Source organism: Parasteatoda tepidariorum, chromosome 6 (genome assembly GCF_982258835.1).
Source record: "Parasteatoda tepidariorum strain Cologne lab strain chromosome 6, Ptep-v5.0, whole genome shotgun sequence".
NCBI classification, from domain to species: domain Eukaryota; kingdom Metazoa; phylum Arthropoda; class Arachnida; order Araneae; family Theridiidae; genus Parasteatoda; species Parasteatoda tepidariorum.
The window spans coordinates 21,787,196-21,920,782 of record NC_141760.1 but is presented as its reverse complement, the minus strand read 5'-3'; the positions used below and the strand labels follow the sequence as shown (position 1 = coordinate 21,920,782).

Genomic DNA, 133,587 nt, shown 5'->3' with positions numbered 1-133,587 from the left:
AAACGACCTTTTAACTGTGATATTTCGGCCTAAAATTGTAAGTTTTATGTTATGCAATGACCCCTCATTTTTAATTATGACTAACCTTTCATGACTATAAAAAATTTTTTTTAATGCAGTCTTCTGTAAAGAACTTTTTTTCACTTCTGGACCGTTTGGAGGGAAAAGCCAAAGGTTCTGTTTACTGGAAAAGTCATAAAATTTTGCCCCAGGAGTGCTTTGACTTCTCTTGAGCTGAAAAAGAAAACAGTCACTTAAGTTGTTAAGCACGTACTTTTTTTCCTTCTTTTTCTTTCTTCTTTTTAAGCTTTAAGCTTTCATTGATCTATTTCAGCTTTGAGAAGACGAAGGGAACAACATTTTATATCCCATATGTGACTTTTAAGTACCAAAAAGTTTTGTTACAATGAATCATACCTTAAATAAGACGATCGTAAAATTTACGTTTCGAATCTTTTAGCCAAGTGAGCGGGAATTCGATTCATATGTTTTGTGTCAAAACCCATCTCAATCTATTTTTAGATATTTTTTTTCTCCAGGAAACAATGAAAAATATCTTTCACCCAAGTGCGAACCAGACAAAATTTGATTAAATAGCGTTTTTTCGAAAGGAAGGGTAGTATTTTTGACGTAATTAAAAAATAAATAAATAAAACATAATTTGGATAGAGCTGGTTTTAATATGGTCTTAATGGCCGTCCATTAATGATGTTACGCCTAGAGGGAAAGGAGAGAGTTCCTGAAGTTGTTACAAAGGGGAGGTCAGAAAAACAACATTATTTTCGTAGTTTACAACAATTACAACTACTTTGTTACAAATGAAATTAACCAGAACTACAACTACTTTTTTTTTAAATGAGTGACTACAAACTACTTTGAAATTTAAAAACTACTTCACAACTATAAGGAGACGAACTTTGCTGGAGAACTTAATTTACATCTATGTTAAAAAACGGTTTTGAGTAAGAAATTGGCTTAATAAGGGGATTTATTCATGCTTATATGAGGCAGTTCATTCCAAATTTTTTTTCTTCGAATTTGTTCATTTAACCTTCAACTTTTTATGATTTTCTCGACAGCGAATATTTAATTTAAGAAATGCGAAATTATCTAATACTTGTAATTTTTTAATTGTTTGATGCTCTTTTATTTCCTCTAGGAAATTAAGTATATCGAAAATACGTTCCATTTCTTTGAAATAACATCAATGTTTCTCGAGTGTGCATTCGCATTTGAAAGAGTGATCTAACAAGGGAAACTAGGGAAGTGTGACTCGCCAATTTTGAAATAAACTAGTGGGATGTATGCCTTATGAGGAATAATTTTAGGGGGCAACATTCATTTTGGCCCATAGAAGGTCCTGTGAGAGATTAAAAATAATTCAATGTATAGAAAAATCGGTATTTTATCACTTCAATGCAGACTATTAGTTATTGTAATTGTCTCATAATCCAATTAATTTGTAATTAATTGGATAATTAATTAATTTGCTGAGTGATAAATTAATCAGAAAATTTATTATTAATGAATTGTTAATTAATTATTAATTAATTGTTAATTAATTAATTGATTTGCAATTACATACTACAATTAATTTTGAAAGTTTTTTGGAAAAAAAATTAAACAAATTTGATGTCAAATTTTTTTTAAAATTAACCTAACAGTTTTTTCTGAAAAACTACAGATATATAAAATTTTCGAAATCAATTTTGACAATAAATATGCATTATATAGTACGTGAAAGTACCACAAAATTAATTGGAGTATGAGACAATTACAATAACTAATAGTCTGCATTAAAGTAATAAAATACCGATTTTTCTATATATTGAATTATTTTTTATCTCTGACAGAACCTTCTCTGGGCCGAAACGAATGTTTCCCCCTAAAATTATTCCTCATAAGGCATACATCCCACTAGTTTATTTCAAAATTGGTGAGTCACACTTCCCTAGTTTTCCTTGTAAGTGATTAATTATCTATTTTTCGTTATGGAAAGTTTAAATATTAGTTATACATTATTTTAAATAGGTAATTTCTATTAAAACACACGGTCATTTTGTGTCTGAGACACTCGGTCATTTTCATTGCATCCATTGACTAACCTGCGAATATTTGTACCAATCATATTCGAAAAATTAGTGCGTTAGAATTGTGTTCTTTTCTTAAACTAACGTTAAATGAAGTTGCTGCAAATCGCTACAAACTATTTTTTTTTTATCGCATTACGCACTACATTACTTTTTTTTTTTTTTAAGAAGAAGCACACTACATTACAAACTACGAAAAAAAGTAGCGACTAGTTTCACTACTTGTAGTTGCGCTACTTCTGACCACTGGGGCGAGAGTAACATAAAGTGTGGTGTCCTATATTTTGGTCATTGTAAAAATATTTAAGATCAGCTAGGATAAGTATGGCACTTAGTGACTAAGAGGAGGAGGGGTCAAAATATTGAAAAAGACCAAACATAAGGCCCCTAGTGTTAATTCGTTACTTTTAATTGGGGAAAAAGTTTTTGGCTTCGTTTTGTGACTGAGTAGCATTTCTTGAAATTAAGTATATAACTGAAAAATATGGTTTGAAAAAAGGAGTTGAAATAAAAATCATGTAATGATTAGAAGTTTTCTAACAGGAAATTGATGACTTATACAGGGTGTTCCTTCAGTACCGTTCTTGAGCCGTGTGGCTTAGAGGATAGAGTACTCGCATCTTAATGAGGTGACTCAGAATCGAATCCTAGTGATGGCTGGTAGAGGCGAATTCCGCACCCGGCTCGCATCAGCCACAGTGCTGACGTAAAATATCCTCAGCGGTAGACGGAGAATGGACAAGTATACTGTGGAAGATTTTCGAGGTTTTCCTCAATAACGCAAATACAGGTTTTTTCCATTAAAATGTTTTCCACGACGGCAGTTGTTTTCCAATACTTGATCCGAGAGTTCCCTTGTCTTCTGGATTGGGTTCAAAATTACAATGCATTGAACAGTGCCACATTGGTAGTTGTAGACTCAAAATTGGGTCGGATTATTCAACAACGGTTATAAAATACCGTTCTTGATGTATATTTTTGAAATTCTTATCAAAATGAGTAAAAAATTGTTCACAAAAGCTGTTGAAGAATGGTATTTCATGGAGAAATAAATGATTACGAAATCTGACGAATACTTTTTACTATGTATTAAACTGTAATCCCCATAGCAGAATGTTAAACTTATCTGCTCAAATTTATTTAAGAATAATTCCAAAAAATCTTTTTATTTCATGCATGAAATTGAAAGGAATTTCTAATAATTACACCACCTGATAAGGCTCTTATTAATTACAGATTTCAGTTTCTTACAATAAATAAACCTGATTTTGTCCCCTTTAATTTTCTCTTTGCTGCGACTAATCTTGATAATAAATAGTCAGATTTTGATAACGCTTTTATTTCTTTCTGCAATATTTGCTTGTTTTTTTTAGTCACGTTTATAATGTAGTTTTGCCAAACCAAATTTTTGAATCAATTTTTCAAAAGTGTTGTGCAAAACAAAACCGTTGATTGAGTCGTCGATTTGATGCACTCGTTAATTTACCTTCATTTTAAGATCGATTAGCATAATTGTTTTATAATTTGTTGATTCTAATCTTTCCAATGAAATCTCATTTCACCATTGATTTGAATTAACAGTTTTAATCTATAAGTATCAGTTGTTTCCGATTAGTTCATACGCAATGTGGATCATGATGATTTACGCAGAAAAATACATTAATTTGAAACGCCGCTCATTTGGTTGATTCTAATCATATGATTTGAGTTGTCTAAACGAATCAGTTCATAGCAATCGATCAGATGTTTTAAATGAAATCTCTTTACGTACATGAAATTATGTTATACTTCACATTATGATCCCTATCAGTGTCTTCTCCTCCCCTTGTTCGCTGATCTGAATAAACTGATTTTTAACTTGAATCAGTTTATCCAGACCACGCGTTTTGAACCGAATCTCTTTGACGATTCGTTTTGAGTACGACGCATCAACTGCTGACTATAGAAAATTGATTTAAATACATGATGATTTAGTTCGGAATGTCAGTATGAATATTAAAAAAAATGACCTCTACTCTTCGCTATTATTGATGTCATAAATCAAATGCACCAAAAGCAAATCGCAAGGCTAATACAAATCAATGCCACAAACAGCGGCCATCATGTAAAACGTTAACTACAATTCACATTTATAAAAATTCGCCTACTAGTATACTTTTAATGTGGATAATAACTCGTTTTTATATCAAGTTCTGGGCATTCACATCATTTAGCGACCTTAACTTATCCATTTCCACACATTGTGTCGGCGTATTAATAGATGTTTAGAAGCATTATGAAAGGGCGGAAGGTCAAAAAGCGGCGGCTTGTTGCTGGTAACACGACACTGAAATTTTCAGAGTGACGCACACCCCTATCTCAGCAACTTCCTGGCGTGTCGTTCGGATTGAATAAGTCTTCCGGCCCGACGTCAGTCAGCCGGCACGCATAAGCAGACACCAAGTTTAATTTTTTTAACTGAAAAAACTAGATATCAGTTTTGAGTATAAATGAATAGGAGGACCAATTTCAAGAATATCATTGTTTCAGACTGGCGATTGTTTAAGATTTCGGTAATGGGGGTGGTATTTGAGTGATGAGCCGATGTGATAAGTGTTTCATCGCATTTCGAATGATGGTATCAGTGTAATAATACTTTCGACTGATATTGTTAATGTATTTGATAGCAGAAGAGACTGAAAAAGAAAGCAGGGTCAATCTGCCAAAAAACAATCTGTCCGGAGTTCGGGGAATTTCAATTATACAGAAATGGTGTCAGGGTTGGTGGAGAGGGGAGGGTTCTTAAAATTGGGACAGTTTGTGACAAGGGAGAGGATGGATGTACCGATGAGTGGGAATTCGCACAGTTTGGTTAAAGCAAAAATTTTTATAATCAGTGTAAATATTTTTTATCTAATTTGTTCTATGCATTTTTCATCAAAATGAGTACACCTAAATCATTATTGTTATGTTCATTAAAGTCATTATAAAACGTAATATTCAAAAATAATAAAATGTGAAATATCATCTATAACATGTGGTTTGTTTCTGAACTGCTGCCATAAGATTATGTAATATATCAATATATGTGACAAGGGGGAAAGGTGACGTGTGACACTATGTAACTAAAAAGAGGAGGGAGGAATCAAAAATATTGAAAAAAAAAATTTTGACATCTTTTATGGACAAAATTTAGGAGAAAAGAGAAGAAAAAAAAAATCGGAAAAATCAATAAAAAAATTTGTTTTATTTATTTATTTAGATTGCGAAACAAAGCTGAGATAGAACTAAATGTAGTTGTAAAATTAGGGGGACTGGATAATAATGTCGTTTCGGCGCATTAAATATTCGTAAGTCTTAAACTACCAATTCAATTTTTTCGATCCATTTCGATTCATTTTCATTCCGGCATCGAAAGGTTGTTGACAACGAGGGTGAATACATTATTGATTAAAAATAAAATCTTGATAACAAATATCAAATGCACCGAAGCGACATTACTTTCCGGTATCCCTAAACAAAGATAATTGAATATAACTTCAAAAATAAATAAATGTGTAAGAATTAATTTGAAACTTAGGGAGAGGCAATTTCACACATTTCATACATTTTAACTAAATGATTAGGACTCTTAAAAACTCTAAAAGAATTTTTAATTTCTATAATTATTCTTATCGTTTCCACTTGAACGACGAGACAAATTTCTTTCTGCAGAAGATTTCTTAAGATTTCAAACAGCCTGAATTGAAAAGATAGGGCATACTTTTCTTGCACTTTCTGCTGATAGTTATCTGCTGAAATTTTCAAACGAGAATCTATTAATTCAACCAGTGTCTAACTTAATATATTAAGTATAATTTATAAGAACTATAAATAATAATAAATAATTTATTTCAATCTCCTCACGTTTGCTTTTGCTTCTTTTACACGGAGAAAAAAATTCTGGTAAAATTACCGTACTGTATGATAAAGACATTTCTGGTAAAAAAAAATTCTAGTAATAAAACTAAAATATACGTTAATTAAACTATTAATATGGTAATTTTTCCAATGATAAGGGAACAGTTTTACCAGAGAATCTGGTTTTCAAAATTATAATTCTTATTATCACATATTTAGTAAAAAATAAAGAACTGAAAAGTAAATTCAGCCAAATAAATGGTTTTATGGTTTAAAAATTATGATGAAATTACCAAATTTAACCACATTTCGTAACACATTATAAAATAAAATTTAATTGTTAACCGAACTACTGTTTTTACCAAAATCATTACCAAAACGTTTCGGTAAAGATTACTGTGCTTCTTGTTATTCCCATAAAGCCCGAAACACGGTAAAATTTACCACATCCAGGTATCTTTGACTATGTTTTTTTTCCCTCAGTAATAACATTTTCAAATAGTTTACTTCAGATGTATTTTTTAAATCGAAAACATTTGGCAGATAAAGTTGCCCGGATAACTTTTTCCACAAATTATTATTATTATTATTTTTTTTTTTTTTATGTGTGAGAAGAAGCGAGGAAAACATACTTAAGCCCCATAAATCAACTTTATAAGCCTTTCTCTCACCAAGAATTTTTTTTCCTTTCCAATCTGATTAAAAAGGAAAAAGATTTTTCATTAAGAATTTAAAACTAGGCAAAAGTAATCCCAGTTGACGACGTCAATAATTTTAAAGTCTATGAAATCGGTACATAATGAAAATATTTTGCGGAATAAACTACTAATCGTAATTGCAGTTTACTAAAATATTGCAAAATAGTGCCTTTCAAGCTGATGATTTCTATTATTTTAATTTCCTTTTTACTATAGATTTCCAAGAACCTCTAAAAATGTGATTGCCAGCATCCGACCACATCATGTGTTCACGGATGAACTATTTCGTTAGGTGGTCCATTCATCAAAAGGTTTGTGGAATCCAACGATTTTCTTTTTATGTCTCTGATAGAGAACAGAGGTGTAGTTAGGGTTTACAGGGCTTGGGGATAAACTCAGTTTTCGCAGAATTATCTGGGCTTTAGAAGAGACAAACAACTTAAATACTTTAAAAGTTATTAAACTTTTTTAAACTTTGAACATTAAACTTTTGAACATTAAACAACTGAGTTGAACATTAAACTTTTTTCCACCTAGAGGAAAATTTTGTTTTATTATACGTCGCTGAAAAGCAGACCCAATTTTGGGTTTATGACTACTAATGTTCAACTCAGTAGCCTTGTCATTTTGAACCAATCCAGAAGACAAGGAAACTCCTGGATCAGTACCCCCAGAGGTATGATTTTTTATGGGAACAGACTTCTTTTATGGACACGACAGATTTAACGTGCATCAGTCACCATTTACTACACGGGGAGTCCTCGGCCGGCGGGGATCAAACCCACGACCTTTTGGACCCTAGATGAAAATAATCAAAATCACCGATTTTCGGGTTTTGCAAATTTTTATGAGCCGAAGGAATGCAGCATTATAAATTTTATAACAGTCATTAAACAGCCGGCTCAATTTTTGGCTCACGACCACTAATGTTCAACTCCATATTCTTGTAAACTTGAATCCAATCCAGAAGACAAGGGAACTCCTGGAACAATTGGGAGAAATTTGCCTTTGTGGAGGACATTTTGATGGAATTTGGGCTTTCATATAGAAGTATATGTAATAATAATTTCTATGTAAGTCTACTTGACATATTATATAGCATAGGTATGATTTTGATAATTGCAAAATATTTATATCTCTATTAATAAACCTTGTAAATTCTATAGAGGGGAAAAAATGCTAATAAAACTTAGAATAGATTACTGCGAAGAGTTCGAAAAAACCACACCTGTTATGATTAGGAAGACCACACCTATGATTAGGAGGAAAATTAAGTTATGCTTAAAAAATGCACTCTATAATTTTGGTCTTTTGATTACTAACAAACAATAGTTCAAGTCTATTTACAAATTTTATTTTCTAACTACTGAAGCACTCAGTAAAAAACTCAAGATCATAGGACTGAAAAAGCATACCGGCACTCAGGGTACCAGTACTTTTTAGTGCAAAATCAATTTCCAAAAGTTTGATAAGCCGTAATTTTTGCAGCAATATTTACCGTAAAATGACTGAATCACCGTAATTTAATAATTATTACTGTAAAAATTACGTTATAAAATTTTACGATAGAAGTGGATTTTATGGTAAAGTGAATTTTACGGAAGCTGCCCTCAGGGTGCCAGTACTTTTTACCGTAATCTTGAATTTTATACCGTGTATTTGCAAATATTACATTGTAAGAAAATGTTAATTGCTATGGCAAAATATTTATAGAAATCGAAAAAAAAAATAACAATTAAAAAACCTAATTCGAAATTTTACCTTCTAAATTTGGCTCCGAACTAATACACATGAATTATATATTTTCAGACTTATATCATTATGTGTAAAACTAATGTGTATAAAACTAAAAATATATATGCATAAATTATAATACACTGTCATAGTAATCATTAACAATACATGAATTATTGAAACAAAGGAACTCTTCAAGTAATCCGATTTGGATCAGAACCTCTAGAGCCTCAAGTAATCGGATCAAGAACCCTCCCCCCATATTTTAGAATTCCGGTGACTTTTACAAATATTAAATTTTTATGGAACAATTTAACTATTACAGAGAACTAGAAAAACGTATTATATTATTTTATAGACTGTAGATTTTTTAAAATTTTAATGAAAAGTTTTAATAAGACTGTTATGTTTAAGCAAGTGGATTTATCACTTTATAAAGCATGTTTCGACCGCATTCAGGGTCAATAAACCAGTCTTATATGCATACTTTATTAAAATGAATGTATGAATTATTTTATATAAGATTATTATTTTATATATATAAGATCTTAAATATAAAATCAACACCCGGATTTATTAATAAATTCATCCAAAAATTGTTTGGTTTTCATTGTAGCTCACTATGGGTTGTGCATAGAACTTTTGTAAACTTTTCAGACCAAATTTTTCAACTTGAATAAACGTAAGAAAAATTTCATTACTTTCTTCCAAAATTAAAAACAAATTTCCGTAAAACTTTATTCCAAGAGCATTTTGTTACTATACATAAAATTTTTTTTTACTTAATAAATGCATTATTAAATCATTATTTTCATTGTATATATTACTTGAAGAAGATACGATTATGTAAATTTTTATGTCACGCACTGTAAAAAATTCTGCATACATTTTACATTACGGTGCACCGATACCCTGATTGGCGGTACTGAGTGCCTGAGACTCAGGCTCCTAACTCAGAAGTAACTCATAACGCAGGAAAAGTTCATAACTCAGGCCCTGAGTTATGAACTTTTCACAGTAAAACCCATTTTACCGGAACACGCTCAGGAACAAAAAAAATCTGATATAATGTCATTTTTACAGTAATAATTACCGTTAAATCACTTAATAACTCTAATTAAATAAGCATTACTGTAAAAATTACGTAATAATATTTTACGGTTAAAATAAATGTTACGGTGAAATGGATTTTACGGATGAGGCATCCGAAGTTCTCGTACTTTTTACCGTCATTTGATCCAGAATTTTTTACAGTGTTATCTTAATCAAATGGAATTTACATTTAATCAAATTATTTGTTTCTCTGACAACGAAGAGCCTCTAACACATTATAAAATTCAAATCAGACTTTAGTTCAATATAATTTATATATTTTTGTAAGTTTCTTTTATCACTATCTCGATACGGTAGAAAATTTTAAACTTAATATAATATATAATATAAAATTTAATCTTCGAATATCAACTCAACATGCCGAAGGCAGGGAAAATATTATTGATCATTTTCATTAATTTAAACTTTTTTTCTTTAGATCGATGCAGAATATAAATAAACTTTACAGAAATACAACCATTACGGTTGAAATCGTCCCAGACAGAAGCAAAAACATTATCGGATTACTTTTTTCATTTTATTTATTTTTTCAGCAAACCATGGTCATTTTTTTTTTCTGAACTGGTCATCTGTATATTAAGGGCAGATTCTACTATGGACATAATTTACAGTTTCTTCTTCAGTCTGGCAATAAATAAACTTCGTAAACTCCTCCAAGCGTGAAACAGTCACGTTTATTTTACGTGTTTTTCTGCATAATCTTCGGATTACGGAAGAAAAATGATAAAATAACGACAATAAACAAGCATTTCTTCAGATCCATCAAAACTCCTCGTCTATTGAAGCATGAATTTGAAGGAACGGTGATCCAAAAATAAAGTAAAAATTTGACGAGATATTTTGTCGAGTCTCTCCAAAAGTAACAGTTCTGGGGAACAGTTATGCGGGTCATAGAAGATCAAATTAATGAGTGTAGACAGGTATGGAATGTTGACCGCTTGTTGAGAGGACCTTCGGGGCTGATTTTGGCCCACATTGGGTTTGGACCCAACGAGCTTCCTTTTCTTTGCACTGTTCCAGGAGGATGTTTGTAAAAAATGATCTTATTTTTTTTTCGCCAAAAAAATGTCGCAAAATATTTATATCTTTTTCGAGACGGAACTTTCTTTTAAGAATATGTTGAGTATACATTTTGTTTTAGAACTGTGTTCTTCCTTAACGTCTTATACTCTCATCAAAATGGTACCTCAAAACCAGGAAATTTGCAAGCATTTGCTGCAACCTCGATTAAATGCAAAACTGAATCATGTTTTCGTCCAAGTTGAATCATAGCATCGAGTAATAAGTCCGACAGGTAGGAGAACGTGGTTTTACTTAGCACAGTTTTAAGATTTCAGTGGATTTAAATGATATTATAGTGTATTATTAAATGATATGATATATATATACACGTTCCAAAATTTTTAAGAGTGTAGTTTAGGACAATTTACACTCTGAAAAAATCTCTTCAAATTTGAGCAATAATATCGACAAATTGAACCATAATACGGTACAAAATGTTTAACAGTGTAGTTTAGGGCACTTTAAACTCTCAAAAAAAAGAATATCATCAACTTTGAACGAGAATATCGACATTTTGAACCACAATACGGTACAAAACTTTTAACAGTGCAATTTAGGTCCCCTCACTCTCAAAAAGAAACAAAAATCTTATCAATTTTAAACAATAATATAGACGCCTTGAATCATGATACTAAATTTTCGACAGTGTAGTTTAGCACTTTTAAATAGAAAAACAAATATCAACTTTGAACAATAATATCGACGCCTAGAACCATAATACGGTACAAAATTTCCGCAATCTTAGAAATATATAAAATGCGCAATATTTCCGTTGAAGTTGAAGTATAATATTTTATCAAGTTTAAGAAGTACGATATTATGGTTTAAATTATTAGCGCAATATTAAGGCGGCAAGTATATTCGAACGATGTAAGTGTTTAACATGGTTCAAAATTTCTTTTAGAATATAATCACTTTTCATAATATTAAAATTAGTTTTCAGTCTTTATGCAGCACGCTTCAAAGTTTAAAATATGAATTGTTTGTTTTTTCCAAAATCTTAAACGTCTTATTACATCTTGTCGGTAGAAATTTAACAAAAAAAAATTCTCATTATAATCAAGGATTCCCAAACTATAGATCAACTTACATATCAAGGCTTTTTTCGTACATAATTATTGCCCAATTGTAAATATTTTTCGATTTGGTTAACAAGCTGCAGCAAAATCTGACGTTAGATTTTAAAATACTTAAAAGTTTTTAAATTAAAATTACTTTCAACTAAAGGCGAGTTACATTTTAAGTACATCATATAGATTTATGCCTATTTAAAACTTCCATTAAAATTCATTTCAATATATTAAGCATTTTTGAAGAAAAAACAGAGTGTAATGCGTAAGATTAAGAATTTTTATTTCTAACATTAACTAACAATATTCGTATTAGCGTTCCAACATCAATTAAACTAGTAATAATACCCTACCTATTATGTGTCAATGGATTTTAGAAAACTGCTCCCTATCTTATTAAATAGCAAGTTTTTTTTTCGAAGAAATTTCGTAGCTGTTTTGTGCTTGGTACCCTTAAGTATATTGTCTTCTGCAATGTTAAGATATAAAAAATTAAATACATTCATATATTCTATAACAAATATTTTAAAATTAGTTACCGAATTTTTCAAGTCAGCTGGAGAATAATTTATTGCTAAAATTTTTTTAATATTATGTTGAACTTAAGTAAAAAACAAACAAAAAAATTTAGAAAAATAGTGAGTAAAATAAAAAATTGGGTACTAATGATTCGAAAATTCTTTAATCTTTTTTTTTCTTTTTCTTTTTTTTTTTGGCTGTATTGCATTTAGATTTATCTTTATTTAAGGAGGGATTCAGCCTAGAACATATCGGAAAAAAATTCTTACTGTAAATTGAGAGACGTTTAAAGTTTTTTTTTAAAGATCACTTGCACCATAATACTAAAGTATTGCTTACTTTTAAAAAAATTCAATTCTAAAAAATAAAAAAATAAAAAGATTTACTTGAATTGACGAATTCTGGATCCTTGAAAAAAAATCTCTTCAAATTGGTGCAAAATCTACTAATTTTGATAGGTTCTCTTCATTGTCTTTACTTTTGGATAGCTATATATGTTTTATAATAGAAATGAAATAACATAGAATTTTTCTAGATTTAAGACTTTCAAAGTAGTTAGAGATTTGTAAAGGGATGATTTTATTTCCGTCCCGTCTTTCCAACGTAAAATTCTACTTTTATTAATTTTTGTTAAAAGTGTCTGAAACATTTTTTAAAGTTAGGCAATGGCGTAAGGAACGTTTTTGGACAATAATTTAAAACAAATAAAAATTGATTAATTTTGAATTAGAGTTAGAAGTTAATATGAAAATGATATTTTGTTGATCTTTTAAATTCCAAACGCTCTCATTAGATATGTAATGTTAAAGCCAACAGCAAAACTTTTGTATGTGACTTCTGTTAAGATATAGAAAATATAAAATGCTTGCAAATTATTCTGAATTATTATACAATCATTTATTGACCCCTCCAAAAATATTCAAATCTTTTGTAATTAATAACATTTTCCTTCATTTAAAATGAACATACCTTAACAATGATCTACAAAAAAAGATTTTTTCAGATTATTATTGCAGCAAAATTTATTTGATTTAGATCATTCGACATTACGTTATTACCTTTTCAGAAATAAATGGGTGTATCATTTTTCTCAATGATCAAAGTAATGAAATTCCAGAGATTATTACTTTCCCTAAAATATATGATAAAATATTTTATTTTTGATACATACAGATTGTATGGTAACTCATAAAAAAAACACGAGTAAATCTTTTTAAGATGAATACATATGAATGAAAAGATTTTTTTTCTTCTTTTGATCATTTGAATGCAGCGGCAAATTGATGACTACGTTTCAATTTTTAGAATTCCATACCCTACAATATACTATCGTATTACATTAGATTTTTACAGCCAGACACCTTAACGACCAGATCATCGAGATTGATGTAAAAATAAAAATAAAAAAAATTGAGAATGAGAATAATCATTAACAAGTCGATTGACCTGCTCTTTGGAGATTTGCGACTTACTCATGCACTCAGGTGAGTTAAGTTCGAAGTACAGTGACACGTGAAAGGTGTTATGCATCCAAGAAAAAAGCATTTATCCCTGACTTGGCGAAAGAAAATAGCACCATTTAAAGTATTCGATATCAAAACACCGAAAGATTTTTTTAATAATTATTTTTTTATCAATTGAAATAATTTTTGAAATATTACTTTCAAATTTAGATTTGTAAGGAACAGTTTTAGGTTACAGGAACCTTGCCTTATTTGTTTATTTGCGCTATTATTATGTTAAAAAAGAATAATTGAATAAAACTTTCAATTTAATAAAACAAATAATGTTACCTCTATTTATATCGTACTTACCTTTTGTACATTCTCATTAAAAATTAAATAGATTCCAAAAATTATTTAGTTTTTAAAACTTTTTTTTCTTTAAAGTTTGCAATTTTTAAATGTTGGCAGAAATTTTGTTAAAATCATAGCAGAAATTTTATGAAAAAAGATACTTTGCATTTCAATTTATCCTCGCATTCTATATTATTATAGAAAAATTTTATTGACGAAAATGGATATTTTACTTTTAAATTACATATTTTAATAAGCTCATTGTGTTATTAAGGTTAGTATGTATGATTAAAATATAGTGCCTTTAAAAATTGAACAAATAAATTTTGGTAAAACAGTAGGATTACTGTAAAAATATTCAGTCGTTTAAACATAAAATGTATTTACATTTTTACACATATAAGTACATATTATATACACGTGCCAAACATGCATGCATATGTAAGACACATGCTGCACATAAGTTCTAGGTTTATGAAAGGTACATATACCAGAAAAGTAAATATTATTTAATGTGCGAAACATAGAATATTTGTTTTTGCTCTTAAGAAACACTACTTCTACAGTAAATGCAACTTGAATCTCATATTCTTAATTAATTTTAGAAATGCGAAAATAAAATTAGACATAATCGCTTTAAAATATAAAAACAATTAACATAAAATAGCATTAAAATTCATTGATGATATTTAGGATATTTAGGAAATTAGAAATTTTTTATTCCAAAAATAATTCTAAATACTTTATATATTAACTACACTAATAACTATGAATATTTGATATTGTTCATATGGTTTATACCATAATACCTTCGAATAAATGCATTAAATTTAGTTGTTTTTTCATAGTTTATCGTCTGCAATTATAGTTTTTTTCATTAATACTTTTTAAAATTATAATACCAAAAAAAAAAAAATATTATATGTACTATCTTTAAAATAGAGCATCAAATTTTTAGATTTTTTTAAAAATGTTCACAAATCATAATTTTTTTTTATAAATGTTGTTTATTAATTTCGTGTTAATTTAATAAATTCTTTATCGTTTGCATTTTTGTGTTATTTCTTTGCCAGAAATATATCAAAGTAGCGGAATTTTTTTCTTTCTATTTTTAATTTTTAAATAACTGCCATTTTTCAAAACCTTTTAGATTTTAAAATTGTTATTTCACTATGAAGTCCATCTAAGCGAATACTAGTTTTCAAGCATCAAGAACAAGTTGAGGAAATTCTGGCGAGATAGCTTCATTCCGTATTTGGCGATAAGCGAGTTAACTTCGATGTAACCCTTGTGCGCTCATTGCAAACAATTCGGACGAAGTAAACATTGAAAGAAAGCAATGTTTGACTTCGAATTATTTTCCGACGTGATTTTGTGACTTTTTGACAGTTTTCTTGGATTATATAGTGACTTTCCCCCATTGGATTACATTCCGATTGAATATTTGGATGCTTTTTAACCACGGAATCTTACCATGTGTTCTAACTTTTACGAATGGAATGGAACATCTCAGGTAAGTTCTTTACGATTTCAGAAAACTGACCTATTCTATTAATGGTGAAATGTCCTTGATTTCGTTCTAAAATGTAAATGACTGTTTGCAAATGAGTTTTTATTTAAGCTTATTTTTATTAAATTTTAAATACAGGTGGTAAGGATTTATTATTAAGTTCCATAGCAATTTCAATTTATTTAAGAAGTTTGACATTTAACAGAATTTATTAACAATAAAAGTGCTTTATATATAGATTAAAATTTTTTTAGCTTTATTTTTATTCGATATTACTCTTCACAAAAGGCAATTAATTATTATTTATATGAAATAACGATCAGGATTGGTCAAGAAAAATTCACCAAGAATTTTTTCACAAATAGTAAAAATTTTTATAAATAAATAAATGTTGAGACTATGAATTACAATTATTTATGATTAATTTCTTATGATATTTAAAACTGTCCTGGATGTCATGAATGATAGAAATATATATTAAATGCATATTTTTTTTAAAAATAGTTTAATCTTTAGTACATGGAATTAAAATAAACATTCATTTTGTAAAGTATTGTGCTTCAGTTAAATAAATTTCGGTAAAATGACAATTTAAAACATTAAAAAAAATTTCGTTTAAATTTGAAGTTTTAGCGCAACAATATTTCTGAAAAAATTATTTTTCATATCGATTATCCATAGCTCTAAAATAATTTAAGAACTTTGGTAAAAATGGGAACGAGTTTTAACTGTAACGTTCAAGATATGAATTAAATTTTAAAATATTTTACTTTTATACTGTTTTTAATGTATAAGTGTACTGATTTGCTTATATGTTTTAATGGGATACTTGCAAGTTACGTAGTATCTCGATCCTGAATGGTTGTTGAACAGCGTCATTTGTTTACATTAGCAACTGTTTTTTCCAATCTTTTTTAGTAAGCCTAGCCCGTCAAGTATCAATTCCCTTAAGTGACACATTCTATATTCTACCTAAAAGATTCTTTCACTATATATTTTAACACAAAGACAGTCAAGACGCCATGTGGAACATAAACAAACTAACTTTGCATCTAAGTACACAAAACAAAAATATATCACGGTTTCAATAAAATTAAAAATTAATTAACATTCTAACTTATGCGGAGAAACTTAGCTCGACTTTAATATACCGTTTTGCTTTTAAACGATCAGCTGACGTCATAGGTCACATGTGTGGGTATCTACGATCTTCTTCTTGAAGTGCAAGTATCCAATTGTGACAATTACAAACGAAATAAATTTGGAATATCTAAAATGCAACATTTTTTTCATCTTTTGATGTAAATGAAGTATTTTTCCAATAGAATATGTGCGTCATATTAGATAAGATATATGATTTTAATGATATTTCACAAGAATTAATTGTGAATTTGTTTCGCTTTACAAATCTATTCAAAGCTTTTGGTACTAGTTTTATATAAGTAAAGTATACAGAACCATAACATCGATAGAATTTCTGAGGATGCCTATTTTTATAACTGTTATTTATTAATGCCTATTTTTATAAATATAACGAAATTCGCTGGATTATAGTTCTTAACTGAAATAATATCTACGTCAAAAAAAATATTGATAAATAAATAAATAAGAAAGCAATTTATCTCATTTTCGTCATTTTTTGATAATTTCCATATCAATCTATTTAAAAAATAGTGTCATTAATTATTATAGAAATGCTTCTATGAACTGAGTATTTTGTGGGTAAAAGTCAATAGTTAAAATTTATTTCGACAACATGTTTCGTTCTATTTTCACAATTTATTTTTCGCATTTAAAACAATTAAATAAGCATACATATTTTCTAATTTGTCTGGATAGAATTTTTGCTTTTGAAATTGTATGGAAGCTTTTGAGGTAAAATGCTTTTGAAAAAGTGACATGAAAGTTTTTGAAGTAAAATGCTTTTAAAAAAGTTGTATAGAAGTTTTAACGTGTAGGATGTTTCAGTTTTTCGACTATTTGTGATGATAGGTATGATAGAGTATAATCCAAATATTGCAAGATTAGTATATGGTCGGAAAAAAATGGTGAGAAAGTAACAGGAAATATTGAAAGGAAACAAATAGGATGAGAATCTACGCGTTCTTCTAAAAGTAAAACAGTGAGAAAAATCGCGCGTCCTGCACAAAAGCAAATAGGAGAGGATACAGGAATTACTTATTACTGCGGGAAAGCAAATAATAGAACTAGAGTATAATACTGATTGTAAGAAAGGGGTCCCTTTATTGCGAGAAAGAACATTTCGTGGATCCAGGCGTACTTATGGTGTAGAGGATTAACATTTTGGGATATTGCAGAAAAACAGTTAGCGAAGAAAAGCGATTGAGCTGCAAAAAAGCAAACTAAAGAAAAATTAGTGAGCAGAACATGAAAAAGTAAATAATGGGTAGAAACTAAAAACATAATTCAAAATGCAGAAAAACTATCGAGGCGATCCATTTGTTGAGGGAAAGAAAATCTGGAGGATAAGGTTGCACTTGGGTAAAAAAGAGAACTAGAATTTAGGAGTATTATAAGAAAATAGAGTGAAAAAGCTGGTGTACTTAGAAAAAAAGGAAGCAAAATTAAAAAAAAAAAGAAAGAAAAGTAAAGAAAACAGTATGCACTACAGTTAAGCGAATAGAAAAAGAAATTAAGAATAGCATCTGGATTTAGGAAATTAATCAAATGAATCAATTCATTGCAGGAACGCAGATCTAGAAGTACATGATTGATGATCTTGATAAAAATAATACTATTAGTTATGCGTACGGTAGGAAAACAGTCAGAGTTAAAGAGCAGATATACTGCAAAAAAATTCTTTTTACTGAAAAACAAACAGAGGTAGAATTTAAATAACGCATGTAGATTTAGGAAAACAATCAGGCGTATCCATTTAATGCAGTAAAGCAAATCCGAAAAAAACCGGGTGTACTTCGAAAAAAAAAAAGGGGCTAGAAGTCGGAGATACTACAGGAAAAGAATCAGTGGGAAAGAATGTGCTATGCAAAAAAAGCAAACAGGGGATGATAATTGTTGCATTTCAAGAAAACAAATAGAAACGGAAATAAGACGTTATATTTCAATTCACAGGAATACAAACAGCCTTCAGTTGATGATTTTTAGAAAACCGTTAGCTTATGTGAGGAACAAATTATTATTTTGTAAAAAATGAATTAATTCCATTTTTTTTATTCAAAAAGCACTTATTATTCACTACAAAATTTTAACTAGTTGCAGTGATGTATGCATTTCAACATCATAATTTTATTTTTTTTGAAAATTGTATTGCAATTTTGTATTTTCTTTTTTAAATTGTCGAAAGATATATTTTAATAATATTCCAAGTTTAATTACTTGGTCAATCATTACACTCCATTGTTTTAACGTCCAGAAACTCGGTCTGTATTCTACACCCGCTATTGGCTGTGAATGTTAAACAGACGATGAAAGAAGTTGCGAATTTTAAATTTTAACTATACCTATTTGATATGCATTGTTAATACTATATACTTCGGTTATGATGTTCTCATTACATTAAAATAACGTCATTAACAGTCTTAATATCTGCAACAATTTGTTTGTTCTGAGAACATTGGGTGCTGTTCTTCTATAAACTACTATCTGGAAGAATTGACTTTGCGTGTGTTTATGTATGTGGGCCGATTCATTCTCTTCCTGGTCATTGTTAGAACGTTCCTCAGTAATGAATGTTGGTTTTCTTTTTATGTACGGCTTTTAACTGTCGAGTCATTGATGTTCGTGATGTCCAGCAGCTAGAAACGTTTTTTCAATGAGGGCTCCTAAAAGAACAGGGAATAGTTATTATGAAATTGATTGTTATACTTGCCGGAAACTTTGAAACAAGATCATTCTCCTTTGGCCAAAAAAAGTTGAAATACAATCTACAATTTTCAAGTTATCGATAGTTTTTGCCTTTAAATTCGTGACAAATGGTATCAGCAAAGTGGTGTTTAAAAATGTTTTTATTTATATATTTTTTTGATGGAATGCGTCTAATGAATACCTAAATATTGCATTTAAAAGACTAAGCATTGTTAATATGTAATTTGAGTCATTTTACACTAGTTATTTCTCTTAAATAATCTATATTTTTTTTGCTGTTTTGCTGAGGTTCACCATAAAACATTCAGTTGATTTTTTTCTTTTTATGATAGGCATTCTTTATTTTTTAAAAGCATCAACTCCTTAAAATATACTTCTCAAAGGAATGAAAATCAGTTTTCGAAGCTAGAGAGTAATTATATATTTTTTTAATAAAGAAAAAGAATATCAAGGAAGAAATTTCAATTCCACATTATTCAAGCAAAATAAAATGTCAAAATAACTTTTCAAATGATAGAAATACAATATTTATTCAATTAATTTTCTGACATTTTAGGCACAAATTTACTTTTATATTAAACTTCTTTGTCTAAGTCTCCCTTTGAAACATAAATTTCCTCTTTTATTGCTTATTAATTGTAAAAACATTCTAAAATATTTATTTTTGTTATGATTGGGATTAAGACAATAAAATGCTTAATTGCAAAGGAGGAGCATGTTTAAATATTAAATAACTACATAATCATATTTCCAAAATATAAGCATGAATTTGTGTTTCGAAAAATTTTATTTATTATTTACTCAATTCAATTTACCAACTCGTTACTATATTCGACTTGGTCATGTTTTTGCTTTAGTTTCAAATTTAATAGTAAACACAAATGTTTAAATATTTTTGGGAAAAATTACAAGAGTCATAAAACATAAAAACGAAGGTAATTTACCCAGTATAACAGTAAAATTTAATTATTTTTTCCTACTTTGTCCATTATTATTTTTCAAATAGCTTAACCAGTTAAGAATTTTTAAGACAGTATATCGTTTTCTTCTTAGAATATTTTGATGGAATATAATATACAAATCAAAGAACGTTGCAGTAAAACAATAAGATTCAATCAGATTGCTTTTTAATGTGAGAGATGGGCCGCATGCCTTCTTAATAAATAAATAATAAATTGGGATTTAAAAATCTCCAGGATTTTTCAAAATTTTTTTGAGACATTTAAAATTTAACGCTAGTTTGGGCTTTAGCTATAGTCATTTAACAGAGGAGGTAATTATTTGATATGACGTGACTGTGTGCAAGCGTTACTATAAATCATTCTTGATACAGCCAGTTAATAATGTTAAAAAAAATTTTAAGGAAGAAAAAAAAAGAATTATTAATCCATTGATTTCCCCAACTACTTTTTGGCTAATCAAAAAATTGAATTTTTAAATCAATGAATCCATGAAAATGTATAACAGTTAATTCTTTAGAGCCTGTAGAGGTTAATTCTTTACATCCTCAGTGTTAACCTATGGATAAATGATGAACCCAATTATCTAATTTATCAACTTACTATTAAGTTAATTAAGAATCAACTTGTTATTAACTATTTCGGAATATTTTTTGTTTAATATTTCATTGATTGTAAAGTATTCCAGCTATTGTATAGTCTAGTAATAGTATTGTATTGTACCAATAATAAAATTTTAATGTTGTAAGTATTTCCAAAACCTTTTTAAAACTTATAGGATAACTCTGAAAAGTTTTTAAAATGCTTGAAACCTTAGAAATTAAATTTATTGACTGGATTCAATGTTAAATATTAATGTTAATTAAGTAATTTTTTTCTAACGAATGAGGAATTTGAGTTTCAAAAATTTTTCATGAAACATTTTCAAATTAAAAAAGCATTTTCAAATGAAGCATTTTCAATATTCACGGCAGTTAACTACTACATTTTTTTTCCAGTTCCATCTTGTATCATTTTAATTTGAACAGATTATTTTTCAAATCATTGATAAACGACTTTAGAAACACCTAATTAATTTTTTCCTATAAAAATACTTTTATTTATTAATTTACCTATTACTCTAAAATTACACAAGTTTTATTTTTTTGGCATGTTATATGATTAACCAATTTGGTTTAAGATTAATAATTTCAGATTATTTAGAAATTCATGAAAACGTAACATGTAAATATGCTTTATCTAAAAATATACTGAAATGTTTCGTTTATCATTAAAAAAGAACAAAATAACTTCAAGAGAATAATTTTGGTAGAGTAAACTAACCAGTGAAGGAACACTTAAGCTTCGCTTGCCTTTTAAAAAATCATATTAATTTCAAAATTCGTAATTTTAGTTAAATGACAGTGTCAACATATTTGTTACTAATTGCAAATTATGTAAAAAAATCGTAGAGAACTTACATAATATTGTTTTAAAGTTTTGGAGGAACAGCTCTTACCAGTGAATGAACATCCAGTAAAGGAACACTTAATTTTGGTTATTTTTAATGCTCTTTATGAATTTATAAGCCATACAAATATTTAAAAACAAGCCTATTCTTGAAATTATAACATATAAAAAGTTAGAAAATGTTAACTTTTTTTTGTAATCATGAATTGAAAATTAAAGTGTCAACATAGTAACACATACTGATCATTCACTGGGAAATCTGTGCCCAGTAGAGGAGCATGCCTGTTCCCTCACTGGTTAGAAGTTGTTTTTCGTGTTTTTAACGTACTTTTGATGCGGAACATCACTAAAGGTACAAGAAAATTTAAGTTTATCTTTTATTTACATTAGCTTAGAAGAAAAAAATAACCAGAAAGGAACACTTGCTCCTTCACTGGTTTTTCATCGTTTGGTGATCCAGTGAATAAACACAGTACTTGATTATGCTATGATACTTAAAAAAAATAAAACGTAACTTCAATAACTATATTTTGAACTCTCTTTTTCACAGTGAGAAAAATAAAACTATTACATGCAATTAATTCCACTTCAAACATATAAATACAAACACTCACCTTATAATTTTTTCAAAGAAGCAAGGTGTTGCAGAGATAATATTAAATTCAAAATTTTTTCCAGAGAAGTCTATGTGACCAGGTAATCCAAAACATTGCTAGATGACTTCCTATTGTTTGGCAGTAAGCTATTGTTACCAATCAATCTAAAGAAAAACTTTCAAATTCTTATTTTTAATCAATATATATGAAATGTTCCTTCATTGGGTAGTGTTACTTCACTGGTTGGTTTACCCTATAGCCCTTAACATTTCCTTTCGTATTAAATTTTTTTTTTGTTAATGGAAAATTGTTTACTTAAAAAATCTTTTTGAAAACGTTGGTTCCTGACAAAAGTAATTTTAAACTTTCAAATTTTCAAATATTAAGGTGCAAAATACGCCATTTTATTACTTTCTGTTAAATAAATTACATAATTTAAAAGTCAATTTAGTAAAAAATATTTCTTAACATGGTGTGAGTAAAATGCTTGATATAAAAATGACCTAGAATTCAAGTTACTGCTGGAAATGAAAATTTCTAGACCATGACTATTAATTAAGTTCATATCAATTCTCCAAGAAGACAGTAAAACAATAGCTCTAGATACACAGTTGTTTCAAAACAAGACATGCATCTTAAATAGAGTATAATGTCCGATAAGTTATTTTAAAATTGAATAAGTTATTTAGAATATCTATTTTAGAATCGTGCTTCAATTTAAAACCAATTTGAGAGATAAAGTTAGAATAACCTCAAATATAACAGAACTGAATTTCAAAATAACTCTGGCTGTTTCACGGTATTAACTGCGCGATAAAATGTTTGCCTAACTATTAACATTTAGATCAATGTTATTAATTTAAATAATCATTGCAAATATGAAAATAACACTTTGGTATGGAAATTGATATCATTTGAAATACTATGTATGTAGTATACAAATTAAAAAAAATATCGATTCCAACCAGTAAAAATCTCAGTAGATAATTATGCTTGAAGTATCCAACATTTAGTAAATGGGTGTATTTTTTTAAATAATTTATGTATCTACCAAAAATTGTAGAGTATTTATTATCATTTTGAAGTATTTCAGAGAATTTATCATAACTAAGTTAAAAGTGTCTTCTAGCTTTTAGAAATTTAAATTTTGAAGTTTTTTTCTTTGACACTTGGTATACTACCATAATGAATATTTTTAATTGAAGTTCATTATCTAATTACCAAAAAAAAGTTGCGAGCCATTTGTATAAAAACTAGAAAATATCGTAAAGTGCTTAAAAAGCAAACAAACCCGGAAAAGATTTTATTTGAGGTTAGTTGACTTTTCAGTTCAAAGCTGAATATAGAAGCTTTTTGTATTGAATAAAATTCCGGATCAAATTATTTTTGCAGTAATATTTTACTTAATTAGAGTGATTCAGTGATTTTGCGATAGTTATTATTGTAAAATTCCGGTAAAAATGGAACTTACGTATCGGCATCCTGAGTTCCGATTCTTTTTCCTGTAATTTGATCGGGAATTTTTTACAATGTGCTTCAAGCAAACAAAACAAAGAGAGAAGGAAAAAAAATTCGTTTGCTATATGAAACGAAAAACGACTATGTAATGAAAACACCTGATAGAAAAATTGACCTCCAAGTTCTAAGCTTTATTTAGTCAGTAAGTACAAAATTTCAATTTCGCAAATAATATTGTGAATTTAAAGTATCAGTTAAAAATGATTTATAATTCTCTTAAATATTAATCAAATTACTATAATCTAAATTTAATAATTATTAGAAAATGCAACGAACATAATAAAAAGTAAAGTTCATATCCGATATTTTTTAAAACCAGAGAAGAGTTGAACATTATATCTGGGATTTATGTTTGGAGAACGCTATTTTTCAGAAAATTCACATGGATCAGTTTAAAATAATTTCATGTTAGCTGTGTACTGTTAATTTCATGTTAACTGTGAACAAACTAGTGATCGGATTGTTAATGTTAATGATTTGAAGAACTAAATATAAATGCACCAATTAACCTGAGCAGACGATGTTTTAAGTTACGAAACCAGACATAAAATTATACTTTCTATGAATAACCATAGTTGTTTTCAAAAGATTTGGTTTCTTGCTTTTCAAAAACAAAGAGGGATGGCAACAATCTAGAAAATATGGTTAGAATAGTTTAGATAGGAGAGCAGTCGGAAGTCTGTCCTTTAGTTTTAGTTTCAATTTTTTGTTTATTTTACCTTGGAAACTGGAACTATTAAATATAATTAACTATCAAAGATAATTACTTTTTCTGGGACCATTAAAAATAATCATATATTTGTTTTTTTTCCCGCATGATAAAACTCGTTTTCTAAAGACACAATTCTTCTTCAAAAATAACTTTTCATAATTATTTATTAATTTTAGTATTTATTTTAGTAATTGCTAAAAATATTTTAGTTTAAAAATGCAGAAAAAACTTTCCATAATTTCTTATTAGGTAATTTTAAATAACAATATCAAAATTTCGAGCAGAATCAGTCAAATAAAAGAAGAAATGAAAATTAATTAATTCTTGAGAAATGAAAATTAAAAATATGACTTTGTTGATATCTCCGCTCTCCTGACTAAATTTTCAGTAGCATATTTTCCATACGCTTGCTCCTCACATTTTGAGAGTCAGAAATCTAAACCTGTCTGAAAAAAGGTATGTTTTACAGAAAAACAAAGAAAGTACGGTTCTTTGTCTGATTATGCATTTTCATCGTCTGCAGAAATTATTTAGCTTATTTAAGCTTAGCCCCTCGAACCTGATTGCATAGTACATAACTGTACAATCGCTATTAGTTCTAACGTTATGAAGGTATTTTATTTCCCATTTTGAGTACTGTGCAAAATAAATAAATAAATAAATAAATAAATAAATAAATAAATAAATAAATAAATAAATAAATAAATAAATAAATAAATAAATAAATAAATAAAAACTTTTCATTGAATACTTTTAAGGAATCGTTATGTTTAAATTTATAAATATACTTAATTCATTTTATGGGTCATAGCATAGTTCATTATCACTTGTCTTTTAGAAAAATTTCATATTTTAATAATATAAGAATAAGATTTACATATCCTAAGAAACAAGCAATCTAATGATTATTTGGTGCAAATTAAATATTTTAATTAATTAAACATTTTAATAAGCTTGGTTTGTTTATTTTTAGTTAGATACGCCATAATATAGTTTTAATGAGTGATTCCGCTAACAGATAATAAAATACGCTTCTTCCTATAGAGTGCTATTTACATTTGTTCTTATATATCGCCAAATACTACTTTGGAAATATAATTGGTAAAAACCTTATACATTCACATAATTTTGAAAATCGGATTTACATAGCTTAAAATTCTTAACATGCTTTCTTAAATCCATTAAGTAATTAGGTAATCAAACGTTCAGTTAATCAATAAACCAGAAAACTTGCATTGTGTAAAATTAAAACACAATCGATAATCGCAAACTAAAGATCTTTAGTACATAATAAAATACAAACTTGCTAGAGCATAGCCATTTCCCAAATAAATGATCGAGATTTAATTCGATTTAAAAAGGAATTTTAACTTGAAAACAACTGAGCGTTCTAAAATTAAAAGCGGATTAACAAAAAATGACCCACATTGTAGCATTACGTTTTAATTGTTAAAAGTATTATAATTAACGAGAGAGCTTTTAAAAAATATACTCTTAATGAGGAATGTTAATTGTATTTACTATCACTATACTAATCTATTATTACTTGGCTATTAAAACGGAAAAAATTGTTAAAATTTTGTTTTGTTTATTTCGATTGTAATATTTTTTTATTACTGATCTCATTAAATTATGTTGTAATTGTTTGAATATATTCTATATCAGTAAGGATCAGTGCCTTGCTGAAATTTACGAATTATATTTGAATATCTGAAAAGTTACACTTTTATGCTTCCTTTTATTCTTTCTTTAAAATTTCACGAGAAAGATTTTGTCTCAAATTGTATTAAAATAAAAATCTAAGTAGTTAAAATCTAAGGCTGAACATTTGTATTTGTTGAAAAATATATTTTTCAGATTCTTACTTTTTACGCATTATGCAAAGTACATTTGTACAAGTTCACTTTACAAAGTAGAAGTACAAGTCAACAGTACATTTGTACAAGTTCACTTTACAAAGTAGAAGTACAAGTCCACTTTAATTACAAAATTAAGATGAAAGGAGGGAACCACCATCATTTTTTATAAGCACGTCAATCATCAACATATTAATCAATACAACAGCATATAAATCTATTTAACATATTTTGTTATTTTCCTAATTTTCAATAAAACTGAAATGTTAAAAATCTTAAAACAATTTAGAAAATTTTCATCTTGGTGCAAAAGTAATTGTACTTTTATAAACATTACTGTAAGAAAATGATAATGATCTAGAATCAAATTTTTTAATTTTATCGAACGATGAAAGATTGATAATTAATTCTGAACAAAACATCTTTTTTACATATTTAAAAACAAATTTTAGTTGAAAAAGAACTGCAACACACTTTTCAAAAGTATTACCTTTTCTAACTAAAACTACAGTTAATGTAAGTATTTATTCAATAAGCTATTTATTTAACCTAATAAATGCCATCTCCTAATAAATGAAGTAATCTCTGCACTATAGATTTTTTTTTCAGGAAATGCTTTCAATATTTTAACAACATACTATATGTTGTTGCAGAAAAATTTAATAACTCTTAACTGCCTTAATATGTTTTATTTTATTAAGCAACAAAGTTATTAAACTAGTATGTATATATGAAATATAAAAAAAGCCACCATTTATTTTCCTAGATTTTTAAAAACCAGTTTTCATGTTTCTCAAGGAGAAATCTTGCATTTTCTGATATACAAATTGAACAAAAACCTTAAAAGACGAAAATAAAAATAATAAAATAAACATTTTAAAAACTATGTTTTCCTAGTGAAAACAAAGATTTAAATAGACATTTTAAAAAACTATGTTTTTCGAGTAGGCAAACAAAAAAGAGAAAGTATTTTAATTTTTGTCAGACCCAAATTAAAACTATTTTCTTCTTTTTAATCTACTAGAAAAAACGTACTTTTTAAAATGCTAATTTTATTTTATTGTAGAAACTTTTTTTTTCCTATAAAAAAAATTGAGTACTTTTATTTATTTTATTGACTTTTTAAAAAAAAAAATTATTTTTTAAATGAGCTAGTTGTAAGAAGATCATTTTCTGGTTAGAAGTCCCTATTTGGTTATTCCTCAGCAATAAATTGTAAATAGCTCAAAATTCGAAAAGTTCATTTGAACTTATTATTTACGAGAAGCATATAGAAGTAAAATTTTTATGGCTACTTTACTCAAGTAATGTATTCCTTGCTTGAGCAATATGAGAAAACACATTTAAAACATACTCTAATTTTTTAACAATAGATTTTACAAATTCTAAATTCTAACTGAGAAAATGCATTAATTTAAATTTTTACGTTTAAAATTTTGAGGAAATAATAATTCTTTTTAGCTCATTTATCTGTAGATTAACATTTCTGACCCAAAATTTATTGCAGCGGCGATTATATTTACTCCAATTTTAACTGTTCCTCTTCTTATTTACAGAAAAAATTACGGGCACTTTTCATTTGTTTCTATTTTATTTAAAAAAAAAAACATTTTAAACCAATAATATTACTACCCCTTCATTCCGTAGTTATACATCGTATCGTTTCTTAAATTGTATCGCCGACCTTAGTTTTTCAATTACGAGAATTAATCAAATTTATTTGTACGAATGTAATGTGTATAAATTGCTTCAAATTATGCATACACACGAATAAACGTCCTGCAAATTGAATACAAAAAAAAGGTCATGGAATTAGAAAGGAGAATAATGCATACTCATTGACCGTGGGAATCTTCTAAGAAAAAATAAAAGGAAAATAAGGGAGAGAAATACACGATTGCACACCTTAGAACATAGTTTTAGATAACTGTAATTTGAGGTAGAGAAACAAGAGAGGTTAAAGGTGAGGGTTCACAGGGAAGGATTAGAGGATGAAATGTTGTATCAAACATTGAAAATTACTGCATTCTCATTCGACGCCCTCACGCTATATTTTACTCTCAACGAGGGTAATTAAGGTTTTAAGGTTGGAAGGTAACATGCAAATTTGCCCATCTTTCCTATTTTTGATGTATTTATTATCATTATAAACCATTGAAAAATTTATGGTGTTGAAATATTTAAGTGTCATTCTAATTGTGTCTGGCCTCATTTCTTTCTTACTGTATAGTATATGCATGTATAATTATGTCCCAAAACAAGTTTTGAACTTTTATATGTATTTTTTTATCATATTTGCTTTGATAAAAAATAAGTTGCACCCATAACCAGGGTGTCAACAATTTAAATGATCTTTTTTTTATTTTTATGTGTAATCTTTTTTTTTGAAAAAATATTTGTTTTAAACAATTAAACTTGAAAAAAATCATCAAATAAAATTAATTATTCTTTTATAGATATTTTGCATGGGGTAAAATTAGGCAATGTTACCTAAATACACATGCAGTGCAGGCACTATTTATTTATTTAAAAAAATTACATACTTTTTGATTTGTAAAAGCTGAAAATGTAATTAAATCCATGATTCATTCATGATATTTTTAGAGATAGATATTCTTAATTATAAACTTTTTAAATTTGATTATATATTTTAGATTTATTTATTGTAAAGCGCACCTTTTTCAGCTTAAGAATATCATTCATGTACATAAATATTGCAAATTTAATGAATTTATAAAAAAAAAGGCAGAATCCATTTCAATCTAAAAATGTTTGAGTTTTAGTTGATATTCGTGATTTTATACTTTTAACTTAACAGCAATAATATAATTTCAAAGCGTATATTTCTAAGATTATTTTAGAAAATGTTCCAGGTGCTTAATTTTCGGGATATTTATACTTTTTATGATTTCTACTTTTAATTTTCATACGAATTTGAATTTGTGCTTTCCCCTCCCGAAAAAGTATGCATAGTGTAATCTTATTCGTTGACAATGTTTAAATAGAATTTTGCAATTGTTTTTATATATGTTCATATATTTCTAAAAGATACATGATAATATATTCTAGCATGACAATTTATAGTTAAAAATAATTTTTTTGTTTATTTATCCATTTTTCTTTAAATTTAAAAATGATCCATTGAGTAAAAATGTTTAAGTATCTAGCATGACCGTAGTACCTAGAATGTTCTAAATCTCTAGGTATCCAAGAAAATAAACCTGAAAATTCTTGAAAATTGAGAGCAATCTTTAGCTGACAAGTTGACTAAACGCAAACTAGGTTAAAATGTTCTCTTAACTTTTGCTAACCAAGTTATTATTTGAAATGAAATGTTTCAGAACAATTTTATGAGGAAGAAATGAAACAAAAATAGCTATGGACCAGCACTTAGATAAGAGATAAAGTCTCGGGAATTAATGACTTTCGATAATACGTCTAGGAAGAAATGGCAGCACTATCCTCTTTTCTAGAACGAGGCCCCCAGGAGGAGTTCGAGAAAAAAAGTGTTCGATGCCTGTTCTGACTTTCAATGAGGGTGCAAGATAGCCCGGAGTGTTCTTTACATCGATATCACGCGAGCTTCTAGAGTCTCCAACACAGGTCACGAAACAGAGTCCATGAAATGTTCTAAGACGAATGTTGCAGAAATCAAGGGGGAAAGAATTATGGTATGTTAATTTGAAGTACCTCAGAGACCATTTTTAATTCGACGGTAAAATGGATAATTGCGACTTGGAAACGGATTGGAATTGATGCCGAAACCGTTCGATGATCAAACTGCATGCCCACCAATGAGCTTACCTCCTTTTCTTTGGTAATTACTTATCTTCAAGGGTAACATTATGTGACGCAAATTATATTGATAGAGTTGAAATGTATAGGGGTAACTTAGCTCAAAGAAGACTTATGTTTATTTCATTGTAATATGTAGAAGAAAATCCATTAAGAATTTCGATTCTAGGCTAATTTTTAAGCGGAAAACACGATCAAAATGTCATTTACGCTGATTTTAAGAGATAAACAGACAAAATCTATTCAGTAAATCCCCTCCTAAAAAAGCTTAACTGTTTTAAAACCAATTTTTATTTAATATACTAAATAGATTAAGTCATGAAGCGAGCTTAATAGCATGTTATTGAAACTGTAAAAATGTCATTTTTCAATGAAAATATAAACTCGTCACAAATTTTTGTAAAATCTATTTTTTTTCTTTTATTTTCTTATTTTTTTTTAACATTTCTTATTTCTATAATTCCTTCCTTCCTTCCTCAATGGCACGACAGCCCCGGGTGGGCCCTGGCCTTCTCAATCAACTTCCTCCAGGCCTGCCTCTGCCTGGCAGTTGTCTTCCAGTTTGAGACTTTTAAGACTGAAAAGTCTCTTTCCACGCAGTCGGCCCATCTCAGCTTTGGTCGACCTCTGGGCCTTGATCCGATGGGCTGAGCCGAAAAGATTATGTTTGTCGGACGCTCTCTGTTCATTCGAATGATGTGACCAGCCCATTTAATTCTTTGAATTTTTACGTACTTGACAACTTCAGGCTGTCTAAGGGCCCGATAGAGTTCTGAGTTTGAACGTCTGTACCAAGTACCATCAACTTGTTTGCCCCCAAAAATGGATCTTAGGATCCGACGTTCGAAGATTCCCAAGGAATTCTCATCTTTCTGTGTTGTTGTCCAAGTTTCTGAGGCATATGTTAGGATAGGTCTGATTAAGCATTTATAAATTAACAGTTTAGTATCTCTTTTTAGTAGGTTTGAGTTTAAATATTTTTTTAATCCATAGAAACATTTACTTGCACTATTGATTCTTCTTTGTATTTCGGGTGCGATATTGCCATTAACGTTGACTTCAGAACCAAGATAAACAAAACTGTTTACTTTTTCAAACTTGTATTCACCAATTTGCAAGTGAGTTGTAGAATCAGTTATTTTGGTGCATTGCATGTACTATTTCTATAATTAAATATAATTATATATTATAAAACAAATAAGACATAAATATAATTATAAAACTAATAATATCATAAATATAATTATAAATTATATATTATAAAAATTATAATTATATATTATAAATTTTATAAAAAAAGATTAATGAAAGAAATAAGAAATGTTTTATAGTATAAAGCATTTCTTATTTCTTTCATTAATCTTTTTTTCTTACTTTTTAAAGTTATGCAATGTGTTTAATAATGTTAAAAAAATCATAGTGTTAATTCAGATTTAGTCATGTTACAAAGGTTCCAAACTTAGTGAATGGACAATTCCAAGGATCCTTGCTGTCTTCGCGCGCTTTCGTTTTACTCGAGCTTTTTTTTTCTGGTTATTTTCTGCATTGTTTACTGTTATTATAAATACTTGACTGATATTGGCAGTTTGTAAACTGAGAATAAGATTGAAATTTTATAATTTGAATATAAAATATTTAAGAGCTTAAAAAATTCTTAAAATTATCTGTTTTGGATCGCTACAAACAAAAATTTTTATTTACAATTCTAATTCCACTGAAATAAATTAAAAAAAACAAATTGACATACAAACAAGATGATAAGATAAAATATTCGTTGATGAAGGCTGTGAGAGGATCATTATAAATATATGTTGAAGATTAAAACCAACGTAGTTTAAAAAAAGTAAGATGGAAATATATCCTAAGTATAAAGCTGCGATATAAAATGTTATAAGTCATCGTATTTTGTTAAAATATTAGATCAATTAGTTTCGAGATTAAAGTACGTGCTAAAAGCTTCCCTTGAACGCTCATGTTAAAAAGCAACAGTTTATTTTTTCTTTTGATTGCATTTATCGAAGAAAAACAATGTCTTTAAGAACACAAAAAATTATTGGTGCAATTTCAATCAAATGCTTTCCCAGCAGTTAAAACGTCCCTGACAACCCAAACTAAATTATCATTATTTTACATTGGTGAGAATTATACGTCATGGTCTTCAACTTATCCTTTAATACAAACGCAAAACGTTAAAAAAACAAAACGTTTCATTGTTCAACAACGATTACATAAGAATAGGATGCACAAGAAGATGGCTTTAGACCAATATCAATATAATTCTACCCTTTGAAACAAACTCTTCTTAATCCAATAGTTATTTATTATAAAGCTCTAATATGATGGATATTCCTCCTGGAAATTAAACACAGGAAATATAATTACACACTGGACTAGGAAAATGTGAGGAATCTTCTTAATCATCTTTCAAACTAGGTATTGATGATGGTGCAGCTGCGACAATAAACATAGAGGATGGAACAGCGCCAGAAGAAGACTTGATTCGCCTGAAGATGAGCAACCATAAGGAATGTACTTACTTATCTGGACGATAACGAGTCAAATATTTTTTTTTACTTCTTTTGATAACTTGTAGAAAATGATGTCGTAGTGCGAGGCATTCAACTTTTAATGTGACGAACTAAAACAAAATTTTGAATGCAACTATCAATTATATAATTTAATGTAGATCATAGAGAGGGAAGTTTAATCAATGTTTGAGGAAGAAATTATTCTCTACTTCAATCATGAAATTGTGAATTTATTTTTTATTTGTTTGCTGATTTTTAATTTCTTTCTTTTCGTTTTTTCTTTTTGAAACAATAATTAATGCTGATAAGTATGAAATTTTCTTTCCGTCTTCATGAAATTTTTTACGTAATATAGTCTGCATTGTCAAAAAATATTAATGCTTGTTGTACCGAATCATAATATCATGCAAACTTGTTGCATTTTTAATGTAATTGTTGAGTTTAACCAGGGGTCTGTTTTGAGGAAATTTGGGTCCGTTATCGGAGCCTTCACAAAATATCTTTTCATGAAAACGGACCCTTCACAAAGTATCTTTTCATAAAAACGGTCCCATCACAAAATATTTTAACTTAAAAACGGACCCTTCACAAAATAATTTATCTTTTAATAGGACCCTTCACAAATTTGTTTATCTTCATTATTATTTTGTTAATCTAATAAACCCTTCCCAGGAAGGGGGGGGGGAGGAAGACAGATGTAAACGAACTAAGTTTTGTCTTCAGCAGACGCTTCTTCCTTTATTCGCCCGAAATGAATATTCTGCGTTCAGCAGTATAGGCTAATACCAAATATTTGTATGTTGCATCACTAATTTAGTATCCGCAATTGCTGTTTATTTTTTAAAATTTAATTTTCTTAATTGTAATTTTACAGTGTTGAGCATAATCTTGTATGTCTTTACAATTTAAAAACTCCTTGAAAAAGTGTTTTTGCAAAAACGGACCCTATTTGCACAAATTCAGAAAAGTGGACCCTGGCTGAAAGAATGTGACTTAACGTTTATTTTATATTCACAAATTACGAAACCGGACCTTTCACAAAATGTCTGGACAGACCCCTGGTTTAACCATGCTTCTAAGAAAGTTATAGCTAAGTAAGATAAATATTAATTTGGATAATTATAAGGTATTATATTTTACCATGATAATAAGGTATTAGCTTTTCCAAGAAGTAGAGCACGAAATAAACAACTTGCATGGTAAAATAATAAGATGTAACCAATACAACTGAACCATAGTATCGTGTACAGAATTATGAACAGTTATTGTTTGCATGGTAATGAGATAACAAGAGGTTAAGTTTAATCATATTTGCATATAAGTTAAATTATACACAGTTATGAACTTCAATGCGCATTGAATCATAATGTCGTGCAAATTTGACACATTCTTATACCATGTCAAGTCAAGTTTAAACAATTGCACCATTTTAAACTTAATTACGTGATACTATGGATCAATTTTAAATAAATTATGGTTTGATTTTACCCCTTCTGAAAGTTTCAGTAAATTTTCAGGATATTATGGTTTAATATTGAACTGATTTTTCCGAGAGTGTAATATATAATCAAATATGAAAAGCAATATTTTGTATGTCAATATAATTTCCATTAACACCTTATGAGAATTGCTTCAAATTTGAATGATGATGCAGTTCAACATTTCGACATTATACTCTAAATCGAGTCATTGAAAGTACGAAGGGAAAATATGATGAAATAAGCATTACGTTTACTAATTTTGATGTACATATTTTATTTACATAATTAGAATTAATTAAAAATGTCAGTAGGCTTAAAAAGATGCTTGATGATTTAAAAAAATGAAATTGAAAAATATACAAGTTTATACTGTTTAGTAACTTCTTTGAATTTTATTTATCTTTTGTGGCTGCAATGAAATTGCTGTCTAAGTTAGTAATTTATAATTCTTGGCTTTATACCAAAAGTTAATTTTTATTTAAATCAAAATAATAATAATAATAACTATAATAAAAATAATAATCTAAGCTACATTTTATAGGAGATAGATATAAATGTATTTTCAAACCTAACTGAATTGAAAATATTTCTTATACTTTCCCTAAAACTCGTTTTTATGTGTAATTTTCTTTCGTGATTTTCTCTTGTTTAAATGATTTTCTTCTAGTCTGTTTTCCTCAATACTGGAAGAATATCATCATTATAAATACAGAGTATTCCCTTTATTCAAAATTCTTGATGGATTTTGCGAGAGAATAAATAAGTAACTTGATTTCCTAATCATTTTCTAATTTATTAACCATAAATTTCATTTACAAATCAATATTGAAATCTGAGCATTAAGAAAACCAATCACGTGAAAAAGGTGCAACTAAGTACATAAAAAAATTCATTCTCAATTCATGTTTTTATTCTTATATTTATTATCATAATTCTCTTCTTTGAATTATTTGCGTAAGCTCTTAAAACTGTACACCGTGAAACTCTTATTTCGCTCCAACAAGATTTTGAATCCAAATTGCTTATACGAAATCTGTATGAATGGCCGAAAAGAATAATAACCTACCGTGAAACAGCACCATAAAAACAACAACAAGAAATTATTCGAACGGAAACAAATGACAACCACACGTCAAAATTTGATATTAAAAAAGTAATGACAACAATGAAGAAAAAAAGAAAACCCATCAAGTTAGAGCAGAAATAAGGATTACAATCTGTTCCGGCAAAATGACAAAACGAGAATATGTGTTATTGCGATATAAAGTGGAGATGGGAAATGTTATTTTGCCTTCCGTTGTTAAGCCAAACGAGCCAAAAAAAGAGTATTTTTACTTCTCACCAAACAAAATTAGAAAGAAATTTAGCAATGTTTGAATTCTCAGAGGTTGCGTTTCACGCCTCATTAAACAAAATCTAACGTTTCTTCCGGAAAATCTTTTTTGTAAGGGGAAAAAAAAACTTATGGTCAATACTTTCTTAAAGTTCAAGAAAGGGTTATTACCGGAAAAGGCATGTAAGTTTAAAAAGAATATTTTAATTATTATTATTAAAATCGGAAAAAATTATGGTTTAAACTTAAGTATACAAAAGCATAATCACTAGGCAAATGGATAATAAATATAAGCATGGAAGGTAAAACTTTTAAAGTTCTCAATCATGTTTAAAATTATTTTGTAATTGAGTTTAATTCAGAATCGGAAAAATTCACCATTAACTTAAAAGAAACGAGTTTTTTTTAATTTATGTTATTTTTTTTCTGCTTTCACGAAGAAAAAGAATTTTGCTAAAATTATTGCTCTGTATGGTGACATTTCTGGTAAAAGAGAAAAAAAAGCATAGTTCTGGTAATAAAAATCAAAATATACGATATTTAAACTATTCATTAGTAATTTTTCTGTTCATGCAGTAACGGTTTACCGTAAAATTCTATTTTCAAATAATTACAATTGCTATTACCGTCCATTTAGTAAAAAATACAGAATCAATTACGGAAGTTAGAATCAATTTTAACCAAATAAATGGTTTTCATGCCATGCTCTAGGGTATCATAATGAAATTACTACATTTTACCTCATTTACTAAATTTTATCTCACATTATAAAACCATATTTTATAGTTAATTTTACAAAAATCATTACTAGCGCGCTTTGGTAAAAATTATCGAGCTTTTTCGAGTTCCGATAGAGCCAGAAACGCGGTAAATTTTGCCATATTCTGGTAGTTTGGGCCATACTTTTCTCTCGTTGTAAATATATTTTTTTCCTGTTTTTCGTTTTGAGTGAGAAAGAAACCTATTTAAAAAACATTAAAAAAAATCTATATATATATTTCTCTTACACGGCGATAAAAAAAAGCGTCATTACAACTCCCCGAATTGCAACGCTAGAAAATAGACCAATGATTGCAGCTAAAAATGTCACATGCCAAATCTAGCTAAGATGGCTCAACATATAGCGCTTTTAAAAACGGAAACTGAAATAACCAGGGAGAGCATAAGCTAGGCAGAAGTCTTTGTCGATAGATCTCTATTTTAGTTTTTTGTCGAAAGCGTTTTTTTTTTCCACGAATTTATGTATTTCGAATTTATTTGACAATTTTTGATTTATATCACGAATTTATTTGTTTTACTAGAATTTATTTGTTCATGCAGGTTTTTCCATTGCAATTCACTTATTTCAATTTTTAATAGACTTAATTATAGCCGAAATTTTAACCTTTTTAAAGAGATATCAGTTTTAGAAATTTTATCTTAAGATTTTATACTATAGCACATTTCTAATAGATTTAACGAATTACATGTCATTTATTTGAATTCAAATTTATTTTAAGGACTCAGTATTTACTAAAAAGATGAAATTTTTTTTAGAAAAAAAAATTGTTATATGGATTTGAATGATTGTTTCGAATTCTTAGAATTTTGTGCATTTGCAATGTACCTAAGTTAGTAGCGAGCTAGGTCTGCGAAGCAGACCATATAAGATTGCGTAGCAATTTTCGGGGGTTGGCGAGCGTTAGCGAGCAGGGGGCGCAGCCCACTAGTATAGAAAAAAAGACGTTACTTAATAAGAGTATTGAATATTTATATAAATTATTCTACCTTAGCAACGTCCTCAGCGAAGTTTTATTTCGCCATGTACAAAACCAAATATCAAGAACATTTTTCAGAATTTTGCAGTTTATAAAAGATCACGATTTTTTTCATTGAAAATTATAATTAAATGTATTTAGTGAAAAAAAAACAGAAAAACCTATCTAATTATATGATAAAATATAAAATTTTTAATGTCTTTATAAAATTTCATACGAAATTTATGCAAATTAGAATTATATAGATGATTTAAACTAATAACGCAATTTAAGCATTATCTTTAAATGTATTAATTCAAAATTATTTTTAATTTATTTGTGATATTTAAACTTATGACAACTGTATTAAAAAACGTAAATAATTTTAAAAATTATAAACTTTGTACGGTACATATGCTTATAAATAAAAAAAGTAATTCTTTACAAATGCTGTTCTTAACAATTGAGTTTTACCATCAGAATGAGTAATTGTAGATGCCATTCTAGAGCTATGTGCTTTGAACACTTCTTCCAGATTAATAGGCTTTCTGGGGAAAAAAAAACAACAATTATTTCACTATATGTTCGCCACAAAATACGACTGTTTAAATAAAAGAACGTGTTATAATGTAATCGATGGAATGTCGTGTTTACTTCGAAAGAACAAAAAATAAGGAGTTTCGTCAGCTGTCTTCTGTTTTATATTAGCTTTATATGACATGGAATGTTCGCTCTTTGTGAAATATGCTTCATTGGAATGGATTCTCTTGTTAAATATTCGTGAATAAACAGCTAAAGAATGAAGGAAATGTTATGAAAACCAAATACTTACTTAATGGGCAATTATCAACCGAAAATTGAAACTAAAGTAATTGATTAAAGCATTCCTTATTAGAGAAAAGAAAAGCAGAATAAGTTCTGCAAACGATTCTATAAATTGAGTCTTTTCGGAATTATTTTAGAAGTCTCAATCTAAAACTTTTATTTTTGAATAAAACGGGTGGCGGTTATTAACAAAAATTTAAAGTTAATGGTATTTCTCATTAGAAAAAAAGAGTACACCATGTCCCGCAATCGATTCTGATGTAGTATAAATTGAATATTTTAGGAATCGTTTTAAAAGTTTCAATTGGGTACTTGAAACTCGAGAAGAAGTGGAGTGTTTATGCCTAACCATGTGATTTAAATTAGATTTAATTGGATGCCTGTAAGCGATGTCTATGCTGATTGGCTTTTGAATCTACAAATGGGAAAAGTAGCGAAATATTTTCAGCAAACAATTTTGTAAATTGAGTATTTTTAGAATTACTCTCTCCGATCACAGTATTAATGCAAAATATTCTCAGTGGTAGACGGATCATGAGTTGGAGTCCCCTTGACATCATGCTAACCGTGGGTGGTTTTCGTGGTTTTTCACTCCGTGTAATGCAAATGCTGGCAAGTTCCAACAAAATGACTTCCACGAAGGCAAATTTTTCCGAATACTTTATGCAAGAGATGCCTTAGTTTCTGAACGGTGTTGAGCGTTGGTAATCGTAAAGTCAAAAATTGGGTCTACCGTTCAAAGATGGTTATGAAAAGCAACGCCATGTGCTTAAACTTTTATGTAAATCATTCGTGTAAATCATATATCATTCCCTCCTTTAACAAATATTTTTAAACTCTCACGTTCTTACACACAGAGCTTTTTCCAAATTCTTTTAAATGTAGCTTAAAATATTTATTTAAATATGAAATATCAAAGTTACATAAATTTCTAGTCTGTTTTCCTCAATACTGGAAGAATATCATCATTATAAATACAGAGTATTCCCTTTATTCAAAATTCTTGATGGATTTTGCGAGAGAATAAATAAGTAACTTGATTTCCTAATCATTTTCTAATTTATTAACCATAAATTTCATTTACAAATCAATATTGAAATCTGAGCATTAAGAAAACCAATCACGTGAAAAAGGTGCAACTAAGTACATAAAAAAATTCATTCTCAATTCATGTTTTTATTCTTATATTCATTATCATAATTCTCTTCTTTGAATTATTTGCGTAAGCTCTTAAAACTGTACACCGTGAAACTCTTATTTCGCTCCAACAAGATTTTGAATCCAAATTGCTTATACGAAATCTGTATGAATGGCCGAAAAGAATAATAACCTACCGTGAAACAGCACCATAAAAACAACAACAAGAAATTATTCGAACGGAAACAAATGACAACCACACGTCAAAATTTGATATTAAAAAAGTAATGACAACAATGAAGAAAAAAAGAAAACCCATCAAGTTAGAGCAGAAATAAGGATTACAATCTGTTCCGGCAAAATGACAAAACGAGAATATGTGTTATTGCGATATAAAGTGGAGATGGGAAATGTTATTTTGCCTTCCGTTGTTAAGCCAAACGAGCCAAAAAAAGAGTATTTTTACTTCTCACCAAACAAAATTAGAAAGAAATTTAGCAATGTTTGAATTCTCAGAGGTTGCGTTTCACGCCTCATTAAACAAAATCTAACGTTTCTTCCGGAAAATCTTTTTTGTAAGGGGAAAAAAAAACTTATGGTCAATACTTTCTTAAAGTTCAAGAAAGGGTTATTACCGGAAAAGGCATGTAAGTTTAAAAAGAATATTTTAATTATTATTATTAAAATCGGAAAAAATTATGGTTTAAACTTAAGTATACAAAAGCATAATCACTAGGCAAATGGATAATAAATATAAGCATGGAAGGTAAAACTTTTAAAGTTCTCAATCATGTTTAAAATTATTTTGTAATTGAGTTTAATTCAGAATCGGAAAAATTCACCATTAACTTAAAAGAAACGAGTTTTTTTTAATTTATGTTATTTTTTTTCTGCTTTCACGAAGAAAAAGAATTTTGCTAAAATTATTGCTCTGTATGGTGACATTTCTGGTAAAAGAGAAAAAAAAGCATAGTTCTGGTAATAAAAATCAAAATATACGATATTTAAACTATTCATTAGTAATTTTTCTGTTCATGCAGTAACGGTTTACCGTAAAATTCTATTTTCAAATAATTACAATTGCTATTACCGTCCATTTAGTAAAAAATACAGAATCAATTACGGAAGTTAGAATCAATTTTAACCAAATAAATGGTTTTCATGCCATGCTCTAGGGTATCATAATGAAATTACTACATTTTACCTCATTTACTAAATTTTATCTCACATTATAAAACCATATTTTATAGTTAATTTTACAAAAATCATTACTAGCGCGCTTTGGTAAAAATTATCGAGCTTTTTCGAGTTCCGATAGAGCCAGAAACGCGGTAAATTTTGCCATATTCTGGTAGTTTGGGCCATACTTTTCTCTCGTTGTAAATATATTTTTTTCCTGTTTTTCGTTTTGAGTGAGAAAGAAACCTATTTAAAAAACATTAAAAAAAATCTATATATATATTTCTCTTACACGGCGATAAAAAAAAGCGTCATTACAACTCCCCGAATTGCAACGCTAGAAAATAGACCAATGATTGCAGCTAAAAATGTCACATGCCAAATCTAGCTAAGATGGCTCAACATATAGCGCTTTTAAAAACGGAAACTGAAATAACCAGGGAGAGCATAAGCTAGGCAGAAGTCTTTGTCGATAGATCTCTATTTTAGTTTTTTGTCGAAAGCGTTTTTTTTTTTCCACGAATTTATGTATTTCGAATTTATTTGACAATTTTTGATTTATATCACGAATTTATTTGTTTTACTAGAATTTATTTGTTCATGCAGGTTTTTCCATTGCAATTCACTTATTTCAATTTTTAATAGACTTAATTATAGCCGAAATTTTAACCTTTTTAAAGAGATATCAGTTTTAGAAATTTTATCTTAAGATTTTATACTATAGCACATTTCTAATAGATTTAACGAATTACATGTCATTTATTTGAATTCAAATTTATTTTAAGGACTCAGTATTTACTAAAAAGATGAAATTTTTTTTAGAAAAAAAAATTGTTATATGGATTTGAATGATTGTTTCGAATTCTTAGAATTTTGTGCATTTGCAATGTACCTAAGTTAGTAGCGAGCTAGGTCTGCGAAGCAGACCATATAAGATTGCGTAGCAATTTTCGGGGGTTGGCGAGCGTTAGCGAGCAGGGGGCGCAGCCCACTAGTATAGAAAAAAAGACGTTACTTAATAAGAGTATTGAATATTTATATAAATTATTCTACCTTAGCAACGTCCTCAGCGAAGTTTTATTTCGCCATGTACAAAACCAAATATCAAGAACATTTTTCAGAATTTTGCAGTTTATAAAAGATCACGATTTTTTTCATTGAAAATTATAATTAAATGTATTTAGTGAAAAAAAAACAGAAAAACCTATCTAATTATATGATAAAATATAAAATTTTTAATGTCTTTATAAAATTTCATACGAAATTTATGCAAATTAGAATTATATAGATGATTTAAACTAATAACGCAATTTAAGCATTATCTTTAAATGTATTAATTCAAAATTATTTTTAATTTATTTGTGATATTTAAACTTATGACAACTGTATTAAAAAACGTAAATAATTTTAAAAATTATAAACTTTGTACGGTACATATGCTTATAAATAAAAAAAGTAATTCTTTACAAATGCTGTTCTTAACAATTGAGTTTTACCATCAGAATGAGTAATTGTAGATGCCATTCTAGAGCTATGTGCTTTGAACACTTCTTCCAGATTAATAGGCTTTCTGGGGAAAAAAAAACAACAATTATTTCACTATATGTTCGCCACAAAATACGACTGTTTAAATAAAAGAACGTGTTATAATGTAATCGATGGAATGTCGTGTTTACTTCGAAAGAACAAAAAATAAGGAGTTTCGTCAGCTGTCTTCTGTTTTATATTAGCTTTATATGACATGGAATGTTCGCTCTTTGTGAAATATGCTTCATTGGAATGGATTCTCTTGTTAAATATTCGTGAATAAACAGCTAAAGAATGAAGGAAATGTTATGAAAACCAAATACTTACTTAATGGGCAATTATCAACCGAAAATTGAAACTAAAGTAATTGATTAAAGCATTCCTTATTAGAGAAAAGAAAAGCAGAATAAGTTCTGCAAACGATTCTATAAATTGAGTCTTTTCGGAATTATTTTAGAAGTCTCAATCTAAAACTTTTATTTTTGAATAAAACGGGTGGCGGTTATTAACAAAAATTTAAAGTTAATGGTATTTCTCATTAGAAAAAAAGAGTACACCATGTCCCGCAATCGATTCTGATGTAGTATAAATTGAATATTTTAGGAATCGTTTTAAAAGTTTCAATTGGGTACTTGAAACTCGAGAAGAAGTGGAGTGTTTATGCCTAACCATGTGATTTAAATTAGATTTAATTGGATGCCTGTAAGCGATGTCTATGCTGATTGGCTTTTGAATCTACAAATGGGAAAAGTAGCGAAATATTTTCAGCAAACAATTTTGTAAATTGAGTATTTTTAGAATTACTCTCTCCGATCACAGTATTAATGCAAAATATTCTCAGTGGTAGACGGATCATGAGTTGGAGTCCCCTTGACATCATGCTAACCGTGGGTGGTTTTCGTGGTTTTTCACTCCGTGTAATGCAAATGCTGGCAAGTTCCAACAAAATGACTTCCACGAAGGCAAATTTTTCCGAATACTTTATGCAAGAGATGCCTTAGTTTCTGAACGGTGTTGAGCGTTGGTAATCGTAAAGTCAAAAATTGGGTCTACCGTTCAAAGATGGTTATGAAAAGCAACGCCATGTGCTTAAACTTTTATGTAAATCATTCGTGTAAATCATATATCATTCCCTCCTTTAACAAATATTTTTAAACTCTCACGTTCTTACACACAGAGCTTTTTCCAAATTCTTTTAAATGTAGCTTAAAATATTTATTTAAATATGAAATATCAAAGTTACATAAATTTCTAGTCTGTTTTCCTCAATACTGGAAGAATATCATCATTATAAATACAGAGTATTCCCTTTATTCAAAATTCTTGATGGATTTTGCGAGAGAATAAATAAGTAACTTGATTTCCTAATCATTTTCTAATTTATTAACCATAAATTTCATTTACAAATCAATATTGAAATCTGAGCATTAAGAAAACCAATCACGTGAAAAAGGTGCAACTAAGTACATAAAAAAATTCATTCTCAATTCATGTTTTTATTCTTATATTTATTATCATAATTCTCTTCTTTGAATTATTTGCGTAAGCTCTTAAAACTGTACACCGTGAAACTCTTATTTCGCTCCAACAAGATTTTGAATCCAAATTGCTTATACGAAATCTGTATGAATGGCCGAAAAGAATAATAACCTACCGTGAAACAGCACCATAAAAACAACAACAAGAAATTATTCGAACGGAAACAAATGACAACCACACGTCAAAATTTGATATTAAAAAAGTAATGACAACAATGAAGAAAAAAAGAAAACCCATCAAGTTAGAGCAGAAATAAGGATTACAATCTGTTCCGGCAAAATGACAAAACGAGAATATGTGTTATTGCGATATAAAGTGGAGATGGGAAATGTTATTTTGCCTTCCGTTGTTAAGCCAAACGAGCCAAAAAAAGAGTATTTTTACTTCTCACCAAACAAAATTAGAAAGAAATTTAGCAATGTTTGAATTCTCAGAGGTTGCGTTTCACGCCTCATTAAACAAAATCTAACGTTTCTTCCGGAAAATCTTTTTTGTAAGGGGAAAAAAAAACTTATGGTCAATACTTTCTTAAAGTTCAAGAAAGGGTTATTACCGGAAAAGGCATGTAAGTTTAAAAAGAATATTTTAATTATTATTATTAAAATCGGAAAAAATTATGGTTTAAACTTAAGTATACAAAAGCATAATCACTAGGCAAATGGATAATAAATATAAGCATGGAAGGTAAAACTTTTAAAGTTCTCAATCATGTTTAAAATTATTTTGTAATTGAGTTTAATTCAGAATCGGAAAAATTCACCATTAACTTAAAAGAAACGAGTTTTTTTTAATTTATGTTATTTTTTTTCTGCTTTCACGAAGAAAAAGAATTTTGCTAAAATTATTGCTCTGTATGGTGACATTTCTGGTAAAAGAGAAAAAAAAGCATAGTTCTGGTAATAAAAATCAAAATATACGATATTTAAACTATTCATTAGTAATTTTTCTGTTCATGCAGTAACGGTTTACCGTAAAATTCTATTTTCAAATAATTACAATTGCTATTACCGTCCATTTAGTAAAAAATACAGAATCAATTACGGAAGTTAGAATCAATTTTAACCAAATAAATGGTTTTCATGCCATGCTCTAGGGTATCATAATGAAATTACTACATTTTACCTCATTTACTAAATTTTATCTCACATTATAAAACCATATTTTATAGTTAATTTTACAAAAATCATTACTAGCGCGCTTTGGTAAAAATTATCGAGCTTTTTCGAGTTCCGATAGAGCCAGAAACGCGGTAAATTTTGCCATATTCTGGTAGTTTGGGCCATACTTTTCTCTCGTTGTAAATATATTTTTTTCCTGTTTTTCGTTTTGAGTGAGAAAGAAACCTATTTAAAAAACATTAAAAAAAATCTATATATATATTTCTCTTACACGGCGATAAAAAAAAGCGTCATTACAACTCCCCGAATTGCAACGCTAGAAAATAGACCAATGATTGCAGCTAAAAATGTCACATGCCAAATCTAGCTAAGATGGCTCAACATATAGCGCTTTTAAAAACGGAAACTGAAATAACCAGGGAGAGCATAAGCTAGGCAGAAGTCTTTGTCGATAGATCTCTATTTTAGTTTTTTGTCGAAAGCGTTTTTTTTTTTCCACGAATTTATGTATTTCGAATTTATTTGACAATTTTTGATTTATATCACGAATTTATTTGTTTTACTAGAATTTATTTGTTCATGCAGGTTTTTCCATTGCAATTCACTTATTTCAATTTTTAATAGACTTAATTATAGCCGAAATTTTAACCTTTTTAAAGAGATATCAGTTTTAGAAATTTTATCTTAAGATTTTATACTATAGCACATTTCTAATAGATTTAACGAATTACATGTCATTTATTTGAATTCAAATTTATTTTAAGGACTCAGTATTTACTAAAAAGATGAAATTTTTTTTAGAAAAAAAAATTGTTATATGGATTTGAATGATTGTTTCGAATTCTTAGAATTTTGTGCATTTGCAATGTACCTAAGTTAGTAGCGAGCTAGGTCTGCGAAGCAGACCATATAAGATTGCGTAGCAATTTTCGGGGGTTGGCGAGCGTTAGCGAGCAGGGGGCGCAGCCCACTAGTATAGAAAAAAAGACGTTACTTAATAAGAGTATTGAATATTTATATAAATTATTCTACCTTAGCAACGTCCTCAGCGAAGTTTTATTTCGCCATGTACAAAACCAAATATCAAGAACATTTTTCAGAATTTTGCAGTTTATAAAAGATCACGATTTTTTTCATTGAAAATTATAATTAAATGTATTTAGTGAAAAAAAAACAGAAAAACCTATCTAATTATATGATAAAATATAAAATTTTTAATGTCTTTATAAAATTTCATACGAAATTTATGCAAATTAGAATTATATAGATGATTTAAACTAATAACGCAATTTAAGCATTATCTTTAAATGTATTAATTCAAAATTATTTTTAATTTATTTGTGATATTTAAACTTATGACAACTGTATTAAAAAACGTAAATAATTTTAAAAATTATAAACTTTGTACGGTACATATGCTTATAAATAAAAAAAGTAATTCTTTACAAATGCTGTTCTTAACAATTGAGTTTTACCATCAGAATGAGTAATTGTAGATGCCATTCTAGAGCTATGTGCTTTGAACACTTCTTCCAGATTAATAGGCTTTCTGGGGAAAAAAAAACAACAATTATTTCACTATATGTTCGCCACAAAATACGACTGTTTAAATAAAAGAACGTGTTATAATGTAATCGATGGAATGTCGTGTTTACTTCGAAAGAACAAAAAATAAGGAGTTTCGTCAGCTGTCTTCTGTTTTATATTAGCTTTATATGACATGGAATGTTCGCTCTTTGTGAAATATGCTTCATTGGAATGGATTCTCTTGTTAAATATTCGTGAATAAACAGCTAAAGAATGAAGGAAATGTTATGAAAACCAAATACTTACTTAATGGGCAATTATCAACCGAAAATTGAAACTAAAGTAATTGATTAAAGCATTCCTTATTAGAGAAAAGAAAAGCAGAATAAGTTCTGCAAACGATTCTATAAATTGAGTCTTTTCGGAATTATTTTAGAAGTCTCAATCTAAAACTTTTATTTTTGAATAAAACGGGTGGCGGTTATTAACAAAAATTTAAAGTTAATGGTATTTCTCATTAGAAAAAAAGAGTACACCATGTCCCGCAATCGATTCTGATGTAGTATAAATTGAATATTTTAGGAATCGTTTTAAAAGTTTCAATTGGGTACTTGAAACTCGAGAAGAAGTGGAGTGTTTATGCCTAACCATGTGATTTAAATTAGATTTAATTGGATGCCTGTAAGCGATGTCTATGCTGATTGGCTTTTGAATCTACAAATGGGAAAAGTAGCGAAATATTTTCAGCAAACAATTTTGTAAATTGAGTATTTTTAGAATTACTCTCTCCGATCACAGTATTAATGCAAAATATTCTCAGTGGTAGACGGATCATGAGTTGGAGTCCCCTTGACATCATGCTAACCGTGGGTGGTTTTCGTGGTTTTTCACTCCGTGTAATGCAAATGCTGGCAAGTTCCAACAAAATGACTTCCACGAAGGCAAATTTTTCCGAATACTTTATGCAAGAGATGCCTTAGTTTCTGAACGGTGTTGAGCGTTGGTAATCGTAAAGTCAAAAATTGGGTCTACCGTTCAAAGATGGTTATGAAAAGCAACGCCATGTGCTTAAACTTTTATGTAAATCATTCGTGTAAATCATATATCATTCCCTCCTTTAACAAATATTTTTAAACTCTCACGTTCTTACACACAGAGCTTTTTCCAAATTCTTTTAAATGTAGCTTAAAATATTTATTTAAATATGAAATATCAAAGTTACATAAATTTGTTGAGTGCAATCACTAGTTTTACCTAAAATAACATGTCTTTTTTATAGACAAATATGAAGAAATCTCATTAAAATATGAAAATTTATTTATTTTATTAAAATACTTATCCTAATTATTTTTTATCGTAATAGTAACAAAGTACTATTTTGCGTACAAATGCATTATAATATAGAACTTAAAAAGCGTGCATACTGCTTAATTTTGCAGCTTTAAAGTTCCCCTAAAATCTTGTAAAATTTAAATTGATCTGAGGTAAATGTAGAATGACTTAAATAACCTATCGCACTGGATCAAAATTTAAAAATTTATTTAGCTAATCTATAAAAGAAAAATATTTTTTAAAAATAGAATATTTTTTCAAAATTTTTTTAGCACTACAAATTACGAATCTCAACGATAATAAATTTAGAAGTCAAGAATCACTTGATGTTTGAAACTCCAATTTAAACTCTTTACGCAGTAGACGGTATAATTAAACTTTAAATTTGAAAGTAAATCAGGTAAATTAAAAAAAGATAGAAGCAAACCAGTTTGAATAGATAAAAATGGCGGGAAGAGAACTGGAAATAGAAAACCGAGAAAAAATGAAAGCATTGAACAAAGACCCACTTTCGATGGATTCAACCCTTTCTTTTTTTAAAAAAGCGCGCAACTATTAAAGGGGGTTAATAGCTTACAATGCACTTAAGGTTGACCCCTTTTACATTACCGGCCATTGAACCGAAAAGCCTTGAACTGCATTTTAAAATTTCTAAATTTTTTAAGATTAAAAATTCTATCTGAATTGAAATAAGAGAAGAAGAAAAAAAACATTCTTTTTAACCTAACCCTTTCCTTCCGAACATGCTGACATATTAAATCACAAAGCTTGTTCATAAAAAAACTTCCCCCGTCTTCCAAAGAAGAATTCCATTGAAGATCTTACCATTGTGCTCTTCGAAAGCGATTGAATCATATTGTATAAAGTATAACAATAAAATCGCTCCCGATTTTCGATATTCGAAAAGAATGTTTTGAAAAAGGAAGATGAATAGTGAAGGTGGTGTAGCGTAGAAGTAATGCCCCATTGGCCTCTTGACTTCTTTGTGCGGTGTTCATACCTTCCGCGTGCATTACAATGCATTTGGGTGCTGTCATGGGTGCGCGCTTTAAAAAAAGGAACGCTTTAAGTGAGAAATGAGCAACGTGTAGGAATTTGCGGGAATACCTATCAATAGCGGAAATTTTTCGCTTTTTTTTCGTATTTTAATAGAATTATAGTTTGAGGAAGTTTATGAGGTCGTTAAATGGGAGTTGAAAAATATGAAAGTTGTAGTTCTGGAATTTTTTTTTCATAGAGGAAATGTAAATAAATATGAAAGTGTCTACCGTTAACTAAGAAGGAAAATGCAAGGAATAATAAAATTAGGTCTAAATTTGTGATGAGGATTTTTTTGTTTGCTTATTTATTATTTCTTTTCTTTTGTTGAGAATATTAACTCAACTAAATGCTTTCATAAGTTTGCTAACATGTCTTCCAACTCCATAATTTTTTTTAAAATTAAATAAATAAATAATAAAATTATGTATTTAATTATTTGTATAATATTTATTATTTAATTCGTAATATTTTTCAGTGTTTATTTATGATACGCAATTTTATGAGACAAATGTAAGTCGTGTAGTAAGGAAAAAAAAGGTAAAACTGATTCTTTTCGTATATATTTAAAGCAGTAATAATTCATTATGAATGATGAATATGTTAAGAATTTATTATTTGAATCATCAAACTATTTTTTTTTTACAACCATTTGATAGAAGATGAATGGAAATAAAGTGCGACAATTACGCAAATTTTTAAAGCTAATTAAGTTATTTTGGCCCGTGGAATTTTTTTTGTTCTGTTTAATTCACAAAGTATTTGATATAATGATAATAATGATAGCCATTTTGTAAAAAAGAAAATTATTTTATCATTGCGGCATAATGTAAAAACTTTCTGCTGAGTTAAAAAAAAGGCGCAGAAAATGAAAAGTTCCCCTAGTTTCGATTATTTATCGTTGGTTACTGTTCATTGATTATGAAGAAAAATTGTTTCGTGATACGATGCAGTAAATTTGTTTTCACTCACTTAGTATTGTCTATCCAACTTAACAAAAAAAGAACAGGAGCAATGCAATTAAACATCAGTAACTGACCTAATTAATTTTACCCTCGGTATCAAATTAGATAGAATTTTTTTCTTCTATGTATAGCAGATGATATATTTCTGTTTTTCAGATCAGGTATGCTGACATTTCAACTTGGATTAATAGCTCATTCAATTGTAATTGGGGAAGTTATGCCCGATAACTTTTCAAGATTGTTTATGAGGTCATTGAAGTTTGCTTTCTAATTTTTATATTTAATGAAACGCTTGCGTTCGTGCAGTAAAAATTAGGCCAGATCACAAATGCATTTTTTTTTTTTGCCGACCCAGAAATTGTAGACTTGTCTATACATATAAGTTAGCGATTGTATGTATAGCAATTGTATCGATTAAATGATATTTTTTTTTAAAATGTAAAATCTAATTCTTACGTAAATAAATTGTAATAATCATTATTTTCTTAATCAGACATCGATTTTGCTTATTTTAAATAATTTTAATGTAACAATTTCAATAAAATATATCATATTTATCAATAAAATAAGTGAAGTACGAAATATGGAATTTGAAAAAAATATCATATTGATAACGATGTTATGATGACAATTAGTTTCTAGATAAATGAAATTTTGTGTAAAAATATAAAAATACGTGTTTGTTGCTTTACGGGATCATGTATAGTAGGTGCTACATTTAATATATTTCAATAACGTTAGTAATAGGATAAATGTGCAAACGTCTCCTTGTTGATAAAAATTTTTTTTTAAATTTTAGAATTTATTATTATGTATTTGACTAATGATATTATTATCAGTTTTAAAATAGCTACGATTCTATGTAAAAGTATAAAAACGCCCTTACCACTTTTCGGTAGACCTGAAAATTTAAGTTTCCAATTAGTCGCCGGTGGCCGGCATGACTTTATTAACTTTTAATAGCCACTTTATCCTCTAACCTAATGAGTCGGTGATCGATATCGATTGGTCCTTTTAATTTAATAGCCACTTTTCGCAAACTTTTGCTTTGCTTGGTTTAAACTTTATTTTTAAAAAATATTCATATTAGAAATAATCAACTACTTTAAAAAATTAACACAACAATAAAAATAATAGAAATATACTGACTTTAAAAAAAACTTTATGTACAGATATTTGGGAAAGCTAAATGCATTTAATGCGTATGTTGTAAATGATGAAAATTGGTGGTTGTTGTCTACCGCCGGTGAATGTGGACAATCATGAAGTCGCTTAGGTAAATGACCGAAATATATACTTGGTCTAGTTAAGTGCTACTAATCGGTATACATTTGTCCGGTATACCCTACGTCAATGTTTTAAGGTTCAGTTCCACTGCTCGGTATACATTTGGCCGGTATGCACTACAAGTCAAGTGCCCCTACCCAGTATGCATTTAAAAGTTACTCCAAACACTGATGTTTCTCCTAATCTATCCTCGACAGTTATTAAAATATCGAATAAATATAATAATATCAACCAATAAATTATTATAAAATTGAATGTAACAAATATTTCAGACATTCACCAGAGCGACTATGTGATTATTGACATTCACTGGTAAAAATCGACATTCTCTTGATTTCGGTAGCATTGAACGTTACAACTTTGAAATATGTGAATCGTTAAAGAACGCTCCTTCCACAAGAATTTTTCCACCAAAAATTTATGATCATTAAACGATTTTTAAAAAAAGAGATTTGAAAAAGTGACTGTCTGTTTATTTTAATTTAAGTTACCACTTTTTTTTTGCTAATTCGCCACGTGTCGAATGGTTATTTTCAGACCTACTTAACTGGACCATACATAATATCTCACATTTGTTCATAATCTATAAACTTAAAGAATGCACAATAGATTAAATGTGTTAATATTTCCTGTTTAATTAAAAAGTTTAGTGAGAAAACATATAAATAACATTTTAATGAATTTGAGAAAATCTATGTCAGATATATAAAAACCCCAGAAAGTCAATCTCAAAAATGTGTTTTTATTTTTACTTTTTTTCTTAAAGGCTCATTTTTAAGCTACATTTCATAATACATTTCAAATTAGTGCTCGATGACTACTACATTGACAACGGTATGGGTTTTTTATTTTTAAATTCAGAATTTTTTCGAATATTTTTAAAACATCACTGATTTAGTCTTTCAGTTAGCTCTTTAATTGGCAGGGATTCATTTAAATTAAGAAAATCCCCTTGAAAGCAATAATATCTAACTTGATAAATCAATATATAACTTTCAAAAAGTCCTTTTGACGTTTCTTTTATCATGTACCGTCTTATTTTACAGTTATTACTCTTCTTAAAGCATCTATTTTTATGAAACTGCAATGTTTAGTTGACTCTGAACTAGAAATTTCTGGTTTGTGTGTGAGTCAAAAATAAAAATAAATATTTTGTACGTCAGTAATTCATAAAATAAAGAATAAAAACGCATTTTGCTTTAGCTGTCTTTCAATTTTCATTACTCTCCAGTTATTGACATGTTTTTTTTTTTTATGAGGAGTATTAAATATTTATTGTAAGACTTCTACAATTTTGAAGCACCATTTGAAAAATCCCTCATTATATTTCTAGTTATGACTTGTTTACGTCTTACGAATTACTTGTCTTGCGTTTTTATTGCTGATTTTCTATTATAACTTGTTATGAATCACAATCTTTTATACGTACATTCTATATTCTCCTCTTTCAGTCACATTGTTCAGTAAAGAACACTTTTATCATACAGTACTACGAAAAACAAAAGCATCGTACTAGGTGCTCCAAAAATAACTGAAAATATTTAAATAAATGAAGTTAATTAATTTTTTAAAAAATTGGAAAGAGGCAGACGTGTACGGTTTGCCTCGTTCTGCCTAAGAAACTAAATTTACATGGTTAGAAAGCTGAATCACAGCTGAAACTCAGTTTGAACACAGCAAAATCACACAGCACAGCCACATTTTTGTAGCAAAATCGTGGCGTAGTTTGAAGGTAAAATTAACAGATGCTCCTTGCAAATCTCTTAATTGGATTGGTCTAATTTGCAGTAGAAATAATATTTCACAGCTTTTACAGTTAGTTGTACCATCTGTAGGCAAGTTTATTTATTAATTCAAAAATCTATTAAGAATAAAGCTTTCATCCGCAAAGCGAAACGCCTCAAACCGTACATTTCTATCTTTTTCCAGTTTTCTGTAAAAGATATTTCAATTCGTTGGTAGCTTTTGACTAGACAGTATATGCACTCAAAAATTTAACTCTTTGCAAATATTTTAATTGTACTGGTCAGACTTGCTGCAGACATAATATTTGATAGTTTTTTCATTTAACAGCACCATCTGTTGACAAGTTACGCAGTTAATCCTGAAATTTATTGAGAATAAAGGTTTCATTTACTGAGCAAAATGTAACAAAACGTACATTTCTACAATCTCTTCGGGTTTTCTGCAATTGACTTCTCTTTTTGAGTAGACAGTACGTGTTCTAAATTTTTCTCAAAGGAAAAAATGAAGTGTAGATTAGAAAGCATTTAAACATTCGCTATTAAGAACATGCTATTGTCGGTTGCTATAGCTACAACATTTCTATAACCAAATCAAGAAGAAGAAAGCGATCCAAATTAAAAGATACTTATATAGATTTAAAAGCTGGTTTTCTAAACTTCCAAAAATTTTATTTCACATGTTGTTTCATTAATCTTTTTATACTCGATTGACTAGTATACAATTCGTAGAAAAGTTATTCATCGATGTAAAAATTAAAAATACTGCAAAAAAGTTATAAGTACATTAAAAAGTAAAATTGGTTAATAAAAGAATGTAAAATTAAAATAGCTTTGGAATTTTACATTTACTATAAAAAATCGATATTCAAGGATTTGAAAAAATTGGTGTATCATTTTTAATAAAAATTAATAATCTTAATATCTACCTTTTATCGAAATGTTTGCTAAAAAATCTTTAATCATTTTGTCAAATAGAGTTATATCATTTCAAAATATTATTTGCTGATATTATTTTAAAAATTGTAGGATATCATTAGAAAAAAGATATTTGCTTGTTTTACCTTTATTTATTACACCTTTACTTACTATAGCTGAAAGCAAAATATTTTTAATTATTACTGAAAAATTGAAAATTTGAAAACAAAAGGTTAAAGAAAAAAATATAATGCTTAGCTAAATAGCAAAAATGAAATTGTGTAGATAATTTAAAAAAAATATTAACGAAACGATTTCCTGGAAACAGACACATGTTTCTGTTAGCAAAAGTGGATATTTTTTGCTGTATTAAATGAACTATTTTCGGCAGAAAAATGTATTTAAAATTGAATAATACCAAAATTAAGTTGGATTTAAAAATGTGAACTAAAAAAGGACAAAATTGTTTCTGATAGGATATATTTGATAATCTATATACATGATATACATGATAAGATATATTTTTATGTAATCTCATTTAAAAATCTATCAAATAATTTTAATAATAAATATTGCAAACAATGGTTTATTTAACTATTGTTATACGAAGCGATGAAAAACAATTGAATGCATTCGTTTCTATTTTATTGACAAGCAATTCATTCACGACTTGTAATGGAACGGTTGGTTTTAAATGTTAACTTTGTTTTTTATTTTTGAATTGAAATCTAAATTAGTTTTTCTAAAGTACTCCTTGTTTTCATTAAAGGAAAAAAAACCCCTGCTGCATGTTGTTGTTTATTTTAACTGCGACATCACGTGTTTTTTAATATCATCGACAATAATAGATTTTCTGGGTGGCGCTCTATCACACTAAAAACAATAGGCTCTTGTATTTATTTTAAACAATACTATTTGTTTTAAATAATGAAATGTTAGGTGTTTCTGGGAGAGAATTGATCTAGCATTGTTAAATGGATAATGTTTGCCTGAGGCTAAAATGTTGTTCTACTTTCATAGATTATAAATTCGTTTTAATTACTCATAAAAAATAAACTGACATGAGTTTCGTTTTATTTCGTTCGGGAAATTACGGTTTATGTTTTCAAACCCATATACAATATACATTATATTTCATACATACATTTTGCATTATTCATGTATACATTTTACATTATTCATATATGCATTATTACACTTCATATATACATTACATTTTCAGATTTTTGTTTTTTATAAATAGTTTGAGTTTAAAGACAGTTCAAAATATTGAAATTAGTTCAGTAATATATAAAAAGCAGTGTTTGTTAGTATAAGTGCAGAGTTTATATTTTATAACACATCAATAGTACAATACTCAGAGTGCTCATTAAATACCAGAATTTTTCCTTATTTATAAATTTAAACGAACAATTGATAACTCTAATAAAAATAAATTAATTTATAAGTCAAATGAATGGGGCATAAAAATGAGGTGGAGTCTTTCTCAATAGATCAACATAGTGAAATTGCTTTATATTTCTTTTCTAAATGACGTAGTATACTCTAAGCAGAGATATTTATTTTATAAAAGGAGATATGTAAAGAAATTATGGACTTATAAGTCAAGTGTTTCAAAGTGTTTATGGTTACTTCTTCATTCATTACACACAAATAAATAGCTTTCAAATTTTACAAAGTTCGATAAAAAAATAACTTTCAGCAATTTATGCACAAAGGAAAAAAAATGTTTAGCTTATTTACACAACAAAAGTTAAAATTAGGAAAATGTTACCCACCATTAAAAAAATCCTTTTCTGAAAATATTTTTAGTTTCAAAATATTAAATACTTACATTATTTTGAATATTTTATGATAATGTTTCATACTCCACTGTATATTTTTACTGAAAAATTACTTTTAGCCGTAGTAAATAAGTGCAAAACAACTAACTTTGCTAAAATTATTATAGAATAATGAAATAATGATACAAAGAAATAATGAAAAGGTAAATTATTATATTTCTAAATAAACTAATAAATAATTGAAATTCGAAAACTTGAAGAGGATAAAAGTAACGTTAAACTGTTAGATTATAAGTCTGTATGTAAAATAATTCAAATAATAGTTTAAATAGCTAAATAAAAATTAATAGTTAAATAAAACAGCTTAAATACTTTAAGTGATTTTAAAACGCATTAAATACTTTATTAGTGTTTACCAATATTGAAAGAAGATTTATTCTGCAAAAAGAAGCTTAAAGTAATAGGCTTGGACAAAAATAACCGTGATTTCATTGATTCATTGATTAGTTTGTTGTATTTAAAAAAATAATTTTGATACATTTTAATTAGAAATATCTACTATTTTGGCTATTATTGTTTTTAAATAATATTAAGTACACTTAATATATTTCATCAGATAATTTGGATGGTAAATATAAAAAAAATCAAAATAATCTGATTTAAATTTTTAAAAAAATCGATATTAATAAAATTTGATTTTTTAAATTTTTTTTAAAAAATCTTGAATTTTGCCAACCATTGTTAAAATGTATGCTCTGCCTATTTTCTAAGAAACAATTCTAAGACGCTGATGATTGCCTGCATTTTTCATTTAAAACGACAAATTCTTTCTCAATAAACGCTTGTTTTATAATACATTTAGTTTAAATAAAACAAGCGATTTTATGTCAATACATCATATCTGCGCAAATGACATTACTAGAGAATTTAGCCTATAAGTTGTATTAAATTTTGGTGATTCATTTTACATTTTATTTAATAATTATAAACACCGAAATTTCAAATTATTATAACCAGAATTTATGAATATTATTTATTAATAATTAAAAATGTTACGTGGAGAAAAAAAAAATTCCGATGAAATTACGGTAAGTACATTTCTGGTCCAAAAAAATCCATAATTCTTGTTAACAAAATCCCAAATATATGGTATTTAAATTATTCATTTGGTAATATTTCTGTCCATATGGTACGGTTTACCGGGAATTCGGCTTTTTCAAAATTATACTTCCTATTACCACACATTTAATAAGAATACAATACTGAGAAGTAAATTTAACTTAATAAATGGTTTTTATGCCATCAAATTTGATCAAAATGACAAATTTTACCACATTTTATCACATATTATAGAAATTATATTTTATTATTAATTTCACCAGAATCATTACCATTTTTGGTGCTCCCATGGAGCTAAAAGCACAGTACATTTTCACTATATCCTGGAAGTTTTGACGATAATTTTATTCTCAGTGCAAACTCTAAAAATATAGTTAGTCCAATTTAAACTGATAGTAGCTCAGTGAAGAAATACACCAGAAAGTACAGATATATTAAATAGGAAGAAAAAAAACTGTTATTGATAGAAATGTTCATGAACTCAGTGAAGTTAGTAGCTCAGTGAAGAAATACACCAGAAAGTACAGATATATTAAATAGGAAGAAAAAAAACTGTTATTGATAGAAATGTTCATGAACTCAGTGAAGTTAGTAGCTCAGTGAAGAAATACACCAGAAAGTACAGATATATTAAATAGGAAGAAAAAAAAACTGTCATTGATAGAAATGTTCATGAACTCAAGAAAGTTCAATTTCCTAATCTTGAACGAATGAGGAGGATTGGACTGACATGAAGTTGCTCCACGCAGTTGATAAATCAACACTTGTCTATTTTGTCACTTCAAATGTTGAAGATTAGGTGGTGCCTTTTAAGTTGCTGCCTAGACTGAAAGTTTATTAACAGCCTCAAAGCATTTTTGTGTTCAATTTCTCGTTTTAACAGCGGAACCAGGTAAAAAAAAAAAAAAAAAAGTATCAGTGCCCGATTTGTTTATAAACAACAAATATATTTAAATTAAAACAATATAAAATATCAATTAAAAGCTATGAGATCTAGTACTTAAGGTCTTAAGTCATATTTAGAACTATAAATTCGATAATAGTCCAATTTTTCAAATTAAGAGTAAAGAAAAGGCTTAACTACATTTTAGCGAATTTCAAGAAATTCGTTCTAGGATAAAGAACAATAGTAGAAAGCTTTTCTATGCACTTCCCATTTCATACTTTTTTCTTCATGCCACTTTTTTCCAATTCATGAATTTGTATTTTAAGACTCGATAAAATGCATTACATAAAGCAGAACGAAAGAAGTTCCTTTATTTGTAAATTTGAAGGTTTTCAGATTGCTGTGTATCCAGTGTGGCCCTTTCCAGATTGTCTGTGTGTAGATCAATCAGACAACCGAATTATTAAAATCAAATCATAATTAAATTAATAAAAACCTATTATAGAATTGAACTCGAAGCTATATATATATATATATATATATATATATATATATGTTTAAATACTCTTTTGTTAATGAAACTGTAGAACTTTATATTTACCAAAGTATATTTTATACTCAAACCTACCAGGAGTTATGGGGTATCTACCAAAATACCTAAGGGACCACTCTGGCCCCTTTCATTATTCTAGGTATAAGATTCTATTTATACGCGTCTATAAGGCTAACACATGAATGATTAAATAAGCACTTAAATTGGATTAAATGATATGAAAAGTCAGACGCGCTCAATACTTCTAGTAAGTTATGTTTCGAATTACAAAGCAACAGAAATCGAGCGGGGCCAATTTGGCCCCCTCCGTCGTTCTTGTGTTAAAAAGCCTCTTCCCTCGCCATTTTGGATTATAGGTTAAAATTTTTGATTCCTGTTTTCTCGATTCTTTTTTAATTAAATTTTTATGACAGATTAACATTTGACAATGCTATATTTTTTTAAAAAATGAAAAAAAAAAAAAAACATTTACTTAGATTACGAGAAATAGAGCTTGATAACGTAAAATTCTTAAATCGTATTATTTTTTTAAAAAAGTAATAAAAATAATACGGTTATTTTCGAATAGGTAGTTCTATACTGTCTTATTCTCAGCTTTTAGATTTTCTTTAATTTTTACTTCGATTGTTATTTAAACTGTTGAAAGCCAATTTGCATGATACTGAAACTTTCAACACAAACTACTCAAAAATATTTCTAAAACTCTAAGAATCGATAAATGTATAACACTAAATTACCTCTCAAAAATGCTACTTGTAGAATCGTATTGGTATAAGTATGGTTTAAATCAAAAGTAAAATATCGCCTGCTATATTTCTCAAATTCTGATTGGGTTTTGTATTTATCATGTTTTGAAAGAAACTTCCGATTAGAGAAAATTACAAACATTAGTTAATTTGTAAAATCAAATAAAGAGCATTAAAAGAATATTTAGAATTTTCTCCTTCACCCTACACCCCTTCGAAGTTGCTCGGTCAAGAAGAAAGAGCCCTCTAATGTATCTGCAAATATCTTTTTGTATCTTTATTTTGGAGTTTAAAACTCTTTTTCAGAACTGCGTTCCTATTTATCTAAACTCATTTCAGTGTTGACTCCTAATGACTTAAATCCACAAGAAAAATCCACTTAAGCAAAATTCGCTGAAGTAAACAGAAGAATATGTTTTATTTGAGTTTGAAAGCAAACAAAAACAGGATGCTGCAAAAAGAGCTGTAAGAGGTTTTCTTCACGATCACCTGACAATTTGAACAGGTGGGATGATTTACGATTTACTTTATTTCTTCATTTATCCCATTTATGCTATCGAATTAAGTTGCAACGTTCTTTAGAATAAAATGTGAAAACACAACAAAACTTTAAATATGTCCATTTAAGTGGTGGATAATTGGCTATATTGGATAATTGGGTACTTGCACTTCGCGAAGAAGAAGATCACGGATACTCATACATGTGACTTATGACGTCAGCGCCAGCTGATCGTTTATAAGTAAAATGGCGCATTAATGCTGAGCTAAGTTTCTCCATAAAAGTTAGAATGTCAATTAACGTGAAGTTAATTAAGTACACCCCGTATCACACATCGAAATTGCTTAAATATAATTCTTTCTCGTCTGTGTCTTTTACTTAGCATAGAATTATTATTTGTTTGTGTATTTTATTGTAACGGTGATATATTTTTGTTTTGCGTACCTGTCAACTTCGATGGATAATTAGTCTATCAATATTAAAGTGCTTAAATTTAAAGAAATTTATTACAAAGAATTTACCTGCATACAGTGAATCAATTCCGGATGGAATTTTTAGAAAAATATATTGTTTTGAAATCTATCAACTGATGTATTCTAACAAAAGTCTCAATGACCAATTGGATATGATTTTACAAATAATATATACTATTTTTTAGATATTTAAGGTATTAAGTATTATGTATAGAAAACTTTCACTCAAAACGTTGTATCTGTTATGTTAAATAACTTTTGAATCATTGGTTTTTGAGATTCTTGTTTGCTAATTTTTTCTTTCAAAGTGTAATTTTAAACAGAGTATCGCTATTGAGACTTGTTTCACAGCATATATGAATATTTAAAAAAATTCCTAAAGATTTTAAAGTGTATGACTACATGACTACTTGAGTGTTTTTAAGTTCATAATTTTGGCAACAAATTTATCCTTGAAGTTCCAAATTTTATGTAAAAATATGATTTTTACGATTTAAATTTAAGTAGTTACAATCACTTAACTTATTGTTGGAGATCTTTTGTCCGTAAACAGAATTGTAAACAGAAAAATTCAGCAAAAACTGTGGTAACTTTTTTAAGCAAGCTTATTGTAAAAACTCTACGTAATTAAACTATAAGTCTTCATTTGTGAATTTTTGGCAAACTTTTAGCTCGTTGTAAAGCTATGTAATTAACAATGAATTAATACTGGTAATTCTTAAATTATTATAAACATATATTTTTAAATATTAATAATTAAAAAAACAATATTTTTTTGATATTTAATGCATTATATATTTTTGCAACTTGTGGTTTCATTTGTGTGGTTTATGGTTTTATTTTTTTTCTCTTAGAGCCGCGGTCAATAAATTTAATTCTTAAAAAAAATCTACATTTTTGTGACATTTTTTATAGGCAAACTTAGTTAAACTCCACAAACTGCAATAAAAACTGTATTCAGTGTATAAATAATTTGCATTTTCTGACATAGATTGCAATTTATGAAACGCTTTCAAACTGCCGAACAAAGCATGCATAATTAAACTCAACTTTTATGTTTGAGTTGGAAGTTAGAAAGAAAAAAATATGTTTAACACCTCTTTTTTTTAGTTGAAACTTATGACAGCGTTTTAAAGTTATATTTAAATAAATATCGTTTCATCTCATTTTTATGGATGGGCGGTGTTAATATTGAGATCGAAAATAAGTTAATAAAAACAATGAGTGGACCCTTTAACCTCAGACCGGTTGCTTACTGAGTTAAGTTATGTGTATGCATTCAAGGTTCTTTGTGCAATTTCGAAAGGGCGTGCACTCAAAATAGAGCTCTTGTTGATATCTGAATACGCCCTCACTCATTGTATATTCTTAGCATCTTGAAGAACAAGAAACAAAAGGGTTGGCGTACTCCTTACAGTCTTTGATCTCATTCAGTTTTGGGTCACATGTTCCAGTAGGGTGGACGCTTTAGCAGCGAACTATGGAAAAGTTGGCTTTTAATGTAAAGCAAACTATACCCCCACTCCCTTTACTCAAAAGGAGAGAATTAATTTTGACAAAAGTGTACTCTTCAAACTGCTTACTAAAGTTTTTTTTTCCCTCGGATTTTTTGGTCTTGTTATTGAATAAAACATTATTACTTTTTAAACCCCTTTGTCACCAAGAATCACGCAAATACTCTGTCGTGTAATGATACTCTTAAGGGGAAACACCCTTTTGTCTTATGAAAGAACTAGATGCAGAAAGAACAATTCATACCTATAAATGATAATGTGTTTAACTAAATGCTTTGAATGATGTGATGTTTTTTTTTTCCGTTGTGAATTACTATATAATAGAAAATGTTAATTTTCATATGGTCAAAACCAGTAAAACCTAGAAAAGGAAGAGAGAACTAGTAATAATAAAGAAATTTTATGTGAAATTTTATATGAAATTAAAGAAATTTTATAGTAGAACTAGTAGTAAAAAGAAATTTTATGTGACGTATGTGTTTGATCGCATACATTATTGCATTTTAGCTGTTGTACACTGTAAAAAATTACGGTAAAAAGTACCTGCACTCAGGTTTCCAGTACTTTTTTACCAAATAGAAAACCGTGCAGACATACCGGAATTTTCACAGTAGTGTTACGTAAAACGTAACGTTACGTATACCGTAAAATCACTGTAATTAATGAATATTACTGTAAAAATGTCCGTTTAAAATTTTGTGTTAAAAACAGCTGCTTTTGTGTTAAAAACAGTGTTAAAAACTTTTGCTTTTACAGTAAAATGGATTTTTCGGATGCTGCATTCAGAGTGCATACATAGATTTTTCGAAAGCTTCTTTGAAGTCATGAAACTAAAAACTCCTCCGTATTTCGACAGTAATTTTATAGATTTTTTTTCTTTTACTGTGTAGACAATAATTAAATTATAATAACAATGCATTGTGTATGCTACGTACTCTATTTTACAGCTGTTTTTAAATTTAAATGTATATGTATAGTTACATTGGTATTCCTCGATGCAATGTATAATTCTTTATAAAAATATAAAAAAAAATTCAAAGTATAAAAATAATTTGTTACTTTAAGCTCATTGTTGCTTAAGTATTTAAATTCTTAAATAACGTGATAGCGTAAGTATTTACTAATGTCCAAATTTAATAAAATTTTAAATAGTATTTAAAACTTTTTTTAACTTAAAATCAAGCGATTTATTTTCATGAAAGCAAAAACGTCGCTTTATTTCATACAAAATTCAAAACACTTATAATTAAAATAATTTAGAGCATTTCTATTAACTACGTGCTGTAGTGTAAACTAGTCTCGCCTCTCTCATTTTTCTATATACTTCCGTATATTTCGTATCATAACTATCAACAATAAGTTTGTGCGAGATAAAGTGATTGTACTCATACAATTGTTTCATAAAATGTAAGCAATTATAAGTGAGAATTCTAAACCAAGTTATCCAATAATTAAAAAACTAAAATTAGCGGTGAAATACCATAAGACATGATCCAGTGGTCTATTTAAATGTTTAAAACTGTAAACATGTGACACCCTAATCGTGATGGACTTTAATTCGCGCAGTAGCCAAAATCAAGTTATCGTGAAAACTAAAGCGTGAGCATTTTGAATCTTACAATTAAAAACCCCTCACGACTTCTGCTGATGACCATATAGATCGTGAGAAAGCTATTACAAATAATGGCATTGAAAGAATAATTGTTGATTTGGCTTAACAAAAGTATTGGTTTATTTCCGATAATCAATACAAGGTTTTTTTTTAGACTTTGTAATTGTTTCAATCCTAACTTACCCTTTGAATACTAATTGTTGAAGATAATTCAATTCTGTGTCTTTACCGAAAGTACATAATGCGCATACTAATAATGATCCGAATGACTTTCAAGCTGGTATTAGTTCATTAAGTTGACAAGTCAATTTTAAAGGAGTCTTTCGAATTTTTAAGTTCCGTGTTAAAGGGTATCATTTGTAACCGACATGGATTTCATTAACCTGGCTTCTTTTCTTATAGTTCATTAAAATTTGCATATTAACAGTAGTCTCGATGAATTTCAAATTAATTCACGAAATTAAAGAGCCATAGTTATAAATTTTGAAGGGTTTTCAGGAATTTATTTAAAAGACAGTGTCAGCATTGTGGTGTTGATATATTATTTCTTTGTGTGATTGAGAAAATTATTGTCAGGAATTTTATGCGTTTTAATATTGCAGTCTTTTGAGATTTCCAAAATCCGTGTACTTTTAAAGCAACTGATAACAATTGAATGTTAAGTTATCTTTTGATACTCAGCTTCACTTTAGTGTTAGAAATAATAACAATGAAAAAAAAACTTTATACAAATAAATCTATTTATTTATTTGTTGAAATGATTAAAATTTTTTCCTTCGATTGCAGAATTTGGAAAGTTGTTACAATGTTCCGAAATATGAAATCTAAATTACTACTTTTGGGTTAGTCGTGATGCACAATATAAGTATAAAGAATGAGTTTATATGTACAAAAACAAAATCTGACAAAATTACCGCGGTGTATGATAATTAAATTTCTAGTAAAAACAAACATAATTCAGGTTATTAAAATCTAGTTAAAAATGTGTATTTGTAAATGATAATAATCTGGTTAAAAATATACGGTATTTAAATAATTTATTTAGTAATTTTCCAGCTCATAAGTTTACTGTAAATTCTGGTTTTCAAAATTATTATCACACATTTAGTAAAAAAATACAAAACTGAAAAGTAAATTTAACCAAGTAAATGGTTTTTGTGCTATGCTCTATAGTATCATGATAAAATTACAATATTTACCAAATTTTTTCACATATTACTAAACCATAATTCATTGTTAATATTGTCAAAATCATAAGCAAAGCGCTTCGGTAAAAATTACTGAACTTTTAAATGTTTTCACTGATCAATTTTACTACATATTTTGGAAGTATATACTACATATATTTGACCAAACTTTTTTTTTCAGTGTAGGCTCCCTAATAAAAGAAAATATAGGAAAACTGATTAGTGACTTAAAAATTTTTTCAGTTCAGTATACCAGTTAAAATCAAAAGTTGTAGTAAAAGGAACAATATAGAGGGCGCATTTGTAAAGGGTTCCTTACATAATAGGAAAACTGCTCAAAAATTATTTTTCAACAACTCTCTAGTTCCCAATGTTTAAGAAGAGAAATATGTAATTGCTTCTCCTTTTATAAAAGCTCTTCGTACTTTTAAAAATCGTTTGGCAATGGATATTTAATTATTATCTCGGTGCACGAAAATATCTACATGTGCACTGTATTTTATAAAACATGCGGGCTATTCTTGAATTTCTTCTGGGAAGGTAGGTTCTAAATTTACCGATTACCCTAAAAGATATTTTATTTTTAAATAATAATAATAAATAAATAAATTTAGAAAAAAGATCGGAAGAAAACACTAATATCGTTTTAATAAATACGGTCCTTTTACCACATTTTGAACTATTATTTTTTTTTATTTTTTTATTTCAATAGACCGATTTATAGCAAGCGATTCTTTGTGTGACAAATTATTTTCAGTCGAAGTTTGTAAGTAAAAAAATATTTAAAAACTGATTTCGGTATGAGAAAAAGGAAAAAGAAAAAATTTCAGCGTTAGAAATTAGGAAAAAAAAAAATCTTTTTTCACGAGTAAAACTGCACCTATAAGTTATTCAAAAACATTTTTCGCGATTTACAAACTACAATGTAAATTAATGTCACTTCTGCAAATTTTTACATCTTGTTGCATATAAATCCTAAAAGAAGAATGGGAAAAAAAATGTCTGTTTTTGGTTATATGTTTTCTAGACATTGTTTTACAAAACTGTAAATCAATACGCTGCTCATAGCTAAAAATTGAAACATTTTTTTTAAAGTAAGATTTGATGAGTAGTGACCGCTATTTTTGAGAGGACTTAAATCAAACTCGCTGAAAACTTTAAACGCATATTTTTACCCATTTTCAAAAATAACTTGCGAGCCCATCATAACTTCTTTTATAGTAACATAACATTTACAGGCAAAAACGGCCTACTAGTTCTCTCATCTTAAACTAAAGAATGAAGAACACAAACATTGTTCCATACCAAAATGTACCAACATACTTCTCGACTCAAATAATCAAAAAGAATGGGGGTGGGTATTAGGAGAAAGGGGGCTTAAAGCATGTCCAGTGCACTCGAGCGAAACAGGGGGCCCCCACAACGAACTGTATACAGAAAAGGAAATTATGTGAATATAAAAAAAAATCTTTATAATAAACATCCACGCGTACACCTTCTCTCTACCCACCTGTATTCGCCCAGGATCCCCTGAGCACGAGTATTTACCATTTCGAACCCCCGCTTTCGCCTCTGCTTTCGAGATTTTGTTGGGGATGTGATGGAAAGTGTTGTAGGTTAAGGACTGGAACAGACTAACTGGCCTTTTTCGGCGCCGGCTTTAGTCATTCGCTTGTTAAATATATCGTGATCTAATATCGAGGGACTCGATTATAATTTTGATGCATTTAAGGAATAAATGAGGTTGGCTTCCGGCTAATAGGTTATTGGGAAATTTGAAACAATATAACGAGAACATGCTATTTGTTGAATGGGAAGCGACCACAACATGAAACAGCGTTTGTTCTGAGTCATAACTCTTATTAGGCGAATTATTTTATGGGTTTTGTGGTATATTGCTGATTAAAAGTTATAATGAAACCTGAGATAAGGTTTATACAGTAGGGATGGGCATTATAATGAGAAGAAACATTGGACCTTTCTTTTTTATATGTATTTTCATATTTGAGCATTATTTTATTCATGTCTTTTTTTTTTGTTTGTTTGCAAGTGAAATGGTGAAACGTATTGTGGTTGTGGGGTGTTGAGTTCTGCTGTGATGGAACATCTGAAAGGCTCACTAATTCCATCTCAAAAGTCAGTGTCTGCACCTGCCTTGTGTTCCTATGGAAACAGCATTAAGATTCCAATATTCTCTAAAAAAACAATCGCTTACGAAAACACAACCTAATGCAAAGTTTTTGCAACCTTAACAATGGGTCTGTTTCGCGACATGAAGCCTTTGGAGCCCCGTGTAAATTTCTTCAACTTTCGAGAAGTTTATCTTTTAATAGTTTAATAACAATTATGTTATCAACATTCTAAATATTTTCTTCGGAAAGATAAACTAAGAGACAAAGAAAATTTAAAATTCCAAAGAATAATGAATTACAATTCACGTTTTTTACAAACTTAGGGAGCATTCCTACTGACTGCGGTTTGATTATTCTACTTTGATGTACTCAATCAAATTCTTAATTTCTAAAATGTATATTTTGTATAAATTTTTATTTTGATGAAAAAGTGACAAAAAATATTTTCAGTGCAGCGTTAGAAAATATTTTGCATTAAAATAAAAAATTTCTTTTCCAAGCATTTGAATTCTACCTAAAATCATTCATTAATTACAGAAAGAGAAGGAAAGAATATATCCATTCTCCTCTCAAGATGAAAACCAATTAAACTTTTTTGTTTGTTTTCGAACGACATTGTCCGAACAGTTAGGAGCGGGCTCCGTGACATGGAATTGACTCATTATGTTAGTGGAATAAAATCATTTTTCCGTTCAAGTTAAACTTTAAGAAGGACAATATGATGTAAAATAGAACAATAATAATTAGATCGCAACTAGTTTAAATGATATTATGGTTTTATACATTATGGTATCACTGCAAAATTTTCAAAACTGCAAAAAAAAAAAAAAAAATTTGAATTTTTTTTTGGACTGCTTAGATTAGAGATTAGATAAAATCAAAGATCAAAGCCAGTGAAAAAACCGCAATCCATTGACATGGCGGTAATATCATTTACAACTTATAATCATTTAGCTGCTGAGCTAAATTTATAAATGAAGCTATAAAAATTGTTTGTTTTCAGAACAGCATCATTAGCATACATAATAGGATAATTTGTTGAAGATGTCAAAAAAAAAAAAAATAAAAAATAAAAACGTATTAACATTTTATATTAAATTAACTTCTTTTTATATTTTTAGTATAATAAATTGTTATGCATTTTCCAATGAATCAGTGGTACCCACTTCATCATTTATAATTTTGATGAAATTTAATATGCAAATGCCTGGTATTTTCAAACTAAGTTCTAACCTAGTATCTACAGTAATAATGTGAAAGTGGAAATTGGATCTGACTTAGTACATTATGCCTGCGAAGACTGCAAATGAAATAATTTGAAACAGAGCTCAATATTAAGGTGATATAACTGTAACAAGTAATTACTTTTACTGCAGATTTCATGCTGTTAAAAAATTAAATTTTTTTTGGAGGCAGCAATTTTAGAAGTGTTAACGAATTTGTTGGTTATTTAAAAAGGAGTTTTAAGTCCTGTTTGAATTTGTCTATTTTCACTCACAACAAACATGAAAAAACGCATTTTGTAATTTTACTATTGTGCTTTTTAAGAGATGGAGTTCTTTTTAATTTTTTTCTTTATGCTAGGTATTTTCTCTTCCTTAAGTACAAAGATAATCTAAAGTTACTTCCTTGCAATTTATCTTACAGTTCTAAAATGAGGAAAAAATTTAGAGCAAAACAGAGAACCTTGAAAAACATGTTAAATGTACGTGAAGTTAAAACAAGTAAATATTTGAAAACCTGATATTCACGTTAATGTTCTTTATTCTTGCATCAACAATAAATATTGTCATCGTATAGAATACGAATAGTGTCAAAACTTTTCACATAAAAGTTTTCTACAAATGCTTTTATTTTGATATTCTAAACATATGATTCTCTTTTTCAATTTAAATGAGACACAAAATTCAAGCATAGAAAATTTCAAGGATAAACTTATTTAGATACAACAGATGAACTTAATATTGACGTTTGCCAACTACGCAGTTTTTTTAAAAATAGAATTCCCTCATCATGTGGATAAATTTAGTTAGTATCCATCGATCAGTTACTGAAATGTTGATTGAATATCGGTTACCATTGGTGGATTTTTATTATAGTGCTGGTGTAAAATATTTCGTTTAGTCCCAATGCCGTCAGGCTGGTGATAATAAGATTTCATGATTGAGCCTCCCTAAATAATCATGAGTTATTTTCACTATAAAGTTCTCCACGAATTTCATTTTACCTCAATACTTAACGAACCAAATATTTTTTGATTTTTAGTGGTTAATTCAGAATTACAAAGACACGGGAATGAACGTAATACTCCATGCGCTTTTATACGCAAATACTCCTTGTTCGCAAATGACAGGCCTATCAAAATATTGTGTATACTATATTGTATTTTTCATTTCAATTTGTTGAAAATTTAATTATTTCAATTGAAGATTGAATTGTTTCAATAGATTATTAAAAAATAAAATGTTTGAGAAATATTAAAAATAATATTAATAGTATTTCATTATTGTCTCTTTCATGAGCTTGTTCTTACCAATGAAACAGATTTTAAAATTATTTTGATGCATAATAATTCAAAATTTCTGTTATTTGGTCAATGCGGTTTTGTAAACAATCTTAAAATTTTTTTTCCTCCCCAGCACAAATTGTTTAGGTCGGAAAAATTTTTTTAATTACTTTTTTTCGGTTGTTGCAACACATATTTACAAAAAAAAAGTTATTATGAGTTGTTTAATTTTAAAATTAAAATTTGCCTTAGGCACTTTGTACTGACATTTTCCACATTAAAATACAAAATCTATAGCTTAAAGATTTTTTACATATTAGGCTTAGTGAAGAAAAAAAAAATGGCATTTTTATAAATGAATGTTAATGAAATGGTATCAAAAATAAAAGGGAACTAAAAAAATTCTAGTGGCGGGAAAAATGAGACACGCTTATGACCTGTGGCATGATATCAGTCTACTTTTCATCTTGAAGCTGTATTTCAAGGTCGCTCTGAGGTGATCGAGAATACATTTTTGCCCGGGTCTAAGATTGCCCCCCACGAATCTGAGGGAGGTGAGGCACGAGCAATGAAAGTTTGGCGGGAATTCATTTGATTGCTGAGCACACCACCTGAAACCTGTTTCTTCGATGCTGTAGTTGATTTTACTCCATCCAGTTGGTTACGCCCCTAGCGTACGCATGCGCACTTACTTCGAACGTGAGGGAATGGTCTGAAAGCAAAGTTTACTTGAGCAAAGTTTATCCCTCTTCTTGGCGAAGATCCCTGGAAGCTTCTTGAACATTTATTACTCTTTTTTTTTTTTTTTTTTAATAAATCGGATCTGCTCGGAGTGTTTTTATTGAAAAATAATTTCTAAATTTAGAATTTTTTTTTTAAAAAACGTTCACAAATCTTGCTTTGATTAAATTATATTATATTAATATAACATTTATTCATTCAATATAGTTGTTGCAGCAACAAAATTTTGGCGTTTTGTTCAATAAAACTTATTTAAAACTCTTCACTATAATTATTATATTGTTTTGAAAAAGCTACTTTTTCTCAACGCAAACCGATTACTCCCGGTATTATTCGATAGAACAGGAATGCATAGTACTGCTTGCACACTCATCGCAATATAATGACACAATAAATGCTTGCGGACGAAGTTGCATAGATCCTTAACATATTAATAGCGTATTCACAAATATAAAATGATATTTTTATTATGAAATGAGCATAGATTGTACCATCGTTTATTTTACATTTAAAAACAATGTTAAACTTCAGGCATACAAATCAAAAATTTCTGTAACATTAAAAAGATAATGCGTTAAAAAATAAACTTGAAATTAATTAAGTTGTGCGATACTTTTTATTTTATTTTAAAAATAAACCTCTCTTCTTACTCATTTTATCATTCATTAAATAATATTTTCCTATAGGATATCACTTGTTTGTAAATAATTTTGAATATTTTGATGACCGTATTAAAACAAGTATTAAAAAAGAAGAAAAATCATATGATAAATTAAGGGTAATTTTATGTACCTTTACTTTTGTTTGCTTATACTTATATGATGTTTACTTATATGTTTATGTTACTTATACACTTATTTTTTCCCTTTAGGGAGGCCTTAGCTTAAATTACGGAGAAAAGTTACAAATTATTTGTAGAACTTTGAGAAGTCCTAAAACTATATCAGATTTATGTTCACTATATGGAATTTTTAATTAGTCTGATATTTTTTTTAAGGGATGATAACATATTATTTATTTAGTATTTAAAAATAATTTTTAAGTATGAGAAGAATTTGTCAGAAATTTATCAGAAATTTATCAGCTTATTGCTTGAGCGAGCAAAAAGGACATTCGAAGGCATCTAATCAGAAAGCCGAGATGTGAAATTTTTGCGTCATATTAAATTGAATATGTTGAAAAATCGTGCTTAAAAGTTCTAAAAGTAGTTAATTTTTTGTAAATGTTTATAAAACATTTTCTGTTGAAATGTTGATTGAGTATAATAATCCCCATTAATACATTATTTATTTCGCGGGAAATTAATTTTAGTAAATTGAAATACGAAAGTGTAAGTTCGATTCAATATGGGCCAAATGTTCTAACTATTTTGTATGTTTATTTTCACAATATACGTACGAAGCAATAGAGCATGACATAAAAACTGGTTAAATTTAATTTTCAGTTTCGTTTTATCAGTTATTATACTTTTCAGTTATTTCATTATAAATACCGTATATTTTGGTAATGTTTTTTTTTCTTTTTAAAAATGTCTTTATTACGCTGTGCGGTAATTTTGACAGAATTTTTTTTCCGTGTATAATTTGATTAATTACCATTTATTTATCGTAAAGGAGATTTTAAAAGCAATAATAGTAGACATAATTAAGGACTTTTTTTTAGAAAATACAAATTTAAACTGCAACACTCATACACATATATAAAAATGAATAGAAAACAACATATTAACTCAGCTTTAGCAATAATGGGGCATACAGTAACAGAATTAATTCACACTTGGAAATAATTGGGGATATAATAAGTAATATAATTCATTATTGATATTGTAAAATGCATTTTAGACATTTTTAGATATTCTGAACATAAAAATATTTAATTCGAACCTAGTGATTTTACAAACCTTTTTTATTTATAATTTCTTAAAATTATTTTATTTAAAATTATTTTTCATAAAATTTTAAATTGAAAATTTTGACTTTTAACTAAAGTATATATAATAAATCTTTCTTCAGAAACTAGTTCTGAACGAAACAGTTTTCGAATTTGGCGCTTCATTGGAATTATGACGCCAAGCATTTTTTCCACGGCTTAAAGAGACCTATCCCATTTTGTGATAACCCTGGACGCGTTGTAATCAAAACTTACGAAAGAATCTTTTTAAGTTCTGCAAAATGTTTGTTGATAATATCTGTGATTCATTCTAATCGGAACAAAACTGTTTATGAATCGGCTCTTTAAAGATGATTTGTCAATAAACTAGTAAATATATGTCATTGAAATTTGAAAGTGACTATCAGAAACAAGGATATAGTTTTGCATGAAGTTTTATTTGGCGACATTTGATTACACACTGCGGATCGGTTGCCAAGAGCAACCACACCAAAACAAGGATAGTATGATACATCTTCAGGTAGGAAATATTTTAACAATTCGTTTATCTGTTTCTTTGGATGCGTCAGAAATGCAATTCGTTTACTTTAGAAAAATATTTCATTTAATTCTTCAGCAGATTTGAAAATGCTTGGATTATCAGAACTATAAATTGCTTTAGAATAGTAAGATAATTTGCTAAAGAATTGCAGACATAGTTTTAATGTTGTAAGAAGAGTTTTAGTTCGAAGCTGTCATTATTTTCTTTGGATTCTAAATTGAGAAATTTTTTTAATTCGTAGCTGAAATTTTACCAAGTGGAGTTTTAATCGTAAATATTCTTTTAGAACAGAAATAATTACGGTAAGCTTATTCAATCAATATAATTTGTTCTACGGATGTTTAGAATATTTTTGTTTGTTATTTGAGTAGGAGAATTTTTTCTATTGTTTTCTGTTTTTTGATTAGTAAATTTATTTTAATTAAGATTAATTTTATGGATTGTGTTGTTATTTTTTTGAAAATTAAACTTATTAAAGTGATAAGGTTTAATGAAAAGTTCTATATTCATCATTGCAGGTATTTGAAATGTGACCATTAATTCCACTTTAACATTCGTCGTAGAAAAGAATAATAGTTCCAAAACATTTAATTCTGAATATGTGTTTTATTAATGTTAAATTTGTTGATCAAGTTAATTCTAGTTTATTGATAAAATGATAATTTTCGAAGTATATGTCAAGGAAGCTGTTAGCTAAACAAATAATGCTATTTGTCTTCATATTCTGAAAGGGAAACAGTAAATAAAATTAAAATTTATTAATATGAAATGTAACTTTTAAGGAATTTTAAGTTATTTATTATAAAATATCAAATTGTATTTTAAATTATAATCTTATAGTCTATTAGAATACTTTTGAAATTCTTAAAAATTCTTCATTTTTCTGAAACAGGAATTCAATTTTTATATTAGATCTTTACATGAAGATATGCAATTTAATTTTTTTAAAGTTTTGTGTATTATTTTCTATTCAAAATAATGCAGCTTCTTATTCTTATTTTTCTCTATCTTTCGAACTATAACTTTTTTCATTTCTTATTTTGTGTTCTCTTTTGTTGTATGTAGAGATAATTCTTTAAATTTATTAATTAGTGTAAATTGGTCATGTATAACAAAGAATTCTAACACGCTTTTGATATATTGTGATACATTATATTACCACGTATATTATTCTTTTGATACATTATTTTACACATAATCTCTGTAAAACATTTCAAAAAAAAAAAAAAAAAAAAAATTTGAAGATAAAAGGACAATTGCTCGCTTTCAAAACGACATCGTTAAAAATTCTGAATCCTAAAATACTGTTGGAATTGCAAAATAATGTAAATATATATGTCTTGAAATGGTTCGAGAAAAAGTATAGGTTTTCTAAACAGTAAAATATTTTTCAAAGAATTATATAAACTTTTTTTCTTCAAAAATGCGTCTAAAAAAAGAGTTAAGAGTTAACTAAAGATATAACTTTCTTGAGTATTCGAAACTGGGTGAAAAATAATTGTTTTTTAATACTGCCTAAAAAGCTCAGAGCACATTTTATAATTTTTCTTTACTGAAATTATAATAGAAATAAATAAATAAAAATTATTGGAACATTTATTTTGTAAACTTGTGTGCTTAATATACTGCTTAAACAAAGTTTTTTTTTAAATTAATAAATGCGTTATTAAACTGTTCTCGTTGTTGCTGTTATCATCAACTGTTATCACAGTTTATCTATTTGAAGTAGATGCAATTATGAATTTCTTTGTATTATAGTTTCTTAGACTTACTCAAACATATATTTGAGCATCTAAATAAAATAAAATATATTTTTATATGACTGAGGCATGCTCCCCATATTTTAAGATTTACTAACTAGTCTTAATTTGCATGTTCTAGTGAATTTCTGTTTAGCATGCTTTCAATGCGATGATTCAACCTAAAATGCATTGCAGGCATTTTGTAATATCTGACATTTATGATAGATTTAAAATTATGTCTTTGACTCTTACATCAGGGTAATCGATTATTTTCTATTTCACTAAATTTCATAGCATTCTCTAAATATGTATGAAATGTTAATTTTTTTGATGAATTTTATTTATAAATTTAGAACCTCTATCGTCAAGCAATGTTAGTTTTTCAACTTTATTTAAGAATGAAGAATGATTTCACAGTAAATAAAATTAATTGCTCAAGTGACGTTATGAATGACTTGGAGATTGCGTTAGAATGCGTTTAAAATCACAGTGATAGCAATATTAAATCAAATTTATGTGAAGCTGCTTTTTTTTTAAGAAAAAAAATAATAAATACGTATTCCGTAAAACGAGACGCATACAAAAAAGAACAAAATAAGGAACATCGATTAGCCACTTCCTCTCATGTCCGAACTTTTGAATGAATGACATCGTTGTAATTCGTGTGCCTGCCGCAAGGTATTTAAAGTGCTGCTGTAGGCTTAATACCATCTGCTTTCCTTCTAGTGTGGTTAATACCACTTTTTGAACCATTAATAGTTGAAAAGATAAGTGGTGTGGTTGAAGGAGTTCTACGTCTCGAGGAAAATGTTGTTATTATTTTATCAGAATAATTAGAAATAAAATTCATAATTAGTTATGAAATAGGGGTAATACCTATACCGCCTTAATGTAAAATGGTGTCACATTTTTTCCATAATGTCCATAAATGATGTCACATTTTTTTCAATATTTTTGATCCTCCACCTTCCCTTTGTATCAAAGTGCCACACTTCACTATATCCCAACTCCTTCTCACACGTCACACTATTTTACATAAACATATACTTGCAGGAAAAAAGCACAACGTTATGGATCATGTTTCAAATTTCATTTTTATCTTAGCGTTTTAATGACGTTTGTGAGCATAGCAATAATTATAATTGCTTGTGTACTTTTTTGATGAAAATTATAAAATTAAATAATGTAAAATTAATTAATCAGTTTCGTTTTAATTAAAATATGTGTTGACTTGTTAAAGTTCTTCTTACCCCTCCCTCCCTCCCCTTGTTTCAAACTGTTTCAGTTTCAAGAACTTCTACCTCCCCTCAAAAAGTAACATCATTTGTACAACAATAACTACTTTCAAAAAGAAAAAAAGCAATTAGTCCATTTTTTAATCTTTCAGCCTCTCACTCTTTCAATTACTACAGTTTGATGTGTTTTCACGTTTTGCTTTACATTTTGAGAATTTCATTTAACTTGAAGCAATAGAGCTTGTTATATTATAAATTGTTCGCTAGACTGTTGCATGACATTAACATCAAAACATTATGAAGCATCTAATTTAACGTATTTAATATTCCAGTTTCTTTCCCTTTCTCTTTTAAGAATGTAATTGGATTCTTCCATGGAAAAGAAACGAATAGCTAAAAAACAATAATAATAATAATACAATTAAATAAATTAATAAAGAAATAAAAACACAAATGACCAAACATTTTTAAAAGTAGAATGGATGTTTTAAATTAGATTAAATAAGCAATTATGTTTAAAGGCTATATGCACGCCTAATTAAAATTCGTTAATTGCGTTAGCGTATTAATACAGTATAAATTATTTTAACTGTCGATTAAAAATTAACAATTATGCCTACAATACTAAATAAATCGTTTAAACAGGTATGTAAAAAATATTTAAAAAAAAGCTCCCTTGCGTTGATTGAAAATCCTTTCAATCAACTATTTCATAAATATTAACTTCTGCCTAATCGGATAAGAAAAAGCCGTTGCTTTCTAACTTATCCCTTTTGGGTGTGATTATACGGTATTAAACATGTGCGTATGATTGAATTTGCGTGTAATCTTTAATGGATCAACCTGTACAACGAACTCTTATTGCCATCTGTCAAAACAAGAATACTCTATTAACATAAACCATCAGGAAGTGGAAAAAAAGAAAAAAGAAAATCTTATTCTTGGCAGATTTGTTAAGTTGCTTTCATCTATCTTAGAATTTGTGGGGAATTATATTCTTTTTTGATGGTAAAAGTAGTGAAATTATTCCACTCGATCCTTTCTCATTTTTATTCCTTATCGGAAGGGTGGCAGTATTCATCGAAATTCCTCATCACGCTCTATCGATCTGTCAATTGCTCTGGTTTCTAAATTACTGTTCCAGACACTTAGAAAACCTTTTCTACCACACTGCAGGATATGAGAACTGTCTTTAAATGATTTTTTAAACTTTTTTTTTCTTCATCTTGTTCAGAAAGAACTGCATTTTTAGTATATTTGAAGAAACTATAAGGCATATCCTGTTATTTCTTTCTAATCGATATTTTCCAATATATCTTCAAAATTCCGATCTCTTACGGTGAACTTAATATGGCTCCCACTGTGATGACTGAAATTTGGAGCCTGTTTATATACTCACCTATTTTTTGTGATATGCTATAACAGTTTTCAGTGGTTTCTTGGCAAATTCCGAGTTGATTCATTTTTTTCCCTATTATATAAAAGAAATCACTTAGCAGCTATGTGAATCTTTTTTGAAACTTAAAGCTAGGGAAAGCTAAGTCCTAACTTATAAAATGTGATGACTCATTTGATTAAGTAGTTTTTAAGATTAAAATAACTTTCCTTGCTCATTTCTTTGAAAAGCTGCTTTTAAAATTAAAATGACTTCCTTTTTAATGTTTTTTTTAAAACTAAAATAAATAATTTATAGTAAATTTAAGTTTGTCTTTAATTATATAAATCGCTAACTTATAATTTTTTTTTCATTATATATTTTTGCTTTAAAAATGAAACTGAATATGTCAAGGCCCACTTATAATTTTAAATGATTTAAGTTTATGGGTCACATTAAGAGTTCTATGACGAAAGGGTAGAAATATATTGATAGACTTCTTTAATACGTTTTTAAGCAAGAGCTCACTGTGCTTAACTTTCGTAAATGATAATAATATGACGTTAATAGTAAATAATAAAATTTTGAAATTGCTTCTTCAAATATATTTATCTAATACTATTTCCATACTCTTCAATTTCTCTTGATTTACCTTAGCTAAGCGTTATCTATGATTTTGCGTGTAAGAATTTGTTAGCCTTAAAAAAAAATCGATGTCAGTCTTTGATTACAAGGTCATTTACAAGGAATCTTTTGTGTGTCGCTGTTATGCAGATGTGTTTCAATTCTTTCCATTCTAGCTATTTCTTTGAAAGCATCTTGATCTTTCTAACGTCGAAAGAACAAAATGCTTTGGCATTGTGCCTAAAATGCTGCATTGAATTCATGCTTCATATCACAGTGTTTTTCAGTTTTCAGTCTTTTAGATTTCTGTCTTTTCTCATATATGTGTCAAAATGTGACGGACTAAAATTTTATAACAAGTGCTACATTTGTTCGAAAACAATGCAAGAAATTCCAAACATGTATTTTTATATTACATAATCAATATGTCTTACAAATATTTCTTAAGAACGTAACAGGTTGCAAGTCGTTATCCTTTCCCATTATTCTATGATATATTTCTATATATTTTCCATATATTTCTATATATTTTCTATATATTTTCCCATTATTCTGCATTGAACTTATTTTATTTCAAGTTTATTGCTTTCCATTTTCAGGGAGATTTTATCCAAAAATATTAAAAATATTCCAGTGATTAATTAAGAGGAAATAGTATGTTGAGAAATATTACTTGTTTAAAAACTTCATCCACTTTAAAAACGACAAATCGGAAATAATGGTTGCTCAAATATAAGCTTCCATTTTCAAGTCGTTTTGTTTCACACCTTTGTTTTTCCATTTTTCGTTGGCAAATTAACGTTTTATATTTCAAATGACTTTCGTTTCTTCTCAATCACATCTGGCAAGTCTTGGAAGTGGGCGCCTATTTTCGAGCGCTTGAAGTATGTCTACTGTAATTTCCGATTTGTATGTTTTTGAAGTGAATGAAGTTTTTAAACAAGTAATATCTTACCGCTACAGTTTTTTATAATTATTTATTTAATTCCAGTAATCAATAAGAAATTTGAACCAGACATAGCAATATTGCATTTTTCTCTCTTAACTGACGAAATGAAATAAGAATGCACAAAATACAAAAGAGTCTACTGTAGTGCTGTTAATTATAACAATTTCATTTAACGTTTTTATTGTTTTGTTTTTAATGAAAGATGTTTTAGATTTTTGTAAACAGCATCAATTTGTTAGATATCGTATTCAAGATCGTGCTTGATTTTAAAGAGTTTTTGAAGAAACATTTTTCAAAACTAGCTTAAAACAAACATCAAATGCTGACACAAATAAATAAAAAAGTACTGATGAATTAAAATCGTTTATACATTTTATTCAATTAAGTATTGAAGTATCCCGACAATAAATTCTAGCCCGTTGTTTCTAAACTGCATTCAACATACTCTCATGAAAATCATTACTTTTCATTTCGACAATAAGTTCTGACTGAGTTAATTGAATTGTCAACTGGACGTTTGTAAAATGGTGACGATTGTCATTTCAAACGCAGTTAAGTGAAAACGTGCTTTCAATAGGCACCGCATCGCTATTGTTTCAATAAATTTGTTCACGTTTCTCACAAATCGTTGCTGCATTGTGTTCACATAATTTATGAAATTCATTTTCAGGAACAGTTAGTGTGAGAAATTCGTTACATTGTTTCCCTTTATTTGAAAGTAAATTTGTTCGTATGTTATTTCCATTTTTATTATTCCACTTGTATTTTTTTCATCTTATTTTGTTTTTTAATTTCACTTTCATGCTTTTCGTTTATTTCAATAACAAAAAACAATTTAATGACGAGTTTACGATTTATCTAGAGTCAATTTATTTTTAATTTTAAGAAAATTCGCAAATCCTCTAGTAGTTATTCTGAAAGTAGTTGCTTTATTGTAATATTAAACTACAGCAAAAATTTTAATTACGAATTTGAAACAAAATAAATTCTAGCTTCATTTTAAAGAATTACTTCTGAACAAACTAAAAATGTGAAGCAAATTTTTAAACAAAAATACAAGTGAAATTATCATATTTTGTTTCAACTTTGCAACTTTTAAATTTTACGTTTTATGTTTATTCTTTGATTCCGAATTAAAATCTAAACGTAAAAAGAAATATTTATTATCTTAGTTAAAGCGATTTTTGTAATTGCTATAATTTGAATAAAATAAATAACCTGTGCATAGAATTTAGATAGCAGTTGCTCAAGGTTGAATGTAATTGACATGCACTATGAAACCTCATGTCGACATCACTTGCTCTATAACATCCCGCTGTTTTGCCAGTTTCAAGGCATTGCACCATCGACATTTAACAATCATATTTGTTTCACCTCGGTGATAATCCTTTCAAATGATCTGTTTTTAACATTGAAACGCGAAGGTAATGATGTTAATTCATTAGGTGAAACTCAACCAGACACCCTTGTATATTAGTTAAAAAACGTGGAAAAAATGAAATCAAATCATGGAAAAGACGACACGGAGTATTCGTTTTGAGAAAGGGAGACTCAATTTAATTATTATTAATTCTTTAGTTAATAAGTATGAGTCATCATTGTAAAAATAATGATTAATTTGTTGTTTTTGGTTGTATGCAAATTATTTAAAAACATTTTGGTGTGAGTACGAATCTTATGATCGAATTTTGATTATTAAATTATTTTGCACTCTTACATTCTTTTTCTTTCCTTCCAAAAAGGTGTAAATTTTTTGCTTTTTATGAAAAAAAAATAGTTATTTAGTTATTAAGTCGATGCTACTCTAGTATCTACGATTGAACTGTATTGTTTTCAGGAGATATTTGATGCAATTACTTGCTATTTAAATGCTACGTTTATTAATTTTAGGTTTAAACAGATAAAATTATATATTTTGACTGTTTAAACAGATGAGATATAACATTTATTATTTATCCAATCAATCGGCATTCTTTTGCAAAATGAAAATTTATTTCTCTTTGGTTAATTTTCCCCTCGGATTATGCACAAGAAAACTTTACTTACAATTTTGTTTTGTTTGGTATAATATAACAAAATTAGTTTCCAAAGTTTACACAATTTATGAGATAATGGTAAAAAATTTTTGAATCTTTTATCGCATTTTAGTAAAAAATATATATATATATCTATTAATTTAGAACAGAAGGGCTTGAGACAATCAGATACATTTTTCTTTAAAACTGACATTTTTACACTAAACTACTTTCATTGTATTGTTTCTCGATTCAAGAAACTTTACAAGTTTCTTGAATTTCAACTAGATAAGAGTTCAAAACACAGTTATTGTTTAGATAAAAGTCGTATAGTTTCTTTCCAAAATATTCTTAAAAGCACTCCCCAGAACAATTTGAAAATATGGTTTGTCATTATATTGCTCCTTGTCCTCCAAATGAAAAAAATAAAAAAAAAAGAAAGAAAAGAGCCACGATAACGCCACATTCTTAAAATCGCCTATTTTGAAAATTTTATTGTTTTTCACACCTTTAAATATGATAGTTCAATAAAATATAACGTGTAAAGAATCCTTTTGAGACATAACTAATATCGTTACACTAATTTGTTATTTCTGTATTCTGTAAAACTCATCTCATTTCGTAGCAGATACTAGTGTAAGAATTGCAAGTAGCGTAAAGTGGTATGTGGATTCTGGGGCAAGTTTTTCAATTCAAGCATAACCACTCGGCGGCTATGATTCAAGCCCCTAAAAAGAGTGTTATTACTGAAAGCAACAAAAAAAAAAAAAAAAAAAAAAAAAAATTATAAAAAATGTTGGAAAGATAATATATATAATAAAAATATAGGAAAGATTCAAAGAAAATCTAAATTCATCTTTTGAGTAAAAGTATGTGGAAGTTATTCTACTGTGTAAACTTACATATTTCCTATAAAATATTCCTACTTTTTTTTTTTGATGTGAAGAACACTTTAATTTTGAAGGCGATCTTTCTCTCAAATATTCTGATTCCTTAGAGTTTTATTATTAAATTTATTTGAAAATCATAATGAACTATTTTCCGAGAGTTAAATATGTGTGTGTTAAAAAATTTATTTACTTAAATAAAAGCAATAGATTTCAAGTTTTTGTGTCTGTAGTCATTCATTGGATATTACCTGGGGCTGTTCTCCCCTTGGTCCCCTTCCTTCACGCAGCTGAAGAGGTCCATAGAACAGTAATTTAATATTCGATCGATTATTTCTTGTTTTTTTTATATTTTAAATAGTTTTTCCTCTTAGAATAATAGTTTCTGGTGTTCCCTCCCACCTATAAAAAGAAGAAAAAAAAAGAACTTTTCCATGTTGCACAGATTGACGCATGAGAAAAACGCAACTCCATCTCTCTTGTCAAGTGCCCTCAAAAGTTCTGACGCACGAGTGCCTCTCTACACCCCTTTTTCTCACCTAAGAATATAAAAACTGCTTTGACTACCTTTTTTTAGATGCATTTCTATGCGGCGCGCCTATATTCATTGATCCCATTGTCAGAGGCTTTAGATTCCAGGAAGAATGAAGTAGAATAAATCTCTGTCATTTACCAGTAAAACTCATTAAACATTCGATATAGTTTTGTACAATTCATATTATAGTAATTAATTATATTTTGGTTTAATTGAAATCATTTCTTTTTTTTCCTTCTAGATAAATGGCGTAATATGATGAGTACAGGTACAACGCCTGCTCCTCCGGCCCCTCGGACGTCCCCCGGTAAATGTCCTACCGTGGGGGGTCGGGCTGAAGGAGGGTTTCTACAATATGTCCAACTTCTTAACCCCAGGAGTAGTATGTCCATTACTAACACAAAAGGCTTACTCAATATGCCTGGACAGAACAACTGTTTCCTCAACAGTGCTGTACAGGTAAGGAAATTTTTTTAATTTTATTTCTAGAGATAAGAATCACTTCCATGTACATGTTTCATTTGGGTATCCCTCTTTATCTTATAAAGAAGTCTTATCTTCAATTAAGACATTTCTTTTTTACAAAGTACATATTTACTTAATATACACAGGCTGTAAAATGGATTGGGAGCAAACAAACTCGATTCTTGTTTAAAATGTTGTGCGGAAAATTCCTATTGGCCACACTGCCAGCACCATGCCGTTAGTCTCGAAACTATGCTGCTTTATAATTACCCTAACATCTTTGGTTTAATTGAACAGGCAGATAAAGGAGTACCTAACTTTATTTTATTACACTTGCGCGAATTTAAGATGATAGTTGCAATTTTTGTAAATATATTTTAAGGTGTTAATCGGAATTAATTTACATCATAATACCTAACTTTTTTTTATAATGTGTAATCTCAAAATACATCTTTAAAATTCAAAAAAATTTTTTTAAATTATTCTGTCGAAGAAACATATTTACAGCATATTGCAACACTGAGAAAAAATTAGGGTGAAAACTACCAGAATGTTGTAAAATGTTCCGTGTTTCTGATTCTTATGGAAACACCAAAAAGCGCGTTTTTTAAATTTTTAAAATTTTTTTTATTGAAGCTTTTTTGTAATGATTTTGGCAAAATTATCAATAAAATATGTTTTATAGTATTTGATAAAATATGGTTAATGCTGTTATGGTTAATGGTCTAAATACCGTATATTTTGTTTTATTAACCAGAATTACGTTTTTTTTCTTTTACCAGAAATGTCATTAATAGAATATTACGGTAATTTTACCCGAATTTTTTTCTCCATGAAAATATTAGCAAGATATCTGTTACATAGAGGAAGAGAAAACGCATTAAAATATATTTTTTGTACCAGATCCCGGAAAACTTTAAAAAAAATCAGTAGTGGCAAGAAATAAAATGATTTTTCGATTTATGTCAGTTTATTTTTCGCCTGGAAAAAAAAAAAACCAACTAGAAACTACGCAGATTTTTTTTACTAAATTTTATTACGAGATATCTGCATTTGCTCATTTCTGGAAGATTTATAACTAGTTTTTTACAAAGGTTCATGTTGAGGTCTACTTCATGTTTAATTTATAAGATGCACCACGTGGAATCAAAAGACTGAGATTTGTGAGATTTTTTTTAATCATCTCGTATAAGAAACAGGTTTACGTGAAAAGTAAAGAAATTACGCCATTTTCTTATGTATACCTTACTGAATATTAAATTACGCGTATTAAAAAGTAAAAAAAAAAGAGGGAGTGAATATTGTTTTTGTATGAAAACGCTCCAGTTGAATTAACAACATTTATGTTTTTTTTATACGCTTATTTCTGAAGTTATTAATTGTTATGCCTTGATATTACTGAAACATGTTATTTTTCTTTGCTAGTTCTTTTTTTCTGATATGTTGAGCACGTAGTATTTGTGTACGATTTAAAAAGCTGTTTTGTAACTTATAAAGTAATTTAAAAGGAGTTTTCGGGTTTATTCAGTTTATAGTTATAAATATTTTTAAGTTACAATGTAACCCCTCTCTCCACTCAACCACTGCTTTTATTGTTGTTTTTATTACAAAAGTTTTTGTAACATTTTGTTTTTCATATTTTATTTTACTTCATAACCGTCGTTGAACAGTCGACTCAATTTTTTGGGTTTAAGACTACTGATGTTCAACTCCGTAGCCTTCTAATTTTGAAACCAATCCGGAAGACAAGGGAATTCCTGCATCAAGTATTGGGAGAAATTTGCCTTCGTGGGGGACTTATTGATGGAACTAATCCGCATTTGCGTTATATAGAGAAGAAAACCACGAGAACCTCCCACGGTTGACCTGACGGCATAGGGGCTCTAACCCATGATCCGTCTACCACTGAGGATATTTCACGTCAGCACTCTGGTCGGCGCAAGCCGGATGCGGATTCGTATCGACCAGCCATCGTGGGATTCGAACCCGGTTCACCTCATTGGAAGGCGAACGCTTTATCCCCTGAGCCATCGCGGCTCTTGGTTTTCATATTGTAATAATCTTATTGGTAGATTAGTTTATTAAAAATTAGAGAGAGAAAATAAGACTTAGTTAATTAACTTATAAATTCACAGCAAAACCGTACTGAACAATTAAAATAGATTTTTTATAAAATGATGTAACGCAGAAGCACATGGTTATTTTTTTCTTTCTAGATATACTACATAAATTGTCCGAATTTATATCTATCTATCTGAAATATATTAAAGACTACTTCCGTTATGATATTTAAACAACGAACTAAATCATTTGTTTCGTCATCAGAATGACGTTGATACTTCACCCCCTCTTCACTTTATCACCTGATTTCAGCTTTTTTGTTTGAAGCGCGCGTCTGGCAGGTGTGTCTACTACCGAGGTTTTATTTGAGGGTGTCTTTTTTTGAAATGGTTGACTGAACCTTTTCTTAATCGACCCTGACTTTGGTGTATCAGTCCATAAATATTAATTTTGATCTTTTTGTTTCCGGAAAGAATTAATTTATCATGTTTGATTTAAGAGGATTTATTTAATGCATTGTCTCTTTTTCTCAAAGGAATCTTTTTTTCAATGAAAATTGGTGCTTTGTTTATTAAATTGTAAATTGTTTTGAAAAATATGATGATTAATTTTCACGGTTAATATATTGGGCTCGTCAATAGTTTCTTAAAGCGCTGAGGAAACAAGCAAAAATTATTTTTCAAAACATTATAATGTATCGAAGTATAATATTGTATCGAAATAGATTGTTTTTTTGTTAAAAATTTTTAAAATTAATGCGATATTTTAAATTTTATTATTGATTAAGGAAATTTTTGGGTTTTTGAATGGTTAAATAGGGTGCAATAAAATCATTTTTTCGAAACTTTTTTTTGACTAAAATATTTTTTACAGTTTCACAAAATTTGCATTGCATTTATATTTAATAAAATTTTTATGTTATGATTGAGTTCTTTGGATTGCATCTTTCAGTAAGCAAATGCCTTGCAAAAGTTTAGAATTACTTATTAGTTTTGTAATTCTCTTAGCTTTGCAAAATTTGCATTCTATTAATGTGTTTTAATACTTTTAATGTGATCTCTGAATTAAATATTTTTGTTTCTTTAACTTTATTGACTAAATCTCATTACGTAGGTTATGAAATAAAATTTATAAAATTCTTCTGAATTACATATTTCTATTTTCAAAATTAGTTTATTAAAATTCTTCATAAACAGCTTATTAAATATTAAAATACATTATTAATAAAAAAATATTTTTAAAAATATGGATACCAGTTTTCAATTGTATATTTCTATCTTATTTATTATTAAATTGTAAATTTTATCATATTTCTATCCTATTACTATCATAACAAAATTTACTCAACAACATTAATTATAAAAAGATGTGTGCTATATTCTTTTAAATTACATAACTCTATCTTCATGAATCATAATTTGCACTACATTAATTTTTGTAAGTAATTTTTACTATATTAAACACTCCTTTTTTTTTCTTTTAAATTTTTTTTGTTTTCTTGACTTTAAAAAGGAACCTATTTTGTATTCTAATTAATTCTAATAAACACCTTTGTTGTTCTTTGTAATAATTATTTAGGTTGTTTGTATGATCCTTTTTATCCCAAATAAATTTTTACGATATGTATCAATGAGTTTTTTTTTTTTTTAAATTCAAAAATCGTAATCATTCAAAGAGGATTAAAATAGAAACAGTAACTATGAGTTTCAAACCTAAAATATAAGTTAGAATGCTATCCCCGTTTCATTATTATTTCAAAGAAATGATAACTTATAACATCATGAAATAGAACAATTAAACATAAGCATTTGATGAGACCTAACTTAGAATAGCGCTGTTTGGTAAAAGTAAGGAAGTGTCCTGACGGTCACACTTTTCAGTCTGTCCGACCGGTTTTTAATTGTAGAGTCGCTGCTTACGAGTCTCTCTCTTATTTTAAAAAGAAGGGTCACCGACTCTGGGGTATCTTATTTGATGTCATCATTTCTGAATCGTTCCCGTGTCCCTCTCGGCCACTTATTAATTAAGCGGCATCTTCCAATAATTTCCTGGGTAATTAGCATAGTTGTACTTGAACTCGATATCATAGCTATCAAATATATCATAGTTAAATTAAATATATTTCTATTAAATATAGCATAGCTGTTAAATTTTAAAAAACAAAAGTCAATTTTCCTATTTTGGACGCAATTAAAAACGAAGGTAAAAACAAGTCTACTTATTAGTGTAAATAATTGGAAGAAATTATAATAGTTGCGTAAAAGTGACATTCATTTTTTTTTCCAATTAGCGTTACTGCGCTGCTATGATATTTATATTTAAAAAAAGATAATAAGAAAAGAGTTAATGCATTAAAATACGAAAAAAAAAAACTACCTTATGCAAAATCTGGTTTCATCTTTTGATGTAGCTATAATTATAAACCTAAAATTGACTTAAAATTAGTTTCTTATAATATTATTGATTTTTTGATGCTTAATGATCAATAATTCACTATTGCATTAAAAGAAAATTAATTGTTTGATTACAATAAAAACAACTTTACCGACAACTAACTTTTGAAAACAAATTCTTAATTTAAAATTAAATAAAATTTGCAGTGAAAAACATTGCCTTAAAGCTTATTATTATTTTATATTTACTTTGCGAAAGAAGCACAAACAGTTCTTCTCATTTTAAAATTTCCACTATGTCATCAAAGTTTTTATGTTATTTTATTTTTATTTATTTATTGGAGACAATTTTGTGCTAGAAACTATAATTATTTGTGTATCACCCATAAAATCCATTTTTACCGTAAAATATTAGATCGTACTTTTTACATTAATATTTGTTTAATTACAGTGATACATTGATTTTACTATAATTATTATTGTAAAAATTATGGTACATCACAGATTTTTGTTCCGTAACATGTTCCAGTAAAAATGGATTCTACTGTAAAATGTACAGCCACCCTGAGTGTAGGTACTTTTTTCCGCAATTTTTTAAAGTCTAGTAGAGATAACCATTTTTTTTATAACTGCTGTTTACATTTAAAAAAAATATATGAGTTGATTTTACAGAATTGAAAAATTCAGCTGTATTACGTATCGAATTAAACTATTTTATGTTTAATTCAACATTCCCCTTAAAAAAAAACAAAAAAACATTGTCATTTATAATTATTATTATTTTGAATTTATCCTTTTCAACGCTCAAAATAGTTGACAACTAATAAATGATTAATCGACAAAATTTCAAATAACCTTTTCAATCCATAACCCGTCAGTATTTCTTCAAATCTATATTAAATTGTTATTGGAAAATAATTTATTTCAATGCCAGGTTTCCATTTATTCTTTTCAGTTATCAGACAATAATAATGGCACTTTTCGTTTCAATAACACTTAAAACTCTCGCAATAATTCTTTTGTTCCGTCAAACTTTACGCAACAGGACTTTATTGTTGCATCTGAACCACTGTATTGTAGAGAATAATGTATTGTAATTAAAAAAATAAATTAAAAATGTCCCCCCCCCCAGGCAGTGACTCTACAATATGTTCATAACGTTTTGTTTTTCTCTCTGTGACGCTCTTCTTCGCCGGAAACAAACCTCATTATGTTGGACATGGTTGACCGACTGACCCCCCAATCCCCCTTTTGCAGAATCTTAATTCATTTCACTTGTGTTTTCTAATCTCACGTTGTTCTCCGCGAAGCCCCAGGCGTAAATTAGTACTACTCATAATTGTTTCGATTCACGAACTTTTTCAGTCTTGATTTAGAATGCTTGATTTTAAGAAATCTTTGCTTTTATTTTTCCTCCACCGTTTATATTGAGGTTTTCTCGAAATCAATTATAATTCGCTTTTATGTCCTCTTTCAATATTTTTTTTAAAACTTCCTGTTCTACCTCTTGTTTATCATTTCATCAATCTTAAAGTTCTAAATTAAGTTAATTATATATATTTTAATCGATTTTAAAATTAAAAAATCCCCGAACTCTCAGAGTATGGTAAAGTTTACCGTCTTTCTGGATATATGGGAACACTAAAAAGCTCAGTAATATTTACCAAAGCGCTTTGGTAATGATTTTGATAAAATTAACTATAAAATATGGTTTTTGTGATAAAATTAGGAAAAATGTGGTAAAATTTGGTCTTTTTAACATGATACCTTAGATCATGGTATATGAACCATTTAATCGATGAAATTTACTTTTCAGTTTTTGCGTATTTTACTAAATGTGGAGTAATAAGAATTACAGTTTTAAAAATCAGAATTTCCTATAAACCGTTACAATATGAACAGAAAAATTACCAAATGAATAGTTACCATATATTTTGATTTCTATTACCAGAATTATGTTATTTTTTCTTACCAGAAATGTCATTACCATGCAGCTCAGTTATTTTACCATTTTTTTCCCCGTGTAAATAAATATTTGTCATGAAAATAATTTTTAATTTTAAAAATTTTGTAAGATTTTTTGTCAATTTCTTTATTTGCTTATAATCCATGCTTTTACGATAAAATGGATTTCTATTTCGTCTATCTTTGAAGTGTTAAATGTGCTTTATAAATTATAAATTTTAAGTAGAAATTCTGATAGGGAAAATGTATCAGAAGTATACAATCACAATTAAAAAGATATTGTCTTGATGAAGTTGTCATCCATCCGATTATTTGTGTACCATTCGAATGACTAAAAATGAAAATGCTGTAAAGATGATTATTTGTTAAATAAATATGATCTGAAATCTTAATTGTCAGTTGTAATCAGTTCGTAGATAAATTTATATCAGTTTGTATCTGTTTTTCAAAAGCTCGATTACCGCATAAAGTAACGTTTTTTAGCATTAAATATGTTATTTTTTATAACAGTTGTAAGTTAGTAACACTTATACTTGAAAAGTGCATTGTCTGGGCTCATAATAATTTTCAAAAATTGAGAATTCATTAATTTTATTGATTTTCATTTAGGTGGGAAAATGTCGCTAGACTAGTAGTTTTAAATATTTTTTTTTAAATATTTAACCTATTTGTCCTGAGGTTTTTTTACGGTATGACAATACGCATTGTTTAAATTTATGCTTTAATTCGAGTTTTAAACACTTAAATTGTGATTTTTTGATTTTCATTGGCGAAAAAATTTCTAAAATCTCCTTCCAATTCAGAGTAAAAATTTTACAGCTTTCCAAAATCAGCGCTCTTATCCTTGATGGAAGGTTTCGCTTTTTTAACCCCACGCATTCCGATCCTCCCCGAGGGGCACAAGTATCACCTTTGATCCCTTTTGGGGGAGGAAACACCGTTTTGCTCTCTAGCGACCGTTGGAATTGTATGTATTTTTTTTTCACTGCACGAACCCTCCTATGCGTTTTGCGGAGTAAAAAAGTGTAGGTATGCCCCTTGAAAAGGGGCCATCTGCTCCTCATCACATTTGCACAGCTCAGTGGCTTCCCTTTGCACCCCTCGCTGACAACAAGTCTGTATCAGCTTCTCTAATGGACCCTGTCGAGTGATACGCCAACCCCACTTGTGAATACAAAATAAAATAAAAAGGTCTGTGGGTTGTTTTCCAGACTTGACTTTATTACCATTGGGGGTTGATTGTTGGGTTTCTTTCAAGATTGATATTTCCGTTGGAGAAAAGGGAAAACGTCTTGGCTTGTAACAGAGATGTTTCCTTTCCTGTCACCAGTTTTAAATGTCTGCTGATTGCAGTTTTTTATATTTGTTTAACAATACATATCAAATATTTCAAACTGTTGTTGCTTACTTTTTGTTATCTTCTTGTTCATATGGAGATTGTATTTGATTATGATCCGGACGATCCTGGAAAAATTCAAACAGTCGTTGCGAAACTAAGATGTAAATTATTTTTTATTGTGTTTGACCACCGTAATTTATCATGGATACGAAATCTCATAATTTCAATTTTTAATTTAAAACTATTACAAAGAAATTTGTAGATTTTTTTTTATAACTGGCATCAGACTTTATTTCTTTTAAGGACCATTTGATCTCTGTTAATTGAAACTCTTCGTCTGTCAAACATCTGAGTGTTGTTTTGATTGCCTAATTTTAACTCTATAGCTGATTTTTGAATAAATAAATAAAAAACAAAAGAATGTTTATTGACAATTTGCTTTAAAAAAATTTGTACTTTATTTACGGAAATTTTTTTTATATCGAAGTCATTTGAAATTTATGTAAAGTAGTAATATATTTTGTCCCCTTCAATTATCTATTAAAACTATGACAATCGCTTAACTTTCTGTTGAGTGTGGTAATTTTATCAAGTTTATATTGATGTTTATATTTAAAAACTTATAATAGATTTTAGCTTTCTGATAGGTTTAGACTTTTTGTGTTGTTGAAACATTTAAAGAAAAATTATTAACTAACGCGCTAAGTTTTCATTTCACTGGCGACGCATTCCATTACTTTTTCCTCTATCCTACAATAAGGTGGAATTATGAATTAATCGTTTTTTTTCTCTCGCCAGGTCAGTGTGGTTAATGACTGCTATTTTTATTTCTCAAAAGTAATAGGAGTGAATTATATGTTATTTCTATCTTCCTTCGATTTATCCATTCTTTGACATAGTAACTTAATATTATACTATTTCCCTTCTTCAAATCTGGTTGAATAGGAATGTCACCTCCGCTTTGTCATTCAACAGAAAGTAAAACTATTACCTATCATCATTTTATGATATAGATATACTTTACATTAAATTCCATCCAGTTTATGGCTCCAAATTGCTACAAAAATGATTCCTAGACGTGATCCGAAACTTGATATAAAAATGGTAAAAAAAAAAATGATGGGGGAGGCGTCTCGTGCCCGACGCGAGGCCCATTGTTCGGAATGGGTTGTAGAAAAGATAACTCTTTTGTATGGACCATCGAAACTAAATGTTCCTAGTGTAGCATCTAAGACGTATTTAATTCCACACGCTCCGTCGACTACGACATCCGGTGTCCGAAATTTCGTCTTAGAAAATGCCGATTACGAGATAATCTTGGACGTTTTGTCTCTGAGACCATTGATTTTGTGAATGATGTTAAACTGCAATCGAAAGTTTAAATCTCTGATCCTAGCCTTCATTTACTGTTAAATGAGGGGTTTGCCGCGTGTCCTGCCGCACGCCATCATTTAAAGGGGTACTTGAGTGGCATTGATATACTTCTCACCTTGACACGCAGGCTATTATCCTTCCTTACGAAGTTTAGTTGTTTTTATGTACTGGAAAAGAATTAATTCAAGTCCTTACGCTATCTTTGTTGAACTGAGATCTTAGCTCATGTCACTGTACGTCCCTTTCCTTTACCTAACACCGGATATTGTTGGCGAATTTCGTCACTTGACTTTTTTTTTTTAAGTAAATCTTCTCATTCATAGATTTCAGATAGTAGTTTTCTTATTGGCAGCTTTAAAAAAGTAAGAATAGATAATTTGCTCGTCCATCCGTATCTGTGTCATTGTCCCTGTACTTGATTTTGAAATCATGGAACTTTTTTAATAAAAACTCTGCAAAATACTGAAAAATGTAAGCTACTTAAAGTTAGTTCATTTTAAGGATATAAGTTAGAATTGGGAAGCAAATGAGATATGTTTCTTGAAGTATTGGATATAAATATGGTGTTGTTTAGTAGAATTGCCTAAAATCTTATCGCTAATTTTAGCTAGTTGCACAAATATTTGTTAATTGTGAAAGGATAACAGAAAAACTTTGTTTAGCAGTATAAATTTGATATTTCGGGGCACATTCGCGAAAAAAAAAGAATAGTTACGTTATTTTGAGTTTTGGTGGGCTTATAATACTAACGCTATTAAAGAAGCTTTAATAAGTATTTAACTACCCTAAATAACTTAAATAAGGTTTTGTCTACAGAACCAGCTCGAAACTATTTTTTTAAATAACTTTCTTACTGTTTTTAAAATAACATTTATTTATTTATTTTATAGCTTCCTTTAGCGATTCTGATTTAAAATAATTACCATTTTTGATTTTTTTTAAAAATTAAATTAAATTTGCATAATTTATATCCTGAATGTATTTCTTGAAAATTTTTACAACGTAATGAATTTCATAAAAAAATCTAAAACCAAACGCCCTCAATTGTCATATTGTAATAGGAGTTTTCATAAAATTGACTTTTATTTAAGTTCGTAGTTTGCAGAGTTGACGAAAATTTAATAGACGTCTTTGTTCTTGTTACTTTTAAAATTGCCCTAGTAGAAAAATAATCCAAATTATTAGCTCCTCTCAGTTAAGGGTATGGACATATCGTTGAACATTAATTCCCCGTACTCATTTTTGTAAAATCATTAAGTAAATTTTGTAGGCTAATATTATGCGTCATATTTAGAGAAAACTTTGAGATTACAAACTAAATAACTACTTTATATGAAACTAAATAACTACTTTACATAAAACTAAATTTAATTCTGATATGTATAAAATATGATTTTATTCTTGCTTCAAAATTAAAATCATATTTAAATTCTTTTTTTTTAAAAAATGTGTCTTGAATAGTTTTTAGTTTTCTTTGAACAAAAAATATATATATATTTTAAATATTCGCTGTTTTTCTTCCAGGTTCTTTGGCATTTGGATATTTTTCGCCGAAGTTTTAGAGAGTTGTGTGGTCATGCCTGCATGGAAGATTCTTGCATATTTTGTGCATTAAAAGTAAGTTTTCAGCTCATTTTTGTGTGCTTGTATTAAGTAAGCTACAATTAATTTCTACCTTTAAAAAAAGGAATCTTTAGTGATTATCATTTAGAAATAAATTTTCAGCTTTAAATATATACTTAATGTTTTTTTTTTATTTATCAATCTTTTGATACACTAGTCAATTTAGTTTATAAAATCGAATCATGTATGAAACCATTTTCTCAAAAAACGTTTTCGCCTAAAGTATTGCTTTCAAATAAAATAAAGCACACCAAGTTAGCTTTTGTGTAACAAGTTATTGCTACCAAATGTTTAAAATTTGAAGTTTTACTTCGAGAAAGATATTAATCTAAGATTTTTACGTAATTTAATATGAGGCATTAGTCAGAACATTCTTAACCAAACTAAATTTTTCTTAACTAAAGAAATTCTTGTTTTCTTTTTAGGAATTATTTGCACAGTTTCAATACAGTCAAGAGTCTGCTCTACCTCCTGATGCATTACGGCGAGCATTAGCTGAAACATTTTGCGATCAAAGAAGATTTCAGCTTGGTTTCATGGACGATGCTGCTGAATGTTTCGTAAGTACCATACATTTTCTTTTGCCGAAGAAAATTTAGTAATTCGATTATTAGATATCATATTTCGTATCATATCATATCATATCATATATATATATATATATATATATATATATATATATATATATATATATATATATATATATATATATATATATATATATATATATATTAGATTATTAGATAAACATATTTTGTAAATTATATTTCTGGATTAATTATAATTTTCACTTAATTATAGTTTTACATCTTGAAACATTTTTAATAAGTACTATTTAACTCAATTATTATTTTGACTTTTCTCTGGTAGCTCTATAAATTTTGGAATTTTATGTAAAGGATTTTTTTTTGTGAAAATGGCATAATTTAATGTACTAAAATGCTTAATAAAGTTTGTTTGTGTGTGTAAAGTTTTTAATGTAAAACTAAATGTATTATAGGAAAACATTTTAATGAGGATACATTTCCACATTGCAAATAATGAGTCAGAGGACATGTGTAGTGCTGTTCATTGTATACCTCATCAAAAGTTTGCTATGACGTTGGTTGAACAAGTAAGTAACTTTTTTTTAAATGTACTAAGTTTATATTTATTTATTTTTGAGTTATTAACAGAATTAAAATTATTATTAATCTTAGTCCTTCATTTAAAACATTTTATTGAGTGTTTCAATGTTTGGCTAATTTTTAATATATTTGTTATTATAGACTGTGTGTCATTCTTGTGGTGCTACCTCTGAACCATTACCGTTCACGCAAATGGTGCATTATGTGCCCTCTTCAGCTCTTTGGTGAGTATAAAATTGAAATCATTATTTTAATTTCTTTAACCCCTTCCCTCTCTCACCCGTCAAAATCACGGGGTGAGCTTTCGTCTCGTATTTCTAGTGTTCATGATATTTCCGGGCGGGAGTGTTCAAAAGTAATGCACCAAAAAAGTTTAAATATATCCATCTCTTGTGCCCAGGATTTTTTTATTTCTCATTTTATTCACTAGATGGCAGCACCAGAAAATTATTAATGTAACTGGAGATGTTTACTTTAAACTAGATTTCAGCACTATCTTAATATTTGTATTTGTTATATGTATTTCGTACTCTTAGCTCAGCTACGCATGCTCTTTGTAAATGCACGTGGTTTGTGTTCTGTCATAAAATATTTTTCAATATTATGTACGTTGTGGAGTCAGAGTTATAAGGATATATGGAGTTTTAAATTTCAATCTAAAAAAATTCCAAAAATGAAAATTGAATACAAATATTGTACATACACCTTTTTTTCCCTTTAAATTTCTTGAATGAAAAAAATAGGCATTTTTATGACTATTTTCTTGAAAATAAGATTAGTTATTTTATAATAGGTTACAGATCATTTTAGAAAAATTGATTGGAATTCTTTCTTTGAGTCTTTCTTTTTACTTTAAATCAAATCAATTTCTTTATTTAGTGTTTTCATTTGAAACTTTTTCATTTATTGATGACATTATTTTTCTCCTGTTTAAAATTTATAAATTTTTACTGTTGAAAAAATTCTTAAACTGTTCATTTTATTTATAATAATAAATTTTTTTAAAATTTATGTTAATAATTTGTTTGTAACAATCAACTTTGAATTAATCAACTTTTATGTACGCCAACTTTTAGAAGAAATGTCTTACTTTCAAATTCAATTATTAAATAATTTTACATTTGCTGATTTCTTCTATTTAATGTTTATAGGATGGAGCATATATTGATTTTTTATTAATACACTAATATGATATCTATCTATCTATCTATCTATCTATCTATCTATATATATATATATATATATATTATTTTTGTTAAAAGCAATAATAATTTGCATAAAACAATTATAAAATTATTTTAAATAGCTCTCAAGCAAAGTTGATGAAAGAGCAAAATGATCAGACACCAAATTTCAGTGAACTACTGAAGAAGGCCGGTGGTTTAGGAGATTTAAGAGACTGTCCGGTAATTATGAACTTATTATTAACTTATTATTATGACCTTATTTATTATTATTGCTTATTATACTTATCTTAATAGTGCTGTGCAATAATTCAATCTATTCTATTTTTCCTCACCTCTTTCCATTTTTTTTTTAAAATAAAGGACCATATTTAATTGCCAGTGACAACAAGAGTACGATTTTTGTTGATTTTTTGGATATAAAATCAAGGCAAATCAGTACCATTACCAGCAGTAACACAATTTCTTGAATAGTTATAACAGCAACAGAGAATTTTTGTTTGTATATTTAAAAGTTGGTACTAGTGTTAAGGAAATGGGGAATTAATTTTTTGTTTTACGAGAAAATATAATACGATCAAAATATTTGTTGTGAGAATGAGTAGAAGGCAAAAACTTTTATTATCAATATAATTCTTGTTATTAGAAATGGCATCATTTCTCTTGTTACAATTAATTCTAGTGACAAATTTTAATTTCTCACGACTTTCATGAAATAAATAAAAAATATTCGACTAAGTCTTTGTATCTTTGTAACAAATTTTTGTTAGAATTATTATCAAATCCTGTATCATATCTTTCTAACAATTTTCTCCATACATATTTTTATTTTATTTTTATGCAGAAAATAATATTAAAATTTTTAATTCAGTGATTTTTGAAAGAAGAAAGCATTTAAAGTCTAATTTTTTTTACCAACATTAAAATGCTAATCAAAATTGTTTAAAAGTATATTGAAATGACTTTTTAAATTTACTTATATGACATTTGTGACCCTTTTAAAAGTAATGTAGTATACAAATGTCAAATAATAATGAGGCTTCCATTTATAATTTTAGAGTTCTTGCGGTGCTGTAATACAAATAAGAAAAACTTTGATGAATCGTCCAGAAATAGGTAAATTATTTTTCTACTGTTCTATATAAAATTAGTCTTGATATTATGTAATTGTGTTTCCTCTAGCTTTAAAATATTTTTTGTTCCCATATTTATTTATTTAACTTTTGCAGTGAGCATTGGGCTAGTTTGGGATTCTGAACGTCCTACAATTGAACATATCATGGATGTTTTTAAAACTATTGGGATGTCTTTAAAATTGCAAGATGTGAGTTTTATTTATATGAATTGAATTTTTTCTATTCAACATTTAAATTTTCATTGTATAATGTCTGAACATTTTAGTTTTTTTTATGCATAAGTTTCTAATGTTCATTTTTTTAAATTGTTTAATTAGAGCAAAACTAGCATAATAAACTTTTAAAATCAAATTCAGATGCTGTATTTATACTTTATTACACTTATTTTATTAAATATTTTCATAAAGATTTAATCAATATATCTAAATTAACATTATATTTAAGAACTTTCAATATGAAGCCATTACATGCATGGCATCTCAATTTATTTACATTACACTTACCTTATGTTAGTTTTTCTTCAAGGAAATGAACTTTACTGAGATGTTTGTGTCTCGAAAAAGAGAGAAAAATTGATAATAAAACCATTTTATTTTTAGCTTGTTTTCATTAGGAATTAGTTTCCCTGATGCAAAATAAATAAATTTCTAGTCTTATTTATAATTATTTTCCATTGCATCACTGATGTGTACGTAACTTTTAATAAGTCTTGGTAATCATGGTTCTTTTTCTCCCTGAAACAAATTACTTATGAAATGGTTTCACTATGGGTTTTTTCTGAGGCTCAAACATTTCTTACTTTACATGTTGTGATTTTAATAATAAATGTAATTTGCTTTGTTTTATGAGCACATTGTATGAGCAACTTTATTTCTATATTAAAATGAGTTATAGTTGGTATTATGTTGATTATTAGTGTTAAGATCTTTTACCAAATAAATTGTATAGAACTTCACTTGATTCCTGAAATAATACATAAATTTTTACACTATTTTATAAAATTATATGAATTTTTTTTATTTATTAAAATGGAAGTTTTTTTAGCAATTATAAAATTCTGTTTACAGTAGGAAATAGGTGTAGTGTTTTCATTTCACACTATTTAGAATAATACCAAAGTTCTACTGACTTAAAGAAAATGTGAATGACATATCGTTAATTCTATTTAAATTTGTTTATTTTTAAAGGTATTTCATTCCGTTGTTGATAGTCGATGGGCATCTACTGCAACTCACCAACTTGTTGGAATTGTTACTTATTATGGAAAACACTATTCCACATTTTTCTTCCATACAAAACTGAGAGTTTGGATTTATTTTGATGATGCTGCTGTCAGAGAAGTAAGCAGAATTTCTCTTCCACATTTATACTTACTTATTAATATAATCAAATGCTGTTTACATAAAAATTAAAAGGGAATTAGAAAATGGTTTATGTGAATTAATAAACATTTATAGCCTCTCCTTTATCGAAAGTATCTTCCAAACTAGTGCATTTAATTTTTAAAATTATTTTTTGCCGTGTGTTTATAAACTTTGGCAAATTATATCTTCAAAAGTCTGATATTTAAAATTAATAATAAGATACATTACATTATATTGCACACCTTTATATTTTATGTATTTTTTATATTTATGTTTTCACACTTTATTTTTTAAAATTTTTACTGAAAAATGTAAATTAATAAATGATATTGAAATATACGTTTAATCAATTATAAAAAATTGTGTAACTTTCTTGAGGAGGAAAAAAAAACTAAAAATGTTTTTAAAAGAATTGTAATATTTTTTTTTTTTGACTCATTAAAAACCTATAATCTATATCAAATTTTATTCAAACCTCTGTCACATTTGGGACTAATTTTCAAGATGGAAATTAATATGTAAATATTGTTTATTATAATTTGAAACTGAATTGTATGTTATTAAAGCAATATTTCTGTAAAAGAAGATTTTGTTTGTATTATAAATACTGTTAATTCCTAATTAAGTTAATATGTTTCCGTCTTTGATTGCTTGTATACAGGTAACTTGATAGTAATCGTTTTGGAGCATTTTAATACAATGACATTTAGAAAAAAGATTTTTTTGGCTTTGGTTGCTAATTGGCTATTGTTAATAATATAACCTCAATAGTTTAAAATTTTATTAATAGCTTAAATCTTACAGTCGTAATATACTGTGCAAATTTCTTTTTTTATTACCTGTGTTCTAACCGTACTGCTTTTATCCTTTTCCCACTTCTTGGGTGATGTTAAAAAATATCTAAAAAATAACTTTATTTGATCAATTAGTTGTATTTTTAATATGTTACATCTTTGACTATTGAAAATTTGACTATTTGGAATGTTGTATGTTTTATAAGGTTGTATAAATACCAAGCAAAATATGAATTATATAATTGAAATTGTATAAATTACATTGAAGTGATTTTTGTTTCTTGATTATGTGGTGTTAAATATTGGCAAATAGATTTGTTTATTTTACATGATCAATTTGTTAGAATCTTTTAAGAATTATAATATTACTTGAAAATAATAATTGTTTTTATTTATCATTAGATTGGACCAAAATGGGAACAAGTTGTCGAAAAATGTTGTCGTGGGCATTTCCAACCCCTCCTTCTGTTGTACGCCAATCCACATGGCACACCTGTTAGTACATCCACTGCACCTCGATTAGTTACTGTTGTGCCTGGGCATCGAAAGAATCCAAATGGTATAATAAATTATTGTAGCATTTTTAAAGAGAAATCTTTATATTTAATTTGTACAGTGATGGGACTCAAATCATTTACAAGACCGGTACTCTTAAAATATATCAGTATTTTTTAAAAGTAGTAATTATAGAAAATAATGGGAACATAATATAAGATGTATAAATGATGTTATTTTTGTTTTAAACTAATTATTTTTTAAATATTGGCTTCCTGATTTTTCCCTTGAATCTTCCACATATTATTACATCGGAGTATCATTGGCCCTGTGGTACGTCATAGCCATTTTATAACAACTGGCTTTGATTTCCAGTTTTCAGAGGTAATCACATTAAGGAAATTATTATTTTTTAAATATTTTCTACCGTAAGTCTGTTTCTTTTGTGCCTACTGATGGAATTTATAAGGCTAAAGCCTCTTTCATCTGAACTTACAGCAACAGTTGGCTAAATATTCTTTGCCTTCATTCTCTCATTCATACTCTTAAGAATTATATGATTGTTCATGTTTTTAAAATATGTTCCAATATAATCCCTACAGTCATTGATGTCTATTCGATACTTGAAAATGTCAAAAAACTTCAGAAGCAGTTGATTTTCCCCTTCTCTCCTAGAAACAACCAGATCTTCTATTTTCTATTATTTCGGTTCCAGATATGTAGCCTAGTCGATTCCGACAAGACTTTTTACAGTACCTTAATGAATAATCTATCGTCATTGATTTGATTTTAAGATTTCAAATTATGCCTCTATTGATATTCTATCCTATTTGCGTGTAAAACACTTGAATTTTATATTCTCACTCAAATGAATACATTCAAATTTTTTAGAGCTAAAAGTTTCCTCAAATGTTTTCTCTTAAGCTCCATCATTAGTCTTGAGCATTTCAAAAGCATTAAATGTTCGTCGTAATCTTTTTTTCTTTAATAAAATTAAAATTCCTTTCTTGTATTACTTTGGACAACATAGAGATTTCCATCAAAATATCAATCTTTTAGGAAGTTTTTATTTTCTAGGCATTTCTGCATAACTGAGAATGTTTTATTTGATATGAAGAACAAATACAGAGATGAATAAGCACACCAACTTACAGTTGTTGATTTTAAACAGCATGATGCCCATCGTGGCCCCAAAACACGTCTAATTTTAATGATTTAATTTCAAAGATTTTTGTTTGATTGATGAAAAATTGCATACATTTTATGAATGAAAAATTTCAAACGATTAACTTATTTGATCCTCTTGTTTAAATCAGCTAAAACAAGCTAAAGGTGATGATTTAAACAATGACAGACTATTATATTTGGGAAACTACTCAAAATTCAAGTTCTGACACCAGAAATTTTCTTTCAACATTACACTGGTTCCATCTGGACAAAATGCAATTAGATTTCACTTTAAATGATTGTTGTCAAATTTTACACTGTTTTAAGTCTGCGATAGACTTTCAAAAATAGATTTATAATTTTGCTTTCGCAATTAAGCAAATCTAAGAAGGATGAAAGGTGCGATTTCCAGATCTTTCACTTTATTAAAAATCATTAAAATTGGCTTGCTGGAGATGGTTGAAGCCTCATCAATAATAATACGAACAATATGCGTATGCAAATTTTTAAATCCTCTGTTTTCTTACCAAATATTTCATTTTTCCTTTAATTGATAATGAAGTCTACTATTTTTGTTGTTATTTTCCATGAATAAAGACCAATCGTCATACTCAATCCATTTTTTAATTGAAGCTTGATTTCATCTTCAGTGTGCGAGGATATAAGACGTTTCGTCAAACAGTACACAATATTAAATAGTTTACATGTTGACTTTATGCATATTTCACTAATTTTGTCAACAACTTTGCATATCGATTAGTTTTTAACTGTTTGAAGCTATGCTTAGATAAGTTGTGTTATTTTGTATTAAAATGTTCTTCCATGTTTTTTCTTCTTCTTAAACATGCTTTCAGGTTCCTTATTACATTTCCTAATGGCTCCACTTGGCATTCTCTATTTTTTAGAAACATGAATGCCTTTATTATATCCACTTTGCGATACTTTTCACATCCTAATTTACCTTTAACAGCTATTAATCAGTAATAATTATTAAAAAGATATTAAGCTCTTCTTGCGTCCAGTGATCAGGAAGATTAGTTTCGTTTTTCTGGTTAGCAATTAATTTGGAATCTTTTATATCTTTATTAAAAGTCACCTAAACTAAATTGTCTTTTCCTTTTTAAATAAGTCAAAAATAATTACTAGAAAAATTGCTGAAACATATTAAATGCTCTAATGTAGTAAAAATCCACAATACATTTATTTCTACAAACTATGAATTAAAATCCTGCCAAAATTCAATGTTTTAAATCAAAGGCACCTGAAAATTTTGAGGACCAGTACACATTATTTAGTTTTAAGAATCGGTACCAAAGTACCAATGCAAACTAGGTGAATCCCATCACTGAATTTGTATATAAAATTAAATTGAATATATATAAAAAAAAACTTTAGAAAATTGTTTAAAAAGGAGAAATTTTCAATTATTATAATGTTTAATACGAATAGAATTTAAAACAGTTTAAAATGCTTTATGAATTTTTAAATTATACTTGTTACTTCTTTAAATGATATCGATAGAAATATTATCTGTAATCAGTCTTTAGTTAAGTTATAAACTAATCTGTGTTAAAAAAAGTTCTTACAAAAATCTTTAACTTAAAATGATAAAAAATGAAATTTTTTTATATCCTTAAGTAATATGTTTTCAGAGTTTCTCGAAGGTTGTTTTTTTAAATCAAGAATTTAATATATATATATATTTTCAGACAAAGATCCTGGTTCAATCAACGTAAGTGACAAGCATATGAGACTTTTTCAACATCCATCTACAAATAATCAAAGAAGAGCCTTAACTCCAAATCCTGAAGTGACTTGTGACATGACTCCAAACATACAACCTAGGAGAGCTGTCACACCCAGTGGTGAGCTTTCCTGGACAGAAGAACAAGCTTCTAAGCCAGAAATTTCTGACTCTCATCCATCATCTGCTGCAGAAAATTCTACTAATCATAGTATAAAATCATCCCTATTTCATACTGCAACATATCCAAACTTTCACTTATCATCAAAATATCCTGAACAGATTTCTCTCAGAAATCCTATCCTGGATAATCTTAAGTTAAATCGTCTATCCGGTCGCATATCTGTGCCCAATTGTTCTCATTTTTCTGATGCAGCCCAAGCAAAACTGAACAGGACGTTACCCAATAGTAATGCTCTTAATCATCCAATAACAGTGGATAATTTGCAACAGACAGAAAATGATTCAGAAAAAATGGCAGATCCTCTGTCTTCTCTTAAAGACTCTGAGCATAGCTTAAATAACGCATATATTAGTCGCCAAACTGTGGAAAATATTTTGCAACTGCAAAAATTGCAACGTCAGCGATCAATAAATAACAAAAATGGAAACGGTTGCATCGGACATAGAAATAGTAGTAGTAGTTTGGAATCTTTGGATAATGTATTTGCTAAAGGGTATCACAATCATTTAAATTTAAAGTTTGATATTCCGGATGCTGCAAATATTGCTAGAAGAAGAGATTCTGGAAATTGGAGTGGTGACAGGAACAGTGCCAGCTCATCGAGTACTACTTCTCTAGATAATCCTTATTTCTATGTTGTTGGAAATAAAAGGTAAGCTTTTTTTTCTTCTTTCTTTTGACTTTTTATAATTTACATCTTTAAATTTAATGAGAATTTTTTTTGATGGATTTCTCATTAAATTATCCCTTTTTAAAATAAGATTTTGATCTTTTTAAAGTTCTAAAATTTTTTTTGTCTTCATGTAATTCTCAAACAAATCATTATCATTATAATCAATCATTATTATAATCAATCATTATTATCTCAAATTAACATACACTGATGCAAATAAGGTATGAGAAGACAGTTTTCATTCATAAAAGTATAAATACTTTGTACCAGACTAAGCTTGGAGAAAATCATCAGGCTTCAACATAAGCAATTGTTATACATTAATTTTCAATAATAAAATAAAAACTTACTGAAAAAAAAAACAATTTACTCTTCAATTATGAAATTTTTAATTTTTTTTTTATTAACAGGTTCAAAGTAATTTAATTTAGTAATCACCCTTTTTCTCAATACTTTTAAAACTTTGTAACTAATTAAATACTGAGATTATCTGATATCTAGCTAATTAAACGTATATTTTGAATATAATTTGCACAGAAAAAAATTTTTTTTTAATCCTCTGGGAATAAAAATATCTTTTATTAAAAAAATTGCATCAATTTGAAAAAAAAAAAAATATTTTTAAAATAAAATAATAATTTGAAAATTTTCCTGTCTTTTAAATTGTAATATAGTTCTTACACAGTGAAAATTCTATTCTAATAATCAAATGTTTCATAAATGATACATCTATTTCTTCACAAAAATAACATAAATCAACTGAATGCCACCAAATAACCATTTACATTAAGAAATGAAATTCTCTGACAAACCAAAAACTAATGCATTGTTCACACTTTTAACTATTATTTTTGACTATTTTCTTATTTTATTGGGTGATCTCTTTTAAGGTTTCCATATGAAATATTTATAATTAAATATTATTATATTGCTACATTTCAGGCCATTAAATTGCATGAGAAGTGCTGGTGGAAGACCTGGAGATACTCCATCCCTCACAGATGCAGGCTATGATTCTTTCTCTCTTTCAAGTTCTGACAGTTATCCTTCCGCCATAAACAATTCTCCATCTAAGATTGATTCAAGACTGGGGCAGATTCCGGAGCATGTACAGACAGCTTTTGTTCCTTATGACATATCCCAATTGCAGTATTGTTTGAAGGATTTAAAGAACAATGAACATTTCCCTTTTGGTAAGTTGCCGGTTGTGTTATGTAATCTTTAATTTTGTTGTAAAAATTGTTTGTTTCCCTTCAAAATTAATTATTTTTTTTACTGTCCCTGATTCTTCAAATTTAATAAATGAAAATATATTGATGCATTGTGGCTTTATTCAGTCACATTCTTTATTTTGTTTTAATTACAATGTTAAATTTCTAGAAGACGGAAAGGAATAAACACTAAAACTAATTTAATAAATATTTATATTATAATCAACTTAATTCTAAAAGTAAATTGTTTTTCTGATTAAATTTATAATTGAAAATGTTCAATTTTAGGTTTCAAAGATGAATGTGATAAATTGTGTGCTGAAGCTGACATATTTGTTGCTAAATCTGTGGAACGTGAGAATGTCGGAGATATATCAATGGCTGCACTTCTCAGTGATACAGCTGCTGGTAAGTTTGCATATAACATTCTCTCTCTCTCGAACACTCTTTTTTTAAAACTTATTGGCATTATAATTTAAAGAATGAATATACTGTGCTCAATTTTTTTATATCTATTAAAATTTACTAAAATCTTGAAGTTTTTTTTTTCCATTAAAACTACATAAATATGCTTAATTTTTTTCTTTGTATGTATTGCCCAATATGGAATTCCAGGTGTGACGTTTACACTAACTAAATTAACGATTAGTTAAAATATTTTAAAGCATTGGTTTAAATTTTTATGGATTTCAACATTGACCACTTTTATATACATTAATACAAATCTGCAATTTGCCCTGTATTTTATTTATTTTTTTGAAAAAATAATTTCCACATGTTGCTAGTGTGACATGAAAAGGACAGGCATTTTCATCTTTCAGTTAAAAAACTCAAAATTCTGTGTGAACTTTTCTTTTTTTGGTAGACAATAATGTTTTATTAAATATTCTATGAAAAAATTCAATTACTTTCTTGATTCTTGGTTGTGTAGGAAATATTCAAAGTTTATCGTTGCGTGTGTGATTTGTATGACCAATGAAATAATAACACACATAAATATTTACAAAGCAAGTTTTTTTTAATTATTATATTAATGAAGGATACAGTAATAATATCAAAAGGTAATAATATTAGTTTTCTTTGCCTCTCAATTTGCTTTTGACATAATTGTTTTGCCACATGCTCAAATGAAACTAATTTAAATTTTTTCACTGGGCTTAACACAAAATCAAAGGATGTCATTTACATATTGTTACTTACTGTTGTTATTTACATATTTTCCAGCATATTACTTTTTCATGATTTTTCTTAACCTACATTTGTGTTCAGTTTAAAATGATGTTGTGGGTGAGATTTAAAAAATTTTCACACTCACATCAGGAACGTGTCACACCCTCAATGTTTAGCAACCTAAATTAAAGAAAAAAAATTTTGTTTCTATAATTCAAAGTATCCTAATAAAATATTTTTGAATTAGTGTCAAAACTTACACTCAAATAAATTTTTCTGTTGAGATATAAATGCAACTTTTTCTTGTGGATGTGACAATAATTAAGAGTAAAATTTAATATGCTTACCTTTTGTAACGAAGATTAGTGAATGCTTTTCTATGGGCAAAAGCTCTCAATAATAGCTGTCAGATTATATGTATATAAGTTTAGAGATTTGAAGAATTGCTTGTTCATCGACCATGTAACAAAGATTTTTGCAAAGTATTTCCACACAGACATATGTCATTTTATTAGTTAAAATAAGCAAGTTAATGACAAAAATTTCATTCTTTTTCATTAAAATATGAAATAATATACCCTTTTACAGTTAAAATTAAACATATTTAAGGAAGTTAAAATTTTCATCCTCATGTCCACTTTTTTGTGGATTAAGCAGTATATGCCTACTAATTTTCTGATATTTTTTATTTGTTCTGTTAATAATAAATATGGTAGTCTTGGTTTTCATATATGTTAAATTATAATTACTAAAAATCCATAAAGTATCAATATAATGACAAAAATTATTTTGAAAAAATTATTTTATTATTTGAAATTATTTTGGAACCTATTAAGTTTGTTAAAAATTAAAATTGAAAAGTATTAATTTTTGCTCTTGATAGGTTAGCTTTTAATAACAATACATATCTTCGCATGAACTTGTTTGCAGAACAATGAATAAAACTAAAATTATCTTGATTGAACATTAATTAATATTTACACTCAAACAAGCAATTTTTTAAATTTTTCTTTTATAAAAAGATATATTGAAATATATTGTTCATTATTTCTTTCCTGTCATGGACAAGATATTTTATTAGTCTATTTTTTTAAAAAACACTGCTAAAAGTGCATATTTTATTTCTATATGTCTTTTTTACATTAATAAATTAAATGATTATGCTAATATACATATATTTTTTCTCGTTTAGCTCGAGCGAGAGCTGCCATGGATGTACCATACACAAACAGCACTGCTTTAGCAATGGCAAAAATGAAGCACAGTATGTGTCTAATTAGATCCTCTAACTTGCATAAGAAATTGAAGGAACAAGAAGTGGCATTGAGACGAAAACAGAAAGAAGCAGCTATTGAGGCTTATCATAAAGAACAACAAAATGCTGTCTATAAAACTTCCAATGATGCCTCCACAAATAGTTCTGAGAGTACTTTAAACGATAGTTTAAAAAGTCCTCAAAAACCTGCGTGTGCCAAGCAGCCTGAGGAGCAAACAAATAATGATAAAAATATTGAAATATATGCCACACTGCCTAAAAGAAGTTTGAAAAAGAAGGGTGCCCTTTCTTCTTTCGTTGAATCCTTGACGGGTGATGAAAGTTGTGATGAAAAATCAGTGAAGGATAAGCGCAATAAAACACCTGATGGCAGAAAGTCTGATGGCGACATTAGTTCCAATGAAAAAGAAGATAAAAGATCAAAATCTCCAAGTCGAAAAAAATCTTTCCAAAAAGCGTCAAATAAAGATTCTGATCTCAGTGACTATTCCAGTGAATGGGAGCATTCGAAAAAGACCTCCTTATACAGGACATATTCAGGCCCAACTGCCAATTCTAAAAATGAGCTTTCAGATATCAATTCCAGTACCATACAGTCTTCTCCAGACCACCCTGCAAAAAAGCAGCATAGAATTCGTCGAAAGCTGATGGGTGGCTTTATGAGGAGAAAAAATCGAAGCTTGCCCGATCTCCGTGAAGGTCAGGATTCGGGCGGTGAAGCAGCCAGGTCTTTTGACGATTGCTTTTTCTCTCAGACTCCAGTATCTTGTCGCAAAAACAACTCTTTGAATCAGGAAAAATCACCACCTAAAGGAAGACAAGAGTCTTCAAAATTTACGCATCTGACAGATAGTAAATCTTCAAAGAAATGCATTACCAGAGCAAATACACCTCCTCCATACAAACCACCTCCACCTATTCCTCATGCAACATCCTCCAATGCCTCCTCTCCAAAGAAAAATATCCAGTATCACAACCACGAAGCAAAGAAAGCAGCACCACCTCCAACACCTCCCCATGATGCCCAGAAACAAAAATCTGTACATCAACCTCCTGTAAATAGGGACTTGAAACAAATTCCCAGGAAACTGAATCTCCATAATGTGGCACATAAACATGATGAACTTCCAATGCATAATGCTGAATGGCTAAAAGAGCTGCAGTTGAAGCAGGAAGAGTTGAATTTGAAGCGAAAGCAACAGGAAGAAAGGGAAAAATGGCTTGCTGAGTGTTATTCAGGAGTTGATCAAAAATCAGGTATAATATTAAAATAATGAATTTCTGTTATTAATAATTATTTCTATTATTATAGTATGTAGCGTACTAATCTGAGCTTAAGCCTGTTTTTCGAAGGCTCCTTCGTAATATATGAAACGCTTTTTTGCGAATAATATGCTATTTTTATAACTGCTGTGAGTTTGCAACTGTTACTCATGACTGTTAAGTGAAGTTCAGCCTATCTAAAGCCAGCTCTGTCTATGCTTTTCTTGAAAATGACGCAAAACGTTATTATGGAGAAAAGCCACAGTTTTGTGAAAATGAAATGCATTTTGGTCTAATTTTTAAATATTTAAAATTTTATTCCAATGCTGCATTACTTGGATTCACAAAAATTTTCAAAAACTGAGAATAAAGCAATGATTTTGATAATTTTCATCTAGGTAAAAAATTGTTGCAGAATCGACAATTTTTAAAAAAGTTAAAAAACTTTTAAAATATTTAAGTTATTTGTCCTTTATAAAGTCCAGATAATTCTTCAAGGCAAGATTATATATATAGTTAAAAAAAATTTGTAATCTGTTTTTGCTAGCATCTTTAAAATTTCGCTTTGCTTATTTTTGGCATCTAACTTTTTATTTAAATTGTTTATAGCTTAAAATCATTGCATCAAGTGTAAGGCACTTAAACTATGACTTTTTTTTATTTTCCTTGGCGATAGAGTTTTATGATTAATGTCACCGTTAAATAATAATATGCTACTGTATTTTAATAAAATAAAATTAAAAAACAGCTGAATACTTAAGCATAGGTTACATGAAGATTAAGAAATATAAATATCATTACAATGTTAGTTCTCAGATGTATCCAACAAATTAGAACTTAAACTACATCGGCTAGAGTTCTGAAGAAGTTTTTTGTCTCGTGTTAAAGTGAATCAAATAACGGAATGTAATTTGTTTATTATCTTCTTTTTAGTTACTTAAGTTTTCTTATGTATTTATTTTTGCTTTTTTAGCTATCTCCTCGAGAAAAGCAGAGTGTGGTAGAGATTTATATAATCATAATCAACAAGTTGTAAGTAGTGCAAATTCATAAATTTTTGTTTGTTTGAAATTACTCATTTGATTTTTGCAATGTGCTTTTAATTTTTTTTTCTTAGGGAAAAAAATAAAATAAAAAAACCTGCTGGATTTTCATAAATTTAACTTTAGAAAATACGTTTAAATAGTATTTTTAGTCGATAAGAATACATGAAAGCTATACTAACATTAAAATATCAACGGAATTTAATTTTTGATCTTTGAAATAGGTTAAAAATAAATGTGTATGAAATATATTTTGAAATTAGTTTTCTTTTTTACATTGTGCATTTTTGAATTATTTTAAAATCAAGTTCAATTGATATCAGAACTTAAACTTCAAAGATCAAATAGAATTTTTAGAGTTAATTCATTTTAAAATGCTGTTCTTTGAAGGATGTTCCCATCATGGTTTTCGTATTTTAACATATCTTAAATACATTTCATATATTCATTTATATTCCAATTAAAAATATTGTTTTAAATGTGTTTAGAGTTAGATTGTTATGACTCTCTGCACATTTTTTAAGCATGTAGTATTTCATGACTAATTTTAATTTTTTTTGTTGAAAGAAATGTAAAATATTTATATTATTAAATACGAAAATTAAAACTAATCGACTAAGGCAAATTTGTATAGTTTATTTTTCGTAGATAATTGTTGATTTTATGATAAAAATTAGAATTAACTTATGTATATTTGCAATAACTTGTAGTTAAATACATATTTAAATATTGCTCATTTGTCTTTAACCGACTGGTGGTGACACAGTTTTAGGGAAAGTTTCTCCTCTATACACCATTTCCCTTTCTCACAACATGGGAAAATTGTTTTTGCTGTATGAGAAAAGAATGTAGCTTGAAATACAATTTTCATCATGTGTGACTTCCTGATTTATTATTGATTTGTAAAAACTTTCCCACATAAATTCTTAGTCGAAGTTATGCAATGTTTAAATCTAGTTAATCATAGTCTTTTAATTAACTATAAATTTTGTTTTCAATCAAATTAATCTATAGGAAATTATTTATACAAAGAGAAGAGCTAAATTTTTCTTCTTAGTTAAGGAACAGCTGTATGAAGTTAATATAGGTAGCATGTTTTTACCGCTAGAGTCAAATTTTTCTTTGCAATATCTATGTTGCAACTTGCTGTGTAAATTATATTACATGACTTGGTATTGTCTTTTTATGTTTGGTTTTTAATTTTTAAATATCTGGAATTTAAAATTAAAAATCTTCATAGTCATTTCTTTTTTAAAAATTTTTAATCAGGAAGAGTATTCGTCTACTTTCGTGACTTTTCAGTTTATAGATAAATATTTCATAAATTTGTTCAGTCAGAAAATTTTTTCATGATTCCAGTTGCATTTGCTTGATATTCTTGAAGTGCAAAAGATACATGTGATATTTAACAAAGTAATTAAAATCTCTTCTAATTTGCAAAGTTTTCTGTGAGCAGAACAGAAGTCTACACAAAATTTACCAAAAATCCACATGACTATTTAAATAATAACTATAATTTTTAAGGAAAATTTTTTAATTGCTTTAATATAATATTTTATTGCAGTTTTTTCTAAAGGCTTATTTATATATGTTTTAAAATTTGTTCATTTGTACTCTATTTTTTATTTATGAATTTATTTAAATTAATTTCATTCGTTTCACAGCATGACAAAGAAATACATTGCCTACCAAGATCTGTTGCTAGTTGTCTATCAGTGGCCAGTAAAGACATTTCACCTGTTAGCATTGATCAACAAAAATCTGTTCGTGATCTTACGACGAAGTTTGAAAATATATGTGTTTCCCCATCTGATTCAAATTCTGAGAACACCAATGATGTTAAAACAGTCGAAACAACAGCTATTAACAGTGATCAAATTGCGCAAAGCAGAAGAGCTTCTAATGAAATAGACAAGTCACATTGCCATTCTACCGCGAACCATTACTGCTCCCCTAAACTGTCCGATAAATCTTTTAATCAGTCAGACTGTATAAACGAAAGACTCTGCAGTCCTGTTAATGCAAAACAGACTCAAATGAATTCTAGTAATGTATATAACCATCATTTAACAGATGCTCAATTGACTAATGTTTTGAGGATAGGTGGCAATCGATCTTCTTTTAGGAACTCTAAAGGTGAATCTCAAGATGATTTATTGTTCAGGTACCCTCGTGAGGCATGCGTAATGCACGAGGCAAAAAGGCCCGACAAGCCACCAGACTATGAAACAGCTCTGCAGAGACTAGAGCTCCTGCGTAATGACAGGAACTTTTCTAAATTTTATGCGCCAAATTTCATGAACTTCGAGGACATTCTAGAACAAGCTAAGAAGAGAAGAGGACCCAAGAAAAGTGTGACATTCTCTGATAAAGTTGTGTTAGTGGCGTGCGCGGGCGACGAGGACAATGACTTCATACCTAATCCTTTATTAGAGCGTGTATATAAACAACATTTCCAACAGAAACCAAATGGATTATCAACTGAAATTCAAGACAACGATCTTAGTTTAGTACATGATGTTAGTGCAACTGAAACACCTGCTCCAGAGCCGAAAATATCTGACAGTATGAAATCTTCAAATTCTCCGCTTTGCAATTTGTGCCATAAAAAAACGGTAGAGCCATCAAAATTGTATTGCCCTGATTGTGCCTTTTATATGTCCCGATTTCAACAAAAATAAAAACTAATTTTTGTGTTAAATAGAAAGAGGCATTAGAGATTGTCAAATTGATCTTCCAAATTGTTTGCCAAATTTAGCATAGATTTGTACAGTAAATAATGTAAGATTATGTTTACATGCTGTTAGAAGGATTTCAGATGTGCTCAAATAATGTTGTATGTGTTTTGTTTCGTGCAATATGTAAAATTCATCAAATGTTGATTTGTATGTAATTGTTGTTATCTATTGTTCTTGTATAGTTTTAGCCAGCATGTTGAATTTTTAGTTAATGTACTTAATTTGTCTTTTGTATATTTGGATTTATAAATTTTTTTTAAAATTTCATTTGCAATTTCAAAGTTGTTATCCAGTTTAGGAAATCTTTTAAAATACATTGTTGAATATTAAAAAAAAGTAGTGGAAAAAAAATAAGGAAAATTTTTAAAGTTTCTTATTTTAAAGTGTGTATTAAGATGTTATAATTATTTCATTCTGTCTAACAGAAAAAGCTAAAGAAATAATCAAATTAGCTGTTGCTCCATACAGTTTAGTCTGTGATACTTGTTAGTACAATTATTTTTAGTGATTTTACTTTGTAATGTTATGCTTGTAACAATGACTTTATTTGTTTGATATTTCTTAGATTTTAAATTTTTATCTGGCCTTTCTGAGCACATACAAAACAAATTAGTAGGAAAAAAAAATTCAGTATTTTTTATGATTTTTATTAATTTAGTTATGCGACTCATTGTGTGGAATAGCTATTAATTTTTTTTTCAGTAGTTGCTTTAAAAAATTTGACTAAAAATAAATTACCATACATTCTCAAACAATTTCATAATTTCAATTTTCATTTTTTTTATTAACATCAAATAAATCATTAAACCATCTATAGTTTTATGTATGTACTAAATATGTTGATTTGTGCCAAAGTGAAATAAAAATAAGTCTATTGAGGCAAGTTTGTTGATAAGTTTTATTCCTTCTATCTGATGTGTTTAGATTTTTCTTTTTTGATTTATCAACACACATCGGTTAAAAGGAAAGCATCAGCTAACTTTCTATGAGACTTATATATTAGAATTGCAGTATTTAAAAACCACCGATATTTTTAACTGCTAATGTGTACATAAGCGGACTTTGAAAATATAGAGCATTTTTTTTAATATTGTACAAATTATTTTAATAAATCAAATATTTTAGTTTCAAATTGGTTTTCATATTTTTTACTCCACCAGAGTTTCTTCTTTTTTTTCCCAGCATAAATATTTCTAAAATTGTTTCAAAAACAGCTCAGTCTACATTTTTATGAAGACTTGTCTCATTTTTTAAAAGTTGTATGCCTATTTTTAACGAACAGCTTTTTTCTACATAAATAAAAGCTGTTAGCTGTTTTTTGTATCTCTCTCTTTTCTGTATTAAATTGACTAGGTTGCATGTGAAAAGGAGTTCCACAATAAAAAGCAATCAAGTAAGAAAAAGAGAGATAAACTTTATTTTCTGTTTAGTTTCTTCAAAAAAAATAAAAAACAGACATTTATTTATAAAATTAAAATGTTAGTTCCAAAAACAAATGATGATTTTTAAATGACTTTTTGCTATCAGTTGCGAAAAATCGGCAACTTTTTTCTTTACCAATTCGCTTCTAAAAAAACCAAATTGCGATTTTATATCCTTCGTATTTTTTCAGTTTTATTGTATTTTTATGCGTGTAGTTTCAACTAACCATTTATTGACTATGCTGTTGTATTAAATTTAGAAAACATACTAGATTTAATCCATGCTGCAATTGAGTTTAACAAGATCGCTATTTTATTACTTTTATAAATTTCTCTCTATTTCATTCCGAGCAATATTTATTTAAATTTCCATTCTAATGACACGTTTGAGATCCATATTTTCTTTATTCTGTGCAATTGAATATGAGCTCTATTATTCTAATTTATACTATCCTCTTATCTCCAATCTACCCTTTCATACACAACTTATTAACAATGAGTTAAACTACAGGATTGGCAATTTCTCGTAAATCTCCAAATTTCCCATTTATTTATTTTTAATGTTACTCTGAAAATTTCTACTCGATACCTAATAATTGCCTCTCCTCCCTATTAATACTATCCAGCTTATTTAAATATTAAAAATTGGTGCTCGTTAAATATTTAAATTTCACGTAAGAACAGATTCGAAACACTTAATTGAATGAAGCAAGTAAGAATCTTGGATGTCAATGAAAAATGTTCATCTTCTTTCTCTATATGTAACGACTCCCTCTTTTTAAAACCACTTTCAGGAGGCAAACAATTTTTTCCATAAGCTTTGCGTTGGTGTTGAAGAAAACCTGTAGGAGAGACCATCAAAACCTATTGTCCCAAATTTATTTTTTACACATAATTATATCAGTAGGGACAATTTTTATTGATGCTAAAGTTTATTCATCGATCTGGTTTTTATGACGGCAACACAAGTGGCTTTTCCGTACTAAGAAAATGACCCTGACTGAAATTGAAATCATTTGCGAAAAGTCATGTACCTTCGAAACATTTGGAAGTTAATGGCTGTTCCCCCTAAAAACGATCATTTTACTGTGGAACTGAGTAGTCGCTCCTAAGAGGTTTCACTGTATATATATATATATATATATATATATATAGCACAGTAAAGACAAAAAAAAAAGAGAGAAAAATAAAGAAAATTAATAAGTTTTATTAACTACACATAAGCTGCAAATATATAGAAATCATAAAATAAGTTAAAATATCGAGAAAACATGGAAAATAATAAAGATTAATGAAAAGAGAAGAATAAAATTTATTAACAAATAAATATTTTTAAAAATATTTAAAAAAATTTTTTAAAAAAATTATTAACAAGAAAATCTGGTTTTTTAATATTTTTTTATTAAATAAATGAAAAAAATTTGTAAGTGTTTTTAAATTTTTTTTTTTCAATTGAATTTTTTTCTTCTCTTTTCATTAATCTATATTATTTTCCATGTTATCTGTATATTTAAACTCAGAGAAAATATGTAAAATATTAAAGATTAATCGAAAGAGAAAGAAAAAAATTATTAAAACAAAATATTTAAAAAAATATATACTATATTGAAAAGCAAGAAAATAAAAGATATAATCTCTTCATCAGCTCGCACTATATCACGACTAAGTGGAAAAGAAGTGCTTTCTAATATTGTATCAATATAGCCAAAGTAAAATATATCAGCAGCACTAAAAATGAAACAAAATAGAACGCATTTAGTAAAAAATATATCATGAAAAAAAAAACAGAAAATAAAGTGTAAATAAAAAACAGAACACAAAACGAAATCGATAAAGCGAATAGCGAATTCAAATGAATTTACATGTATGAAAAACTTTCAAGAATGTTTCAGAATATTTTCTTAATAAGATTGCCAGATTTCAAAATACGAAAACATGAGGGCAAATGGAGCTATAATCGTAAATAGAGGGATTTTGTTTTTTGGCGCTTTCCTTCTGCAATACTGAAGCGTGTTTGATTCTTTAGTTACCAAGGATTGGTAATGCCCAAAAATGAATGAGCGCAAGGTAATATTATATTGGATAATTTAAAGAAGTTCATAATAAGATTGATGTTTAATTATACAATTTTAATGATTTTAGAAAATCAACATTTATTTAAAAACGACAAAGAGCGAGAGAGAGTAACATGATCTGCCCACTTTGCACAGATTTATAGCCATGGATTTGCCCGAAATGGATTTGCACATGGTAAAAATAAAGATTAACAAAGAGGTTTTTAGTAAATTTATTAATAATAACATACAATTAACTCAGTAATTTTGTATAGAATTTAATTACTCTAGTTGGGCATTGTAGGGGAAGTCTTGGTTTATTTGTATTTCTACCAATTCACATAAATAATGAAAGACTAGAAATTATCTAACTCTAAATATTTATTGAAAAGGACATAACACATATAAAATAAAACAAGGATAAAAAAATACAAGAATTTGGAAGAGGTGTTTTAGGCTAGAATTAAACGGCCGTACTTTACGGCGGTTCCTGGCAGACTGTCTTAGTTCACCGCCAGAGGCGCTGTAGTGGGGGAAAGAGGAAAGCTTGTCACAGCATCCATTTTTGTAATTTTTTTTTACTAAATTTTGAAAGAGTTTGTCTATTTCTTTTTTGGATAAATAAACATCACTACATGTCCTATTAATTCTATTCATTTGATTAAAAATGGTATTTAAATAGATGTTTTTAAAAACATTAGAATTCTAAGTAATTACGAGATTTATATTAAAATTGAAATCATTTCTTTTATCATATAAATCGAAGCAGATATTTTCTTCTTTTTTAATTCCCAAATCTAAGTGATGTATTTCTTATTTCATGTGTTGTATTTTTGTTTAAAAATTTTTTTTGAGTGCTGCTCTTGCACTATTGTATTAATATATATATATATATATATATATTATTATTAGAGGTCCTTCTAGCTTCATCTGTCTATCAAATATGCAATGGTGGTTTCAAGAGGACGCTATGTGAATTCAGGTAACCTTAGAGAAAAACTATAAAGTTTCAAATGTTGAAAAAATATTTTCAAAATACAAGCAAATTATTGACAGAGAGTTTCTTCAGTTTACTCCTAAATAATCCTCTCATAATTTGTTTGCATTTCGATATTGTGAAAAAACATTTTGAGCATTTAAAATTTTATGGCTTAATATAAATCCACACTTTATCTATACTTTAAATTTTAAATTACTTATGGAGATGAAAGATAACTTGCTATGAAGGGTTTTTCCTGTGGTACAGCATCCTCTTAATAATTCGCCGAGAATTGATAACGTTTTTATTTTTTTTTATAATGTTTTTATTTTGATAACGTTTTTAATTTTTTATTAAATATATTAATTTGTTACTTCCTATGAGTACATTTTTTTTTTACTTTCTTTTTGATAAGGATTCTAAAGGAACATTAAGGGTGGTTGTTATGGAACACCCATCAAGTTCATGTAATTTCCATTTATTTTAGTTTTACTTGCAATGTTTTTATCCACCTAACAATCAATCATATATCTATTCTACAGTAGAGCTGTAATCATACCCCGGTAAAAGAATTTACAGACGCCATCTGATACACGATTTTCATGAATTTAACTTTATCTGCTATCCTATAACATCCAGACCTGGCAGTTATTGTAAAAATTAGGCTTAATCTTACATGTGTGCAGCAAAATTAGCACATATAACGCAGATAAAAATTATAGGCAGAAAAATGTTGTTGAGCATTTGTTAATTCAATAATATTCTTTGATATGCTTTAAAATTATGGAATAATTGAAATTTCAAAACATGAAATAAGTTCCTATTCAGTCTTATAAACAGGTTAGAGCTTTCGAAGATTAAGAATTGATTTTTTAAATTTTAATTGATTTTACCCATTTGTAAAATGGGTCTTGTTTTGGGTTTGATTGCGTGCTCACTTTATTTGGATGCCATCACACTTTTCAACTGTGTTCAAGAGTAACAAGAGTATAGTTCAAGTAAACAGTACGCATGCGTTGCTATGGCGACCGCTGCTGTCTGATAATTTTGTAAGAATTCTTTTTCTTTTCACCAGCAGTCATTCTTAATGTATTTACATAATAATAATTTAAAGTATTTTAATAATCTTTTATTATTAACTTATAATTACTGTCTTGACGGTGATCTTAATATAAATATGAATACTGAAGAAGGAAAGGTATTTTGTGACGACTTGAAACACGTATATAGCCAGGATTTGAAAACCAATCCGACCTCAAACATCAATTGAGATGTTTTTGCTACCCATGATTTAAAATGTTGTGGCGTTTATCGAAGTCAAACCAAAAAAAAAAAAAAAAAAAAAAAAAAAAAGCATTTGACCAGTGGGTAACCAGTGATCGTAATAAAGCGATAAAAAATTAAAAAAAAATTTTTTTTTTCGATTTTTAAATTTTTTAAAAATTTTTTTTACTTTTCAAAATTTTATTCAATTAAGGAGCATTATTTGGAATTTTTGAAAGTTTTTTTTCTCTATTACCAGGGTTACGTCAATCCTATAACTAGGGAGTATTTTTTTTAATTAAATTTAAATTATTAACCGTTAATAGGCTGATCGTTGTGTGTAGTAATTTCTCCCTACCTTTGCAAATTATTTATTTCGGTAAGGAATTATGGAAAATATGAATAAAAGGACACAAAATCAGAAAAAAAGACAGAACAAAAAAAGGATACAAAAAGGACAAAAAAAAAAAGAAACAAAAGTGGTATGCAAATGCGCTCGCTACAGATAAGATTTTTTTCGAGGCCAGAGCCTGATTTATCATTAGACTTGAGAGGCCCAGGCCTAGGGCCCCCTTAACCCTACAAATAATTCCTTTTTGTGTTATTTCTTAAAAATTGTCGATTAGAGTTATGAGGTAACAAAAATTGAAACAAATGTAAGCTCATATTTACTTATATATAGTAATTTACTTATGTTATAAATAATTTAAATATATTTCATGTGAATTTAAAGTAACTACCAAGGGGCAGCCGTAATTCTAGATCAGGCCTTGAACGAGGCTATAGGCAGTGGCGTAGCGAGCTTAACTCGCGCCCGGGGCACAAAACTTTTTTAGCGCCCCCCCCCCATTCGAAAACCATACAGTATTTATTATATGTAAAATATACTCCCAAATTATTAAATAAATAATGTAAAATAAAGTCATAGGCTCAAGCTAGACTTAAAATTTGAAACAAAAAATGCAGTTGAGAAAGCAGGACTAGATTCTGAATTGTATATGATCATCTAGAATTAGTTCAAAAGATACCTATTATTTATTTTACATATTTATAAAGAAATATTTTAAAAACACGCAGTAATAAAACAATAAAAAGTAAATATTTATTATCTCTAAAGGGATACATATATTTGATAATAATATGATTATAATAAATTAATAAAACTAATTACTATGTATAAATTTTCTTTGCTTTTGGTGAAGCAAATTTATCAATAATATCATCAAAGTTGATCATTACAAATTTGTTTCTTTCCACACTTAATGTTAGGTCACTTAGACGATCTTGTCCCATCGATATGTCAAAATTAATTTTAATTTGTTGAATGAACGTTCGCAGCTAGCAGTTGCTACTGAGATAGTCAGGAGTATTTGAAGTGCCACTCTCAGGTTTGGAAAAACATCTTCTCCATACGAGATTATAAAAGTACGAAATTCTAATGGAGTTTTAGGTTCAATTTCTTTTCTACTGCGGAGTAACATTTTGCAGTCAGATATTTCGATAAAAAGTTCTATTCCATTGAAATCTGTATTATAAAATTCGCCCAAATTTTTGAAATTTTTTTTCAAGGTCGTTATCAACATTATCCTCATTTAATAAATTTTCAATGTCTAATAGAAATCCAAATTTGAAATTAAGGTCACTTAATCGTGTACATATTTCTTGTTGCAGGCGATCAAGAACGCTTTTCATAACGCAAGAAATTTCACTTTCTGTGGAAAAAACATCTCTAGCCAATTCTCCGAGCATTTTGCGGCGTCTTCTTACACGTATTGTTGCATCAATATCCCATTTTTCACAATGAGACTTCGCTTTTTCTATTGCCTCTTCACAGAGCTTGTTTCGAATTTCGGGTAGCTCAGTCGCTAATGATTCAAGATCATTGAACCCTTCTCTAAAATTCATTCTAGGATCTTGTAATCTGAGCTGCACACGATCAATCCTCCTTAAGATTTCATATTAGAAATGAACTAAAGTTATGAAACTCAAAGTTAGTATATTTTGAAACAGAATTGTAGCTTCACTTCTGGTGTCACTTGTAGTGGTAGTGTCCTCCGCTAATTTTTCTAATAGTTCTACTATATTCTCTAGCCCATTGATGATAACGCTAACCGCTTGTATTCTGCCGCTCCATTGTGTTTCAGATTCACGTTTGACAGTTTTTGTTAAAGCATTTTTTAATAATTTCCAACGTAACGTTGAACGTGAGAAAAACAGACATATGTTTTCTGTGTTCTGCACTTTGTTAAAGAAATTTCATCGGAATTTAATTATTCTATAATTGTATTTTTGATCGAGGCTGCATCTTTAGCATGTATTTCAATACCCCCCCCCCCCCACAAAAAAAGATTTTTTGATAGAAACTTTTTTATTCATAAAATCAACATCTACATACCTAACGACTTGGGACATTTGTTCTCGATTAGAGATATCAGGAGTTGAATCAAACTAAAGTCCATAATATTTATTTCTTTTGATATCGTTTATTAGTTGATTTCGAACTGTAGATGCCAGAAGATGAATGAATTCATTTTGGATCTGTGTTGACAAATATGAGACAGTTTTTGGAGTTTCTGTGGCATGTTAAAGATGATTTGCTAGTAGCGGATCAAACTGAGCTACAAGTTTAAGTAAAGATAATAGGTTTCCAACTTTTGTACCAACTTGAAGTGCTAGTTTTTTAACATGGCTTCATTATTTGTTTTATTACTTACCAAGAATGCTTTGAATGCACGAAATAACTTAAACGTTAATATTTCGAGTATTTCCCTAATTTGTTGCAGACTTCCACAACCTGTCGTAAGCATCAAAGATACGTACAGTCACGGAAAAAAGTATCCGGAAGGTAACAAATAAGGAATCATTTATTTTTTTGATACAGATATTTCTCAGGCACACAATAAATACGGCGTTTGCGTCCTTTCCTAGAAACGGCAAAGCATTGTATTTGCTGTGTATCTCCTTTCGATCCTTTAGTTGTTATTTTCCGGCTACTTTTTTCCGTGTACATATAAGTACATTAGACTATACATATAAGTACATTAGACTGTACATATAAGTACATTAGAGTGTTATTGTTATCGCTTTAACAAACGTAAGCTACATTGCGTTTATGGAAATAAAAATAAATATTGTTCTGAAAGAAAGAATGTTTGTACTTTGTAAACTTCAAATATTTTTTATAACATATTGTTTCATCAGACAAATCAAGAAAGGAGATAATTTCTGTAACCACGCAGCGTTGATGCCATAAGCAAGTGCTTGTCGGACACAGGTCGAGTCAGCCCAACCAGTAGACTAGACGTGCCATTTCTATTATGAATATATTATTACACTTTGAATTAGACTATTAGTGTTCCTTTTTATTTATGAATTAACATTTATTATATTACACTGGCACTAAAATTAAAATGTGTTTTCCAGAAACCAATTATAATAAAAATAAAAATTATCCAGCAATTTTTTGTTTTGCGAACCATTTGGCGCCCCTTTGTGAGTAGCGCCCAGGGCATGATGACCCGCCTTGCCCACCCCTCACTACGCCACTGGCTATAGGTACTTAAAGCAAAAATAATAGGAACTTAAAGCAAAAGCGGAAACTACTCATTCCTTTGCATTGAGAATGCTTTTGTTTACGACCTAGCCACTGAGGTAGGTGCAAATTTGTAATATTAATTTTTAAACTGCCCTTTACAACGTTAACCCTTTGAAGCAGATGAGACACCGGTGTTCCTTTTATATACATATTTTTTTCTGATACTCTAATTGCAAGCAAAAATATCTATTGATATTTTTAATTACAGGAATTAGTTACTAAAATAATATGTTAGATTATCAGAATTATATTTGTACTAAAATATAAAATCCAAAAAAAAAGTAGTTAGACATTTTTTTTTAAAATTTATCAATTATTATCAATTAATTTATCAATTATTTATCAATTAATTTTGTAAATTAAAGAAATTTCAGTGATAAATAACTGTTTCTCTCAGATCTAAATAATGGCAAATGAGTGCAAATTTGAAGTGAGCCGTGTTTGTAGGATTTTATTTTCAAAGAAGAAAAAAACACCGGTGTCTCACTCTGTATTTTGTAACCATAAATTATTAAAATGCTAAACACAATATTTGTCACTTATTTTGCCCTAAATTAATGCAAAATAATGAAAAAAAAAATGTATGGACAATATGTTCCATTAAAATTCTGCGTTAAAAGGTTAAATCTGTAACATACTCAAGCCGTGACTATACATCTGCCAATGCAAGAAAAAATATAAAGCTTAACTCCTGAGAATATAGATTTGTAGAAATTGGAAATTTTGCAGTCCGAATAATATTCGCTTCGATAAGTAAATTTTCAAAAATTTATGACCACTAATAGACATTTTAGGCCCTTCCGTAAAGCTTTGTTCGCCGCCGTTTGCAGCCTCGTGCCGGCCTGTACAACCCGCAGTTTAGCATGAAAAGAACAATAAAGGTTAAACCAACATCCATGTCGTCGTAATTTTCATTATAGTTAAACATGTAGCATCTTTGTCAGGTCTCCAATGACCTTGCAAAGGTAAATATACCTCTTGGAAGTGTTTTAATACGAAGTGAAGAGGAAAGTCAGCTACTCAAATATTAGCCTTGAATTTCGAATTATTGTAAGTTTTTGAAAGCAAAAATTCATAAAAGAAGAAGGAAAAGTTTTTTTTTAAAGACATTATTTAAACAATTTGGTGTTCCTGCCAATCAAAACGTGCCATCAAAAGACAGATTTGAAGCAAGATTTCGCTTATATTTCTTCCTGTTGATTCATTAAATATATATTTTTTGCCTGTATTTGGAAATTAGCTTAATTTATTATTGGAATTTGTTTATTGTATGTTCCATTCCGTGACTGACACGCGACGATTTATACAAATAATTTCTCGTATATTCTGAAGTCACGTTAACACGATCAAAATCTCGCGCAGACGAAAATTTCACTTCGCGATACTGAACACCTACGCAGAGGAATAAATAATAATAATATGTAGTACCTCGTAAAGTTAAGTAGTCGTTTATCATATTAAAAGCTATAATTTTTAACTATTACTGGAATGACTGCCAGTTCTTTACTCCATTGTTTAGTAGTTCGGAGCTAACGTTAAATTAAAATACATTAATACTAGTAGCATTTTCGGGAGACAAAACTGTTTTTCATGTTCGTTTGTACCAAGATCACAGTCATTGAACGTATTGTAATTAAAATACAGGGTGTTTATAAAGTCCCGGACCCATTTTGATGTTTAAATAACTCATAAAATAATAAAGATAGATTAAAATTAATAACATAAATGGTTAGAGAGACTCAAAAAGTTTCATGACTCTTGTCAATGAACTTCCACGTGTGCCCCCTTCGTCGCACGGAGAATATCAAATCGATAGTCAATTTCACGCCAGGTAGCGGCAAGCATGTCAGCATCCACAGAGGCTATTGCGGTTGTAATTCTGGCTTTTAGGTCATCAATGTTCGACACAATCTTCCTGTAAACATTGTCCTGTATAGATCCCCAAAGAAAAAAGTCCAGCGGCGTTATATCAGGTGATCTGGGTGGCCAAGGAATTGGATCTCCTCGCCCAATCTATCTTCCTGGAAAATGGCCATTCAAAGAACTACGAACGATGATACCCCAATGAGGTGGTGCACCATCTTGTTGCAAAAAGACATGTGGCTGAAGCTCTTCTAGTTGTGGAAATACGAAGTTTTCCAACATGTCTAAGTATACGACTGATGAGACCGTCTTTTCTGTAAAAAAGAAAGGTCGGTCGTGACTCGGGTAAAAAAATGACTCTGTCGTGCATTAGTCCACACCACACATTAACCTTTGGGGAATCCCTTTGTGTCTCACGGTATTCATGGGGGTTTACAGATCCCTATATGCGCACATTATGGCGATTAACAATGCCAGAAACATGAAAGGATGCTTCGTCGGAGAACATTATGCGCTTCAGAAAATCAGCATCATCTTCTATCCTTCCAACCATATCTGTTGCAAATGCCATCCTCGTATGCCTTGATATCGACTTGATAATCTCCGTGTGACGAAGGGGGCACACGTGGAAGTTCATTGACAAGAGTCATGAAACTTTTTGAGTCTATCTAACCAATGTTATTAATTTTAATCTATCTTTATTATTTTATGCGTTATTAAACATCAAAATGGGTCTGGGACTTTATAAACACCCTGTATTTTAAAGCAAAATAAAATTAAAAGCCACTTTTAAAGTATTTAAAAATTATTTAATGAAGAAATATGTCTTCTTTTTCTTCCAGTTTGAGCTTTAATTGTATACAGACAGTTACACATTGTAACAAATAAATTAATTTCCCCTGTTCCATTAGTTTTGCATCTTCAATGTTACATCTTCAAACTTGGATGATTTCAGAGGATTTTTAACACTCATACAATACTCCCCCTCCTCGAGTCAATACCGCGAAAACAGTTAAACCTTTATAAAATTTTTAACGTTACCAGTTATTTCATACTTTTATAGTGATTATTTTTTAATTCACAGCTAGATATATATATTTTTTGTTTTAATTAACGATCTTGTGGTTAAAGTAGACCTATATTTTGGGAGTTTCATAATTATTTAAATTAGATTTCAGTGGAATTCGTGCATATAGCTGGTTCGGAGACAAAACTGGCAAATGCGTGAGTTACATTACTACAATTTTATATTGAAGGACAGGTAGTGGTAATAATAAACTGGCCTTCACACCGCACTGCCTAGCCACCCACTTTTTATAGACGTTCCCTTCTTTGAAACCACCAAGTACATTATATTGAGTCGTGTTGGCTCAAGGTATAGAGCATTCGCCTTCCAATGAGGTGAACCAGGATTGGTTGTTACGAATTCCGTATGCGGCTTGCACCGATCCCAGTACTGACATAAAATATCATCAGTGGTAGACGAATCATGGGTTAGAGTCCCCTTGCCGTCAGGCTAGCCATGGGAGGTTTTCGAGGTTTCCCTCTCTGTGTAACGCAAATGCGGGTTTCATGCATCAAACAATCCTAAACGAAGGCAGATTTCTCCCAGTACTTGATCTAGGTGTTCCCTTGTCTTCTTGTCCTTGTTTAAAATTAGAAGGACACAGGAGTTGAGCACTGGTAGTCGTAAACCCAAAATTGGATAGGCTGTTCAACGACAGCTGTACAAGTACATTGGATTCACTAGCACGGGATCGGATAAAGTGCGGACCAATCAGATGCCGGTTCAAGGGGAGTTTAATCCCGACTAGCATTGGTCCAAACCGTGTTAGTTGAAGACTGAATCCACCACACCGGTGAGTGGCAAAAACTGAATTTTAGATACAAGTGTTTCTTACACATTGATTCATGTTAGTTAACTGATTGCATTTGGACAAACTTCTCTAATATTCTATAATCTCTAATATTAAAACTCTTCTATAATCTCTAATATTAAAACATGAACAAGTTCTTGCACCCAATTTTCAAATAATTAGAAACTTCTTAGAACAAATTATTATTTAAATATTTAATACAAAATAAAATCAAAAACTATTTTTAAAGGATTTAAAAATCGTTTAAAGAGGAAACATGTCTTTTTTCCCCCCTAGTTTAAGCTTTTTTTCTTTCTTTCTTTTAATAAAATATGAAATAAAATTTTCGAATACTGTATTTTTCTAAGTTGTTTATAATTTGAAATCTAAAATGAAATTAATGGGAAATTGTTGTAGTTGAAATTGATTAAAATGGGAACATTTATCTTTTTCTGTTTTAATGTTTTAGGTTTTGTTCTTCTCCCTGTTTTCTATTAATTTATTACACATTCAATTAAATTAGAGGGGAAAAAATCTGCGCTATTTAAGGATTTATAGACAAATTTTATGCGTGCCCAAACTTTTGTGGCGCGCTCTACAAATACCTTTGTTATATTTTAAGTAAACAACATAATGAATAGCTTTAACAGAACATTTAGAATTAAACCCTTTGTTGTGCTCTTGTTGATTTTTATTCCTTTCAAAAACATGACCGTATTCTCAAAATTTAAACTTTTTAAAATCTATTTTTTTCTCCCTTATATAGGAAAAAGTTGCTGTAACTGGGTCATCTACATTTTATAGATATCAACAGCAAGCACTCATTGTTGAATGTTTAGTATGCATAAGGTACTAATTACTTCAACAATTACACAACTATAGAAATGCAAAATTTAGCTTAAGATCAATTGTCAAGAACAAATGGTTGAACAACAGGGATACTACCTTAACAGGGATACAAAAAAAAACAACAACCTTAAACAAGTATAAAATATAATTTCAATGCTTATAATAATCTTACATTCAAACTTTCTAATAAATACGAAAAATACCACGATTTATGCATTCTCAAAGTGATATAAACTTGCTTTTTCCATATGCAGAGTACCTATAACCCAGTCACAAAACTTTCCTCCTTGGCATACAAAGATAGTCTCATCTACTTCTACAAGGACATATCTTTAGGAAAGTCAAAATCTCAGGACGTTTAGGGCAAACTCTAGTCGCTAAGATGGATCAAAATAAAAATCCATTGGATTGAAGTCTGGTGTATAGGGTGGTTAATTAATGCATTGAAAGGAAATTAATTCTGCTTTATTTTCCGGTGATTTTAGTTCTGCCTATTAGAACAAAATTCTATCGGAAGATCTATTTGTAGTTCCCAAAAAGCTTTTTCGAACAATAAAACAAATCATATTCCAAAATGAGTTTGTGATATGTGACTAAAAGAAATATCGTTTAAAATTTTGTCTAAATTATTTCTTACCTTCCTTTATTTTTAATTGACATTTTTCTTTTTCTTGTATACTTCCACGATTTAGTTTTACCTTATAATGTTTCTTAAAAAATTCAATAGGTAAATTTTTTAGTTGGTATCAGAAGATTTAAAAATTTCAAATATTTATGAAAAAGTATTTTGCACGCGTAGTATTTCCTATTATTATTTTATTTACTGTAGCTCATTACATGCGCGAATACTCTGATGCAATGGCATCTTTTATCGTTATCCATAGTTACATTAATTTCGTCTTATCAATAAAAACTTAACATAAATAATTTTCCTTTAATTTTTCTTCAAAATTTACCTTAACTCTCAGTTTACAAATTTCAATACAATAAAATTTCGATTAATCTAATGAGATAAAGGGAGATAAAAACTCATGAAGCAAAAGACAATGTAATAATGATCATTTACATATTTGTTTTTTAAATTTTATCTTCTAATGTGGCCACTTATTTCATATCCTTAAATGCATTTTGTCTTGATATTTTCCTTGCTATTCTACCTCTTTATTATTTTGCTCTTGCGCTGCTAAATCGTTATTTCTACCAGATAAAATCCTTTAAAAATGCTTAAATTTCGAAGTCATTGGCGCTTTCATTTATCGCTTTTTTCTTTCTTTTGGCGGTGTTAAAAATTTGAATGTATGCAAGTGAATTAATGAAGGAAAAACTGGAACTTTTACCTTGAAAATGAAGAGCGAGAAGTATAGTAGGTCTGAAAACATGATGACTGGCTGAGCTATCCGTTTGTTATTCCCCATCAACTAACAGTAACAAAAATGGATTTAAAATTGGACATTCTATTGCTTGGCTTACTTCTAATCATTGTCAATATCAGTTGTGGTAAGAATATGTTATATTGATTAAATATTTAGATAATATTTTATTTCATTTTATCAAACTCGTTAAGGAAATATGAAAAGTTCTGTAATTCAAAGTCAAGTCTCTTACTTTTTGAATTGTTCATACGCTGAGATTTATTTTTTGTTTAAGCTATTAAATGCACTTAGTGTTAAACAAAAACTTCAACATTGTGTAATGCAATAACAATAAATATTTAACACAATTAGACACAGTAATTTTTTTAAATCAAAATTATTAAAAGGAATTAAATAAATTAGAAATTACTCTTTATGCTAGTTAATTATTCTTTATGCTAATTAAAAATTAACTTTATGCTAAAGGAATTCATTAAATTAAAAATTATTCTTATAATTGTATAGTCCATTCGATGTAGTTCAACAATATGTTTTTATTTTATTAATGTATTATTAAACGGTGAGTAAATTAAAAAGATGATTTTATAAAGAAAAAAGTTTTGGGATCACTAATATTTGCTTAAGTTAAATTATTCTTCTGAAAAATTGCCTAACAATTCTGCAGTGTCTGTTTTATATTCATTTGTATTCAGTAAAGCTGTTTAATAGAACTGTTGTTAGTGATTTTCAGAATTAAATGGGGGGGGGGGGGAAGAAAGCAAAAGAAATGAAATTTAGAATTTTTTTTGGAGAAAAGTAGTATTTTTTTCATGAAGAAAAGTAGATAAATTATACTAACTGATAGATAATAAAGAGCATTTTTTTAGAAAAATTAATAAATTGCACTGCTGTTAGCATTTTAAAATGACTTTGCACTAGCATTGACAGTTTTGTATAGTTAAAAAATTTAATTGGACTTCAGAATATCATTTTCCTGGCATGTCCCAAGCAATGTTTCTAATAATAACTAGCTTCAAAACTTCCCATAAGTTTTTCAATATCTAATTTTTTTTTATCTCAACCGGTGTAAGCATTTTTAGAATATACGCAGAGGGTATTATTTACAAAAACTTCGCTTAAAATCATTTTTTCTGTCAATAATTTGTTTGTCCCAAGAAAATCTGTCATTTTCCTGGTTACTTTTATTTAGTGGTTTATAACCAAAACAGATAGAGACAGCAATCAATATCTTATGTTAATAGATTGATTAGATACCCTCCTGTATGAACATGTCTTGTTGCATGAATAAATAACCAATTTTCTGGTTCAGAATCTATTTTTTCAAGATGAGTAGGTTTTTGTATTGTCATATTCCTGGCTTCTTGAAATCATTAATAACATAAACTACATAGATTTATCTGAGTTATTTTAAGAAATCCTGTTGTTTTCTGCCGAATGTAAACGTCTTAGGCCAAAATATTAAATTAAAGTAAAGTTATATGCTATAAAATGGTGAATTTGTCATTATCCTGTCTTATGAATTCCAGAACATTGAAGTGTTACCAATTTTTTTTTTAACTGCTAATACTGTAAGGAGAAAAAGCAAATATTAACCTAATACCAAATTTATGTATGATTGTAATATGGTTGGATGTAATCAAAGTTATTTATTTATTTAATGATTGATTGTTATACACAATTTTAGTCTGTACATATCAGCAACAAAAAAAGAATTTGATTCTTCCTACAGTGGATAAAAAGAATTAATTTAAGCAATTTATGGTCCATCTAACATGAAGGCTTAAGTTGAGTTACTTACTATTAACTTAAAATGACTTTAAACATCTAAGCTAATATGTCATTTTCCTGGCATTCAAGATTTGGTGAATTTCTATTTTATTTTTTTTCTCGAGTAAATGTCAATAAACTACACTGCTGCCTGTAAGATATTATTAATTTTAGTAATTTCAAAACTTAAAATTTTTGCAATATATATATATATATATATATATATATTGCAAAAATTTTAAGTTTTGAAATTACTAAAAAAATTAATAAATAAGGTGCAGGAAATTGTAGTACAAGGGATAGTTTCAATTATGTGCAATGTAATAAACGTATTAAATTCAGGATATTTTATTATTTAAAATGTATAAAATTTAAATCGCTACTTAAATTATTACTTAGGACAACCTAACATAGGTTATTGATGGCTCATATAGATATTGCCTATTTAGATAGAGAAATACCCATGTTTTTGGTGCCACATAAAGAGAAATAAAAAATTATGGCATCTATGAGTTTACATTTAAGCAACATATTCGTAAGTCATATTTTGTATTTTCCTCCATTATTTACAGCTCACGGCACAAGAAATTACAGAATGTTGTTTAATTTGATGATAATAATACTAATAATAAAGTCATGTAATCGGACTAAATTTCTGTATTTTTACTAAGCAATTAACAGTAATAAAACTCAAAATAATAAAATGAATGATAATTGAACTTAGTAAACGAAGATAACTCATAATAAGTTCATACATAAATTATCACATCGTACCTCTCTTTAACTGAATAAAATCTATTTATATTTTCCTTAGTAAACGTTATATAAATATTTGACCTTGGTGCTGTGATCAAAAAATGTGACCACGTGCAATAAGGATAGAAGGGTCTTTCACAAGGTATAATTGAGTACGGTATGTCTATAATTAACGTGCCAATTGAGATTATTAAATATTTTTCTTCCTGTATAAAATGTTGTATGTGACCAGAATTATCACAAATCATTACGCCAGGCACTTAAAATAGAATGATTTGGAACTACCGAACAATGACAATCATTCCATCTTTCTTTTAAGGAAATATAAACATTTCTTAACTTTTACGATCAATCAAGGAATTTCACAGTTAGAGAATATCGCACTACATTAAGGAGAAGTCGTATTTCCCTATTCTATTCATGTTGAAATGGACAAACTTGATGTTTGTTTACCTCAGAACTACATAATGGATTAAAAAAAAAAATTCTTTTTCACTTGAAGAGTTATTTTTTAGTAAACTATTACCAGGCTTTTTATTTTTTATAACCGTCATTGAACAGCCAACCCAATTTTTGGGTTTGAGATTATTAATGTTCAACTCTGTGGCCTTGTAATTCTGAACCCAATCCAGAAGACAAGGGAACTCCTGTATCAAGTGTCGGGAGAAATTTGCCTTCGTGGAGGACTTTCTGATGGAACTAACTCGCCTCTCACGATCTTACTCTAACCCATGATCCGTCTACCACTGAGGATATTTCACGTTAGCACTGTGGTTGGTGCAAGCCGGATGCAGGATTCGCATCGCTCATTCATCGCTGGGGTTCGAACCCGTTTCACCTCATTGGATGGCGAACTCTTGATACCCTTAGTCATCGCAGCTAAATTACCAGGCTTTTAAAGAAAGGTAAACATCTTTTAACTCGAAGAAAAATTGGTTTAGTGCGGAACTACATTACTGGGAACCTGAAACCTTAATACGGCGCTAATTTATCGGAACTTAAATAAGGTCTTACATTTAAAAACATTCCCGTTCACGTTGAACTTAAATATCGAGAAATAATGTTCAAGACGCATGATAATACCATCTAAACATTCCAAAATTACTAATAGTGTATTGAAGTTGAAATATAAAATTTACGAAGTTTAGTCAAAAACATTTACTTTAAATGTTAATAAAAAATCAACTTAAGAAAACAAAAAAATAAAAAGCCAGATAAAATGGGATGTTATAATAAATAGGGTTATTAAATAATAAAATTGGGTTGATTTAAAAAAAAAAAACGTGAACTTTTACCTAAGATAATTCGGAAAAATTCATTTCATGAGTAACTTTATGTTGATAATATTTTCATTAAGACCATACATTTAAGTAATCATTAAATAATAATAAGTAATATTAAGTAACAATGACATTGAGTATTAATAATATTTCATATCTATTTATTTAAAAAAAAATATAGTTTAAATAAAAAATGCATCTGATGCATATTTTTTTTCACTCTTTATGAATATTTTAAGCAAACCATATCATTAAATAATGAAAATAAATATTTTGATGAGGAAGATTGCTTAAGTACGCAAAAGTTAACGAATTGAAAAAATAACCCGTTAATTTATTTTAATTTAATGAATCCAAATATGTGCTTACTAATATTTATAATGAAGGAAACAAAACAATTCTTTTTGACAACAAACCAACTGAAACGTGGCATTTGTTTAACTGTTCCTTGCATTCTATTTCGTGTAAGAAAAATCCTTCAAGTAACAATTCTCTTAAGTGACACCTTTTAAATTCTTTCACTAAGATTCTTTCCCAAAGATTTCAATTCTTTCACTATATATTTACACAGAGACTTAACACAAAGACAGATACGAAGTCATGTGAAGCATAAACAAACTAAACATGCATCGAAGTCCACAAAACAAAAATATATCACGGTTACAATTAAACACATAATAAATCTAAGTTAAGTAAAAGAAGTTAACGAAAAAGAATTATATTTCAACTAATTTGGTGTGTGATACAGCTCTGGATTTAAGTAAATGATCGTTAACATTCTAACTTATGTAGATAAACCTTAGCTCAACATTAATACGCCATTTTGCTGATAAAGATTGGCCGGCGCTGACGTCATTGGGAGGTCTTCTTCTTCTTGAAGTGCAAGTACACAATTCTAAATGACTTAATCGAAAATTGAGACAATTATTGAGCCTCTGGTTACATTTTGTTTTTATTAAAAGATATTATTTCAAAGTGATAAAGAGAACGAAAATTTTTTTGTAAATATGATTCTAATAAATTGCGTTTTCTTACTTCGAATCTTAATTTTTTTGAACTCTTGCTTTCGAAATAATTTGTTTCTGAAAAATCATCTTGACATATTTTTCTAAAAGGTATTACTTACTTTTAAGTGATAAGAAGAAAAAAAGCAAACATTTTCTTGAATAAATGATCATAATTGGTCTTTTGGAAATCGTTTTCTAGTTTCGAATCTTAATTTTCTTTTAAACTTTTGCTTTTAAAATATTACGTAACTCAAAAATCATCTCAGCATATTTAATTTTTCTTAAAAAATATTATTTCAAAAGGAGAAACAGAACACAATTTTTGAAGAAATGATTCCAATAAATTGCGCCTTTTGGGTATTCGTTCTCTATCTTTTGAATCTAAAACATTTTTAATTTGTCGCTTTCACAATAATGAGTTTTTAAAATATAATTTTGATTTATGTTGTTTTTTTAAAGGCGCTAAAAAGATTCTTTTTATGAGCAAATAATTCTCATAAATTTCCCTTTTTTGGATTTGTTTTCAAATTTTTAATTCTTGACTTTATTTTTAGATTTATATATTATAGACTTAACCAATTTTTTCATGTTATACAAAACTTTTAAAATGTCGGTGATAATGCAACAACATTTCATAAATAATTTAAAAATAAATTTCGAATTTTGAATGCATAGTTTGCCTTTTTGACATAAGGTAACAACAGCGACATTTGACAAAGTTGATTTATATTGAAGCATTCAATAGCACGTGAATTGAGCTTTTTCTGTTAAAAAAGAGTCTGAAAGAGTTTTGAGTCAGCAAAAAAAATAAAAAGATTCCTTTTATGAGCAAATGATTCTCATAAATTTCCCTTTTTTGGATTTGTTTTCAAATTTTTAATTCTTGACTTTATTTTTAGATTTATATATTATAGACTTAACCAATTTTTTCATGTTATACAAAACTTTTAAAATGTCGGTGATAATGCAACAACATTTCATAAATAATTTAAAAATAAATTTCGAATTTTGAATGCATAGTTTGCCTTTTTGACATAAGGTAACAACAGCGACATTTGACAAAGTTGATTTATATTGAAGCATTCAATAGCACGTGAATTGAGCTTTTTCTGTTAAAAAAGAGTCTGAAAGAGTTTTGAGTCAGCAAAAAAAATAAATAAATAAATAAATAAATTACTATCTGTAGACGTCTAAACCACGCGCGATTACATAAAATTTGAGTTTGACTACGCCAAACACGTAAATTTTTTCCCCTTGTTAATGCACTATCAAAGCGTCTCTAGTTTATTTATGACGTTTTGAATATAAATTACTTACATTAGAAACAAGGTGCGTAAATTTAAAAAAAAAAAACTAAAGCAAGGGGATATATGTACACGCATAATGAGAAAAACGCTGCTTATTTTTCTGTCAGGGGAAAAAGTCTTCATGCTATGCTTATATAAGATTTAATAACAATTCAAGAGGAAAAAAATTTTAAATTTGAGGATATTTTTCTTTCGAAAACAATCAATGGTAAGAGATTGGTGGCTTAGGGGATAGAGCGTTCACCTACCAATGAGATGACTTAACGGTGGCTGGCTGATACGAATTCTACTCCCATCTCGTACCGACCACAGTGCTGTCGTAAAATATCCTCATTGGTAGATAGATCATTGGTTAGAATCCTCTTGCCATCGAGCTAACCGTGGGAGGTTTACGTGGTTTTCCTCTCCATATAAAGCAGATGTAGGTTTGTTCTACCGAAAAGTCTTCCATAAAGGCTATTTTGTCCCAACTATTGATCCATGAGTTTCTTCTGGGATGGATTCTAAATTACAAGGCTACGGAGTTAAACATTGATAGTTGTAAACTCAGGATTGGATCGACTGCTCAACACCGGTTATAAAATGAAATACTATGAGCTGATACGTGATAGAAAGAAAGAAAAAAGTAAAAAAATTTTTCCACACATATATTCTCATATTTTTTTCTTATTTTAAACACGTTTCATATTTTACTCCAAAAAGCATAACATAATTCTCTTTTAATTCCTAAAATCTTTCCAGTTTAAAGCACGATGTAGTCATTTCTTCTTTTTGATTCAAAAACTTGCAAACTAATCCAACAAAACTCCAACAACTAATCCAACATAAATTAATAATTAATATCATTTATTTATAAACTTTTTCCCAGTTGAACTGGGTGCGCGTGACACACTGATAGGCTTTACGCGCCACATGTGATAATTGTTGATCATTTCTGACCTAGAAAGATGTCTACATTAATATATATTAATTATATTACTATACGTCTATATAACTATAATTTTATAGTAGCATGCAACTTTATTGTCGAACACATACGTTAATTATATTAATTAACTATATATAGATACTTATGTATTTGCAATTTCATGAATGAGTCGTTGTATATTATTGCAGTTTTAATTAATTATTACTTAATATTATATCTATAATTATAACATGAAGAGTTTGTCTGTGTGTCTGTCTCTCTTATATTTTTAGAACTGCTTATGCTAGCGTCCTGAAATTTGGATAGTGGGTGAAAGGGAAATTTTTACCCCCCGATCCTAAAAATAATTCAAAAATTTTAGTTAAATAACTTGGGAGAGACGTTTGAAAATTTTTATTTTTTCATGGGTTTAAAACTTGCCATTGATAAAATGGAAACTGTGGACGATTCTGTAATTTTTTTTTTAAATACTTTAACGATTGCATCGGTGCTATTTGCTAGCTTATATAGTTCTCATTATAAAAAGAAGTTTAATGCACAT

The 133,587-nt window shown here is 28.4% G+C and overlaps 2 protein-coding genes across 4 annotated transcripts in view; both read left to right on the top strand.

Moving 5' to 3' along the window:
- The first annotated feature begins 15,207 nt into the window (after positions 1-15,207).
- LOC107440583 (uncharacterized) lies at positions 15,208-111,880 on the top strand. Of its 3 annotated transcripts, none has more exons than XM_016053555.4 (17): positions 15,208-15,474; positions 81,201-81,418; positions 92,081-92,173; positions 92,605-92,739; positions 93,180-93,293; positions 93,448-93,530; positions 94,613-94,712; positions 95,549-95,606; positions 95,720-95,814; positions 96,814-96,966; positions 98,187-98,343; positions 101,156-102,026; positions 102,990-103,240; positions 103,547-103,666; positions 105,621-106,961; positions 107,941-107,999; positions 109,675-111,880. In XM_016053555.4, exons 1-17 carry the CDS (start codon positions 15,456-15,458, stop codon positions 110,689-110,691), a joined length of 4,884 nt encoding a protein of 1,627 aa, XP_015909041.2. In that variant the 5' UTR covers positions 15,208-15,455; the 3' UTR covers positions 110,692-111,880. The 3 variants fall into 3 exon arrangements, with proteins under 3 accessions (XP_015909041.2, XP_071035021.2, XP_015909044.2); XM_071178920.2 differs by lacking the exon at positions 15,208-15,474 and adding an exon at positions 71,262-71,576; XM_016053558.4 differs by lacking the exon at positions 15,208-15,474 and adding an exon at positions 71,599-71,899 and having other exon boundaries at positions 107,941-108,001; positions 109,674-111,880.
- Positions 111,881-125,815: 13,935 nt separating this feature from the next.
- LOC107440585 (uncharacterized) overlaps positions 125,816-133,587 on the top strand; it is a 9,866-nt gene continuing 2,094 nt past the window's right edge. The window contains exon 1 of the mRNA XM_016053560.5: positions 125,816-126,125. Within this exon, the coding sequence (XP_015909046.1) occupies positions 126,062-126,125 (64 nt within the window). The 5' untranslated portion in view covers positions 125,816-126,061. The remainder of the gene's footprint in view (positions 126,126-133,587) is intronic.

Coding starts and splice junctions, on each gene's coding strand:
- LOC107440583 (XM_016053555.4), top strand. Junction 81,419..92,080: donor TCCTCAACAGTGCTGTACAG/GTAAGGAAATTT, acceptor TTTTTCTTCCAG/GTTCTTTGGCATTTGGATAT. Junction 106,962..107,940: donor AGGAGTTGATCAAAAATCAG/GTATAATATTAA, acceptor TTGCTTTTTTAG/CTATCTCCTCGAGAAAAGCA.